Genomic DNA, 124472 nt, shown 5'->3' with positions numbered 1-124472 from the left:
ACTTGGTTACAGATAAGACAAGAGTAGTAAATGTAAAGAAAATAATAATGTGGAACTCATTACTGAGAGCTGTGGAGTATTGTATTTACAGCAGATGACAACACTACTATGTGAACTCAAATAGAAACAGGGTAAACAACTCTTAAGTAGCCTACATTTTACAGGAAATTACCATTAACCATTTAACAGGTTTGTGTAATTGTGTAATGTGTAATTACATGTACTGACAATGCATTTATGGCAAACTAAAATATATCATTGAAACTTGTATGTCATGTATTTCAATATTCTTGCAATTATAATTTTTTTAAATGATGGAGTTGCAAATGTCATATCAAATGGCACACTGCAGGGAAAATCATAATCTAGTATGTCCTTTAGCATGATAGGTAGCCCATAAAAGTAAGTGTTCTTTAAAGAATGACAAAAGCTTATTAAAACATAATATTTAAAATGTATGTTTCATCAAAGTGCTTCAGTGTGTTGCAAACATAATCATGAAAAAGTGTAGTCTCTTAAAGCACACTTTAAGTGGACTTTTATATCATAAATATTATTTGTGAGTACGTTTTATTATGTACCTTAAAGATTTGAAGTACACAACAAGTGCACATAAAATACAAGTAAGTGAACCTATTTTTCACAAGGGATTTGAAACCGTGACCTTGATGTTTGCTAACACTATGCTGTTCCAGTTAAGCTACAGGAACACCATAGTATAAAATGTCACTAAAGTCAGCTTAACTGAGAAGTCCTTTAAGAAATGCACCTTTCATTTGGCTTTGTAGAATATTTCTGCAATTTTCTTTTCATTGTGTACATACTAACTAGATTCATTGTCCTCTGTTGCTAAGCAAATATAGATTATTTATTATTTGTTTAGTTTTTACTGCAAATAAGAGGTTGACTCAGCATTATAACTTTATATATAACCTTATTAGAAAAGTGGCATTACATAATGATTAATTAAACCCATTCATTCCGATGCATTCTGTAAGGGTCAGATTAACTCTCCATGTGCCATTGCATATTGTAGTAACGTTTTTTACAACAACGGCACTAACCATTAAAAAAAATCCTCATCCTGCTGGCCAACCCATTGCTGGCGCCATCAGTGAACATTGTTCTTTGATGAAAACATGAGAAAACATCTCAGCAATGTCTATGCCAGTCTAACTCCTTTGCCCAGTGAACACTGACCACACACAGCAGGAGGCTGTTGGGCGGTTTCAAGAAGCTTCCAGAAGCAATAATAGTGGCCATGTCCCTCCACATTGACTACTGTGTCCCCTCTAACCACTTTTCTGTGAGCGTGTGAGAGACCATACTATGTAAGCACTCCTATTGGCTCATTGTGCAAACTACGAGATGGTATTAGTGGAGGGAAATCTTCTCCCAAGTCTCAGTGAATGCACTGTCTGTTCATCGAAGCAATGAGAGAGCTCATTCCTCTGAGGTCAGCCAGACCGTACTTTGACAAAACTTACCCAAGAAGCCAGGCTAAGCATCAATCATCTAGACAGGAATTATATCAAATAAATACTCGAAAACCCCTTTTCCATGGATTATGTTATTGCAGTGTTTTACACATGTATACCCTGATGAGTGTGGATAATGTGGTTCAGTTTTTAAATCAAATCAGATCATTTTATTGTCACGTCACCATATAGAGCGATGATGGATGAAACTCTTGGGTGCATGCTCCAAAAACAATGCAGTAGTGTAGTGATAGATATCAGACCACAATATACACAATATGCAATGTAATATATGCACAGTAATATATATATATATATATATATATATATATATATATATACATACATATAGCATGCTTTTAGTGACTTACAGTGCATTCAGGCTATCAATTTTTACCTATCATGTGTTCCCAGGGAATCGAACCCCCAACCTTGCACTTAATGGAGCAATGCTCTACCAATTGAGCTATAGGAACACTAATTGAGCTACAGAAACACTATATATATAGACCGATAATTGGTATTCAATAATCTATATATACTGTATATAGACCGATAATCAGTTTGAACTTTGAAGTGATATTTTAGTCTTGTATTTAACCTAAACTTGGCTACTTTATGGCATAATTTGTGCGTTCAATGGAAAACAACATTGTTTATGTTAAAGCTCCTCAATTTATTACCCAAAACAGACATTAAAGTAAATTTGCAACTATTTTCAATGCAACTTTACATAAATCAGAGGGCAGAAAGAGCTTTATTGCCAATTGTGTTTACACACACAAGGAATTTGTCTTAATTGGTCTTCGACAGGAGCTTATGTCATGTAATGTAATAATAATAATTATATATATATATGAAGAGTTCAGATGCAAAAGCCTCTAAGTGCCATCTGAAATTTTCTTTTTCTTTTTATCAAGCTCCTATGCTTAGGTTGAGTCATTTTACTTTAATTGAAAGTGCAGGTCCTTTCTCAGGCTATTAAAGTGAAATAACTGAACATAAATATAGGAGCCTGATAAAAATCCTAATTTTAGATGAAAATTTCAGATGGCACTTAGAGGCTTTTGCATCTGAACTCTTCATATATATATATAATTATTATTATTATTATTACATTACATGACATAAGCTCCTGTCGAAGACCAATTAAGACAAATTCCTTGTGTGTGTAAACACAATTGGCAATAAAGCTCTTTCTGCCCCCTGATTTATGTAAAGTTGCATTGCAAATAGTTGCAAATTTACTTCAATGTCTGTTTTGGGTAATAAATGTCATTGAAAACGGAATGAGTTTTTTGCGGTGTGATATTAGAATTTAATTACTAACTTAGGTGCATCATCTGACTTTAATAATTACGGAGGCGCGAATTTCAGTTTCAGAACCCAGAAGTAGTTAGAGTTAGTACGTTTAGCTGTTGAAGTGATTCGGCGGGGATTCAAACGGGACATTGACGAGACAAATGCTGTCATTATTTAGCATTTTGTATTATATTAGAGATATACTAGACATGGCTGCCACTAGCCTACTCGGTAACACAAACCACTATCATTACAATTTTATACATGTATAACAATGAACTTTCAGTTTTAAAATCTTTTAGATGATGCTTAGTTTTATCTCATCTAATTGCGCCCCGGGAACATAGGCTACTACTATAGAAATTCATTTTACCTTAAGTTCACCAAAAGGCACACAAGTCTACAGAGACGAAAAAAGATACCGTGCAAATTACGCATGGGAGTGTCTCTAAATTCAACTTCTGTCCCATTCTAAAAACTCACCACTTTCTCTAAACTCCCTTATTCGTTTTCATTCTGCAATGCAATCTTTTCTGTTCTGCTAGTAAGTCCCAAAATGATCCAAATTCGAGCCTATTCTAAGAAACGGATGACGTTATTTGACAGGGTGCCCAAAATCCTTAATGAGTAACTTAGCAAGAGGAGAAGGCAAATGCTGCCCCAGCTGTTTCCTGTTGAAAATGTCTCTGTAATGTAGATAAATGTGAGGGATTTTCTCTCCAAATCCGTCTCCTGTTCGCTAAATCTCACTTCTCCACAACGAGCCTGCGCAATGGAACAAAGTCGGAATATTGAGATGTGACATTGCCCGCATCTCATCCTCTTTCTTGCTTTTTAATGACTTCAAACAAGTTCATTTTTGCTGGGCTTTTGCTGGAGACCCAAGGGGATGTCTAGCATTCATTTCTTCCAGGGGCATTGGTGTGATGTCTTCAAGGTAACTTAACCTATTTCCTTTCAAAGGGTCTGGACTAACAATTATTGATTTCTCACTGAAGCAATAGATAATATAGATTATATAGGAACTGAATATTTTAAGACAATTTGCACTCGATTTTAAATAGGAACCATGATCAAAATGCATCTTTAGGCAATTTGCATGACATTAGACTGTGCATGCAAAAGTATTTCACATTAAAGATCTGACAGCTGTAATATGGCAAACTTTTGAGACTTACGACAGATTGCATGATGTGCATGGTGACTCATTTCACCAGGGAGTTCATTTGCGCAGTGCACAAGTCACCAACTTGTATATCACGACCCTTAAAAGTAAATATTGCTGAGTCGACACGAAAAAGGCTTGGGCAGAAGGTTTTGAAGCACTTGTGCGTTGTGTGGTTGCGCATTACATTATCTTTATTATGTAAAGTGCTTCCTCTTTTGGGTTTGGTGGCTTTGCAGCTTTCCAGTTCCACCTCACGTATCTGTAGGTGAACCACAATGTTTTATCCAAGCAACACAAAATGCAGGGTTTACAAAAGCGCTCTTCTTTTACCGGACAATGGGTTCAAGGAGCAGTATCCTATTGGCACGGGCAAGAACTAGGCGCTTCAAAGCGCGCGCTGGAGACATTTCCACGCGCATTTGTGGAGTAGTGCCTAGCAATAACGCGCTCTGGTTTAGCGAGATTGTGTGCAGTGAGAGGAAGGACACTGACTTGTAAAGCCATCACAGAAACGGAGTTCTACATCTGAATGGGAGTAAATATTCAAGTAAATGCACGCGCGCAAAAGTATCCTCGATGTATAGACAGGTGCATTGAACTTATGATTGCATTTTATAGTTTTTTAATAATTATTTTTTGTCAGTTTTCTTGTGTGCAAGTAGAAAATGCTTTTAAGTGTATCCTCACTATCCAGGCACCTGTCTCTGCAGGCTGTTTGATATTCAAAACAAGAAGTTAGAAACATGAATAAGTAAAATCTGTGCAGACAGGCAGATGATAAATAGATAGATAGATAGATAGATAGATAGATAGATAGATAGATAGATAGATAGATAGATAGATAGATAGATAGATAGATAGATGCATATTTTCATTAGTTATAGTGCATAGATGTAACGCATTTCTGGTTTCCTTCTCTTTGGGATGCAGTGTACCATGCGCTGTCTCTCGTGCACCCACACCCTCTCACTGTTGCTGTGCGTCCTCGCGTTGACTCCCGCGACACTGGAGGCGGGGCCGGAGACGCTGTGCGGGGCGGAGCTTGTAGACACGCTGCAGTTTGTGTGTGGAGACAGGGGGTTTTATTTCAGTAAGTGCACATTTTATTTATTCATCAACTGCTGCTCTTGTTCTTCCTCTTCCTCTCTCTTTCTTCCTCTCTTTCTCTTTCCCAATGCACTAATGCGCCACTCATAAATAAGAAAAGCATCAGTTTTCATGCTGTGCAATTTTCCAAAATGCCCCCCCCCCTTCTGTTTTGCTTAATTTGTCTCAGTTATATCGGATAGAACGTTTATAATTTATGTAATCTAATCTTGCTAAACACTACTTACTTGTCAATGCATGTTTCGGGTGATTTTATGCATGATTGATTGGTGCATGCTATTCTAAATATAACTGCTAATAAGCTTAGTCAAATGTATGAACTTGCTCTGCCTCTAAAATTACTTCACTTACCAAACCTTCCCTGCAGTCACACTGGTCCATTCGGTACCACATGTAACGCCCACTTGTCATGATCCAATCAATTTTCAAAGGAATTAAAAAATCTTATTAGATATCCTATGTTGTAAATATGAGAATGCCGTTTCATGTTAGATTATTGTAAGGTGAGCTCTTGCAATTCCAAAGAGGCAGCTGAATAAATTCTGTGCCTGATGGTCATGTATTACATTTACAGAAGATCAGCCAGTTGCTTTGCCCCCAAAAATGAGGTTGCTGGAATTTGGCAGACACGAGTAGGCAGGGCAAATAAATGTAGTGTACATCCAACTGAAAACGGGGGACTACCCAAAGAAAACCGTTTTGAATCCTAGACTTAAATCTCTCTTTTTCCACAAGCCATGAGAACTGCTGAGTCTGGGGATGTCCCAGTCAGCAGAAGGCAGTAGGAGAGATTGAGGAGTTCTAGACCTTGATGGGACTTGCTTTTTACACTTTGTTCATACACTTTATGTACTCATTTGTCCTTTGTTGAGCATGCAGTTAATTGAAATTTATTCTGTAATGTTTATTTGTCAATTTGTTTGACTGGGAGATATATTTTGCATTCTAATAATGATAGTTTTTAATTACCTTTTTCCATATTTCATAATCACTCAACCAACCAATCAATCAACCAATCAATCAATCAATCAATCAATCAATCAATCAATGGAGTCATGCAATTTAGGATTAACAGGATTTTTCACCCCAAATTTTTAATTCTTTCATTATTTAATGACCCTCAGGTCACTCGAATCCTATATATATATATTTTCAATTGCAAAAAAATATGATATTTGGCAAAATGTTCAGACTGCTTATCAGTACACTGAAAGTGAATGGTGATTTGTACTGTCAAGCTCTAAACAAACAATTAATTATTAAAATAAAATATTTTATTCACCCCAATCATGACATACAGCAGAACTTTCATAGTTGGCATTTCAACTTTTATTTTTTATTTTTTACGACATGGGTAAGAAAAATGATAAAAAGCCAGGCAGCTTGGACTCAAACAGCATAACTATTTAGCAATGTCAGTAGTAACTGGATCAAAAAAAGTTTCTAATCTATTGGTATTTTCCTGAAAAATCAATTGTCCTGTCTATGGCATTGGATTTCAATGTAACAGTTACATCACAATGTGCAGCTATGATGTTTTAAACTTGTGCACATATACTGTTATCTGTTTGAATTACCCGATGAGATATTTACAACGTGCAAATGGCTCAAGGAAGTATGAGCGTCTCGGGCCACTGATGATGACATATGAAGTGATTATTTTGACAAGTGGACAGAACCCACTGATTCTGTGGAGACCCATTTTATTCACTTACTTTAAAAGCGAAGCGAGATTGAACTTGAAGTTAGAGTTGACATTTTAAGTTTCCAGTCAACAACATTTGAGCTTTTAGTGGTCACAAAGGAGCTGGCTGGATCGCTCATGGCTGTCAATGGCCATGTGTTTGTTTTGTCAGTACAGAGACCAAAATAAATACGTTTATGCTAATCTGAAGTTTCCATGAAATTATTGCATCAGTGTGACAGGTTCGGTGAAGAACAAATAGACGATTTTATACAGATCATTTGACTTTGACCTAGTAAGTAGTATTAAACTTAACGGAATACGTACCCCAATAACCCTGTTTGCTTTTGTTATTCCGAACCTTTTATTTTTGCTTGTTTTGTGGTATAAAAACCTGTGTGGTCTGGCCTCAAACACATGTATCCATACACAAATAAATAGAATTCATATATGCGGCAATTAGCATTGTGTTCAATGTCCGTAGCAGTGCGGCCCATCTTGCCAGTGCCCTTACTGCCAGTGGAACTCCACTCACATTTCAAAACTTCAGATTTCATTATGTTGATAGAAAGGCCTGCTACTCGGAAAATACTACTTGGTGGAACTTTTTTTTATTGAAACAGAAGAAAAAGAAACTGATGGTGCAGTCTTTTTTTCTCAGTTGTTAGCCTGACTTAGAAATCCTTAGTTGTCTTTGAAATGATTCAATTTCGGTCTCATTCTACATTGTCCTCACTTCTAAAGGGTTATTGGAGACGAGAGGGGCTCCGAAACAAGTGATGCAGAGCAAGAGCACATCATTCTGTTTATTCCAAAGGGCACCTCGTGTTCAGCGGTGTTTGTGTTGACACAAAGCTGCCCTTTCCCTCCATGGTTGTGTAGTCTTTTCCAGCAAAGCATCTCTGATGTCTGCCAACAGGCTGAGCATGCACCTTCATGATGCATTCCCGTTCCCCAGACACAAACACAACTAGAATGCGGGAAGTTTTGGCTCAGTACGCACTTTAAAATCAATTTTGTCCAGACGTGGGTGGAAGTCTCCTCTCACACATTTGGAAGGATGATCTGGCACCTCAGGATGACAGGTGAACCTCTGCTGAAGGTTGCCTCATTCAGAATTATGCAAATCTTGAAAGGAATCATGTTGCATTCACGTCACTTCTGGACATTCTTACTTTGATTTGGGCGGAATAAAATGTACTTTGTGGACTATTTCATATATCGTTTTCACTTCCTGACAAAACAGGAAGCTTTTTAGTGCAAATGCAAGACAATTAAGAGCAAATAATGCACATTAGGTGTGTAATTGATGCTTTTAGCTGTATATTTTATCATTCTTATGCTGCCTTGGAGAATCATAGGAAGTATATTTTGGATGCACAAGCTTGTGGCCCAATACATCAGCTAACTGAGTACCATTTCTGGCCAGCTTTATTGCTATTCTTCTTCAACAGTGCATGAAATGCCTTTAAAGTAAATTTTACTGCCAACATTTACAATTACAGCATATGATCATTCATAATTCTTTAATTGACACCAACTGAACTTGGAAACTCTGGCTAATCACAAGTCTATCATGGTGTTCATGTGCCCTTAAAATTGCAAATATGGTAATTCCAAAATTATTAAGCATTAATAATCAATCAATGATAAAAGGATTGCAGGTCACCTACTCTCAGTAGCAAAGGCAGCAAAACAAAACACTGATAGGGCTTCTTTTCAATGTAGTTTGTCTGGATTCATTGTGCTTGAAGCAGCTGTAGAGAACAACACATCAACAGCACACAGTCAGACTTGGCTCTTGTCCTAGAGCAGCACCGGATTAAGGGCGATTACAGGATGATCAGGATGTCCCTGCCCCCTCCCTCCTGCCCCGTTGATCTACTGGACATGAACATGTTGCAGAGGGCACTGGGTGTCCTTGGTTCAGCACTTTTCTGATGAAAAGGTTGCGGGGGGCGGGGGTTGTGCTGTAGATCATTTGCTCTAAAAGGAAACTTCTTTCATCATATTCCCACCCTCATGTTGCTTGACCCTCACATGACTTTTAGAGAAAAAATGCAATTTCGTTAACATAATGTCAAGTTATAAATCTTAACTGATGTAACCTTTTAAATACACTGAACAAAATTATAAATGCAACACTTTTCTTTTTGCCGCCATTTTTCATGAGCTGAACTCAAAGATCTAAGCCTTTTTCTATGTACACAAAAGGCATATTTCTCTCAAATATTGTTCACAAATCTGTCTAAATCTGTGTTAGTGAGCACTTCTCCTTTGCCGAGATAATTCATCCACCTCACAGGTGTGGCATATCAAGATGCTGATTAGACAGCATGATTATTACACAGGTGTGCCAGCAGGATTATTACAAAGGCAACTCTAAAATGTGCAGTTTTACTGTATTGGGGGGGGGGGGGGATGCGAAAATCCAGTCAGTATCTGGTGCGACCACAATTTGCCTCACGCAGTGCAACACATCTTCTTCGCATATATTATGTTATTGCGGAGCTGTCATGAAATCACATTCAGGAAAAAATAGTAGGTTAAATCGTGTGCACGATTTACTAATTCGTTCCCTCAATGTACTAAAATGTGCACACGATTACTATTGCTTTCCCTCGATTTACTATTGCGTTCATGCGATTTATAAATTGTGCGCACGATTTACTAATACGTTCCCTTGATTTGCTAAATCGTGCGCACAATTTAGCAACTCGACTGAACGCAATAATAAATCGAGGGAAAGCAATAGTAATCGTGTGCACGTTTTAGTACATTGAGGGAACTAATTAGTAAATAGTGCTTACAATTTATTTATATTTTCTTGTATGTCATGTGCGGTGCTCCGTATGTTATAGATTGTGGCCTCTGGACTGTTTGTCCACTCCACTTTAATGGCTTTGTGAAGTTGCTGGATATTGAACATGCTGTCATATACAGTATGCCGATCCAGAGCATCTCAAACAAGCTCAATGGGTGACATGCTCAATGTCCAGGGAGTATACTGTCCATGCAAGAACTTGGACGTTTTCAGCTTCCAGGAATTGTGTACAGATTCTTACAACATGTGGCTGTTCATTATCGTGCTGCAACATGATGTGATGGTCGTAGATGAATGGCACAACAATGGGCCACAGGATCTCGTCACGGTATCTCTGTGCATTCAAAATGCCATCAATAAAATGCATCTGTGTTCGTTGTCCATAACAAATGCCTGCCCCTAACATAACCTCATAGCCACCATGGGCCACTCGATTCACAACGTTGATATCAGCATACTTTCACGCTGTCTAGTCTCTGTTTCCCTGGGTGTCCTCTAGTGGGCTCACTTCCCCTCGCACCTCACCATAGGCACTAGAATTCCTCTAGTCTGGTCCTGTCTTCACAGTAATTGCACTCCTGTTAATTGCACCAGGTGCAGTCACTTTATTGTCATTAGCCTCCCTATAAATACCAGTCTTTCCCTGTTGTTTGTATGGAGTCCTTACCCTTCATGTGTCAAGCTTTCTCGTCCCCCGAGTTTCCTCCCGTCTGCTCGTCCTCCGAGTCTTCTCGCATTCCGAGTTCCATTTACCTGTCCCTTTCATTTGTTTGTTTTGTTTGGACTGTCTTTTTGGTTTTGACCTTGGCTGTATTCAACTACGACTTGGATTACCATATTAAAATACCTGCAATTGGATCTCTCGCTCTCCCTGTGTCTTTCTGGGTACACGATCGTCACACATACTGCTCACCCACATGACACCGTACATGCTCTCAGCCATCTGCCATGTACAGTGAAGACTCCGTGAAGAGGACACCTCTCCAAAGTGCCAGATGCCATCGAATGTGAGCATTTGTCCAATCAAGTTGGTTACGATGACGAACTTCAGTCAGGTCGAGACCCCGATGAAGATGGCGAGTATGCAGATGAGCTTCCCTGAGACGGTTTCTGACTGTTTGTGCAGAAATTCTTTGGTTATGCAAGTATATATATACCAATATACCAATTGTTGCAGCAGCTGTCCGGGTGGCTATTCTAAGACGATCTTGGAGGTGAAGATGCTGGATGTGGAGGTCCTGGGCTGGTGTGGTTACACGTGGTCTTTGGTTGTGTACTGCCAAATTCTCTGAAATGCCTTTGAAAACAGCTTATGGTAGAGAAATGAACATTCAATTCACAGACAACAGTAGACCTTCTTGTAGATGTTCTTGTAGTCAGCATGCCAATTCCTTCCTTCCTTCCTTCCTTCCTTCCTTCCTTCCATCTTTCCTGCCTGCCTTCCTTCCTTCCTTCCTTACATCCATCCATCCATCCATCCATCCACATATAATCAGTCTATTTATTTATAACAGCAAAAGCCCTAGTTAAAACATTTCAAAACATTCTGACAAACATCAAACCATTAACTGGCTGTTGCAACATTTAAATACCACAAAGAGTTTCTATTCAGTCATTAATGTCTGCAAGATCTCTTTGCATAATAAACAGTGTCAAAAAGAGCCAGGAAACAAAACTAAAAAAATATTTGGAAGGAATCTTCATCTTACCATAAACTCTTTGTGATACCATTGATAAAGAAGTAGTTTCCACTACTATAGCAGCTTTCATAGTCCCTAGTGCACAGTAAACTTCCTGACACTAGGCAGCATATTGCAGCAGCTCCAAGAACCTGAGCATGGCTATAAAATTTAGCTTCTTTCCAGAGGTGTTCCTCATTGGAATGCACATGTTCTGATGTGTGATGATGTTTAGTTGGAAGCAAAGTTGTATACCCAAAGGTGCAGGACACAATTTGTGTTTTAACGTTTGCGTTTTTGCAACAATGAACCATGAGGCACATGACCTTAATCACAGAAATGGAGATGGGCATTGCTCAGGTTTCACAGCTCCCTCACAATGTCGTGAATAAGTTGATTGTTTTACTAGAGGAGGAGATGAAAGACTGTCAGCTGAGCTGACACTTACAAAAGGAAAATATATTGTGATATACAGTATTGTAATATATTATTTTACCTTTTTATTTTCTAATATTTTATATATTTGAATACATTTAATAATATATTGATGATACATATATTATATAATATATTGCAAAATATACAAATGATTGCCGCTTTCAATATATTGCAATATATTGGAAAAAATAAATATATAAAAGAATATATGCCTAATATATTAAATGATATTTCCCAATATACTGCAATATATGTTTGTTTCATAAGGGGATAGATAATCCATCCTACAATGCAACGATCTTCAATAGATGCATGACCTAATCTGTGGACAATTTATGTGGATTATGAAAACGTAAAACTTTTACTAATCTTTTTTACTGATAAAAGAACAAAACATGAAAACAGGCATGCAGAACAGTGTTGGTCCATAGCTGATCTAAAAATAATACCTTATTTTAGGATTACAACTGTGACTTCTTAAAATTCAACACTTCAGATCTCTGAAAAGTCATAAGATCTTAAGATATTTTGAAGAAAACAGCAGATTCTATATTTTTTATTTTTTTTCTGGATTAGAAAATCATCCAGAAAACTTTTTGACCAGTTTGTTACAGACTGACTTTATTGCTTTTTATGGCAAATACAAATAGACCAGAGATTTAGAGAAAAACGTTTAATATTTTTTGTTCATGTCAACATATATGCTACTATGCTAGCATATAGTATATATGGCTTTAGATGTGCAATAAAAGCCACAGAACTGTGAAATGAATTCTAATTAAGCTCAGATCTATGATCATCTAAGCACACTATTTAAGTTAGGCAACTTGAAGGCTATCAAAAGTGTCCAAAATGAGTTTGTGAACACAATTCTACCATGACAGTATCCTACATAAAACTCTCAATTTTATTTAAAGATAACAGCGCCCCCAATCTCCCAGAAGTGTTCGGCACCCAAGAGTCATGCAGTCTGCAGGGATGCATGTTTGTCAGAATAAGAACACCTCTCTTTCCAAAACAATGCTGTCAGAGTGCAGCAAGTGCAAGGCAGAAGTTAATGCATTTTGTCAGCACTGGCAGCCCTGCGAGCCAAGAGCTATTAACTCTGAAAGGGAAAGGCATTTCCTCCTTGTAAATGCCATATTAAATTATTATTGTTATTTCATTTGGTAACAGGGAAAAGCCTATCGGAGCTATATTGCCCTAGGTGAGTGGCGATTTTTTTAAGGCCACCGGGAGATTGGCGACATGGAGAAAGAAACATTAACTTAGGTGTCTAAGTGCTACCTTAAATATAAATCCATTTGGGATCAGACAACCCAAATCCCAAATTCTACACATGTAAGTAGACAACCTCATCGTTAAATGTAATGTCTATGACATAATAGTGCATTGACCTCATTGACAGCACACAAAATTTATACCCACAAGGCAGTTTCATGTTCTTTCACATGAGTAATTATCACCTAGATCAGGAGCCGCATTAACAAGCACTTTGGGAAAAGCTCATGGTTCATCCTGATTTTCTAGCTACATCATTCTTCTCATCAGTGGTGCTGAGCAGGGGGTTTTCTCCATAGGTTAATTTGACCCCCACGAGGAACGAATTTGGACTCCCTAATCAGCAGGCTAGTTTAAAGAGAACAGGTTTGAAACTGCAAAACGTGATATTCTCAACATTTGGGACAGAGTGACCTCTATTTAACTGGAGGGGCTTGCCAAGAAGAGTCCGCTCTGTGCAAAGCAATACCCTGTAAATTTCACGCTGATGAAATTCATGTCATTAACGCGTCCATATATCTGAAGAATCACAGCTACGATCTGGCTGCTATGCTAAGCTATTATATCGCTCATGACCGGGCTTTTAGCCACAGGTTACTACCAAAACATTTTGAGATTTAGCGTTTCAGAGCGTAACCTTGCAGGTTCGTAATTGCTCCTTATGAGCTGGTAGCTTGCCAAGAATAAAATGGATAAAGAAAGGGCGTGAACGCAAATGTGATGACAGGGTTTATTTAACATACCCAAGGACACAATTTGGAGAAAAAAAATTGCTTTTAAGTGCAGGCCTTTCATCACAGCAGAGATTTAGAAGTGCTTTTGCTTTTTGTATTCATGTCTTGCTATACAAAAGGTTATTTAGAAATGATATTTCTATGCATCCAACAGGCAAACCAACAGGATATGGGCCTAATTCAAGACGGTCGCACAACCGTGGCATCGTGGACGAATGCTGCTTTCAGAGTTGTGAGCTGAGGCGCCTCGAGATGTATTGTGCGCCTGTAAAGCCTGTAAAAAGTCCACGATCCCTAAGAGCGCAACGGCATACAGATACTCCAAAGACACCAAAGGTGTGCAGCCACGCTGCTGATGCCAGAACTAACCCTTTGCTAAGCTCCGCCCTCTTGGTTATTGTCATTTGCACTGAAAAAAAAAAATACTATGTGCAAAAAAAAAAAAAAACGGTCTCGCCAAGATTTACGCAAAGATTTTCGATATTATAAGTGTCCCAGCAACAACGTTTACCATATTTTTGAATATAATTCTGCTTAGAACTTTACAAATGCACAGGGTTTTTTCCAGTTTGGCATAATAAAGGGGCAAAAATAGATGGTGGATGGTTGCTAAAGTATCTTTGGTCAATCATGTTTTTAAAGGCGGGGCTTAGTAAAGGGTCAGTTGAATGTTTGACACAATTGTACACCTTGTGACAGATAAAACATACATAATGGGGATGGCAGTATTAGTTGACTAATTTGGTTGACAAATGTCATATGAGTTTTATTGATTGTGTTCCCCTGCAGAAACCTTCATCTGGAAATAGCCACTCTTCCTGTAAGGTAAGTCTTCACCAACATAAAAATGTACCCTCATGTCATTTCAAACCTGTATGACTGACTTTCTGCTGTAGTACAAAAAAAAACTTGACTTTTGAGTTCCAAAATGACAAAAAGGACCAAAGACATACCATAAATGTGCTTTACAACTCATACTCTACGTTCCAGGTCTCCTGAAACCATACAATAGCTTTGTTTGGAAAAATCGACCAACATTTAAGCCATTATTCACTCAAAATCTTGACGTCTGCACTAATTTTTCTAGGAAGGATGTCCAAACAAAACATTATTTTTTGGAATATAGCACATACAGTATTGTTCAAAATAATAGCAGTACAATGTGACTAACCAGAATAATCAAGGTTTTTCGTATATTTTTTTATTGCCACGTGGCAAACAAGTTACCAGTAGGTTCAGTAGATTCTCAGAAAACAAATGAGACCCAGCATTCATGATATGCACGCTCTTAAGGCTGTGCAATTGGGCAATTAGTTGAATTAGTTGAAAGGGGTGTGTTCAAAAAAATAGCAGTGTGGCATTCAATCACTGAGGTCATCAATTTTGTGAAGAAACAGGTGTGAATCAGGTGGCCCCTATTTAAGGATGAAGCCAACACTTGTTGAAGATGCATTTGAAAGCTGAGGAAAATGGGTCGTTCAAGACATTGTTCAGAAGAACAGCGTACTTTGATTAAAAAGTTGATTAGAGAGGGGAAAACCTATAAAGAGGTGCAAAAAATGATAGGCTGTTCAGCTAAAATGATCTCCAATGCCTTAAAATGGAGAGCAAAACCAGAGAGACGTGGAAGAAAACGGAAGACAACCATCAAACTGGATAGAAGAATAACCAGAATGGCAAAGGCTCAGCCAATGATCACCTCCAGGATGATCAAAGACAGTCTGGAGTTACCTGTAAGTACTGTGACAGTTAGAAGACGTCTGTGTGAAGCTAATCTATTTTCAAGAATCCCCCGCAAAGTCCCTCTGTTAAAAAAAAGGCATGTGCAGAAGAGGTTACAATTTGCCAAAGAACACATCAACTGGCCTAAAGAGAAATGGAGGAACATTTTGTGGACTGATGAGAGTAAAATTGTTCTTTTTGGGTCCAAGGGCCACAGGCAGTTTGTGAGACGACCCCCAAACTCTGAATTCAAGCCACAGTACACAGTGAAGAGAGTGAAGCATGGAGGTGCAAGCATCATGATATGGGCATGTTTCTCCTACTATGGTGTTGGGCCTATTTATCGCATACCAGGGATCATGGATCAGTTTGCATATGTTAAAATACTTGAAGAGGTCATGTTGCCCTATGCTGAAGAGGACATGCCCTTGAAATGGTTGTTTCAACAAGACAATGACCCAAAACACACTAGTAAACGGGCAAAGTCTTGGTTCCAAACCAACAAAATTAATGTTATGGAGTGGCCAGCCCAATCTCCAGACCTTAATCCAATTGAGAACTTGTGGGGTGATATCAAAAATGCTGTTTCTGAAGCAAAACCAAGAAATGTGAATGAATTGTGGAATGTTGTTAAAGAATCATGGAGTGGAATAACAGCTGAGAGGTGCCACAAGTTGGTTGACTCCATGCCACACAGATGTCAAGCAGTTTTAAAAAACTGTGGTCATACAACTAAATATTAGTTTAGTGATTCACAGGATTGCTAAATCCCAGAAAAAAAAAAATGTTTGTACAAAATAGTTTTGAGTTTGTACAGTCAAAGGTAGACACTGCTATTTTTTTGAACACACCCCTTTCAACTAATTGCCCAATTGCACAGCCTTAAGAGCGTGCATATTATGAATGCTGGGTCTTGTTTGTTTTCTGACAATCTACTGAACCTACTGGTAACTTGTTTGCCACGTAGCAATAAAAAATATACTAAAAACCTTGATTATTCTGGTTAGTCACATTGTACTGCTATTATTTTGAACAATACTGTAAGTTATATGGACCACTTTTAAGATGCTTATATATCCTTTTTGAAGCTTGAAAGCTCCAGTCCCCATTGACTGCAGTTTTATGGAAAAAACTGACCGGCACAGTGTTCCACATAAGAAAAGAAAGTCATACAGGCTTGAAGCAAGTTAGTAAAAATGATGACAGAATTTACATTTTTGGGTGAGCTGTCTGTTTACTTCATCTTTGAGCCGAGCAAATAATACTGATACATTGTGCTGTGATACATACGTAAGGAAAAAGCAACTCTTCCCTCACCCCCACTTCTCAAATGTGGGCCATCCTTTTAAGTGCTCTCAGTCGTCCTCTCTCGAAAAAGAAAACCATTAGCAAGTGAACTGCCTAAGTGGTTTTTGTGGTAGACCTGCATGTGCTCTCCACAGACATATTTCTGCACCCATACGTCATGCACTGGAAGCCGAATCTAAGGTCACCTTAGATGTCTGCATGCTGAGTTTAGAGTTTGGCCCCTCACGCCGGCCTTTCTCCTCCATTCTTTGCATGCGGTTTCATTCCCAGCTCGTGAATTACACTTATTAATCTTTCTATGGTGAAACCTTTGATGTGTTGCTTTGACAGTAGATTTCCTCAGCATTATGAAATAAGACTCCGTTCACCAAACAGCTGTGTTGTTATGGGCAGCAACAGCCATTCTACTCTTGTTGGGTCGGCTTACTGCGTTACTTTTCATCGTCTGAACTGAAACTTACTGCCTTGCTCTTTCTTATTTTCAGGAGGTTCATCAGAAGAACTCGAGCAGAGGAAACACAGGGGGCAGAAACTATCGCAGTTAGAGGACAGTAAGGCGAATGGCTGAGAGGGACAAGTGAAACTGTTGGACAGCGAGAAACGGGATGAAAGAAAGACTGTGGTCTTCCATGGATGTGCTCCACTGTAGAAAAAACAAAAAACGAAATACTAAAAAAATATATAAAAAATAAAACCCAACAGGATACTGGAAACTGTTAAAGCCCCATGTTAAGACAAACACAATCTGACGATTTCCACACACTGCTCCATTCCATACTGGGGGAGAATCATAAATTAGCTGCTAAAAAAGTCAAATGATAACTGTTTATTCTCCTTGTGTGAACGGTTGCATGTAATGGATGCCGAAAGCTTTTTATAGTGGCAAAAAACAACATTTTTGCAGGCACACGAGAGGCACGAGAAAGGAGTTCGCAGTGAGATCACGGACCCCGTTGACAAGAAAGGCTGTCTAGACGGTTTATACCAGATGGAACCCTTGTAAAACTGAACTACGGCTGCACAGAGAGATGACATAAAATACAAATCAATCTTTTCTTATTTGATTCATTGTGCAAGACCAGATCAAGGGGATTATACAAGAACCTTATGCAGATGTGCTGAGGTGCTCTAGAGAACACATTTAGGATCGATGGAACCTGACCTACATTTTGCAAATTTTTTTTAATTGTGTGAGGGATCTTTGCTTCTTTTTTAATCATTTTATCTGCATGGTTTACCTTCTTTAGAAAATAGGGGGTGAAAGCCATTCACTCGAACAGTTATCCGCATGCATTTACACCAGTGTATCAGCCCGCAAAGGAAAGACAGAGGGACGACAACAGGAACTACGACAGAAGCAAAGAATTACTAGCAATTGTAACATATAGCATCAAGAAGAACATAGTCTGGTTTAGCAGCAACTGTTTATCAAATAGGAAGTTGCTGGTTTGCATCTTTACAGCGAAAGAATGGTGACATGACTGCAACTCACTAGCTTGTATTAAAGGGATATTTCGCCCCAAAATGTATATAGTGTCATTTACTCATTGTACTATTGCGTTTAAGTTTTGTCCTATTTGAAGCTTTAAAGACCATGGTCATTGTACAGCAAATACTGGAAAATAAAAAAAACAATACAAGAATACAGGTTAAAAATGACATAAGGGTGCATAAACAATGACACAATGTCTGTTTTTGGGTGAACTATCCCTCTGCACCCCACTTTAAGCTCCTGTCACAGGGGTGAGGTGTGACCCGGCCGTTTCCACAGTTCCTCTGCATGGTGATTTCCTCTTTTCTGACCCCAATGGACCACGTCAAACCCACACTGTTTGCTCTGTATCTATAGTCAACCTATATTAACCTTTGCATTCTCTAATCATAACCATATGTGATGGCATTATATAATGGAACCATATAAAAGATCGACCCACTGTATAATGGTGCTATTTTGTAGTTTGTTACTTGCAGGGGTTGGCTGAAAACATGAAGCTCATTGTTGGAAGTCTTCCCTTTTGCACAGCCTTGTGGCCACTATAGTAATAATATTCTTTTTGTTTTATTTTGAAGCTATTTCAATAAGGTTACAGTGTAAACAAAGCAAAAGTATTTTTGTGAGAGCTGTGAATGCATAAAAAAAAAAAATGGAAAAAAATTTGGCCAGAGATGGTTAATTATTTGTTTTTCTCTATTGTTTTTAAATTATTATTTTTGAAACATTAAACTCCCAATGCCAAATAACTTGACAGACGACTGTAAACTGCAAATCTCCAATATTACCAAAATGTTGCCCATCACAAAGTAGCTTTTCATGCACACTACATTCATTTAGACATATTGGCACTGATTCTACAACTTAAGTATTTGTAACTGGGGAGGAAATGGTGCAAAAAAAAGTCTTCAGTGTACTACGGAGATGAGAAAGAAAAGGTTGCAGAACAATTCCAGTTAGTAACAGTGTAATTTGGCTAACACTGTACAGGCCCATTGTTTAGACTGTTTTTACATCTCGATATGTCTAGGGAGGTTTAATAGGAAAATTGCACCAGGATTAAGTAAATTACACCATCAGTGCAATTAAGAAAGGTTATGTTTTAACTAGCAGCACCTTAACTATTAAAAGATAAAACTTCATCTATAAACAAGAACATGCAGATGTTTAACATTTTCGAAAAGGTAACCATCCATTTATGGACAACCTAAATTCGGGTTTTAGAGTGTTTGTACTTTTGAACTGGGCTGTATGCGTTTTATATAATCTTCTCAATCTGAATCTCAATCTGAAACAGAACAATGTAGAGTCATATGCAATAGCTACCCATATAATGTGCACAAGTTCGATGTAATAGATCTCCAGCAAAAGGTCCACACATAACACCAAAGACTTGTTTTGGTTTTGTTGGTTACAGCTTTGTGGCAAATATCATGGGCAGCACTAAAAATAATTATTGAATCTTCGATTAGACACATTAAGGAACACATTTTAACAAAAATATTTTTTATTTTTGAAGTTGTTCTGTTTCCTATTACACTGAATGTAGGATCATGGCTGCTGTGGAGATTTACGGCACTTTGCTTGAGTTCGATGGTTTTCATCAGAACATAAATCCAGAGACAGAAGCAGCATGGAAGGACAAATGTTAGAGGATTCTGGGCATTGATCATTAAAGCATTCTTTTGATTGTAAGGCTTTCATTAGGCTACTGGTGCTCAATTGCTTTCTGTACAAATATGAAAATACTGAAAGATTGTTCACCGTTCCTGCTGAATAAACCACTTGCCAATATCTGAAGTCTCAAAGAGTGATTATTACAAATACAGGAACTATACTTTTTAGTTACTTTTTAGTAGTAACAGCTAAGAACCAAGAATTGCTGCTTGTTAGCCCATTTCAGGGGGAGGGGCTTTTTGCTTTTTGAGGGCATTTGATTGGAGAAAAATCTGTTAGTACAGGATGAGTCACCTATACTTTTGGTTTGTTTACCCAGAAGAAAAAGCTAACACACAGACTAAAATCCCCAAACTCTCATTTTTCTTTCAAGCAGAGAAGCTATGTCTCTGCCCCTTGCAAAGCACCTCGAAAACTAAAAAGTAATAAAAGTACAGCATTTGCCAAACTGTACATTAATGCCCTAAGCCTGCACATTCACCGCATGACAAAGTGATACTTCCTAAAATATGACATGTTCCGCCAAGACAAACAAATCAGTCTGTGGCTGTTCTGACAAAAGAAACTGCACATTCAGCTCATTCTAGGAGATACTAATAATCTGTCAGCACTTTTTAATGGATATATAGTGGAACAATCAAGTCTTTTAATAGATAAATTGGCCACCTGGCATAGGTTCAGCAGACATTATTTGAAATGTGGAGCATGTGGCTGGCAGGCATTGTCTCTTGTTATTAGATATTTTTTTTTTTTCATCTACTTTTCCTGTTAATACCAATCAATTATTATGCCCAATTAGATCAATTGCAGTCTGCTAATTATTCTGGTTTCTCAGCAAAATCACTGAATGAAGTTTTTAAGAATTATAGTAGATTATTCAAACCTGACTTCAAGCTAATTGGTCAGAATAAAAGATAGATACATACATTACAAATGTCTGCTAATTACATATATAAATTAATATAAACCATGTTTTTTAAAAAGAACGTTTCTTCTGAGTTTTTTTTTTTTAGGCAGAATGCTCACACTGCTTACCACTTTAAGTACTTCAAAGCAAAACAACAGGACTGCAAAAAGTTGACTGAAATGTAATTTTTCACTAAAATGATCTTTCTCCTTTGCAACACTCATATCTCACTTTTGTTGTGATTTTAACATGCACACATTAAAGTTTGCCAAGACTAGTGTTGTTAATTTGAAACAAAATTATTAGAAATTATTTACATTAATTGAAATAAAATAAAATTCCAAATATTAGATGAAAAACTTACTTTAAAAATGGAAATTTGGCCTTAGGAACTGACAGAAATAAAATAAAAGTTGAAGTAATACAATTATTCCTGAATCACCTGCACTCTCACCAGTGAGAGTTTAACCTGACTCTTCCAAATCTTGGGTACCATGGACAGCCTACTGGCTAACAACATCGACAAACAACCATCTAACCCAGACCAACTCACTTCATGATGACAGGTGTCACAGCCTTGACACTGCTGCATAGGCTCGAGGACCCACACCTTGCTACAGCCTACATTACCACAGCGCACCACCTGACAGCATCCACCATGGCACCACAACCATTCCTGGAGGCACCAACAGCCAGAGAGTGGCAGGTGCGTGTCTGACGTGTTCTGCACCTTTGACGTCACTCGCTGTTGTCTATTGGACGGACAATAACGTTCGAAAGGGGGTAACTGTGTAGCATTTGGACCAATCAGGTCCAGGCCATGGTAACAAAGAAACATACCTCAAGATAAGATTGTTTTACAACTCGAAGGAATGTAGAGTTTTCGCTCTAAATTCACTATGAAACAGACAAATGTACCCTTATACTATACAGTCCCTCCTAATTCTATCTGCCTCTAGATATAACCACTTGAGAAATGTAGGAACATGTTCCCGATTTCCCCATTTCATTATTTTTCCTCTTAAAGTGTTTCACTTATGTATTGATACAAACTCTTTTAAATGAACATTTTAGAATTGCAATACTATTGTTAACAGAGGTCACAGGTATGCCATGTTTGGTATCTTTCGGTTGCATTTTTAAAGGTCTAAATGTTCAATTATATTATGTATTGGTATCTATAAAAGGTATTTGTGTTACCAGAAAGTTCTTCATCAACATCCAATCAAAGACCAGATGTGAAACATATGCCTGAGGACAAAAGATTGTAAAACTTCCCTCCAAAAGGTACCTTTCCTCATTGGCTCACTCGAATCCTGAGGGTGTGACATCATCACCCTATATTGATCACCGATCACCAGATCAGGCGCTTCTTTTAGATTCAGGAATTTCAGGAGAAGATTCTCAGCTAAGAGCCTTAAAACCCACGCTAAGCTTGCGCCAGGCTTCGGCCTTGACTATTCATTTAAGATCCTCTGATGCGAACTGGCCTCATAAACTCACTTCAGCAGAGACCGACTGGAGCCCCAAAATGCATCAGGACTCTTTTTCAAACAGGCGAGATGTGCAAGTATCAAACTTAGTCTTATTAATTAAGTATCATATGCACCTTTTACAAAGGTGTGTTTGAACTAAGAAACTGATGTTTCCTTCAGGCTGTAGATCTGATGAATATCAAATTTTATGATAGCTTCATGTCTTTATTTCTCTTCTCTTTACTGCTTAAGCGTTAACCACTCTTCCCATGCCAACTGTATGTGTGTGTATGTTAGACTAGTTTAAGTGTTTATGTAGTTAATAAAGTCTTATTTGTATCACACTTGAGTTTGTTCATTGTTTTGCTCATAACTGAAGTCCCTAATCATGCAGATTTTAGCTATATGCTCTGAGTAGTATTGTATAGTAAGAAAGTTATATTCCTTAAACAGGAAAGTAACGTTCGTAGAATTGACAGACAGTTGACACTGAGAGGTCAAGTAAATACTTACAGCAGATCTCAATATTTATAATTTGTCATAACTTATAGTTATGATTGATTATTAATATTTCCCCCTTGAGCTGATTCGCTACAAATATCAAAAAAGGTCTGGCTGTAACTAAAATATGGCTTTACACTTGAAAACCACTGTTATGATCCTTTTGACATTTTAGGAGATAAATATTTAGAAAAAAAAAATCTGCATGAATATTCGTTGGCAGATGTATGTTTTAATGGTTGACAGACTTTGTGGTCAAAATTATGAATATGGGACTACTTGATATAAACATCTTGGATTTTAAATTTATAATAAGCAGAGTAATTGCAACATAAAGTGAAGATAAGTTTAGAAAGCATGAAGCTTGCGTTTTCAAGACACCGTCTGTCAGTCAAGTCCAAATCTCCTTTTGTGTTCCCCTAATTACATGTTTGGAACAAAATGATGGTTTTCATTATTATTATTATTTTAATAAGGGTCACTATTAAAAAAACCTTCTTTTTTGGTAAGTCACTTTTGTAAAGAAAAAACTAAAACAAAGAACAAGAACTAACAAACCAGATGATAATGCACTTCCAAACCACACTCCACGGAAACACTCAGTGTACTTTCACTCCTAATAAATCTCGCAATGTTCCAATGACATTTTATTCTATTATAACAACAGCAATGCACATTTCTCACACATATAACACACCAGTACCCACCAGTTCCACCATTCCATATGCCATCTAGCTAATGGGAACCAAGGACAGCTGTTTGAAGGCAGCAGCTTCCCATCTGCTGGTCAGTTTCAAAGGGATTCTAGCTAAAAACCAAGCTTGTTTTATTTTCCCCAGACTGGGCCTACAGTAGCTCTCTGAGTGCCGAGTGCATCCAAGGACACGGTTCCTGGACCTAACTCTGAAACTGAAGCTTCGAGCCCATTCAACTTACGTGTGCTATTGTCTTCTCAATGACCTTGTGGTCTGATTCAGTTCTTTCTACCATTTCCCAACTTTCCCCACAGCAGTTTCAGAAGAAAAAGAATTAATGTAGGGCTGAAAAGCCATGTTTTCACTGCTGATGAATACAAGGCATCAGTTAGCCTGCTGAAACGGATGGTGCATAAAGATTTACAATAATAAATTATTCATTTAAGCAGCATTCATGAGGGAGCAGCAACTATTTAAACACCATCTTGATAGGTTTCTCTCTCTCTTTCTCTCTCTCACTTCCTTTTTTTTTTTGGACAGGTGCAATGCAACATCTAGCACCTTTACAATACGAGCTTGAACAACCATTGATGAAACGAATTCATTCTAAACACCATGTGTTCAGAAATCATGATCAGATTCAGGTGTTTACTGGAACTTGACTGCTTTCTGTTGATTCGTTCACTAGACAAATACATAAGTGACAGACTGTCAGTTCCACAATCAAGCACAAGCTGGAATAATTTTGAATAAACGCACCTGTGCTGTTGATGAAAGGAGGATTAATATATTGAAAACAGACATTCTGTTGTGTTATCTATAGTCGTACAAGATGACATGCCCTGGTAAAGACAGCTTACAATACAATGCCAACTGAAATCCTCAAACCATGACAAATCTCCAATATTCTTCCATGGTGTCTCTTACTATTTGATTATATACTGTACACAACTTATCCAGGCATTTAAAATGACAACATGAAATCAATTCAATTGACTTTCCCAATAACAGTGCCGTTATTGTTAACTAAAACTAAAATTGTTTTTGTTCATTTAAATAAATCTGAAATCAAACATTAGATGAACAACTTAAATTTATTTCAGTTGGAAGCTTTTTTAAGTTTCTAATTTTTAAATTGAAGTAGTAAAATTTATGAAACTGAAATATAAACTAAAACCTTTAAAAATAAAATACTAATACTAAAAAAACTAAAGAGAAAATTAAAAAAATCTAAATATTAATAATAATATTACAATGCACAAGTACTAAAATAACACCACATAATGCATGCACCTGATCTAATGTGTGATCCACATGTGCAACAAACATACAAAATAAATAAAAATAAATGTGTTGCATCGATAAAATTTAATTAATATCTAAATCAATTCCATGCATTTAAAAAAACATGTATGAGTATCAATTAAAGGTGCCATCTGTCATGTCTGGCAAAAAAAAATCAAGTCATACTGCACAGTCCATACCAGATGGGGGCAGTATGCCTCAATAAAGTGAATTGGTCTACTCTAGAGTAACAAACGAGAAACGGCATAGTCTCTATGCTCCGCCCCTACCTTCACAACAACCCTACAGCCATAGCCGAAGCCTAAGAGGACGTTTTGCCTCCACAGGAACGTTGGGTGATTCAAGTGATTTTGAAACATGACATCTTCAAGCTACTCCCTTTCACCTTTACCAGTGAATATGTTCCTATTCGTTTTGTTCATATTACATTTTGAGTTGTATATACACATTATTTGAATTAAATTAATTTGACAGACAGCATTCTGTCAACATCTTTGGTAAACATCAGACAGCTAATGTTGACCAAGCTAGCACCAACCAACGTAACCAGTGCTGCCAACTCTCAAGCATTCACCGTGAGACACACGCAATTGACTCTTTTCACACGCTTTCAAGCCACACATCAATTTTCTCACGCACAGAAAAACCACGAAGCAAAGAAGACACTGAGACCAACAGACTAGACAGAGCAGGTTAGTTATGATATAAAAAAAATGGGTAACTTATAGCTAGCTAATTATCAAACGCAGCTACGGTTAGCCATGGCAAACATTAGCAACGTTTATCGAACAGCCTTCGATACATTTCTATGTTATAACTTCCCGGAAAAAAAACCCACAAACATTTAAAACAAACTTCTAGCGAAATACCAACAGCATCTAACTTACCAATCCAAAAGAAATGTTGCAAGTTCGGAGTCGAACCTCATTTCTTTCAGGTCCATCAGTTGTCTCCAGCGATTGAAAGCAGTGCCGATGTTTACTCTGGTTCGGCTCCTTTTCTTATCGGATTTGATTTGTGATTCCGAGCGCGGTTGTTTCCCTGTAGCGGGTAGTGGTCTCTTGCCAAGGGCTTGAGCCATCCTTCCTCTCTCTTCCCAGAACTGAAATTAAGTACTGGGCTGTACTTTCCACATGATTGACATCAGGTTCAGGTACGCCCACAAGCCGTGCGAGTTATTTGTGTATTGCAGGTTGGCTGGTGGTTATGTTGCCCGCATACCGCCGCCCATGGCCGAAACTGGTATTACAACACCTGTCGGGCCGGGGCTAGGAATGCTAATGCTAATTAAGGTTGATATCTCTGCAGCACTATAACTTGACATTTTTTTAAAGACATCATCGCCCTTATTTCTTCTCATTCTTTTGATGCGTGTAGGTAATTTTTGGGATATTTTTACCTCAATTTTGGCAAATGGCACCTTTAAGACAACAAAATACACTGATTTCAAAACCAACTTTTTATGTATGATCTATAAATATCACAATATAACATACATTCAGCATCACAACACTACTCATGTACAAGAGTTAGCAGGCGACATCCATGCCCCAACATGCTCCCTTTCACCCTCTACCTCTAGATCACTCCCTCCCTAAGCAGTGGAAATTCACTGGGAGCTGATTGTGGCAAGAGAGTGTTGGCTCAGCTGCGAGCTTTAAGAACCCATGATGTCAGACCCATATTTTCATTGGAGAGTTTCTCATCAGCTGCATTGTTCCTGGAAACCATGGTCTGTTCTCTGGGCAACAAAGAAGCCAACCCCATCTCGGTCCACCATGGTCCCGCTTGAGCCCCCTTTGGCCCCTTCTTCCCTGAACCCATCATTTACTACACCACCAAACAACAGACAAGTAAAGAAAATAATCTGGTAATATGATCAATGGGGAGAGCATCTTGGAATTGCGACCATAAATTCTCTTGGTTTCCCAAAGGATGATCAAAAGCGGCTTTTTAACATCTTTGGAAAATGGAAACGTATGGTTTGTGATGATGTGTGTAACAAAATAGGACAGAGTAACATGCCCAGTCTTTTTGGCATCAAATGGGGAATATGGTGATGTCATCTAGCCAAGCATCTCTGTTGACCACAAGACACGTTTGACCACTTGACGGCAGTGCCCCCTGATATGAGAAGCAAAGGAACTAAATGTTCCCGCGAGATGCTCCCTGACATACAGTCGTGCTTGGTTCATCAGTCCCACAGCTTAAATCTTTCAGTCCATTTCCGCAGTACTGTTTTTCGTTGCATTGTTTCAAACTTATCACGCAGTTCTAGTTGTTGAAGAATTAATGCTTTTCCTCGAAAGAGAAGCATCCACATGGGATTTTTAATTCAAACTGGCAATGGGTGGAATATCTTCGAGTGAGTGGCCATAACTGTATGTAACTTTATCCCATACACATACACACACACACACACACACAAAAGAAAACGCTGTCATTCAGACCACTCTCTCTTTTCCATTACTGGGTATTTCAGCTGCCCATTCTGGAGTGGATACCTGATCCATCAATGACAAAGATCGTGAGGTGAGTGATAGGTCAAGATGGGGCCGTAGCAGAATCCAGGGCCAAAAGCGTGATTTTGTGCAACAGGAAAAATAGCCAAAATACTGATGTCATTATATAACTTGTGTCACTGCTGGTAATTCCCATGCAAAGTATTCAGGGGACACAAATGGATTAGATTTGTGAAGGAGCAAATCAACTGTCCCAGTCAGTCTGTCCTCTCAAAGCACATAATACAAACTGCTGAGAGCTTTTGCAGAAGTATGAAAGTGGATAGCAGACATGAGACACTTTTGGATAGCTGACATGTCCTGCAGTGAGATGTGCTAAATGCCATCTAAAACTATTTTGATGGGGGAATAGGTCACAGAATTTCATTTATTGAAGAAATAAAATGCAATAAACCCACATTAGCATTTTAAATTCTCATTCTCTTTATGACTGAATCTCTCTTCATTTAAAATAATTAAACCGAACCTTTGTGACTTTGAGGAGCTTAAATGTAAATTAATAAAGCAGTATCTCCCCATCTAGTGGAATATATAGCTAACATGTCAGCTACACAGAGGTTGAAGCTTCAACAACTTTTAAAAAGCATTTTACCAGGGTGGTGATTGAGTCATGAAAGGGGATCTATGATTATTAGTTTGAAATTGCAAATCAAAACATTAGATTATCGTTGTAAGGGTAATCAAAGGTGGTAAGAGGTTGCTCTGGAGGGTGAGACACATCAGAACGTTAAGTGGCAACATAGAGGGGTTACAATAACAGAGTGTCAAACTCTGAAGTTCAGTTGCACTCTTGCTGGAACAGTCGTGTCTCCATAGACCAGCTGAGTCCTTCAGTAGAAGCTCTCTCACTCCAACACAAATACTCACTAAATAAAGGCTGAGTGTTCCAAGTAAAATCACTTCAGCCGAGTTCAATAAGTATTATTCATGTTCCATTTCTTCTTGCCTGTGCAACAGGCACCATGATATTAATAAGGAAAGCCTTTATGTTTTCATAAGAACTGAAGAGGAGCCTTGAAGGAGCACATTTCTGATTTCTTATGAAGTGGCCTACAGGACTAGAACAAAAAAGGGATTACCTAAAATCGGGGGGAAAAACACCTCTGTGCATCTGCAATGCAGGTTTGTCAGATACCACTTTAGATGCCGTTAGTTAGTTACTTCTTGAGAGTGTGTACTGGTATTTAGTGTGAGCCCTAATTTGTGAGCACATGGCTCTTATGAGCTGGTTCATTTTAATGAATCAGTAAAAAGACTTAAGAAATATAGTCTTGAGTCTGAAATTGTGCTGATACAACACATTTACCACTGTTCTTCTAAATTTCACAGGCCAAATCCTGAAATTTCAATAAGGTCATAACATTTTCCCATGCAAATTTTGCACCGACCTCCAGGAGCACTTGGTGATTACAGACGGATGTGTTGGACAGAGTTAGAACTGAACTCTACAGGTAGGTAGACCTTCAACAACAGGATTGGGCACCCCTGATCTAATGAAATTACTAATAATCCGGCTCTGACCTCCAAACAACAACAGAAAAAAAGTACATGAAGATAATAGACAATACCATGAGGAGGCGGCACCAAGGGAATTGGAGTCATTTGATGGATGACGATGTATCACAACAGGTATTCTTCCTTCTTTGAGACTCATTACTTTCATATTGTAACCATTTGAACTGGATTACTACTACTGCTTAGACAAAATGTGACCTCAATGTACAAACTTTGACCTGCTGCATGAGCTTGACAAACTAAGTATGGCAGGGGGTACGAACGCTATATTGAAAGGGCATGCCCTTTTCTCCAGATTCACAATGAAAGGCTCACAGATGTTATTTGGCCTTTTATAAAACCACAGTGGGACCTTTTAGAAAAACGAAAACCATTCAAAATATAATCTTCCTGCTTTAAAACATGTCTCAATATCTTCCCTGTGGAAAGGCATCCACCTTTTGTCAAGGTGAACAACAAGTTTTCACCAGAGCAGAGCCACGGAAATCATCAAAACTCAAATAATAGATCAAAACGGACAACTCATCATCATCGTCATCATCATCAGGCACTATAAAAAAAGCACACATTTGATACTCTGTGGATATGCGAGTGCAAAGGCAGGTTCCTGCAAGCAAATCAACCATCACCCATGATCATGGCATCATCTTACATGGTAATCTTTGCGCTTGCAGTTTTAGTTGAGTTGACTACTCGCACAACAACAGCTTTGCCCAAAGTTAAGATGGATGGAGAAAATACAGACCAAGACAGAGCGGTGTCGACAGAAGGAGAAGATGACTTAAGTCAAATGGGACCCGGGCGGCTCATCTTCAGGAGACAGACGGACAAAGATGGGACAAACCGCATCTTCATATTTGCTGTAAGTGTTTGTCAAGAAATTAACATACTGTACAAAGTAATCAGTTTTATTATACATTCTGTTAGATCAGATAAAAACCGAGATTACATGATTGTAGTTGCCTACATTTACATGCACGCTTTAGTCAGATTAAAGCAAGAAATCGTACCAGTCCGACTTTGCTGGTGTGGTAAGAATCAGATGACCTTTCTATGGGTATTAAACGGAGCTTTCTCAATTCAAGGAATTGTCCTCACATTGCTACATTTATCAGTGCAGTAATGGAACAGTCAGAAAGGACTATGGGAAGGACACGGTCACAAGAGGGAAATTGAATCTATGGATAAAAGGTCCCACGGTGATATTGTGAAAATTGGCTACGCGAGGCATGGGAAACTTTGTCGCAAATTGACACATTTCTTCCATGTCGGGGCTCCATGCGCCGGCTTTGCTCCAGTAGTTTGGGAGCAGTTATGGAGAGGGATCTTGAGGCTGCCCTTGGGCGTGTGCTGTTTGAATTAACTTAAACATCTCCAGGTGTTGTTTCAGATTTTAATGCAGCAGGAAAAATGCCTGTAGAGGGAGCAGTGTTTTTGGGGTGAGCTTTGGCTGCTTCTGTTCAAGTGGCTGTCCCACATTCTGAAGTGCTGACTAAAAATGCCTTTCCCTTTTCCACCAGGACACAGGAATAAAAGGGTCTCTTGGGAGGGAAACAAACCTTGCCTTTTCAAAAACCTTCCCTGTGATGCCGCCAAGTGGGATGGATCATGCTCTGGATGGATTCAACACGAGGGATGAGAGACGTAGCACAGATAATGCCATTCCCATGGGCAGGAGCGACAGTAAGCACGGCAAAGTTTCTCATCTTCTTCAGCAATATTTTTACATAGCCATAAAAGGAGCCTGATATGCTTGAGGAAACATATTGAGAAGAACCCTTATTGGAAAACAATAATCCCTATCTTTCTGAAAAACAAAACAGATTACCAGATATAGAGCCAGACTAAGATGGTTTGCTGGTCTTACATTGTTCAAGCTTGTCTCCCAACTGAAGAGTGTCCAAAGCTCCTCTACAACTGGCAAATCAGACCAGCAAAGCAGCTTCAGTTGATTTAATCTTGGTTTCAGCAGGGAATATACCAGTGAATAAACAAGTAGCCTTCCAGTTACATTTAATGCTAAATTTATTTGCTCTTCCTGTTCTTTTCACAGTACTGAGGTGCATGATAGGGAGAGTATACAGGCCCTGCTGGCAAGCTTGAAAACAGAGCAGCTGACAAAGCACCTGCATGATTTTCCCAGCTCACCCCTGATCCTCCAAGACACTCCAAATATAAAAGATGACAAACATACTTGTATGATTTAAAAAGAAACTGAAATAAAAAATTTATTACAATCTGCAAACTATGAGTCAAGTTTCAGGGGAACGGAATGCATTCATGAAAGGTACTATGGTCACACAATCCTCAACTAAAATGACAACAGTTCTTTCTCTGCCAACTCATGACCCTTTCCCTTGCATCTCAAACACGCACACACAAATAGATTAAAACACATGCCGTTTGGAATAGAGTAACATGACTTGTGTTAAAGGGACAGTAAAAAAGCATTTAAAGGACTATTTCACCTAAACATAAAAGGTTGAGAACAACATGAGGGTGAATAAATTACTAATTTCAGGTAAGTTGTCACTTTAAATGCATTTAGAGAGCACCAAAGTTGCCAAAGCAGAACATCACAATTGACAAGAGATTGGTGAGTAAATCACAGTCTGAAAAAGCCGGTGAGTTTGCCCTGACCAGCAATAAGCTTCTTGCTGGCAGCTTTAACGTTCCTTTTCCCCAGCCCTCCAGCGGGAGTCTTGGTAGGGGGTCTTTTCTGAGGGGGCTGGTTCTCTTCTCTTCCTTGCTCGGTGCACTCTCTATTGGCGAGCTTTCTCTTTGAGGTCCCGGTTGCTCTTCTGAGCTGTTCTGGCTGAGTCCCCTTCCCACCTGCTCGGTTCCAAGCATTTCCACTATGTTCCCCCAGAGCGGATTGGCCGCGACCTTCATGCCTTAAGTTAGTGGCCTCTAGATACATATACACAGAAAAACAAGAAAGGAGGGACAAAATAAAAACTTTGGTGAAACAATGAGCAGGAAAAAAAAAAGGAGGGTGGGCTGAGGACGGGAGTGTAGAAAAGGTTACGATGAAATTTCTGACGTTAGTCTGCACTTTAACAGGCGGTGTGTTTATTTTACAGCCCTGAAACTGAACATTTGTCATGTAACCTGGTGGAGCGAAGCACGCATTCCCACAAAAAGTGAGCGGAGGGTGGGGGGGGGGGGTGGTGTTGGGGGAACGTGTGCTCCGTTTTACATCAGATGTGGGGGCAGCCAGGTTTTACGGGATGGGGAATCATTTAAAGGTTGATCTTAAGTACCAGTCCCCAAGCAGGGACTGGGCAGGGATCAAGTCCTGGGCTGTGGAGGTAGACCTGGGCATCTTTCCGACCATGTGTCGTCAGAAAAAGTACTTCTGCATGTGTGTGCGCAGCGAACAGACCAAGCATGAAGGTTATTCAGTACACTAAGAACTGAGCCCCTCTTAAGAAAAGAAGAAGCCAAAAAAACACTTAAGACCCCATGAAATGACTTGATGAACACGGATTTCTTGACGATCGGTTGCGGCGGGTGGGATATTCTCATTCTAGAGAGGCCGTGATAGGACATTAACCTGTGGCATCATCATTAATTAATAAAAGCATTAAGTTTCATTCTGTGATCTTTTCAAAAGGACACAAGAGCATCTTAAATGGTCTCAAAGCGAATACACAAGGACAACGAGCAACAAAACTACGTTTGCATGGTGTTTTGAAATGTGACAGAGGCACTACCTTTAAGGCTGATGTCCATCCCACTGGACTCAGGTTCTTCCTCCAGAGTCACATGTAAAGAGACCGGTTTTTTGGGTGCAGGGTGCACACAGGTAGGAAGTTGGCTGGTGCTGGGAAACTCCAACACCCGGTTGAGGGGCATCTCATCCTTGTATGTACATGCAAACTGAGAGCGGACAGTTGGCCGCGCAACCTTTAAATGAAAAAAGAATTCAATTTGCTTTTAAAATTATTACTTTTCTAAAAGTTTGTAGCAATTCAGATTTGAATCCAAATGTATGTTTGTAAAACAAAAATGGTTGAACTTTATTTTACAGTACGTGTACTTCCATGTACTTATAGTGCACGTTCTGGTACTACCAAGTTCTGGTAATACAAGGTAACTACATGGGTTAGGGTTAGGTTTAGGGGTAGGTTCAGGGTTAGTACCTAGTTATTACATAGTTATTGTAATTACTATAATAAGTACATAGTATGTACATGGGGAACAGGACTGTAAAATATATATATATAAAATATTATAAACAAATGATGTATGGCACAGTAGCCCTAGAGCACTGGCAGAACACAACAAATGACAATCCAATCAACTGTCCAGAAACTCTCTCACACTGGCCTCAGGACATTAGGCCGTTCTTATGTTTGAGCCCTGCTGATAGAACTGGGTGGAGATGACAACATCTAAAATCTTATGAGAAGGAATACAGAAAAATAGGATAAATACTGCGGTCCAGAGGCCGCCGTGAGGTGCATGAAAAAAGAAATGGTATCTCACACAGGCGTAGTGAACCTCTAAGGTCTCGAGGGTCTCAGAGAAGCGCTGATCCACCTCTTTCAGGGCCTTTGATCCATCCCTGCTAAGGATTATCAGGATTCAACGCTCTCTCCCTCAGGCTAGCCGGCCACAGTAGGAGAGTGGAATTCAGGAAAGTAAAAAAAAAAAAAAAATGTAAAAATACTGCAGGCATAGTTGGGTGGGACTGCAAAAGCGTAGAGAAAATGGACTGGTGGGTGTGTCAGGGGGTGGGGGTGGGGGTGGGGGGTTGAGATCAAAGCTTGAGTGCAGCTTTTTCAAAAGAGCACCTAAAACAACATTATCGCTCAGATTGGGCGCTTTCGTATGGGAGGCTTATATGGTACATTGGGCAGCCCTGAGTGTACGCCAATAGAGAGCCCAAGAAAAACTGCGACAGACTGGGTCCACCAACTACTTCTTCTGATATGAACGTCATCATTAAGCCCTCAGTAACATGAGGGGGTGTGTCTGGCTGTTTGTAAAGCACACAATGAAATGACGCATGGTTGAATAACACCTGTTTTGGGACAAACCCACTGAGCCAGCTGACACAGCACCAGTAGCAGTGATGTTATGACTCCATTTACAGGTGGTATTAACATCAGATCAAAATATAAGTAGTCGGTTGAGACACATTAGTGGTCACGGTTTTCATTTGGTAGTAAATATGTATCAAATGAGCTGAATCAGTATGAGGGGAGGGTTTCTGATTTTGTATTACGGTCTATGTCAGAACGAATAATTCTACAAATAGTCATTATGCACACATTTCCAATGTGTTTCCCTGTCTTTTCCAGCCCACATTGGGATCGGCTTCAGGATCTCTGTGACAACATAGAGCCTAAGTGGTTTGGAGAATGGATGGATGATTATTTAAATCATTAGGTTTAAAGGTGCTGTATTGTAGGATTGACACTGAGTGGTTGAACTAGGTATTGAAGTCCAAATTAAAAATATTGGAGAGGGTTTTTTCACCTGGTCCCTCCTCCTCAGACAAATGCAGGTTGCCAGATTGCCGACACCAAAAGGAACGAGCACACTTGACAATGAATGAAATGTATGTGCTGTTTTCAACCAACTGGAAACCCGGGGTGATGAAAAACAATTGGGTAAACTGGCAGTGGCTGGGTAGGTTTTCAAAGGAGAACAACTGACTATAGCATTGTTTTTCAGATAAACAAGTATATTAACTTAGCATGTTTCTTAAATATCTACAAACATATTAAGGTATCTTTATGTTTTAGTAGAGTCAAAAAATGTACATAAAGCAACCTTTAAAAAAAAAAAAAAATATATATATATATATATATATATATATATATATATATATATATATATATATATATATATATAAATTGTTATTAAATTAGAAAATAATATTATTACTGGTTTATTCTATTTTAAAGGGGTCATATGACGTTGCTAAAAATAACATTATTTTGTGTTTTTGGTGTAATGAAATGTTTTTATGCGGTTTAAGGTTCAAAAAACACATTTGTTGATGTATTTCCCCAGCAACCAGCACGGAAGACACAATAAAATGGATATTGTGTGCTTTTGGCAGGGCAAACAAAGTATTTTTGCTTTCACAATGAAACACACAGCTTCTCCATGACATGGCGCCAGTGGCAACAGCGAGAATAAAAGGTATGTTTCCTTTCTTTGCGTTAACATTTGGGAGGCGTTATGCAAATCTTCCCACATAGTTCCGTACACATATGGGGGAGTGTTAAACCGAGCCATTTTAGGAGGGCGAGGACAATTCGTAACTTTTATAAAGAACATCTCTTTGGGTTAGAGACTTTGGTCTTCACAACTTTACAGATCTTCTTTATGCAGCAAGAGCTTGTAACACTCCAAAGAGAAAGAAAGAACTGAAATCAGATCAGATCATATGACCCCTTTAATAGCTTTTAATAAATAACATTATTCTTTCATATTATTACTATTATTAATACTACTACTAATATTTTTAATTAATTGTTAATGCCTAGAATAAACCTTCACTCACTATTAATTTATTTACTTCAATACTTTTCAATAAATAATATTAATATCACATATTTATGACAACAACAACAAAAAAAATTGGTAATGTGACAATTTGAAATTGAATATAATGTTTTGAGCAGAATTGTGTGCTATTTTAGATGAGTACCTGTATTAAAAAGAAAAATGCAGTTTTCAGTTCAGTTCACTGTTTAACATCAACTTGTAGTGATGCTTGTGCTTTTTCCAAATTTCCACATCACACATTTTGGACCCCATTTAAACCTGTACTTAGGACCATCCACTTGAGATTGCGTTATAAGATACAGACATTAATACCAGAAGCCTGTTTTGAGGGTGTTTTTAAATGGACATTCGTAGCAGGAAATGTACTTTACATTATGTAAAAATGTACTACCATCTTTTTATATGTATAATAGTGGCCCTCAGTGTATCAACTGGGGTTCATTAGGAGTTCATGACGGTTCTCAGAATTATCTCTCTCTGCAGTCTTAATGCTGGAGGACCCTCTTGGTCTCTCCGCTTGTGCCAATCGACGTCAGTCTGTGATGAAATTATTGGAGTACAACTGGATAAAGTCATTCTGCAGACAACAGGAAACAATAACCGTTCAAGTTCCCCTTGCTAGCTGAGTAACCCCACTGATTATGGCATGTTCAAAGTGAAATTGATGCAGAAAGCTTCCGCCCGTTCAGTTCAGGAAGCGGTGAGCTGTCCGGGGACCATTACTGCTCACTAACACAGGAAGGCGGCCAGAGAGTGGAGGTCTAAAGAGACATCTGCTAGTGCAATCAAATAAAGAAACCTTTTAACAAAATGTGCCTAGCATAAATGTTCACAGAGCGCTCACCCTTTCTCGTTGGTGAAGATGCCCAGAAATAAAAAAAATAAACTAATTTCCCATTCTCATTTAAAATGCACTAGCAATCCAAAGACTAGTTAAGGTTGATTTCAGAAACAAGCTTCTTGACAAACATCATTTAGCTGCTATTCAGGCCGTCGTTTCATATTAAGGGATTTATATTTTGGATAAGACAGGCTTTAATTGTGTAAGTGTGCATCTTTAAAATGTAACACTCAGTGGTTGTTTAATATAACAGGAAACCTGCTGCACAAGCACGGTGCAATAAAAAAAATAAAAAAAAACCCGACTATAAATTTGTACATTAATAAACAGAGGAAGCAGATGATATAGCTTGTGAATGTGCATTACTTGCTGTCTCAGTGTCACATTAAATTTGGTATTTGAGATTGGGGTCTCTGCTTACATCCCCAATGATTCTTTACCTTGGACTTGATGTGTTCTTGTTGGCTCAAGACACGGTTCCGTAAGGGCTCTGGAGAAGATCCTGTGGGAGCTTCTGGAGATCTATAGACACAAAGTGGAAAACGAACAAGCTGAATATTTAAGGAACAGTTTAATTAGGCAAATAAACACAAATTAACTGTGTCACACCTTTTAAAGTTAAGTGAATTACAGGAAAATCTACCTTTCTTTTTTTTTTTTTACAGACTATATTTTTGCATACATATCAAATTATAATACAATATTTGTATCGGTTTAATTCCATAAATAAATTATGATCTATTTTTGTCCTATGGCAACAGTTTGCAATTTTACATAAAAAATAGATATTACACCAATGTGGAGTTACTCACTTGTAAAGGGCAAAAAGGCAAATTAATTGAGAAGACAGACGACAAAATAAATAAATGTTTCTCACCAACTGTATTAATGCATTACATATGTTATTATTATAATTATTATTAAAGTGAATGAAATAAATATTAAGCATTGTTATTTTTATTTACTTAAATTCATAAAACAAAAACAAAAAATTAGCATACATTTTTGTCCTATGACCACAGTTAACCGTTTTACATGAAAAAAGACTAATACAGCAATGTGGAGTGACTCACTTGTAAAGGTTAAGAAGACAAGCTCCAGAGCTGCCATTAAGAACTGCATGATCTTCAGAGAGCAGTTCTGCCTTGTTCCTGCAGGGCGGTGCTAGTGCTTCTTCATCCAAAAGAGTCATTAGTACCTTCACGGTCTCTCGGCCCCCATAGGCAGTGCAGTGGTTAATAGCATACGCTTTGGGCTAAAACAGAAACATTGTTTGTCTTACTAATGAGGATGGAAAAAAAGATTTGGAGAAGATAGGGTAAATCCACTAAGTTTTACCCTTGCCGGACTGATTCCTGTGCCAACAGCTGAATGCGTCTGCATGGTGTGTATTTGACCGATTCTTTCCTTGAGACTTTTGGCTGTATCCTCTGCTGCAAGGTACACTGGGTCTCCATTACTGCGGCCTTTGACCAGAGCAGCTCTAATACTAGATACCAGCTTGAATCCAGCTTCTCTGTTGGGAAAAACACAATGCAACATGCACCCATTTTCATCGTTTAGCATTTCTAAAGGTGTGGTCACAAACTTTAAATATTCTTCCAATCGTACACATGCAAAACATAACAGCAAGTACACAAACACATACATCATGTTTTTTTTTGTTAAAGGAAAGGTCAAATGCCATTTCATGCATTCTGACTTTACACTGTTAAAGAGTTGGATTCTCATGCTAAACAGAGGGTTGTGGGAATTCGCTGATTATTTAACATTCTGAACACATTATTCAGGGATCCTTCCCACACATCTTGACCAATGAATTTCCATGATTTTTCCATAACCACTTGGAGATTACTATATTTTTTTAAAGATTTGCTAATGAGTCATTCAAACCGATTTGTGAACTGCTTTGGCTTTAAAAACAATGATGCACGCACAAATAACTATGGCTTGCTAACAAGTTTCCAGATCTCTGCGCATGTTTTTAGATCAAAGTCTATACATTTCCTACTACTACTACTAATACTAACAGATTATAATTATTGTTATTACTACTACTATTATTATTAACAATAATAATATTTCCATAATTGAACTTAATGAATAGCTAATATTTATTTAATATTTACGCCGTTTCCAGGTTTCCCATGACTGTCAGACGCCTGATTATTAATTATTTCTTAAAGTGGTTTGTTGCAGAAAAATGGTTCGGCTTGATTAAAATCTAGTGTGATCACTCCATAACTCACGTAAAAATGCGGTCTAGGAGGGTCCAAGAGGTTTTCGTGCCAGACCAGCGATATTGCTGTACTCCACCTCACTTTGTGTGTGAATATATGAAGAGATTAATAAATGTAAACATTTGAGCTGCAGCGGGAAAGAGGCCGCCCTGAATCCCTGACCTTGCTTTTGTGAAAGGGAATTACAGTAACAGAATCATCTGGGAAAACAGATGTTAGCCGTACGAGAGACCCCGATTCCCCCGTAAGGAGTGTTTGTGTGTGGTAATACAGTACTCCATAAGGTGCTGGGAGGTGGGGAACTGCACAGGCAGGGAAGCAGGCCGATGAAAGACCCCTTTTGGCTCCGCGCTCACAGTCTCTCATCAGAGAAAAGAGACGTGGTGGTGAACAGGACCACATGCAGCAGGTTCAAGGCACTTCCATCAAAAATGAAGTTGATGCACTGCGGAAAATGACCTTGCGTCCTCTCTGAAGAACTCAATCATCTATTCAATTCAGCTCCATGTGTTGTGCTGCCAAACGTCTAGAGGAGATTTGCTTGGACGGTTTGAAGTGCGAGTTATCATGGCAAAGATCTCACCGTTATGACGTTTAATCATAGTTATCAAACTAAGGAGGGACAAAGCCGCCATTTGCTGCTCAGTACAACACACTTTGATGTTCCTCAGATAAACATGCTTGAACAATTCAGGCGATTTCATTAATACTGGTGCAGACGTCATTAAAAGGTTGCTTTTGAGAAGAGGACCATACATCGATACATGGCAGCAGGTAAAAGACGAGAGAATTCGTTTTTAAAGATAGGACGAGACCAACAGATCTACAAATACAGATAGCAAGTACAATTTCTCTGGGCAAAGCAAGGAGATACAAAATCTTTCGTGTAAATCAAAGGCTTCTCTACACTCATCTGGGGTCGTGCACTAGTCAAGGCTAGGTCATGACTGTTCTGGCTTTTAATTCAAAGCAATGGCGGTTCATACAATAACATAAAACTCATACTACTCCTTAGGTTAATATTAAGCATGTGCAACATACAATTGCACATGCTAAAAAGTCAATTTGTTGTATGCAAAAGTCAATTTGTTGTATGCATACTTGAATGACCTGCAACATCAGGCAAAGAGAGGAATATACAACAGACATGATGCATGACTCCAAATGACCTTCCATTTCTAGTGTTATCAATTAGTAGCAATAAGTATCAGTGATTATTTTTGGCTGACCTGTGCTTAAATAAATGCTTATATGTACACATACTTTTTATGGGGCCAAGCATAAATGAATGAATGAATAAAATCATAGGAAAATACACAAAATAATAAATTACTTTCTAAAAACACTTACTTTTTTAAACTGTATTGGAACTCTGCTGGAACAACTGCCATGTAGACTTAAGACGTTTGTTGTGTTCAGAATGGAATACTTTGGATATGGAATTCTAATACAGGATTTTTTTTTAAAGCGTGAAATTGTACCTGGGATTAGAGGTTTCTCCCAAAACGTCTTGACACTGGTCGATAAAATTGAGAAACTCTGATAAGCCCTTTACGTGCTTTCTTAATGGGTGAGACTCAGGTGGGGCATAGCCCTTTCCTCCCAGCTGTATGGCCCTGACAAATGATGTAACCGTCTGAATAAACAAAAACTGCAATTAATTAGCATTCGCATTATGGTTAAAAAGATGAAGACTTGATAATGTTAACTCATTTATATTTGAAAAGTATAAGTCATTGTAAATTCACCAGGAAGAGAGATGAGGTGCTGTCGCAGGCAGCGTGCCTAAGGTCAGTAAAGGCGATGTGACCCAGAGAGCGATTTGGGTTGTCCAGAGTGTATGCGAGAGCCAAGTCATTCTTAGAGTTCACCAGAAGGCCCAAATAAGAACAGAAAACTCTCCTGACAACTCTCTGTACCTGAAAGAAAAGTTGAACAACACCTTAGTGTGATAATTGGAATTGGACTTAAAACACATCAACATGTTAACTGAAAGGGTAAAATCGATGGTTTGTTTTTACTAGGAAAGGTTCATACTCTTCCGTTCTGCAATACTGATGAGTCAAGTTAGCTGACTTGGATGCATATTGTATATGGAGGACGGGTTTTTCCACAGCCCCTTAAGCTTGAACAGGCAAGGCTCATAAACTTCATCACCCCAGTATTACAGTGGCAAAGCCCAGCGTCTACTCGCACATAAATCAGAGCCCAGCAGAGCAGCTGTGAACAGAACTGGGCGAGAGTAGCAGTAGTTTCAACACACTATACAAAGTGCTTTTAAAACATCCCGTTCTCATTCCACGATTCTGAGAGTATGAAATGATAAATATGATGTGATATTCACATTCTTCCGAATAAGAGGCACATGCAAGGGGTTGAAATTTTAACAGAAAAGGGGAATAAACAGCCAGCAAAACTATGGTAAGATCTCAACAAATATCACAAAAATAGGTCCTTTGCTTAACTCCACCTTCCTTAGTTACTGTTGCCAGGTGCAATAAGCTTTAAAAATGTCGCACAGGGCAATGCCTTCAATTAATTATATTATAAATATTTATAGCAACATTATATCAATAATAAATGCTATACATTAAACACTTTAGCAAATTAAATTTAAATTAAATGTATGCATTTATCAGATGCTTTTATCCATTATATATATATATATATATATATATATATATATATATATATATATATATATATATATATATATATATATATATATATATATATATATATATATATATATATATATATATATATATATATATATATATATATTTATTGTTTACACATATGTTATTCAGTACATACAGTAAAAGTGTTAAGTGCTTTGTTGAAATGTTTGCGTTCATCCCATTTGTTGTCATTACACTGTATGGTCACTAAGAGCCACACACAAACAAAAACAACAACAACAAAACACTTATTCTAGTCTCATGCTAATCTATCACCATTTACCTGTGGACTGCAGATTCCAGCCTTGTTGGATGGAGTCGCGGGACACACAGGAAGTGGATCCATTTTCTCCAAACTCTCCTTTTCACCGATGAGAAACTGAAACAGTTGCATCTAGATAGCGATAAGACCGAGAATATGCCACAGATTAAAGATCTTTCAGATGGATAACTGAAAGAAAAACCAAATCTGAGGCCCTCTGGCAGCACTCACCGCGGTTAGGGGCTCCTCAGGGTCCTCATTTATTCGAAGCTCCTTGAACGTAATGAAGACGTCAATCAAGTCCACAGTATTGGTGCGTTTCAAAAAGCAGTCATACTCTTTTCGGATGAGGTCATAGTTTTGTGGAAGAGGGATATCGTTGTGGGATAGCTGGAGTTTATCCAGAAGGAAGTATTTCCAGGCAGCCAAGACTTCACTCAAAGCAACACCAAAGTCCCCATGTTCCTGTCAGGAGCGGAGCAAACACAGGGACGAGCATATTACGCACAACTGTTCCACAGAAAATGTACAGATATGGAACAAAATGCATGATTCAAACTTGCGTGACTCATTCTTTTTCCTACCACTGCATGTATAAACTGCAAGCAAGCAAGCATGTATATTGAAATTCAAAATGGAGATCCTACTGGTTTAAATAATGGTAATGTGGATTTAAAATGCTGTTCAGAAGTCCACCTGTGAAAATGTGTTTTTCATCCTATTTTTTTCTTGATAAAATTATCAGCAGAAGAATTACAAATCTTCTAAAGGTCAGTTGACCATCTGTACAAAGTTCACATGATCAGTGTCACATATTTGACTTTTAATTAGTGCTTTTAAACCATGCTTTGCATATTTTTGACATAAAATAATAATAATAATAATAAAAATATTTTTAATAATGAATATTCATTTGAATTATTTCATAATAATGAAATTCAAAAGGGTCATTTTTGATGTACCAGTAAATATATTTAATATATATACAATTTAATTTATCCATATGATGGCAAAGCTGTATTTTTTCAGCAGCCATTACTCCAGTCTTTAATGCCACATGATCCTACAGAAATCATTATAATATGTTGATTTTGTGCTTCAGAAACTCTTTTTTTTTTATTATCAGTGTTGAAAATGTTTTGTGGAAACTGTGATAATGTGGTTGTGGTTGTTTTCAGGTTACTTAGATTAATAGGAGGTTTAAAAGTGCAGCATTTATTTCAAATAGAAAATGTTTTAATTTATGATATTGCGGAATAAGTCTTAAGCAACATTACCTGCTTGTTGACCCCAGCCATAGCAAGTTGTAGGACCATTAGCATCCCATCAGCCCCTTGGATGGTGGTCCTCTCGGAGTCTAACACCCTGTGACATTCTCTCCTGAAGACTCTGATCATTGTTCTCAGGCTTTCCTCCATAACCACCATTATTCAACCCTACAAAATGAACAACAGGGCCAGATAATAAGCAGATCAGCACTGAAATGATTTTGAGCAGACAGTAGTTCTTACATGCAACCCAGCCAGCATCACATATACCTTTCCAAGTCTAACACTGAGCCAGAACAGAAAGTCCGAAGACATCAAGCAAAATCACAATAATAGGAACAAGAAGCCCTTTGCACTTTATTAGGAACAGAACCTTCAAACTTCTTATGTCAACTTACCAACACTGATATTTAGACGCGTACTAGATCTCTAATGTGAAACACATGGGAAAACAGACGCCAGTAGATGTAAGTTATTATAAACTGAACCGACCGCTGCCTGTAAATTTAAATCCACATGCCAGGACGCCTGGACCAATCACAGAGGGCGATGCGTTAGACACGCCCCCGCCAAACGGGAAGTCAGCAAACAGAAGGGTCCCGTTTTGTTTCAAACCACAACGCGTCTCACGATTGTTGACATGAAAAGCAATAAAACTCATGCGGTGATTTAAAAAAAATATGGGAGCTATACCATCCATTTGAAAAAATCAGTTTATATGACTGCAGGGGCAGTAAATTTACCCAGAACTATAATTTGTTTCAGTTCATCTAGGCAAATTAGCTCTAAAGTAAACCATTAATTAGTGTATTTTACAATTGTTTATAGCGTTTGCATTTTATTATGTATATCCCCTTATTATAATAATAAAAATACTCAGTATCTCCGAATGTATGTTTTTATAGCTCACAAACGAAAAAATATTTTTTAAAAAAAGTGTTCCGATAAATTTAAACTGACAATAAAGTAAGGAACTGCATCAATTCGTAGTATGTTTTTTTTTTTGGCTTTTTTTCCTAATGCCAATCAATGCAGATAACTCGTTCTTTCCTGATATTTCTTTATGCTAGCGTCATTATTGCGTCACTCACCTGGAAGTAAACAAACGCGATCACGTGATCAGAGCGCGCTGAGAACAACCACCAGAACCCAGATGATCTCAACGAGTTCACGAAGTTATCATAAATTCGTCATATAAAGTTTGTATGCATTTTTTATATGCATCACTCGTTGCACATCAGCCTGCTGTCTCTGATCTAAGTGTAACGTTAGTTGTTCATTCATAACTTCGACAGTAAAATGAATGTACAAAGACCGTGAAAAAATATAAACAGTTATATATTTATTATATCATAACACATGTGAGTTACAGTAGTTATAGGTTTTATTTTATTTTTGTAAAGTTATATTCTCTGAACATAGCAAACTTTCTTCATGTAACCAAATCAATTAAAATTTTTCTAACCAAGTCTGGACAGCAAACATCATGTCAGAACTTTTTTTGCACTTTTGTTAACCATTATGATGGCATTCTCCTCCACTAAAATGCATTTCGATTGCTATTTAGGATATTTTGGAGGGTATGTAAATTGGGATGCCCGGTGGACTGAGTTCTCTCTGGCAGGCTCAAGTAATCACACTTTACCAACAAAACATCCATTCTTACATGAAACTCAAGGACTGTGTTCGGAAAGGATCACTAGCATAGGTACTGTGCAGTATACACTTTAAATTCATTCAGAAGTGGTCCAAGGTTTGTCTTGTCAGCCATACAAGAACACTTCGGGGTCCTAAAAGAATTGTTTCCTATTGAACACCATATAAAATTAGTTATATATATATATATATATATATATATATATATAGTTGTATATTTTAAGTGTACATCAAGTGTAAATTTCATAATTTTTTATTAGACGTTTGAAATAAACTCTTAAAAGGACTCTTAAGCCCCCAGTCTAGTGATTTGTTTTTGTGCAGGAGGAAAACAGAGTTTGATGATGTAGAATTGACCAATTTGCAAGTGTTCTTGCATGAAGTTCGTCCTGTCTCATGGAGCCCTGAAACACATCTGGGCAAACTCCCTCCGTTAATACTGCTTTTAGCATGTTCTGCTTTTAAATGCAGGGGAGTAACCATATAAAACTGATTGATTATGATGTGACTTTATGTGTGTAACAGAAGATGTGGAATTATGATGATGCATGGAAGGAACACAGGTCTTGATGCCAGACGGCGCTGTACAGTTCTTCATCTAAGACCGGGTTCCTACTCTTCATTAAATGCTCAGACACAGTATATGATAAGTGATTTATTTCACCACACAAATTGTGATATTCTTTTAAATGTTAGATAAATATGCTTTTTTCCCCATATTGCACTATTGAATTTCCCTTCCTAATTGATGTCTGAGTCAATTGGGATATTTGAAAGTTGAGATATTTTACCACACACGTACAAACATACCCATTTCTATTCAAACAAATGTGCTTTCTCAGAACATGTTTTTATCACTGAGAGACCCATTTTCCAGGGATCGATTCATTACCAAGATTTGTATGTTCATGTCAAGAAGTGGAAAGTGTCTGTCACTGCTGTAGTTGGGTCTGGTTTGTATCAAAAGTCTAATAAGATGTTGTCAGTCTGACATGTTCTTCATTAAGCTGTGAACTTGGGAGGGTTCTGCTGCCCGTAGGGAAGTTTCCTGTAGGTTTAGCAGCATGGGAAGGGCAGAGTTATTTCCTGGCCATGCTGTGGTCATGGAGTGAAGGTGTAGCGTGCTCAACTGTGTGTGCTGCCCTTAATTTGGGTTTATTTCTTCTTCACTGTAGGTGTACCTTTTGGGAACAGAGTATTTGAGATCTTATTAAAGATTCCTGGGCATGTGGGTTGACATGAAGTCAGAGGTTATTGACAGGTTGACACGTTGCCTGCTGGTACTGCTGGCATGTAAATCATTGGGACTGTTGTGATGTTACGCCATCCGCGCAACAATCTAGCCAAAGACAACATGAACATGCTGATAGAACTATGTGGTGGTAATTGGACCTTTTGTGGCAAGAACTTTTGTGATTTTTTTGTTTTGTTTTGTTTTGTTATAAGATGGAAGACGATTTTGTGTCTGTGTGTGGTATGGTAACATAAAAATGTGCGTGCGACTCTCTAACTAAAAGTGTTTTTCTTGTCAGAGGTGAGGTTAGTGTAATTGTGTGAATAATTGCTGCTGCTGATTAGTGGCACAGCTGTTTTATGAGGCTGGTTGGATTTTGATCAGACAAATGTGTGTGAAAATGGCGTGAAATTCTGACTGGTTGTTCGTGTTTAACGTTTGTTGGCATGATGGTATGGAGCCAGAAGAGTCTCAATAAAGATAAATGCACACACTACAGTCACATATGCACACACAGGATTCATAGATGCACACACATGATTCATAAATACACACACAGGATACACAAATGCACACAAAATTCACAAATGCACACACAAAATTTAAAAAGCACAGAAGATTCACAAATGCATACAAAATTCAGAAATGCACACAAAAATCAGAAATACACACACAATTCAGAAATGCAAACAACCTTTACAAATGCACTCAAGATTCACAAATGCACAGAACAAGATTCACAAATGCACAGGACAAGATTCAGAAATGTATTTCTGATGCACACACACATATATCTTGATTTACAAACTGCTTGCGGTCTGTGAACTTCACTGTATTTGTGTGTGAATTTTGAGACTCCCCTGACTTGGCTCAACACACAAATGCTTTTTTTTTAAACAGGGAATGATCAGCAACCAATCAGATATCTGCCTTCTTTTAGCCAATCACAAGAATGCACCCCATGTGGGGGGATTGTTTACTTATAAGCCAATCACATGAAAGTGTTCACACAGCAATTGTATTAAATTGTATGAAAATACAGATGTTTAGATTACAATTCAGGTTTATTTTTTATTATTTTTTACAAAATATAAATTAAAAAATGTCTCAATACATATAGCCCAGTGACTGCAGAAAAAAAAGTTAACCATGGATTCATAAATTTGCAATAGGCAATTATTTCATTTTATTTAAATATTTTAATGAAAGTAAGTCTCCCGCTGCGAGAGGAAAGTGGCTCTCTGGCTTCGAAAAGTGGGTCTGCGGCTGTCGTTCGCTTAGGAAAGTGAGTTGATCGCTGCGTGAGGAAAGTGAATCGTTCGCTCAACTTCGCTGCTTGAGGAATCGTTCGCTGAGGAAAGTGAGTCGCTCGCTGGGTGAGGAAAGTGAGTCGTTCGCTGCGTGACTCCTGAGGAAAGTGAATCGTTCGCTGAGGAAAGTGAGTCGTTCGCTGCGTGACTCCTGAGGAAAGTGAGTCGTTCGCTGCGTGACTCGTGAGGAAAGTGAGTCGTTCGCTGCGCAAAGTGGGTCGCTGGCTGCGCAAAGTGAGTCGCCGGCTGTGTGAGGTAAGTGAGTCGTTCGCTGAGGAAAGTGAGTTGTTCGCTGATTGGCTTATAAGTAAACAATCCCCACGTGGGGTGCATTCTTGTGATTGGCTAAAACAAGGGAGATATCTGATTGGTTGCAGATCATTCCCTCTTTAAAAAAAGGCATTTGTGTGTTGAGTCAAGTCAAGGGAGTCTCAAAATTCACACACAAATGCAGTGAAGTTCACAGACCGCAAGCAGTTTGTAAATCAAGATATATGTGTGTGTGCATCAGAAATACATTTCTGAATCTTGTCCTGTGCATTTGTGAATCTTGAGTGCATTTGTAAATGTTGTTTGCATTTCTGAATTGTGTGTGTATTTCTGAATTTTGTGTGCATTTCTGAATTTTGTATGCATTTGTGAATCTTCTGTGCTTTTTAAATTTTGTGTGTGCATTTGTGAATTTTGTGTGCATTTGTGTATCCTGTGTGTGTATTTATGAATTATGTGTGTGCATGTATGGATCCTGTGTGTGCATATGTGAATGTAGTGTGTGCATTTATCTTTATTGAGATTCTTCTGGCTCCATATGATGGTGACTAAATGCATTTTATTTAATTTTTTCACTTTTTTTTTTTTTTTTTTGCTCTTTTCAGGTTTTGCACTGCAGCAGCTAACAGAAAAATCAGGCTGTGGAAATCTGATCTTCAAAACAATTGTGATGCAAAGGTAGCTGTCTCTTCTCCGGTATACTCACAAAATATTTGCTGGTGATATAAAATTAAGCAATGTGTAAATATCAAAATGATCTGAAAATCGACGCTGTAATCAGGGTCCCGCTGCATCTACCAACCCGGGAAACGTAAAAAAGATTAACCTAGTAACTTTGTTTTGATAAGCCTAGCGTCTTAAAAAAACGAACGTGTCAGATTTCGCTCATTTTGCGATGTGGCAAAGGGATCTTAATATAATAACACCTCCAGGCCCTCTGCACGTTTCCACCCACTGCACACCATTCTGTTTTCACACAGCCATATTCTGGAAAAGTGGGCGGGGAGCAGCAGCTCATTTGCATTTAAAGATACATGCACTAAAACGTTTTTTAAAACGTGTTTTTTCTGCTTCCTCTCAAAATAGGCATTTTCAAAATGCTATAATAAATTATCTGTTGGATATTTTGAGCTGAAACTTCCCAGACACATTCTGGGGACATATGAGACTTATATTACATATTATAGAAGGGGGCATAATAGGTCACCTTTAATGTGCTTTTAATTGGCTGTTCAAAAATGGCAATGGAGGAAAATTTGTGAATCAGTTTAAAAGGTCTGAATCAATTAAAATGATGTTTGATCGGACTGTCTATTAGCATCATCACTTTAAAAAGGTTAAAAAATATTGGGAACATCTGTATAATAACATCTATTTTTGTCCTTAGCTGACTTGACTTGCAACTTGGATTTCTTGAGTTGCCTAGCCTAGGTCACACTAACTACATCAATTATCTAGTGTTTGAGCCTGCATAAGGAAAGCAAATAGCCTCTGTCAGATGACCACACTTGCAGGTTAGTTGCACTGCAGTCCGAGTGTGAGAAAGTGAAATATATGTGTGTGTGTTCTGTTCTCTGTTAATGATGCATAAAGTCTTGACCAAATTTCCACACGGAAACCCGACACTAAACACAACACGGTTCGCCGTTGCTCTGCGTCAACCGCCACTTGCTCGCAGAGTTTTTCTAAGTAATTGGTTAAATGTGGAAATCCAATCAGAAGCCTTGGCTTTTCCTCTCCACGGCCACAGTTAACGAGCTTCTCGACTGTGGCTCCACCAATCAGCCACTGAGGTAAGTGCGGTTTCCTGGCCATCAGAGGTAATGTAAGAGAGCACTCCTGGAGTCTCGGGTCTTCCCTTTTGCGTCAGAACCGTGTAACTGACACACCTGGATGTTGCAGTGCTGTGGCCTGCCACAACTCAATGTCCCGGCCTTTCTCTTCCCATCTTGCAAACCCTAATGGCTTCAAGGTGGATGAGGACCAAGACAGTAGTTTTCCTTACAGACATCCAAAATTCAGCAATTGGATCCTTTATGCAGACCATGCCATGACAGTTTTATGATACACTTCTCAAAATTCGGATAGTGTAACCATGTTTTCTCAACATGATCAGGTGCAGGTCCTTTTCTGTGCCATTCATTGCCTTGATATTGACCTTCATCTTTCACATAATGCCACATTTGCACTAGATTCTGCTTTTAATCCAGTGCATTTCTTTGTGCGCACCTCTCCAGTTGTCAGCATGTGACCTAATGCCAGTGTTTTTTATTGATGTTGGTGAAACCTAAGGCTGGGATTAAAGGAGGAATCGCAGATCTTTATCATAGTCAGGGGAGAGTTTCAGTTTGCAGCTGCTGCAATAATGGGCTTCTTCTCTGCTGGAACCTGGATGTGCTGAAACACCTTTTGTCATCCTTAATACCCCTAATACTGGCCCTGAAGCAGCCTATTATTTTTATTAAGTAATAACCATCTCTTATGAATAAATCATGGGCGACCTGACAGCACAGTAAGGTGCAAACCACTGCAGTTACCATATATTACTAATCCTGAACTGCCAGCTCAAATGAGAGATTTGATTTCATGATTTGAGATTTGGTGTCTCGCTGTGGTCGTGCTCATGAGGAATACAGCCAAATGAAACCCAGAGTGCCCGCCAAAACCATAGTTTACACATGCCCATCAGAATTTAGATACAGATAGTTGATATATGTAGCTTTGGTCAGTGGATTCTGTGTCAGAGATAGTTTGTTGGGTGGGAGAGCAGAGGGGCCACTGCAGGGATTGAAGCAGGAAACATCCGCCATAAGCCTCAGTCTCCCTCTCCTGTGGAGCCAGAGAAAACAGTAGAGCGCTCCATCTGCAGAAAGATTTAAATTCTGTCACGTTGAGAAAATATGGGACGCAGGAGGAACAGCGAGGTGGAACAAGAGAAAGATCAGGTTAGTGTTAAAGAAAGAGGGTGAACCTCTTCCAGTCAGGCCACACAAACTGAGCTTTTGATACAAACACGGATCACAGCTGGATGCACAGTTTATGCATGCGTGACACACCTTCCCTGTTTAAAAGACCACCTGTTCTGGTCAGCAGCATATGTTAAGGATGTTGGTCCGCAGCAGGGGATGCGTGTATGGTTGTGCCCCTATACTAGACTTCTTAACATGCAGCCTCTGTTAGCAGGCCAGTTGAAATTCATGCTGTTCTTTTCAGCAGGGTTGCCTGCCTTTTAAGATATCGCCACTGAGGGTTTGATCAACCACCTCAATCACAGAATCGCCTTGATTTCAAACAGTTTCAGATCTCCTCCAGTGTTACGTAATTCGGTGTGTGTGTGTGTGCCGGAGAAAGAGTGCAACCTATTTCCTTTGAAGATCAGAGCAGGGTTTTGCTGTAGTAGTGTTACAGGCCTCAGTGCCACCTACAGATTAATGTAGGGAGTGCAGGTCACACAAGGAAATGCTGAGTTGACAAGAGTTCATACAAGGAGAATGAGGCATACCTGCAGTTTCTGAGGATGAAATGTACACGGACAGTTGTCTTTTTTTCTCTCCTTTATTTTTCGGCCAACAGTTATGTAGGATAGAAAAGGGGCTGACCCATAAGAGAACACAACATAAGTTACTGAAACATACGTAACAACTCCATCTGATAAACAAATAGCACTAGTAATTGCAATGCCTTAAAAAAGGTTTTCTACATACAGTAAAAATTGTACCTTTAGAGATACACTACTTGTCACTGGGGCAGCACCCTCAAAGGGACACCTTAGTACCTTCTTTATCCCTAAAGGGTGCATATTAGTGCCTTAGAATATGAACCTAAAAGGTAGTAATATGTACTCTTATACTACTACTATGAACCAGCTCACTAGGTTTTAAAACCGAGCCATTATGTCTTGTAAAGTGAGTCGGGTGACGATAGCTGTTTTTCGGGTTGGTTTCGCCTGCCTCACATCTGTTTCTGTGTGAGGTTTGAAACGTTTTATTCTCTTCATGATTGATAAATTACACTAGACCACAAAAAAAGTGTCATTTTGGCTGCTGAGAGCACCTGAATGTAAACACCACCGCTAGCACTATTGGTTTAAACAGGTCAGGTCAGAACAGTTATTCACACCATCTCTGTCAAGAAATTAGCTCCTGACCCGGTCGCCACCATAGATGTTTGTTTCAACAGTTCTTAACTCAATCTCAGCATTTCTCGCCCCTGCCCCATCTGAAAAATCACATTGCATGCTCAGGTCAGCTTCCCGGTTGTGCAGTGTAGGAAAACACAGACAAGCCAGACAGACCCTCCCCTTGTTTTCTCTCTTAGGTCTTTCGTGACTTCAAACACTTCCCTCTCTTTTAACTCATATTGTACATGGCTGCCGCATGCTATTCAATAATGCGGTGTCAGTCATTGAAGAGCCTTATGCAATAGCAGTAGCACATCGTCTGTGATGGTTCCCACTGTGTTTGTGTGCTTAGTGTCCTAATCCTCATTTGGCTTTGTCAGGACTGTAGAGAGCTAACTTTTCGCCCTCTTGAATACCCTGGTGGTTGTCAAGACTGGTGGTTTTGGTTTTGCGTGCAATTGAACTCTTGCTTGGCAAGGGGTTCTAAGTAAAGGGGTTTTAACCATGTTTTTGTGGTGTGGTCTGAAACCTCACTCATGCTCAGCAAAGAAGCTTGATCAGAGCAGAGATGCCCCAGACAAGAGCAGACAGTTCAGGAGTTTCTGGCAACTGTTGGGCAAGGCTTAGGTCTTACAAAGACCCTCGTCTGGGAGCTGTTGAGCATGGGGCATGTCCTCCAAGTACCGCCCAGCTGCAGATATTAATCTACCCAACTGGATGGTTTACATTCACACAGGCCTTGGAGAGCTTTTGGCAATCATTTGATGAAGACTTCTCAATGACCTCATCAACCAAGCGGTTGTGCGTCTTTCTTATTAATGGAGGGATTCTTCCCCCCCCCCCTTCTCTTCTCCCACACTTTCCCAGAAAACCTCCACAGTTTCAACTCATTTGAGAGAACTTGTGGTTCTCTTCACTCGGGCCTCTGTGATGTGGTAAACCCAAGATCTGATCTCCAGTGAAACCATCCAGAATCTGATTTGTCCAAATGATTTATTGCATCTGCTTGCAGGCCTCTTGCTGTATCTGTACTTGCCCTAATGTGCCTTCACAAACTTCCTTGAGGCCAGATTTGAGTGTGTTCCTGAGAAGAAATGGCTGGGAGGTATTGGCAGTCTTGCTTCTCAGTTGAACTCCAGGTCAGCTGCAGGGATGTCGTGATAACCGCGAAATCGCAATTGCACAATTTTGAAGAGCCAACCAAATGCAAGAAACACAGCAACCACGATATTTATCCTTTTTTCTAAGGTTATGCCATAAATATTAATTAAGTTAGCCATGCTGTTTACTATGCTGATTTGTATAGAAGCTTCATAGATTTGCACTTACAAGCCTAAACAGACAGAAAAAATAAAAGAGAGATCGACTTGAGGGTGTGTGATTACCTGCGTCTGTCCTTCAGGCAGAGTCCTATATATTTGTGAATATAGCTTGTCATATTCAAGGAAAGCCAGATCTCTGTTTTTTCATCAACGCATTGCTAGTCAGCTGAGTCTTCTTAAGTGGCGCCCAAAGTTAAAATGATTTTAACAGCATGTTTCATTACATCTCTCTTTGAATAAATCTGCATTTTTGAATGTGTACAGTTGAATGAACGGTTTAAAGACTCACTAAAAGACAGTCCCTTGCCACCACTGTGTGGTGCAACAATGTAACTGCACTGATTGAGAGACTGCCTAGAATGCGCAGGTGAAATATCAGCCAAAAGTCTCTTGTCCAGTCAGATTTGATGATCAGAATCAACTGTTATACATATAGGCTAACAATACCCCAACAATCCTATTGTCAGGTTTATATTCTGTTATGTGGACCCTTATTTGGACATTCTATTCTGTTTATTTGACTTCCTGTTTAAATGTTCAAATTTTGGGGGGGTTTCTGAATATGACCTTGTTACACTGAAGTGCGCGCACACACACACACAGATTTGATATATATATATATATATATATATATATATATATATATATATATATATATATATATATTTGACTTCCTGTTAATCTAATCTATATATATATATATATATATATATATATATATATATATATATATATATATATATATATATATATATATATATATATATATATTAGAGAGAGAGAGAGAGAGAGAGAGCGTTTCATCATTCAAAATTACAGCAAGGGAAATTCCTTCACCGTGACAGTTAGCTGCAGGCAAGGGTTCCCGTAGTTCATCTGGTAAAGCATGGTGCTAGAAACTCCAAGGTCACAAGCTTTGATTTCCAAGGAACACATACTGTTCTGTTCACCAGCATTGAGTGTCCTCAATGCTAGTGTATCACCATTGTCTTCCCATCTATAGCTTGAAATCTGTATCTTTCTCTCTCTCTCTTTCGTCTGATCCGCTCAGCTGATTTGGCACATTTTATGTCGGATGCCCTTCCTGCCACAACCTCGTGCAACCCCAGTGCTGGGACACACTCACTCACCCATTTACACACACAACCTCACTCACTACGGCAAATTTACTTTGTCCAATTCACCTATGCGTCATGTTTTTGGATTGTGGATGAAACCGGAGCACCCAGAAATGAAATGCAAACTCCATACAGAAAGGCGTCCTCTTGGTTCAGCCAGTACTCGAACCAGGGGCCTTCTTGCTGTGAGGTGACAGTGCAAGCCTGAAATCTTTATCCATTTAAATTGTATTTAAAACTCTGTAGTGTCCTGACATCCTGTTGTTTTATTTTAGGTGAGTGGTTTATGGTTTTTCATCCACAAGAAGTTATTTTTAGTAATCCTACTTTCCTCTGAATGTCTAATTGAGTTCTTATTATGATTATCCTGCTTTTGATTAGTGCCAAGTTCCTGAAAGTGCTTCTTTTAGCAAACATTTAATTTGATTTTTACTCCCAGACTTCATCTCTGTGTGTGGTGTGTGTGTGTTAAAGGGTAAGAACACATGGGGACAGGGGTGATGTAATAACCCATTCATGGCCTCATTATTTTTTTCCTGTTGCTGGCCTATTTGCTTTGTCACCATGACCTCCAAGTTTATTGCACAAGTTGTAATTTGGATTAAATTGTGAATTTCTTAACACAGGAAACATGAGATAAAGAACATCCCCACAGTTAAAAGTGAACATCTTGATTCAATCCCTAGTAGCTTCAGAGATTTTCTCCCTGTTTATCTGGTACAATTAACCTACCCAATGTTTTGATCAAAGTATCAATCTTTTGGCCAATGCAGGATAGATGTTGTGGTGAACGTATTACAGCTGTCCTCAGGCTTAAAGGGATAGTTCACCCAAAATTCAAAATTATGTCATTGATAACTCACCCTCATGTCGTTCCAAACCCTCGAAACCTCGTTTTATCTTCGGAACACAGTTTAAGATATTTTAGATTTAGTCTGAGAGCTCTCAGTCCCTCCATTGAAACTGTGTGTATGGTATACTGTCCATGTCCAGAAAGGTAAGAAAAACATCATCAAAGTAGTCCATGTGACATCACAGGGTCAGTTAGAATTTTTTGAAGCATCAAAAATATATTTTGGTCCAAAAATATCAAAATCTATTAATTTATTCAGCATTGTTTTCTCTTCCGTGTCTGTTAGAGAGAGAGTTCAAAACAAAGCAGTTTAGTGATATCCGGTTCGCAAACGAATCACTCGATGTAACCGGATCTTTTTGAACCAGTTCACCAAATCGAACTGAATCGTTTTAAACGGTTCAGGTCTCCAATACGCATTAATCCACAAATGACTTAAGCTGTTAACTTTTTTAATGTGGTTGACACTCCCTCTGAGTTCAAACAAACCAATATCCCAGAGTAATTCATGTACTCAAACAGTACTCTGACTGAACTGCTGTGAAGAGAGAACTGAAGATGAACACCGAGCCGAGCCAGATAACGAACAATAGACTGACTCGTTCACGAGTGAAGAACCGTTTTTGTCAGACGTGTCCAATTCGAGAACCGAGGAGCCGATGATACTGTGCATGACACACAGAGCGTCTGAACTGAACTGATTCTTTTGGTGATTGATTCTGAACTGATTCTGTGCTAGTGTTATGAGTGCGGGTAAACCAAAAACTTGAATGAAGGGCAATCATCGCCAATGACGCCATTACGTTGAGCGCAAAAGAACCGGAGAACCATTTTCGTCAACCGGTTTATTGAATCGAACTGTCCGAAAGAACTACTGGTAATCCGAAAACCGATGCAACCGGTTCTTGACTCGTGAACGTGACACAGAAGAGAAGACAATGCTGAATAAAGTTGTAGTTTTTGCTATTATTTGACCAAAAATGTATTTTCGATGCTTCAAAAAATTATAACGGACCCTCTGATGTCACATGGACTACTTTGATGATGTTTTTCTTACCTTTCTGGACATGGACAGTATACCGTACACACAGCTTCAATGGAGGGACTGAGAGCCCTCGGACTAAATCTAAAATATCTTAAACTGTGTTCCGAAGATAAACGGAGGTCTCACTGGTTTCGAACGACATGAGGGTGAGTTATCAATGACATAATTTTCATTTTTGGGAGAACTATCCGTTTAATGTCTGCATTTTGTATTGAATTTCCCTGAAGATTATATTGTTTCTCTCCTTCTTAAAGAGTGTGGTACCTTGATGGTAATGAAACCATTTCATTCCGACTGTGTTCCCCCAGTGTAATCTGTTGGCACCCTTTGGACATCTGTAAGGTTAGTAACAAAAGTCTGACAGAACTAATGGTCATATAGGATGTAGATTTTGATGTGAACTTTCAATGGGATATATTAGTTTATACTATTTTGTACAGTTGATGGTGACGGAAAAGAAAAGGCACTTTACAGTTCTATGACCTATTACACAACATGTCATTCTGTCTCTGGACAGCGGGCAGGTGCCGCTCATCTCATCTGACTGGTGTCTTACAAACACTATTAAAACTGGAGCTGTGGTGGCCAACGATTGGATGACCTGGGACATTACCAGCCCCAGGTAAACACATCCTTATCCCGGTGGTCAAAATCATTGCTCGTGGTGTGTTATATTTTTTCAGTGAGGTGCTTTTAAAGCAGAACTGTTGTGTGGTCAACATGACCCAGGCACACTGTATACCATCTCCCCTGTTCCACTTAATTTAGTTTATCTTTCAGAGAATCAAGAATGTGTCCATAATGTGCAAAACACATCTGCTTCGTAGAGAATCAAGCCTTTAAACCTTATGACAAAATACATGAACTCCTCCACATTAAATCACCATTACGACATTCAACCAAGCAGTTTTGTTGACCATGACGTAAAGGTGGAGTGAATAAAACTGTCGGTAAATGGTACTGATGTGTTTTTCCTGTAGTTATCCACTCGAGAAGAGACCATGTTGACAAGGCAAGACATTTGAGTTACATGTTTTTCTAAAGATCAGATTATTCAGTATTTGCTAAAGACTGCGTCCATGACTGTAATGCTAGTGATCTCTCTTACAGATGGTCAAGGGCAAATGAGAATCTTTTCACTACCACAGGCTATCCAGGACAAATCAACAGTCAGTTATTGTTGCATCATCTGGGCCACCCACAGGTTTGTAAAATTACATTGCTGTTTGTGTTTGACGTAGATTCGAATTTTGCATCACTTCAGGTCTCGTGGTATAAAGCTGTCATTGCAGCCTGTGATTCAACCTAGTTCTGCATCTGTGGAGGCTGTTCTAAGCTGGCATAGGACCCTGCCTCTGTGTGTTATCGGTGGGGACTGAAAGCTGTTCTTCTGGATGACAGAGTTGTAACCTGGATTGAAGTCAGCTGGAGAGTGTGTCTGTTTTCCTTTTTCAATAAATAAAGTCGTATTTTCATGCGCTGTCACTGTACGTACTCCACTGTGTCTTTATTTTATAGGTCACTTGGGTTAGAACGCAGACTAACAATTGTGGGAAACAAGACTCTCTTTCTCCCTAGTTTTTTCCCTTTTCTGCGAAGCATTGTATCAGTGTTTTTGGTGTGGTGTTCTGCCGAGCTGGCTTAAAGTTGAGCCAAAGGTCGCCTAACGGCAGGAGCTGACAGTTTTCATTGCAGGATGCTTAAATGTGTGAGAAAAAAAAACTGTACAGGTGCTCATATAGACCGTCTCATTGACTCCAACAGGATAATAATCTGCAGTCCCATTCCTAACGCTACAGGGGAACTTCCTCCGCTTGACCGTGACGCATGTGTGGTGGGGGAGACGAACGCAATGCAATTTGTGCTTTAACAGTTGAACCCTGAAGATGAAGACAAGCATGGGAAACTAAAGTGCAAGGAGAACACAAGACGGCATGAGATGTTGTTTTTTTCCAAGAAAAGCACAGGAGACTCTCTAAAGGGGGAACAAGGGTCCATTCAGGTCAATTGTGCTGTGTTTGGGCAGGAAGGTGTGAGGCCAAAAGGTAGAATAGTTGGCCCGATGACAAATAAATAATTCACAATCTAAAAACTTTTTTAAGAAGTTGTTTAAAACATGCTATAAGTTGAGATTTCTTTTCTTGGGTTTCAACATATATGCTGTCTGTATTTATGTTGATTTCATGATGCAAAAACGATTGTTTACTAATTAATTTATAAATCGTTACATTTTTCGGGAATGGCTTCACATGACGAGTGGATGCGTCGAAAAGTTGTGAAATATTAACACGTCAAGAAGTGCAGCAAACTGATTTCCTGCCATTTCTGAGGCTTTTGCGTGCGCTCCATGTGTAACAGTAGGGCATATTGTGCCTGGGTGTTAAGTTGAGACTGAAATGGGTGCATAGAGAAGGGGGGGGGGGCGTGAACCCACACTCTTTCAAGCCCGAAAGACAAGCCTGTATGATTCTTGGAGACCAGTAGCACACCACCATCTGCAATCATTACATGCTACTGGTCTGCTGGCTTGCTTTGAATAAGTTCAATGTGGTCTGAAATGAGGCTTTGGTAGCACTGAACGTGGCTGGGTCTTGGATGAACTGCATATAACTTAGAGAAATCAATGTAAGCCTCTTCACTATTCCAAAGGATACAAAGACTTTCTGAGAGAGCATTGAGAAATTCCTGAAAGGACCTTCCCGAAATCTATTTTCTATGATCAATATTTGGTTGGGCATGATTTTAATCCAAGACTGCCATCTGGTGGCAGGATTACATTTAGTAGTGGTGCTGTGCCAGACTCCTGTGAATATGCCTTTTATAAAGTACCAGTTCATGATAAGGATATGCATCAGATAGGAAGGATATGGTGGTTTTACTTTTAATATTTCAGTCATCCAGTGTCAGCCTGGTGGGAAAGATGGAAGTGTTGTGATAGAAAACGCTTATGCATTTCTTGCAGCATATGCTCTCTGTCATGATGAAGAAAGACTATGCAATCCTTCCTTCAAAGGCCTAATGCCTTAAGCCTTCAAAGTTGGCGAGTAGTTTTAATGGCTGAAAAAATAACCTTCATGATCAAAGCAGCTCTAACCAGGTTGAGAGCTTCCGCACAGCTTACAGGCCTAATCATATTCACTGCTTAAGACAAAGTGAAAAGAACAAAAGAAGCAGTGCACTTTTTGATTCCAGGAGATAATGCATTTTCATGAGGGCTCTCCTGGATAAGTAAAAGTCTTTTGAGGACCAAGACTTGAACTTGAATGACCAGTATACCTCTGGTGGGAATCGTTAAGATTAAAACAATCCTGGATCCAGTTCCTCCTAATGATTCCAGTTCTTTCACAGTTTTAATAATGACTCTTTTAGTACTTATAGCAATAAATATTTGGAAAAAAGAAATGCAATTTCAGTACATTCAAGTCAACACAAAGAGAAAATAAATGCATTATCTGTTTTATAAATTTATTTACTTGTAATCTTTTATCAAAATATTATAACTAGATCTTTCAGTGAAAAAGACTTATCTCTGGTGAAGTTCAATAATTTAGTATGCTTAAACCCCATCCCCCTACAATCGATTGCAAGTTCACATCTGTTTTAATGACTTTCATATCTATAAATAAATAACAATACTAAAAGGTTAACTCTATTTTATACTCAGTGCTTCATGGCAGTGGTGCTAAGATTTTCTGTTTGGGCAATTGGTTGAATGGCCAGAATACCAAAAGGCAATGCTTATGTTCTGATGATGTGATAAGTTTGGGATTTGTTGGTAAATTACATAGGACCGATCAGTGGTGATCATATTGTTATGGCAATACCCTTTTGTTTTGAATGTGATGGATTCGGATCCAAGCTATGGCTTTCATGGCATTTGTGGATTGGTTTGAGCGCAGTGTAAAATGAGATAAGAGAGACGATTAAGTGTTTGAATTTGGTTTTTGACTACTCCTCTCCTCTCTCCCAAATTTGTTACATTATTTGCCTGACAAGCTCTTTCTCTTATTCATTATTTCAGCATGTTCAAGACCAATAAAAGCCAGCCAGCTGATAGAACCTCATTTGCCCTTGAACTCAATGAAATCCAGCACAGAGTGACCTGGTTGCTCACTTTGTGGTTTCGACCTAGAGGATTGTTTGGCATGTGCTGGGGCCAATAGGGAAGAATATGCTGCCACCTGGTAGCCTACTCTTTTAATATGAATGGAAGAGTTGCCTAGCTGTTCCTACACCATTTGTAATGCAACCACAAGCTGTAAATCTGTTAAAAGTTAGGCTAATCCACTAAACAGTCTCCTTTCCTGCTGGAGCCAAAGCAAGAAAGATGATTCATTTATGATGCATTTAAGCAATAGTATACCAGAAAGAATGCTGTATTCCGAATATTAGCATGGCTGACATTGGCCCATGGCCACGAGGTGACAGGTGATTACAGCAACAGCAAAACTTGTATAAAGTATCCAAACATCATATTTCAGTAAAAGTAGCCTAAAAGTTAAAGTTGCTCATAAGAAAAACGCTTAAGTAAAAGTATTAAAGTAAATGATAATAAAACTACTTAAGTATCAACTTTTCACTCTAGACTAGACACAATGGGGCCACTCACCTTATCTCTTTTCGCTTTGCCAGCGAAAATAGTTCCAATCGAAGCCTCGGATGAATTTAGCCTTTGGCATCTCCGAGTAAACATGCAGGATTTCTGAATGAATCAGTGTTTCAAACGAATCGGTTATAGGTTAAAGTAAATGATTCAATGAATCATTCATAAAGACAGGCACTTGAGGCCACCTGCTGGATGTAACCCGCAGAAAGAATCAAAATGGAAAATCCCTCTCGATAACATATAAAATAATGAATATGTTGTGTATTTTTTTATAAATATAAATATTTTAATTTTTCTTGTCATTGCTTGTTTATATGTGAAACAGAAATGCTGACTGATTAATTTTGCAGACATTTATGAGTTACTGTCTTTCCCACATAAACATCTGCATTTGATCCATTTCTGCTGAACTGGAAAACTGTGGCATGAGGTTTGAGAGTTGGTTTAAAGCATTTCTCTCTCACCTCTTTATATTTACCACAGTCTCTGTCTTAACCTCACCAGTGTCACAATGCACAGACTCCTTCTTTCTATGGCAGCCATGTCTGTGTCTGACTTTTTCCTTTGCCAGACTGGGACAGAACAGTGTAGAGAAATGTGTATATATATATATATATATATATATATATATATATATATATATATATATATATGTATTTTTTTTTTTAATTGGCATCTTTGGTTCCACGAAGAACCATTTTAACTTTCCATTCAAAAGGTTCTTTATAGTGGAAAAAGTTTCTTTAGATTTTTTTAATGTTCTTCACACCAAGAAAAAAATATTTTAAGAACTGTTCACTGAAAGGTTCTTTGGGGAACCAAAAATTCTCCAAAATTCAGCATGCAGGCATACTGTGGGGTGTTTGTCCCAACTCCCTTTACGTAGTTTAATGTTGCATTAAAAATCATGATTCAGAAACAGGCTTGCAGACCTCTCAAACATTACATGTACACTACACTAGAAACTACAATTTAAGATAAAATGCAATGGTAGTTAAAATAAAGATATTTATTATTTTGGTAAACAGAACTCTTCATTATATATTTGAATCTGATAAAATGCCACATATACACACATATGCTGTACACATTTCAGCACCATACCTCATGCAATGTAATCTGCAATATTCATATTCATAGAGAAAGGCGTTCTTTAAATAAATAGTTGTTATCAATGATACTGTATCTCACAGTCAGGTTTATTTCTGTCCCAGCCTCTCCAGGGCTTTATGTAAGATCTACAGGTCATCCCTCATCTGCCCCTAAAGCATTCTGGACCTTAGAAAGCTTATCCAGAACCTACATGTGTAGGGATCATATCTAATAGAGAAGGGCTTCTGTATTGTGGATGACTATTGCCTGTGGAGCAACAGCAATAGCAGTCACTAATGAGGCTTTCTGATCATTTGTACAAAAAAACTTGTTTTCTGCAGATCATTTGAGACAACACCCAACTCTTGCTTATGTTTCAAAAGTTTTGAAGTTTTTTTTTTTTTACTTTGTAATATGAATGAAACAACACTAGGTGGCACTAAAGACTTCTTTAATACACTATCAGTGAATTATTCTCTAGCAGAATATTTCCACGAGGATGCACTCACTGTAAACAGTTTCACAATATCCTCATCCAGTGATCGAAGTGAGGCAAGTACAATCTCCTTCATGTCTTTCAGTATTTCACTACATGACTAAGTTGACGATTTAAATAAGATCAATCTGTATTGAAATAGCATGCATTATAAATGTCAGTCCAAATTCACACATTTCTCATTTGAACTGTAAAATTCAAGCTGTTTTTGAGGCATATAAATCAAACTTGTACTTCTGGACAAAAATACACCTGTGAAAACTGAGCAAATTCTTTGTCTGCTAGCATGGCAATACAGTATGTCCAAGTAGTACATGGCAGCAGACAAAAGATTAATATTTCACAATAAAAAGATCTGTCAAATTCAATGTAGTTTTATGGGTCTGTGTCACTCTACATATGGTTCAGGGGAATGCATGGGAGCTTTTAAACGGTGTATGATTGTACTGAGTACACTGGAACACCTGGAACGCTAGACTGGCAAGGAAAAGCAGAAACTTCTCCTAGCTGAGAGATCTTGTCCTCCCCATACAAACATTTACTCTCCAGCGGGCCTAGGGCTTCTAGAAACTGTCTGCAGACTTACGAAAGTATAATCAAGAAACATAAGATATGCCCAGATTGTTCACGGTTGTGTAAGACATGTCTTCGACGGTCTTAAGGTGGCCATTGTGAGATTCTGCTCGTGCACGTGAACATCTTGTGTTAAAGAACATTGTGTGATGAAAGTATGATGTACACATTTTTAACTTTACTTTGAATTCATGATATTACCCAATGCAGTCTGCTATGCTTGTTCATCTAATATTTGCCAGACATCCCATTGTTTCATTTCCCTATAAAAGTAACACCTTGTACAATAAAGTTGAGCTTAGAATGAACTGCACCACTTGTGTGACTCATTCTTTGTTCCCGGGTACCTGCTCTTCTCTGCTCAGATATCCCAACCTGAACCAAAATCATATTTGCGATCTCGAAGGCAAGAATATACAATTTATTCTAACAAGAGTCCTGTAGACCTCCCCCCTGCCTAATCACAAAAAAACACTCTTAGAATCATGCGGTCCTAGTCTTCTCTAAACATTTGATATACAAATAATGAAATATAGTAGACAACGAGAACGGCAATCAAACTCAATAAAACAACCGTATATATATATATCACACGTTACAGAAGTTGAAACAAAATGTCACCACATCTGTAATTTGTGAATGAAAGAAGAAAAAGCAGTAAAAGTGAAAGCACGTAGGCTTACCTCAAAGACTTTTCCAGCTTTGAATTAGCCTGAGGTTTTTTTTTTTTTTTTTTTTTTTTTTTTTTTTTGAGAGCAAAAAGGACGTTGAGAGTGACTTTACCGCCCTTCTCCTCCTCATACACGGAGCTGTCCCCTCGGCGCGAGGGACCCGGAGATGACGAGCCGCTCTCTCTGCCTCGCCGCGCGTTCTCGATCAGACTGCGCTTCCTGACGCTCAACGCAATTTTCTACACTATACTTTCCGTCTTCATCGAATCCTGGGGGAAAATAGTCCACTATATCTAAAACAATTGTATCCAATTAATCTTTGTGTCGACACCAAACTCCAACTCTTCCTAAATGAGGAAAAAACTCTTGTGTTTTTTCTCACTAGTTTTTCTTCTCCAGACACCATATAAAAGCAGTGACACGAGACATGTCACTGGCGAATAACAGCCAAAAGCGACAAATTACATAAGCTAAATACCAATAATTTTTTTCTCTTTCTTTTCTTTTCTTTCTTTTTTCTTTTTATTGCTGATTTTTGCTAAAAAAAATCAGCACTACATGAGTCTTTATTGTAAGTATTTAAATAAATTAGTATCTTTTTTATTATTTAGGGTCGTAAATGATACATAAAATACGGCATTGAGACTGAGCTGCTCTCCAAGGTACTGAAACCCACTTCTCCTGTATACATGCGGTTTACGCGATAAATAATAATAATAATAATAATAATAAAAATAATAATAATAATAATAATAATAACAATAATAATAATAATAATTATTATTATTATTAGTAGTAGTAGTAAAAGTACTAGTATTCTAAAAATAATAAATGGGAACAATAAAGGATGATAATAAAAAAGTTTTAATAATAATATCTTTATTTTTTGAAGTACATGTGACAATGCATGCATGACATCTCAGTCTTCAGTACAAGCCACAGATGAATGATATATGCAGTTTTCTGAATTGCTTTCACAGTGAAGCGAAGCTTGTAACTATCTTTCGTTTACGTGTAAATATTTTAATCTCTAAGCTTTAGTTTGCATATGAGCGCATCGAGCAATTCAATAATGAAAATAATTCGTCCCACAAATCGCTCGACACAAGGTTTCAACGAGCCGTTGATCCCGCGATGATTGCGGGTTGGTTTGGAAACTTAACAGCAACGTGGTGCGACAGCAAGCAGCATCGGCTGAAGCAAATGGTGGACGGTAGGCAACCTGTTTTTTTGTACGATTAAACTACCAAGAAAAATACAATATATAATATATAAAATAACAAATATTGCAGCAGCGTGACTGATAATGCTGAAGCTTTTTGGTATTTACATGCGGTTTGTTTTGCATAGGTATTTATGTTATTTCGCTATATGCAATTTAAAATTTACGCATTCAATTTACGCACTGACTAAATATATTTGGACTAGCAAAATGTATGGATAAATATGTTCTACAAGTAATATATAAGGACTAATTTAATATTTAATATCATGCTCTCTCTATCACAGCTTGATTAGAAAATGTTGTATATGAGACTAAAAAGCAATATAGATGATGGTTATGAAGCATCATTGATTTTCTAGATTGCATTTCTTCTTTTCTCTCGAAAGTCCTACAACATCGTTTCACTCCATCTTTCGCAGGGCAGTGCACAGGACTGACATCTCACCTAGGAAGATTAAAAAAAAAAAAAAAAATCAATCTGTGATCCACTTGGAATTAAATTACTCCGACATCTGAATTTAATTATAAAATAAAAATGAGTAGAAATAACTACAAGCTAACCTAATGGAAACAAAGTATTAAATAATGCTAAAAACTATTTTACAGTGCTTATATGATCCGTAAACATTACTTGTGAGTGTACATGAACATATTAATTTTTACTTTTAGATAGTAAACAGTATTATCTGACTAGAATATACCTTTTCATTTCTTTGTAACCACAACAAAAAGTACATTTTTAGGTTACCTGATAATCACTTTTTACAGTGTACTTCCAAAATCCTTAATATAACTATCAAATCATATAGTTATATTCTGCTCATTCGGCTCATTCTCATTCTCATTTCTACTTTCAGCACGAGATTCTCCTATCTGATTTTTTTTCTTCTGAAAATCCTGATATTGCATTCTTAATTCTTGTATAATATAGGGAAAACTCAGTTTAAGTGGTACATAATACTGAAGACACACCGCTGATGTTGTCAGCCAGGTTCTTCAGCTGCTGTGTGTTATCCAGCACCTCAATTCTCTGTGTGTAGGCATTGTAGCGTACAGAGAAAGGTCTTGGAATGATGGAAGCAAATTTCCTAAAAAAAAAACCCATTAAAACACATAGATAACTGGAAAAAAATGCTGAGGGAAAGAACGATTTTGGAGATGGTTTAAATGCGCTCACTGTACCTGACTTTTTCTTTGGCGTCCTCGAAACTTTCAGCCACAAAGTAAACTGGCTGAAACTCTGTAATGGGATACTTCTGCTGGCAGGTCTTCTCTGGCTCGAAGGGCAGAAGTTTGGGCTTGTCCGTCAAACAGTACTGCAAGGCATCAGAATAACATCTTTTATTTTCCAGTCTGTTCTCCACTTTAGCCATGCTTTTGTGCATCAGTTTCACGTTTTTGTGTATCACTCCAGTAATAACACAATAAACTCAACTGTGCTGCTGAAAGCTCGCAGCAAAAAGCCAGTTTACTTTGTTGGGTTAGAGCACAGGGCATGAACCAGAAGGAAATATATTTTGAGAGGTACCACATACAGTACATACCTGCAGTTCGCCAAAAGATGAGAGCAGACCAGCACCGTAAGCCTTTACTTCATTTCCTTCCTTGCACAAACCAAATTCCACAGTGAACCAGTAGACCTGCAAAAAAAATAATATTACAATCATGCAGCCCTTCTAAGAGAGACAAACATACCTTGTGGTCTGATATAACATGGTCTCAGTTAAAATGTGTAAATTGATTCTTACTGTAACTTAAAGCTATACTCACTGTAGCCAGCTTCTCTATGAACTCATCAGGGGCGCCCAAAGAAGCAAGTCCAATTTCCTGATCAAGCAGAAAACATCATCATATTTGGATATTACGTCACTGATAAATGCACATTAGAGATTTAAAGTATGAAGCAGATGTTTTCTAGATACCTGCACAATACTACGGAAGCTTATTTCTGAATTTTAAATTTTTCTCACAATTGTGAATATATATATATCATAATTCATTAAAAAATGTCAGAATTGTGAGAATAAAAGTCAAAATTACACATGCATACCATAAATTTCACTTGTTTTGTTCAAACTAGGATTATATATATATATATATATATATATATATATATATATATATACATATATATATATATATATATATATATATATTATAACATAACATAACATAACATAACATATCATATCATATCATATTATATTTTAATATCAAACCTGTGAGAACTGGGCAAAGCCTGGGTCAGCAAACAGTGGGACATGGCCCAGTAGCTCATGACAGATGTCCCTGAGGAAACAAATCCACTTTTTTTTAATCATTTTTCACAGTTATGACATATATTTCAAACAAAGCGGTAACATGGTTTTGGTCTGAATACTCACGGTTCAGGTGTGTACATGGGTTTGGAGCTATGGCGAATGTACTGTGTCGAGTGAAACACTCGGAAGGCGAGACCAGCTAAGAAGTCACGCGAGGAGAGCAGACCGGCCACAGGACGCAGACGGAAACCTGTGCATGCTGAGAGATCAAGGAAGTGTGAAAAATGTAGTGTAGAAGTTTCCTTTTCTTTATTACACACTAAACCTTTCGTTTTTCTTCCCTGTCACCTGACTGTGTATTTATTTAAGCAGCTCTACTGGAGAACACTCTTACTCTGCAGGTAGTGTGAGATGTCCTCTAGCTGCGGGATGTTGTCCTCATGGTACCCACAGTACTTCTCCAGAAGTGGAAAAACACGGTTGTGTTCATGACAGGCATGCGTTGCGTACAGAGTCTTCAGCTCTCTGAAAACTGTTCCCCATGTGGCCTTCTCTTCAGCGGTATATTCCACACGTGGAATAACCTGTCCACTAAAAGAGGAGGGAGATTTGTCTCATTTTATCTCAGGAGGGAGGTTAAGCTCATTTTTAGGAGACAATGTGTTCAAATACATTTGTCCAAACAGTATACAACAAACCTAACAATCTTTATTTTGAGAATATTTTTTTCTTGAAAAACATGTTTGTGCTAAATTTTTTAAAAATAAATTCCACTGTGATATTTTGTTTTCTAACACAAAGAAATTTAGACTACCTGTCAAGATGTTTACAAGGTTCTTTTTTGTAAAGAAGACACACTGAAGACACACTGGACTTCTTAACTATGTCATATCAGTGATGAGTTGTGTTATTATTGATGGAGCGTGTATGCAAATGTGAGCTTCCTCAGGGGGCATAGCATTCAGTGCTCCTGCCCTTTGTAGTGGCCGTGTGAATAATGCATCTCACTTATGATGACAAAGCTCCCAGCACTCCGGACTGTGCTGGGACCCTGCAATTTAACCCTTTTGTTAGGCAGCAGGAGTAATTTTCCCTAGACTGCACAACAAAACAACAGGGAAAGTGCTAGAGTTGGGGATGGTCCCTGTAGCCCATGGGAAAGTTGGGGAGAAAGAGCAAACACCGAGGGCAATAGTTACTGTCTGTAGTTGTAGGCAATGTCAGCAAATTCCTTTCTTCTGGCACGGTACATGGGGTCAGTAAAGCCCTGTGAATGACAGCAATGTTAGAGTGGGAAAGAAAGTGGATCTACAGCTAGTTCTGATCTCTCAGCAGCCTTTGACAGTATTTCTCAGTCTCATCAAGGAGACTCGTTCAAATCAAGCCTTTGTAGAGTGTTTGCTGCTCATGATGAATGCATTTCAGTTTAATAACGGCTGGAAAGGGCAATTATTTATAATTACAGGGGCTCAATTAAAGTGCTGACATCAATTTCATGCACACACATGCATTTGAAATAAAAATGAAGAAGTTTCCTCTCACTCTCACTCTTTTCTCTGATCATACAGACAGTCACTTCAAACACACACACACACACACAATGTCTTACAGGATGGTCTGAATCCAGCTCGGACCCATAACTGAGAATCTGATTGGCAAAACGGTCCAAGTCCTGGATGTCATTTGGGAACCATGGAACTTTGGATGAGAGGGAAAGAAGTAAGAATGTGGTTAATGACTGAATAATATATTATATAATCAATGCAATTTATATTCTGTTGACAAAATATTTGGCATGGTTTGTCTATCCTTGAGAAAAAAACATACATAAAATAAAAGAAATAAAAATATCTAAACATAAATAGTATATGGAACACAATGCTTCCAGACACTTCATTGCTATTTAATTTAATGTAAATGTACTATAGATCAAATTTATATGAAATACAATTTGTGTTTTTTGACCATTTAAGTAGGACTAAAGTATATCTTTATATGTAACTTCAGAATGACTTCTATTGAGTTTGAAATATGGTTAATGTGTACTAATGAATGTACTGACAAGCATTTATGCTAAGCTAAAATACACTTAATTAAAATATATGTAATTTATATGCAATCTTTTTTTAAACTGAATGGCGTGTTTTTAAATGCATTTATAATTGCACATGTAAATAAGAAGAAGCAATTTAGTACATTTAAAATATTTCAAATATTAACTTGAAATTTAATTCTGAATAACACGCTACAGTTAAAATTATCAAGTAAGCTAATTTACATTATGCTAGTCAGCACTTTAAATAAGTGTACTTTTTTAAGTAAAATGTAAAATTTAAATATATGCATTTAGCAGACGCGACTTACAGTGCATTCAGGCTATCAATTTTTACCAATCATGTGTTCCCAGGGAATTGAACCCCCAAACTTGCGCTTGATATCGCAATACTCTACCAATTAAGCTACAGGAACACTTCAAAAGCGCATGACAAATTATTTTAAAAGTACTTAGAAGTAAAACTTTTATTTCTAACATTATTATTATTACAAAACACACATTTCAAAAGTATAGTTAAGTGTGTTAAATATTTATTTATGAAAGTATTATCTCTTTATGTACAATTAAGTGACCTTTTATTTCAATAATATGACATTATCTGATTACAATTAAGTGCACTTATTTTAAAAGGGTATAGTAATGCATGTACAATGGAAATCTATGGGGCAAGGCAAGACTTTTATAGACAACTTTACAACTCATATAATACATTTCTTAATAAAATAAATTATATAAGTGCTTTAAAAAAACAAAATTGCTTGACCCTATAGAGTTTCCTGATTTAGATTTGAACGAGATCTATAGTGTTTCCAATCTCTTTATTGAATAGAAAGTAAAGTACTAAATTCCAAATATGTGAACTGTGTAATATCGAATACTGTGGTCGGTAACGTTGGCATTGACAGTGATGGATGACACAGTAGTAAACTGAAAGCATTGTGAGGCAAATGAGCCAGAGGGTGACAACGCAGCCCAGGCTATGAGGCTAAACCTTACTCTACATCAGCTAGATTTATGACAGTTAAACTCTTTGGGGCTCCAGTCATTGGTACGAGCCTGAGGCTGTCTGAACAAAAGGCTAAGAACTGGAGACCCTGACTGGCTTTCCTCATCAGCCATAAATATCCATAAATGTCCCCTGCTCTGTGTTTTCTTATTGTACAACTGGGGAAATTGTTGGACTGCCTTTGTATTGAACTTTGACCCCCACCCTGCTGAAACTGACCTTTGAATAGAAACAAGACATTTCAGTCCATCTCTACGAGTCTGTTTGTCCTCAAAAACTAAACTAATGCGTTTCTGGAAACAACCATAAGAGAGGCTGAGAGCAAGGGTCTTTGTCATCCATCTCCGCAATGACATATATGAACGATTACAGCATGTGTTCTATTTCTGTTCATCATATTCTTTAATATCCTAATCTCGCTCTCTTGGTGTATTTCTGTCTGACCTTGAAATGTGGTAACAGTTTTATTTCTTTTCTCATGAGTTCTCCACCGGACATTTGCCCTGTGCCTCACCTGTGTCCTTCTGTTTGTTGCGAGATAGCTCATGAACTTGGCCAGTGATTTGCGTGCGCAGACCGTCAACAACCTCGTCCAGAGCCTTAGAAGAGGCTTGATCCACACTGATGAAGAACTCGTATTCTTCTTTGTTGTTGCGTGATGGACGGGACTCAATGTGGGTCAGATTAATGCCTTTCTCCTGCAAAGTACATACATGTACATAATGCTGCAATATATTACATAACTTACAATAATTAAACAATATATATTACAAGATATTTATGTATTAGTAATATTTATATAATGGATTTCTTAAGTTGCTATGCTCTCTCTCTCTCTCTCTGTCTATACACACACACACATTCACACACACACATATATATATATATATATATATATATATATATATATATATATATATATATATATATATATATATATATATATATATATATATACTGTATATAAAAGAGAGAAAATTTATTTGTTTTTTCATAATATAGGTATCTATATCTATATCTTGAACATATTGACAATCTGACAATCATTTATATATTGATCATCTGACAATCATATTTTAATTTGCTTAATACACCCAGCATTAGTTTGGTATTTAGATATAGTTTATATGCATATAGTGAATAAACACAAGGTTGCACTCCAAGCCAATCCATCTAACATAAAAACAAATTCAATATACAACTCTGTGGAGAAAGTTTTAAGGTTGTCCAGCTGCATTCTAAACTGAGTATTTCAATTATGGTTCTAATTATGTATCAGGGTTTCTGTACCCTGACCACTTTAATAAAAAAGGTTTTACGATAAATTAAAAAGATGTGTAAGATGTACCGCAAACATGAATGATTAGACTCACATGTGCAGCTTTTCTCCAGCCAATAGGAGAGTGGGTGTTTTTTCGCATAATTAAGTTTAACTGCAGTGTTCAAGCCAAAACCTTTTTTGTATTTATGTGTTTTTTTTAAACACAGAGAGGGAGGACACCCATTGCTATCTGCTATAGGCCTGTAGAGAAGGCGGATAGGTTTTACAATGCCTTGGACCTTCTTTGGTACTTTTTCGACATTTCCCCTCCATGTGGTAATGATTGAGTCCATATGAATCTGCATCCTTTGACACTCAAAAAACAACACAGCAGAGAATTACTGCGTTTTTGTTTCGCAGTCCTGGATTATTTAAATTGCGTTCAGTCACAACATTCGTTGTTTCCAAATTTAAGATCAAGTGTCTGCATATTTTATATAATATGTATAATTTGCAATTATATGTTTTAAATTGCCCTAAAAAAAATCTAATATCTAAAGATACTATGCATATTAATTAGTGGTATTATATTAATTAATTGCTTTATATTAATAATTAATTCATTTAAAGTTCTATTTAAATTGTTGGAGCTGCATAGTTAATTCAGAATAATATACCCATTATTCATAATAAATATAATCAGTCGTTATAGTTGTTTTCAGTCTTTCGTAAAGCATCCTTTTCCCTAATAACAAACATTCAGTGTGGGCTGTAAGAGATTGTATTTGTATTAGGTCAAAATAAAGCTGGAAAATGTGTGCGGGGTATCCGCGGTGAAGGGTGGAGTAAGGGGCGTTTTAAAGGGGGTGGAGTAGGATGACATTAATGACTTGCAGAAAAGCACCGGAGAAGAATTTAGGATCATTAGTATGGATGCAGGATTTCAGGAAAGCACAACATATATTAGTATGCAACCCGTCGTGCTTGTGTAATCAGTGAATGAAACCCGTCGTCTACTTGGGAGAACGTTTCATTGCACGTAGGCAGTAGAAAAGTCAACATCCCAAAACAAAATATACTGAACTTTGATACAAGAACTTTGTAGATGATTCGAGAAATCTTGGCATTACTACAAGACATGTCTATAATGTCCTGTTATCTCAAAACACAGTTCTGGTTGATGTTATTGATTGACACGATGTTGTGTTTCCAGTGGCCTAAAGCTTTGTCTCTGCTTTTCATTGCTTTTTTATTTTATTTATATTTACTGAATTTATACCAGAACGTATATTATGCAAAATAAAACTTGAGGTTCAGTAAGATGCATTTAAAAAATTTAACTGTTTTCAATTTTAATACATTTTAAAATTTTATTTTTAAAGCTGTTTTTTTTTTATCAGTCATTATATTCTTCAGTGTCACATGATTCTTAAAAAATGTATAATATGCTGATTACTTAATTTTTCTTTAAATAATTTAATGCATCCTTGCTAAATAAAAGTACACACATCTTTCTTTTCCCCCCCTTGAAGCTCTCTTTCCCGAGGTATTATTTTTCAGCATTCATGTCTCAGAATAAATAAATACACCATGTTTTTATAAGTGACAGAAGCTTTCATTTGCAATTTATTTATTTTTTATTTTTATTTTTTTGTGGCACAAAATCACCATTTAAGACAAGTTCAGTGATTTTCAACCAGCTTTGTGTTGCAACAATGCTGGTAGTATATGTATATGAAAAATGTGTACTCTTTCTCAACATTACTAAATGCGTCATCCAGCAAACTTCATTGAAGTTACATCATGTGCACAGTATTACCTAATACCCTGCAAATACAAATATAGTCCTGTTTTGCATTTCTACAAACCTACCACTATCATCTGCTGTCCTTGACCCTCATGTTTTGGCTTTAGATAAATGCAAGTGTATATTAGAGAGAGAGAAAGAGTGAGAGACAAAAATAAACAGACATACAACCATACAAAAAGAGTGTGAAAAGGGACAAATGATAGAATGCAAATGTTTTGTGTCCAGACACTAACCTCAAAGAGTCTTAGAGCTTTTACAAGTGCGCCAACTTCCTGCTTCAAAGAGAAGATGCAGGACACCACTCCTGTTTTGTTTAATGGTTCTTCCAGGTAGGATGAGGTCAGAGAGCCCTGTTAAACGAACAAATGTCAAGACACTCACACAGTTGCACTCATCGTCGTCAACACGCATCAAATGAGGGCAGAACTGTCATTTAAAATTACATTTTCATTGCTTTGCACTTTTTATTTAATTAGTGTCCATTTTTAATTCTTTGAAATGGTTTTTATGGTATTTGTCTGTTACACATTAGCAAAACTAAACATCTGATAAGTAACTTTCGGAAGTTAATTTAAATATGAATGCCCATAAATCCCAAAATGGTCATATATTGCTTCAAACTGAATAGTGTCAGCAGGTTTGTGTAGGTTTAGGCCTCTGATAAATATCATTATCTTAGTATGAAAACTTTTGCAAGACCTTAAAGTAGCTTCAAAAAAATCTGTGTGTGACTGAGCATAAGGACTTCAAAACTCATGACTAAAGTCACACTCACATTCCTGTGAACCCACATTCCTGTGAATCAGGTGCCAGTGACATAACTTTCACCCCTACTTTTCCATAATACTTAAAAAAAAAAAAAAAAACAGCGAAAAAAAAAAAAACATTCCGCAATTATTGTATTATTGACCACTTAGACATCGTTAGTTAAACATTTCTGATTGCATACAGTAAATATAGGTCTAACAAATGATATAACTGGAGTCTTTCAGTTGATGCTATAGCTAGTATGTTGATCCTCGTTTTGTGGTCTGGAGAGAAATTTCCAGTCAGGTTTAACAATAATAAGAATGAGCTGGATTGTCATTGAACAATTGCAGGTTCACACAAAATTGTAACTTTGACTTTTCTGCATTACATAATCAATTCTACTTTACACCCTAGTCTGGGTAAAGAATGTCTTTACTCTTGTCATCTAGTGTTGGGTCAAATTCTATAAAATATTTTAAAATAATCTAAACTGTTTTACTAATAAAATCACATTATATATATATATATATATATATATATACAGAAAAACATTTAAAATTGAGAATAATTCACCTTTCTCTCCAGATTCCCGTTCATCTGTCTGAAACCTGCGTCCATTCTTGCTTCAGTTCTCTTGCGATTTGTTGAATGCTTGTGTGCACTTTGTGTTGTCCATCCAAAACTCCAGTCGTTTAAAAGCACCTCGTGACACCACACCCCCTGAACGGCCCGTGTGGGTGTCACGCGACGAGACGCCCTTAACCTCTGGGATATCTGGTTTGTGTTGTCAAGAGGGGGAAAGAGTTTGCGGGGGGGTATTTGGTTGAAGATGGAGGAGTTCAAATTCAGCATTTCGTAACGATTACTTCGCTGTTTTGTTTTTTCTACTTTATACAATATTTTTGTTAGTAGATTAATTTTTTTTTTTTTTTAAGTAAAAGGGATTGAGTGTTCAAGATTGGAAAAACAGATGCAGGATCCCGTTATAAATAATAATCTCTTAACTATACGTTTATGACCACAGGATGGCGCCAAACACTGATACACTGATTTACTGTAATAGAGAGGTGTACTTTTAAGATTATTTTTATTTACATTATTTCCCCTTGCGTAATCTGTTGAGATTTGTCTCGCGGGGCGCAAAATGCGCGCCTCTGCCACAGTTAGCTAACCGTTAATTAGGTCAAATCATTTCCAAACAAACACTAACATTTTGTTATTTCAGCACGTTTTGTTTGTCGTCAGGTACAAATAAGTTTCTTACTTTCTAATTTAACTTTTGTGTTTAACGAAACGTTATTCAAACACCAGCGAAGTGTAGTCCTACAACTTTGCTTTTAATTTTGACGAACTTTGTGTGGTTCAAGTCTTAATTAGGAGGACTAACACATTTGAAAAGGTTATTAACATAAAACCGACAAGTTATAGCCTGCATTTAGCTCATAGACTCAGCAAATGTAATCATCAAACCCATTTTTTTCATTTGTGTCAAGTTAATGTATTGACACCAGTGCAACACACATTTACAAACCATTCGTGACTTCACCACTAGGTGGCAGTTGGTGTCTATACATTATTAATTATTAAACATCTATTGCGTTAGCTCCACTGTCCAAAAACATTTTTTTCTTTAATGCATTGGACAAAGGCACACCATTTAAATTGCTATAGATAAGTAGGACAACAGTAAACGTACAAAAATCCCATAAACTGAAGAGAGAGAAAAAACGCAATTCATTTAATTAATATTAGCCTACTGAAATGGCTTTACTTTGACATTAGATTACTTTGTGATCACTGGATATGATATGACAATATTGAACATGGATGTCTATTTACACAGGGAGTATAGGCCCATGACCAAACCTCTATGTGATCTATGAAGAGCTGAAGTCTTATCAAAGTGCATAACAGCAAAGACTCGTCTCTGAACATGGACACCATTCCCCTTAACGCCTGCAGATGTTTTCAGGGAAGTTTAGGATAAAGTAGACTCCCCCTGTATCAAAATATTAACACAAACACAGACCGAGGCATAGTGGCTAACTATGTAGGCTATTCAAACTAAATAAAATGAATCAACAGATTTACACAAATTATGTGTAAATATAGAAATTGTGTTTTATATACTATATATGTGCAGTAAATGTATGTTTGTAGCACAAATTGTCTTGTACTGTTACTGCATGATTGCAGTGGATCGCGCGCCTTAGGCTTTCACTCACTTCTATGCTCGTGCACGACGTAAAAGTATAAGTTTACGCAGTTAAGGAATCATCGGTGTTCGGTTCATCAATTAACATGATCTGCTCATCTGCGCAAACGCGCTCTCATCAACTAGCGTTCAGAAACAGCAGTGCATAAACGCCAGACACCTGCTTTCGAAAGCTCACCGATTAATAGTCATTGAATTGATCAAAACAACAACAACTAAAAACGTTTACAATGTAGTTTTAACAGCTAACGAACTGAAACATGTCATGCCAAATATGCCATTTTAATTATTGCAATCAGGAATGACTGGAACCTTCCCTCAGCAAAAAGAAAAAGAGCTTACACAACGCTAATTGGACTCTGCAAATGCTGACAGAGCACGGTGGATATGTTTCAGGGAGTCCCAGGCGGAGTGAATAGAACCCACGCTTCTTTTCTAAACACCCTCGCTGCGCTAAAAGAGGAGAAGGGGGGAAAGAAAGAGGGAGTGCTTGAGTGTTGGCCCGATCTTGAATGCTTCAGCCAACCAAGAGAAATTACACAATTTATTGCCCACCTCCCTCTCCACTCCACATGCATAGCGCGCGCACACAAAACTTGCGCAGGCAAAGTCATTCAAACAAAGTTGGTTGAAACCAATGCCATTATCGTGCGCTATGAAAGAGGCGAATTTCATCGAGAGAAATACGTAGAGTAAATAAGGTGTCAGGAGCTTTTCTTAATGCGTTCCGCCTTTCCAGCTGTGATGATTTCTAATAATGACTGGGCAAATTCATCTCGCCCGGACAAAGATTCCCTATATGGAACTATATTATATGGCTGTAACACGTTAACAGTATAACAGTTGTGACAAGTGTTAATTAATTACCAAACTACACCTGAATCCAATGAAAGCAAAGTGCCTTGAATGAGTTTATTTACCTTTGAATGGATTCGTCTTAACCACAATAGCGGCTGCAAATTACTTGCTATTTGCATCTGATCTGATTTATTTGATACGATGATGTTCGACGTTTTAAAAAGCTTATGTTGCAGGGGCATGTTGTCACAAACAAACTGTTTTGATTTGAAACACTCAAAACCCTCTGTCCTCAAAACTACACCTCTTTTTTCATAGATGCCAAGTTGGGGAAAGTTGTCATGTTTTAAATATTAGCAATGACGTTATTGGTTGGCAAACAGTGGTTAGATATTTAATCTTATTTTTTTTTATTTCTATTAATTGTTTTGCGTTTATTAACTCTTTTGTTTTTTTGTTTTTTTTCAATTAATGCTGTTTAATGGCAGATTTAGGCTAATTTTGAAAACTAGTCTTCTGTATTCATGACACTGCCATTTTCATAAACACCTAACATTTGAATAAATAAATTATATATATATATATATATATATATATATATATATATATATATATATATATATATATATATATATATATATATATATATATATACATACCTGCAAATACAGTCAACGTGCATCATTCTTATATTTTAGCTATTCAAGTTTTTTCCGCGTTTTAAAATGATTAATCTCAAGATTAATTACTCGTTACATTTTACAAGGTCACAGGATGCCTTTAATGCGGCTCGAAGTTGAATGTGTGCGTGTGTTTGTTCTCCGACAAACACTTGTCATAACCGAAAAACACCTCTAGTCATTCTTTACGAGAAGTTGTTTACTCAGTGGCTGGAGCGGCACGCGCCCGGCGTACGCAAAGCAAGCGCATCTCAGGGGGCGTGGTCACGGGGGACGCGCGGCGGGCCGCCGGCGTATTGAAAAGGCCACGCTGTTTCCATCTCACAACTCAGAACAGGTCGAGAGTCCGGAGCAGCCCTGCCCATTGAAGCCACACGTGAACGCCACGAGCAAGACGCACGGCCACTGGGCATTCCAAAGAAAACGTTTGTGCGTTTCCTCCGCGAAATGAACATCACTGCCAAGATGGAAATAAGCGTAAACCAGCAGCAGTTCATGCCACCTGCTTGCTTTTTTGCCTCTCAGAGCATCCAACTCAGTCCGACCGACAGCCAGTGCAGCACCAAGTCCGTGTCGAAGCAGGCAAAGAGGCAGCTCTCATCCGCTCCGGAGCTGCTCCGGTGCAAAAGGAGACTCAACTTCGCCGGCTTCGGGTACAGTTTGCCCCAGCAGCAGCCGCACGCGGTGGCCAGGCGAAACGAGAGAGAACGCAACCGGGTAAAGCTGGTGAACAACGGCTTTGCTACTCTCCGCGAACACGTTCCCAACGGAGCGGCGAACAAGAAGATGAGCAAAGTGGAGACGCTGCGCTCGGCTGTGGAGTACATTCGCGCGCTCCAGCAATTATTAGACGAGCATGACGCAGTAAGCGCGGCGTTCCAGTCGGGCGTCCTGTCACCCACCATCTCCCAAAACTACTCTAATGACATGAACTCTATGGCCGGTTCGCCCGTGTCCTCTTACTCCTCAGATGAGGGCTCATACGACCCTCTGAGTCCTGAAGAACAAGAGCTCCTGGACTTCACCAATTGGTTTTGAACGTCCATGAAAGGTCCGTATGAAATAAATTAACCTTTCCTTCTGCTATAATTGTGGTTTCACGATTTTGTTGTTCATGCAAGATACTCACCAAGTCCCGTTCTCTTTCTAGGAAATACCTAAAAATCGCAGTACTCGCTTGGGAGGCAATCGGATGTCCTCCAAGAACACAAAGCTCTGCGTTTGCGCTGCAGTCCGGTGCGGATAGACTCGGATCCACACCCAGAGATGGCCCATACAAACTGGCAAACCAGGGGTCCCGAGTGTCATAGAGCCAGTGGACTAAAAGGGAAGAGCGGGAGTCCAGTCCTTCCAGCGCATTCGCCCAAGAAAACAATTTTTAATATGACAACAATAAGCAGACGTTGTTCTATATCTATGCTAATGTAATCAAAGAAGGTTTGCCCTGATAGACCCCTCTCACAACTCTATTATGCTTCCAACTTGGCGACTTTTAATATATGAAGTTCTATTTGTATAAAACGTTGTTTTTAAATATATTAAGCTATTTTTGTATGTAAGAGATTTATAGATGTTTTTGTACACATTCATTTTAATATGTATCTATTTTTGACATATAGCCTGCCGTAAATTGCTCATTACCTCTCGCCTATTCAGACTTAGTCTCAAATGCATCGCAGCTGGCAATTCCCTTTACATATGTGGAGGTTTTAGAGGAGTTAAAGTTTCAACACCAACGTGTCTTATTTAATAATAACTGCAATGGTAATAGGTTTGGAGTGATCAAATGTTATGCAGCTATTGCCCAAACGGAGGTGTTTTGTCTCCCCACACTGCCTGTTCCACTTTGCCTTCACAATGCTGGGTTTTGCATCTCAGAAAATAAGAATATGCCTTATCTCCATATTTTCTACAGTTTAGTCTCATAATAAAAGTTTCTAAAAGAAACGTTTTCTTGAGTTTGTTTTATGTATTGAAGCCTTTTATCTTCATGGTTACTGAAAGCCATTCTAAGTGTAGATCTTAATGGGCAACAAAAGTGATAAGCAAGCCTGCTAACCCTCGGCAGTCTGCCTGTTGTCAGGCAGGAGGAGACGTGACCAGAATACTGGACCGTTACACAGACTGCGCTCATAATGAATGCCAATTTGGAGAAGACAGCACTTTTGGAAAATAAGCATATTGTTTGCTCACCCTTCTCACATTTTTGTGGGTGAGTATGGCTGAGAGAGAGAGAGAGAGAGAGGGAGAGAGCATACAGGACCAAGTAATCAAATGATTTAAAAACGTAACATATTTTATTTTATTAATGTTAAGAATTAAAATAAGATGTTTAAATGCTAAGAAATATGTGTGAAACGCACAGGGCACAATGGTTCTTAACACAATCTTTAAAAATAAAATATTTGTTAAGAAAATACAATTTACAGGTATGATAGTTTCCTTCATGACCCTGTCTGCCATACTGACATCGATTTGTGTTGACCCTTGAAAAGTATTGAATAAAAAAAAAGTGATGCTAACCTCTTTGATCAACATATTTTTTTCAGAAATTTTAGTCTTTTAACAGGGCTTTTTTTAAAAAAAATATCTGAACTGTTACACACATTGTCTACCTCTCGCAAAAATAGCAAAATAACTTTAAATTCAGAAATTTCAAACATGTTTTAATGAAACAAAACGATTGGAAAATGCGAACTTGACTTTACTGACACAATATACAAACATATTCAGTAAAAAATATAATTTTTGTTAAGTTACGCATAAATAACTCAAAAGTTGCAGAGTTTGAAAAACAATCGTAGAGTTTGACATGTAAAGTGTGTGTGCGCGGGGCGGGCGCGTGCCTACTGTAATGAATTGAAAGCGTGCGTCTGTGTGCGTGTGTGGCGCTCGAGTGGAGTCGGCTGAAGGCGCTTGTGCCTTTCTGACATGCACTCAACAACTTTCCCTTTAATAACACAGCGTCAGGAAGCGACTGCTGTCCACAAGAGGCAGGTGTTGAAGAAGAAGAAAAGAACTGCCCCACACGAAAGTAAGGCGAGCTTTGTTTAGGGTAAAACGAAGTAGGCTACCCCAGCCTTTCAATTTATCTGAGATTTAAGCAATGTTTTAAACTAACTCGACCAGGCAGGGTCTAGCAAGTGTAGCATAAGATGGGAAATATATATATATGTTTAAAAACAGTGTGGCATTTGTTCCGTGAAGAACCTTTGACATCCACAAACCTTTTCCATTGCAAAACTAGCTTTTAGTTTAAATTATTTCAATATTCTTCACACTTCGAAAAAAAAAATGCTTCTGATACTTTAATCTGGAAGGTTCTTTGTGGAACCTAAAATGGTTCTTTAATGGAATAGCTGCAAAAAACCCCAATATACTGTCAGGTGTCCCAGAATTTCCCGTGACTGTGAGATTCACTGTGACCCAACTTCTATGACATGTAACACCACAGTCCAGATTGGAAGGGTCTGAACTGTCGACTAGCTTGGGAAATAAATTTTTTGCACTTATCCATCGGACGCTTGACCAAGCACAGTGTTGTAAGGTACTAGAACCATTTGTCAGTTACATTTCAATAACTAGAGCTTCATATTTAACTGCTGTGAAATCAATTTGGGGAAGAGAGACAGTGCTTTTTTTCTCTCTCTCACTAAATCCTGGAGAAAATCAATAAATCAGGATCTCTCAGATGGATAAAGCACATTTTCCACTTGATTTTCTGGCCTCTTGTCTCTGTTGGTGAAAGATTAGGCTATAGAAAATTTTATATCACATCCAGATCTGTGGCTTCCCTTCAATAGACTTGATCAAGGACCTTGTTTAATCAAGAGACATTACTGAAATCATTACACTGAACAAAAATAGGCATAGAAAGTTTTCACACAGAAATCGCTAGTTAATTTCATAATTAGAAAGTAATAAAAAAAGGTGAAAATTTTGAAGTGGAAAAACTGAAATAGTATTTTCTTGTAAAACGTACTTCAATAATCTTTGCAGAACTTCTGTTTTTTTATTTTTCTCTGTTTGTTTTTGAAAACAATCTCGACCGAAAGCAATGTGAATTCAGTGCTGAAATTTCCCATTGACTTTTTGTGAATGAGCCAACCTGAAAATACAAGCCACCAATTCCTTTTACAAACTATTCATGCTCAATCTGAACTGTGTCCAAGGGAACGGTAGCGAGCAATACAGTGTGTGTTGTTGTGCACACAGCCCATTCGAGCCCTTCCGCGTGTCCATCCCATTGTGGCAGAATGTTGCCTCCTCATTATGCCATGCCTGAATAGAACAGGAGCGGCAGCATGTAACCCACACTGATTAGTGGTCCGGGCCCCTCTGATGTTCTCCCTGTTGAAATTCATGGGGACTTCTTGTTATCACTCCTCTCCAGCTTCCTTTCATTCTCTTTGAAAGTGCTGCCATCCCTGCCTCTCAACTTCTTCAGCAGACTTTGTAAATCTAAAGACGCAGACCGTTAGACAGCACTCACATCCTCATGAGTGCCTAGAGAGCTTTTCACGACTGTCCAATGTCTAACAGAGGGCTGTGGCCATTTCTTTAGGCTAAATGAGACCGGTCATTCTCTGCTTTTCTTGCTACCTCGATCCTTTTCATTTTTCCTCCCTCTCCTCTTTCTTATACAAATGCTTACTTTTGTTATTTGTGAATGTAATGGTGGTCTCTATGCTTGTTAAAGCTCTTCTCTCCCCTTTCCCCTACTGAGTCCTGCCGAGTCGGTGAGTGATTATCAGTGATGACAGGATGTTTAATGAATACATTGTGCAAGCTTTTCACTCTCTGTATGCCGAATTGCAAATTACATTTAATAAAGGGACTAGCCTGCATGAAATATGAGCTGTTTAATTTTGACCCTGAAGAGTGCAAATGCAAACAGTGTTTCAGTACCACAGACAGCACTCCTCTCCACTCTACTAATGTTCAGCTGTGACGTCTCAGTCTTGTGCAGTAAAAATTAAATCTATGCCCTAATCTTCTGTGAAATAGAGTAAGGTTTTGTCATTTTGACTAACATTCTGTAAGTTAGTGAGTCTTTACTCCTTTTATGGGTTATTGATATGGATGCAGAAATATTAATTAACTACGTATCATTGTAGTTCATTTTTATTATTGAGGTTTGGTCATTCAACACTTTCAAAAGGAGAAGAAAACAGATTAAATGGGACACTTAAACAATCATTTGTATCAGTATTTGTATATTCTTGATTCATCACATTGAAACAGCATACAAAGTATGAAATGTCTCTACTTCATCAGTTGACCTGTGTTCACTCCATAATATAATATAATATAATATAATATAATATAATATAATATAATATAATATAATATAATATAATATAATATAATATAATATAATATAATATAATATGTATTAAATTAGATGTGTCATATTATATTATAAATATAATATGTTATATAATATTATATTATATTATAAACGCTACTATTTAAAAGTTGAAAATATTTTTTTTTTTAATAAATGTAAAAAGTGAAGCGACAGTAAAGCATTTAGTGTCAGTAAAGCATCTACTGTTCCTAAATCAGCAAGTTACATTGATTTATGAAGGTTCATGTGAAACTGAAGAATGGAGGCATGGTTACTGAATGGTTACATTTTATACTGTATTTTTGATTAAATAAATGCAGCCTTGGTGAGCAAAATTGCTTCTTTGAAAAAACTGTTTCATACATATGCATTATATATCTAACACATGTATTGATTTGAATGTTAATATGGTCTAATCATTATTGCAAACAGTAGTTCATACCATTACAGGTTGCTGGAGTCATCGAAGGGGTTGGCGATGACTGTGTTATGAATGAGGATGAAGAGAGGCAGATGAGCGAGGAAGTCATGAAGATCGAGGGAGTGCAAATTGCAAAGTTCCTATTTCACAGACGCCTCATGCTCAGGCATGATGCTCCCATAGACAGTAAAAGAAATGGACACAGCGACCCCATTGGAACTCAATTGAGACAAGTGAAGCCCATTTTTAGCGTTTTTTAGCACTTCCGTTTCTGACGCGCAGACTCAAACGAAGCTTGACGACGTCAGCAACCTGTCTGACAGATGTAAATCTTCTAAGTAGCTGTGCTTGCAAACTGCCATCGTTAATCTTGCAGAGACGGCGAGCTTGAGTGGGGAGTTCTTTGTCGTGAGTGAGCAGGAGTAAGTATTCTGATTAATTATTTTGTATAGTGTTTTAAAATGTAACGCCAGTACGCCATATTAAGTTAATTGCCTGCGAGCTTCTCCTCCTGTCTGTACGGTAATGCGACAGAGAGTCGAGTGGTTATGATGCAATCGTTAGCCTATTTTTTACAAAAACTGTTTATACAGGGCCATAATGTAACATAGAAGGTAATGGAGCCCTTTATACATTGTCGTGTATCTTTAGAAATAAATAATGGACAAACGGAGTCTTTAAACGCCTCAGATGTAAAGTTATTCACTGTCAAAGTGACGCCAAAATGAATGGGAGTCAATGGGAATGCTAACGCAAGTGAAGTTCTGCTACAAGATGGCAGCCCCCACCCGACTTCAACTTCCGGTCGACTTCCTTGCCGCCTGGATGCCCCCTGCCTTAAGCTCCTCTAGGAGTTGCTCTGCCCCAGTGCAGCTCTCTGGCACCACAGGACTCCCTTTATGGGGATATATATTTATATATATAGTTTAGTTTAGGCTTTTCTTCAGGCTTTAACTTGTGGTATGCAGCAACATCATTCTATACGCCATCATCTACATGTACAAATCCCTTGTGTATACATTAATTTGGCCCCACTCATCACCTATTGCACACTTCTAGAGTCAGGGTAGAAGTGTGCAATAAGGTAGAAGTGTGGTATAACCTGTGTGTTTGTATGTGCGCATGAAAGTGTGTGCTCCGTTCACACGTGTGCCTGAGGGAGCTCAAGTTACAGCAGCCTTTTCTACTCTTCTGTGAGCGCACCTGTTTGCACAGTTAAATGCATCCGAGGTAATGACTTAAAGTGAGTGTGTATGTGTGTGTGTCCTGTAATCCCCTGGCAAAGTGCCCACTCCTCTCTCCTCTCGCTCGATAACAATTCAAGCCAAGCTCACTCTGTAATTAGCCTCCCCTCTCCAGCTAAACCCAAGACCAGGCAGGGGCTCAGTTTCCCCAACCTCCGCCATCAACTTCTCCAAGTCTCCATGCTTTTCAGAAGCCAGCCCTCTCTGTTCAGTGCATGGGCCTGGTTGGGTCTTGCTACTGAATGTCCACCTTATACCTCTTGTTTATCCAAGATGAGCAGTATGTCTTTGCCTGATTACAGAGCACGCTGCACTGGATGTACACTGCCGGCCAGTTTAATGAGATTACAGCCTGTAATCCATGAACACCAGGGAGGGGGAAGGCTGAAGGAAAAATGAGACAAAATCCCATTTCTCTTTTTTACTTTGGCTCTCAATGAACATGCAAGGTGTTTGACGGAAACAGCTAGTTTTACTAAGTCCGCGTTTGAGTTGGTCTTTAAAGTGTTTTATGGTCTCTATTTCACTGTAATTAGTCCATAATGAGGGGGGGGGGGCAGAATTGCCAAATGATCAGGAACAGTTTGTTAGCGAGTAAGACAGATGTTCATTTTCTACACTAAATTCCATTAGCATTGATAGAAAACAAACCTTGGCTTCAGAGATCTGAAATCTCTCTTCCTGATGAGGGAGCGCATGAAATCATTGTGTCTCTGCGATTTCTGTACACTAATATTTGATCAGTATCAGTTGTATTTATATACAATTGTCTTATATATATACTCAAATATTTTATTATTATTATATAAATATAATGAATTATAACACACACACACACACACACACACACACAAATACACACACACACACACACACACACACACACACACACACACACACATATATATATATATATATATATATATATATATATATACAAAATGACAGAAGATGATGGGGTCATCCAAGGATAGCTGGTAAATGTTGCCGTATTTTGGCGGGTACTGTCCAACGGGACCTAATCTTGTTGCCTGTGGTTTTGGGGTGTGTGTGTGGGGTGGGGTGGGGGGGGGTATGTGGCAATGATGCTAAAGTGTTCTGAGCCTATTGTGGTTGCTCATTATAGCCTGTCCCCTAAAACAATGATCTCAGACTCAAGGCCAACCCACCAATATAACGGATAAAAAAAACCCTGCCTGAGTAAGAGGAGGGTGTTTAGGGGATACGCTCTGGAGCAATGTGACCAACACACACCTATACAAATACACACTTGCACGCCCACACACTGGGAAAATTGCTCAGAGGCAATGACTATTCAGTCGGGACAGAGCTCCACTGTCCAGCGTGTGGCACAGCGATGGTCATCCCCGTGCTAACGAGCCGCTCCGTTCAGAAAAGCATGCTGGGAGGAGAATAGCTGCCGGTACCCCACATTCAGACTAACTGCTATTGGCCCATTTGCCTGGGGTTGTGGTGAGGCAGGGGGTTTGATGGGAATGAGGGGAGACAGGCCAGCTAATGATCATTAATTGCACTTGGTTTGCAGAAAAAGAGCCCAAACTGCAGTGTGGATAATAGCCGGCGCAACATAGAGCGCACCAGAGACAGAGAGGAGGATAATAGCAGCTCTAACCCATTTCTGTTGTTGTGCCCCATCACCGTGGACCTCACGCTTACATTATTGCATTACAGATGAGTGACCCACTTAAGCAGGTTTTGGCGGTATGTGTGTTTATGTTTTGGACTGGGTCAGAGAGTGCGAAAGAGAGAGAGGCGGGATGCTTAAAGAGGTCATTTCAGGTTTCCCTCCTTTTTTTCATTTTGTAATGATGCAGTGAGACACGCAGTTGAACCAGTCCAATTAAGCCATATATTTACTGTTCTCATCACTGGAACCACAAAAAACACACACAGGCAGAGGAAAACACTATGTTTTGAGGAATCGCTTGCTCCTTTTCATTTGTCCACTAGTGCAACGAAAAGGCATCGCTCACACTCTCAAAGAGAAATGCCATAAATCAGCAAAGAGGTGTGACCCCATATCCTCTCGCACACATAACCCAGGAAACATAGAATGGGTCCCCTGCATTGAGTGGAAGCTGTTAGAGATCCTAAAAAAGTGAGCAGGAATGAAAGAGCATGTGTGTGGGAATCTCTGGCATATGGGCTGTAATGTAGCATCACGGCCAAATGCCCCTAAACCCTCATCAGAGTAATGGACTTCAAGACTACACACGACTGCCCAGGCTCTCATGGGTCATCCTTCAATCACATGTTTCTGGTATGCAAGCGCATGCCCTTGTACTTTTGTACAGTTGAATGGTACAGATGCTACAAATGGATATACACATTTTCAGTCCCACACACAAACAATCATAAACTGGCCCTGAGTATTCATTGAAGGTCAGTGACTCCTCTTCTATTGCCATTTTGTATGTTGAATAGTTGGTCTGCTGAGTCACTCTTGCGTGGCTATGTTCTGAGCCAAACTGGCCACTACACCAAACAGTTGCAGATCCGTTAAGGCCTTCTGTCACTCTGAAATCAACCAGCTCCAGAATCTGAGAATAGATCATATACATGTAAATACATCTTTAAATGTAGAAATATGTATAATATATAAAACATATAACAATAACAACAAATAATTACTGAAATAATTAATGATCAGTTAATTAATAATGAAATAAATAGATTTAAATGTATATTATATAAGCATAAATTCTACCAATAATTAGATCAAAATGATCAAATGATGCTGAAAAATTCTAAAACCAGGTTTATATGCAGATGCATGGTATTTACCTGGCCCTGCAATTCCACTGGGCAAATTGTGTTCGACACAGATTTTTTCGAGTGTGTTTGCGTTGTTTTTGCATGATTCCTTCAGTGAACCGGGTTCTAAAAGAACACAGACAGTACATGCAAATAAACTCCACTATCAGCAAGCATGAATAATTCTTAGTGAATTTCCTCCAGCCATTGGGATAAAAAAGAGAGACGTGCAGATGATATATATTTCTGTGAAGGCAGTATTTACCCTGTATCCTCTTCTTCAGTTGAAGGTTCAGGGGGAAATGATCTCTTTCAGTGCCAGCAGCACTTGGAGACAGCTCAGAAAACCATCTCCATCTTTATCAACCTGCAGCACAAAGTAGCACAGTCAGAGTCAATGACAGTTAAATGATTACTGTCATTACCAACATATGAAAATGAACAAAACCGTTCTTTTTTTTTTATGAGGAAATTGTGGAATTTTCTTTTACTCACGATCTCAGAAGCCCTTTTGTACATGGACAGCTTCACCTGACTGAGGATGTAATACTCTGCCAGAAAATCAACTACAAAAAAACAAACAAACAAATACTCACAAAGGTATTAACAGTGGGTTACACTTTACAATAGGGCTGTATACATTAACAGTAATTAACACAATAGTTATCTTAGAAAATATTACTGACCCCAAACTTTTGAACAGTAGTGCATGTGGCCTATATAACAACACAGAAAAGCTAAAGCCATGTATATAACTATTTACCATACATTACAATGAAACCAATCACATTTAATGAATCTGTAAGTACAGGGAGAAGAAAATCAAGCATTTGACTGTTGGACAGACAGATGGGAATGAACACTAAGATAAGTTAGCAAAAGAGGATCAGAGCAAAAAAACTAAAAATAAAATGAAGGAAAGGAGAGGAAAGGAAGCTGTGGAGAACTAATTTAAGCTGATGCCACTCCAATACATGAAACGAACAAAAATTATAGACAGAATCCACTGAATAATGGATCTATTCATCAGCAAGGCAAAAGAATAGGAAGGAAAGAGTTGATATCAGTGTGGATTTAAAGCACTGGGCCCAATGAGCTGCGCCCTGCTCACAGGGGGCCGATTCAATCTGCCATTTATCAGCTTACCCCTAATCAAACCCGGGTATTGCATGGCCTCTCCCATTCACATGCAAAGTGTAACATTCACATAGTCAACTTGACTTGTTAAGGCCTGATTGATCAAAACTTCTCGGTCCACGGACGCACATCTGTTTGCAAATAACTGCGGCTAGCAGAAGCTCTGGTGTCACCCTGGTCCTTGGATTAGCTTCAAATCTGAAACAGTGATCTGTTTGGATCATTGAACTGATCTGTATGCAGTGACTCTTTCTTTATCTGCACTCATCTGTCTCAGATGCTCCCAAGACACTGAACCTGCCACCCCAGACCTGCTGCCACTGTCTGGATCTGAAATGACTGGGCATGTACATTCATCTGGTTTCTTACAATTTGAGATGTGCATCCAGGATACTCAGACTTTAGAATTGCATTCTCTGTGTCTAGTAATGCCGTCATGAAAAAAGTAAAGAATATGCAAAAAGCTCGCAACATGCACAAGTAGTTCAGCAGGTTTGGATTAATAGGTAATCAATAGGTGATTGTCTTCAGAATTTTTTTTTGTTATGCTGGTTGAAGGTCTCTTCACATCCCGATAGCAATCATTAAGTTAAGTGGTCTAAATGTATTTATGTATTTATATATTCTGCGTAAGGAGTAGGATTAAGAAATGTTCGGTCCGAACATTATGATAGGCTTTCCTACCTCCCTGTCAACATATATATTTGCATACCTCTGCGCATCCTTTTCACACAGACAGGATACATCATAAGTGTGTTCACGTACGCTGTGCAGACAGAGCGAGAATGACAGGCAAACATCAACAACCTGACAAGTTATTTTTTTCCAAGATCTTCGACTACACCTTTTGAAAAGTCAAGAATTTGGTTTTTATAATCAACGTATTGATGAAATTACAGTCTGGTAAAAAATTTAAATCTTGTCTTGTGATATTTTTGCAGTTATAAACTTTCTCACTTAGTAAAATATGAAGCCTGTATTTAGGGGCTATTTACGCCAGCACTACTTTCTGCCTCTCTGTAGCTGCACCAAATCCCTTATTTTACTCCTCCTGAGGTCTTTGAACTTCACTATAATTAAACTGCACCACAGATATCTCTTAGACCCCACCAGAGTGCTGCATCCCATCTAGGGCCACTGGTCCACTCTGAGATTTGTGGCTGATGGTGTGTGTGTGTGTGTGTGTGTGTATTTTTTTGGGGGGGTGGGGGGGGGGGGGCTGTGTCTTGGAATCAAGGGAACAAAAGGTGCATTGGAGTGAGAGATTGAGGGAGGAAGCACAGGCAAACTTGTGGGAAGGGGGGTGGAGGGGGCACAAAGCTCCTGCCTGATAGTCTTATCTGATTCTGCTTCAGCGGCTGATGGCTTTTTTTTTCACCAAGGGCTTTGCTGCACACAGGTTGGTCCCTTTGGTGTGAAGCCTAGCAGAAAATGTTAATCAAGAGAAGAAGTCTTAAAAAAAGAGGTGGAGAGAGAGAGAGAGAGACAGAAAGCGAGACTGCAAGAACAGAACTTCTCTCGTCATCTCTAATGGGAGTGACGGCAATTCAGTAGCAAATAGAAGCCAGAGAAAAAGGTAGTGTCATAGGGTTGACAAAAGCAGGCTGACGTGCACCCTGTCAAACAGATTTGAGCATTCATGCTTTGTTGCTCTCTCTTTTTTTTTTTTTTGACAGTCACTTCTCTATGAGGGCTGACGGCCTCAAGCCGATATCATTCTATCCAAAAGGCTGAAGACGCCATAGAAAAGTAGTCACATCCCATTTAACACTCACTCTTCAGAGCCGAACTTCACAGCTGTTTGCACTGCAAAGCACTGATTGCACGTCCTTTCACGTCTGTAGCCAATGAATAATGGATGTTCATTTTTGCTATTCTGTATATGGTTATTTCTTACTGTCTTAGAAAGTATAGTCTCAAAGATGTTTTCTTTTTCTTTTCAGTTTCAACACATTTGTCATGAAAACGGATGATGCAACGTTAGGCCACACATACAAGCAAACTCATAAATAACACCACTATTCATACACAGAGACACATTGTGCTTTATTGGGGCCGTTTTGTACCCGTTATTGTTTGTGTTCCATTTTTAATCCTGTCGCTTTGTTTATGTTCATCATCATTCAGACAGAACCTCTTACAGGTTTACTATCAAGGTCAAATTGAGTCTGCAGACTATGGCCTCTTTTTTCAGATCAGGGTCGTTCTATATACAGTATATATTAAAGCAAGACAGTAGCTATTAAAAGTGCATAGGTTGAATGCAGTAACGGTCAAAACAAGAAAATAATTAGCTATGAGAGTTTTTCAAGTTCATCCAAGGGTGCGATATATATATCATGGGCGATATAATTTGCAATTGCAAATTTCATAGCATTTTCTTAATCTTAAATGCATACTATTAAATAATATTTTCTAATTTTTTGCATCATTGCAATTTTACATTTGACAGAATTAGAGCTTGATTAAAAATGACATAATAAAAATGACACAATCTGATGACAGTTTCCAATTCATAAAACTTTATAGGGCCATAATTAGTGGACATGCTAGAAATTATGCCAAAATTTCTTTGTGTGAAAATTGGTAAATAATTTTAGATTATTTTTTTTTAATTAAAGTAATAATTAATATTTTTAAAAGGAATTTTTATCATCTGATGTCTGTGTCTGGAACAAGGATAAAACAAAATCTACACAAAAATAGAATAAAAAGAATAAAAGATTGTTTTAATAATTATCATCCCCAGAACATTAGAAGTGCTCGTAGTTGAAGAAAAACCCAAATGTTTTGGAGAAAAAAAAACATAATGGTTTCCAAACATAGGTTGGCTTTTGTTCCTAATGGGGTTTCACATTTGTGGGAGTAAAAACTTGAAAATTAAATAAAAGATTTGCAGTTTCATCGAACTTTCGTGTCCGATTCTGAAGAGTATGAGTATGCCCTAAAAGCATCTGGACACTTGAGACACGCTTCAAAATGTATGAATGTGATTCAGAAGTTTTAAATTAAGTTTCACACAAACACACACACACAGATTTTGTCTTCATTTGTGAAAATATAAATATGTATTAGGACACCTTTTGTTTGTTAGGTGTTACTGAAACATGTTTCTCTGCTAAGACATCTATGAACTTGAGAGAAGCTGATATCATACATATACTAAAAATCACATTGACTCAAGTTAAAGAAAGAAAAATATTTTATATCTATACTTGAAGACAAAATATTTAATCATTTTTACATTTTTACTTCTTACTAAATAGCTGCTTTCCTGGCCTACGCCTCACGCACTTTGCATGCTCTCTGCCACGTGCTGGTCGTTGTGGTGCTGACCCAACTTACAAATAGCTTACGCAGGCCGTCCAACTCTCTGCTGTGCTCCCTGATTATTCAAAATCTGGCACTATACTTCGGTCCCTTTGAACAAGTTCAGGGGGCAAATTTTGGCAGACCTCTCGAAGCGTGCTTTGTTGTTGGCCGCTGGACATGTGGCTCCGCCCCTACACTGCCCTTGAAAATGAGGGGGAAAAACAAACAAAGACACACGCAGGCACCACACTCCTCCTGCTGGCTGCATGCCATGTACTCTCCAACACACACATACACACAGACCACAATCCCTCACAAACCACTACACCCTGATCTCCACTGATAACTCCACACAGGGCAAATCATCTGTTATAACTTATCTACCGCGATAACCCCACAAAGGCCAAATCATCTGCCATTATTGCCGCTGCTCTCCTTGATATTGTCCCTTTATTAAGGGCATTGTAGGAAGGCCCACTCTGTTTGGATGTGGCATAATAGAGTCTTTGACAGAATCACTTCTCTCCCTCTCGCTGTGAGCTTTGAAAACTGCAAGCATATTCCATGCTTCATGCTTGTCAATAGACTGACTGTTTGTTTGCCTAGTCACTCTGAGCTAATGGTAAACACACACAGCTATTCCATCCTTTAGCGCTCTGCATATAGCGCTTATATAAAGGCACTGTATCCGTACACACACACACATATACACGCACACTTTCTGGTCTTTCAGGATGCTGAGCTTTTGAAGAAGCCATTCAACAAGGGAGCCACATGGTCAGCCTCCTACAAAGTCTGAATGCTAACCGCTAGCAAACTAGCAAATAAGTAGGGTGGGGCAGTCTTAGGGCTACCAGGTGTTCTCTGTCAATGCTAACAATTATCAGAGGTCTACACTTTGTCAGAAGAAAGATAGGGGCTACTGTACTTCAAGTCATGTAAGAAAGATTGTGACAGCACCACAAAGTTGTCAAAATGAGTGAGAAACTCTAAACTTTCATAAAGCCCATAGCTTCTGAATTGTAGCATATGACGGAAAACGAACGAACAAACTAAAATACAATAGTTCTGTAAAATTATGATACAATATACATAAGATAAAATTTACAGCACCTTCATAAATTCAATAAAACATTAAAAAACATATTTTTTTTCATCAAAAGTTTTTTTTTTTTTTCTTTTTGTAGAAAAGGTGCATCGCCCTCTTGCTCTGACTACAGTGAATTAAACACATCTGATGTTGTAATCACGACTTCCCAACTAAATATGAACTTCTCAGGACTTCTTAAGAATAGTATGCTAAACATACTGCATACTACTGTGTGCTATATGCAAACTTTAAGCATCCAGAAAGTCACATACAGTCTGCATATTAATATGTTCTATTAGGTGTGCATGTGTGTAGAAGGAATACATTTTACATATTAAGACTGTTCATCAGTCATGTCGGTACATGTCGGTCATCAGCGGAGACAAATGTACACAAATGTATATATTATGTATATTTAGTATATATAAAGGGATAATGCATGGAATACTGTGTCTCACAATGCAATATACTTGGAATTACCCCATTACCACTGTGAAGATAGGAATATATATAGTTAACATAATACTCAATACTTGATGGATTATTTATTTATTTACATTTTTTACAAAATCTGAAAAAAAAGAAAAAAAAGAATTGTAATGATAACAAATGTATAAAATTGTGTAAATTGTGATCACAATTCAACTAAATGAAAAATAAATTAAAATGTGGCAACTATAGCTTAAATGAGGGAACAAATGGACCCACTTTATATTAAGTGGCCTTAACTACTATGTAGTTAAATTGTAATTGTTAATTTGGTACAATGCACTTATTGTGTACATACATGTTTTTACATTCTACTTATATTTTAAAAATATCTGCACATAATTACATCTGTAAATAATTTCTGTAATTACATGTATAATTACACGTTGACCCATCCCTTACACACCCTTAAACTTACCCATACCACCAAGTCTGTCCCTAACCTTACCTGTTTCCCACCTCAATAGCAGCAAAAAAAAGTTGTAAAACAATATGAACACAATAAGTACATTGTATTTATTTTTTGATGTAAGTACATAGTAGTTAAGGCCACTTAATATAAAGTGGGGCCGAACAAATTAATAAAAGTGGCCACAAATTAATTCAGGGAACAAATTCTTAATCCATGGCCACAATGTCTTTTTTTCTTTCATGTAAAGGGCTCGATATAAAACATAATATTTATAATTTTTTTATTGAGATGAAAGCCTGATTTAAATGTGCATTTACCATTTGAATTTCACATATTTAAAAAAATAGAAAGCAACACACAGTATATACTATACTGTACTTTCTAGTATGTAGTATGCTAGTATTCCATTCTAAACACAGCCAAACACGAACACCAGTGCTATTTACACAGCAAACACTGAATACCTGCTGCAGGTAGGGGCCACAGAGAGGAAAAGCACAAAGAAAGAGGGGAAAGAAGGGGAAAAGCTGAAAGAACAGAGAAGGCCAGACCTAATTTGGGACACTTGTCATTTGTGTACTGATTTTCTGGTCAGTACGGAGAGAGTGGGTACAAATTATGTCCAATTAGGGCTTTTGAGTCCCTAATGAGGAGCCACACTCACAAGTGTCTGAGAGGCCTCACACATATTCATACACAAAATTTATAGAGCACACAATCTCGTTCAGAGGGAATCAGAAGAAGAGGGAACTTAAAACAGTAACAAATGTCAGTCAGTTTGCAACTGATTCAAATTTTCAACAGTGGGACATGTAACAATGAAAACAATGCTTCATCTCCTTTCCAAACTTCTCTTACTTTCATCCGCATACACACAAAGAGCAACACTCATCTCTGATGTGTGTGACAGCTGCGTGCTTCCTCCTCTTGTGCTTGATTAGGAGCTGAAGGGACCTGTCCAATCAGGCCTATTCACACAATGCCCCTGCATTCACACAAGCCCCGTGACCTCCTATGACCCCACTGGGGCTCCACCCCTTCACCTTGACCTTCAGTACACACCCTCACTCTCCTCAGCACTCCAAACCATGCATCCAATCATGAAAAGGACTGGCAAATTGGGACGGTCGTCGTAGACCGGCAGAACGGCACTCGAAAGCATAGCTAATTAAAAAATCAAGTGCAAAACTCCAAGCTCAAAACTAAACAAGAGATGGTGGGGAGACTGGAGTGTGTACAGCATGTCAAATTACAGCGGTGGGGTTCCATGTTTGAATGGCAAGAGCTTTTTTGTTGTCCTTAAAATGAAAATGGTGGCCTACTGAAAGGACCTTATAAGTCAAAAACTGAAATTTCCAGTTCTAGTAGACTGGTAAATAAGCGACTTGGAACTTATGTCATAGTACATTCACCTTATTAGTCTGCATATTCAGGTTTTTATATGGATTTGTGTACTTACAATCCTCAAACTTAGAGTAAAGGCTCTGATGAGTGGGCTCTGTCAGGTCTTTTCCATCCTGAAGTTTGGAGTAAATTTGCATGGCTTTATTCTTCCTCTCCTCAGTCTTCTTGATCTCCTTCTTCCTCTTCTCTCGGAGCCTGTCAGACCTGTTCCTGTGCTTTTCAGTATGGTTACTGCTCCTGAGACCAGTATGGTCCCTCCATTTGTTTAGATTTCTTTAATTTTGCAGTCAAAAAAAAGTATAACATTCATATTACTTTGTTAAATAATGGACGTCATTTGTGATTTGTGACTTATTCATAAAAAATAATAGAATATATGAAGTATAAATATAAATTGCTCACAAATCTCCTAATGTATAAGTCAATTAGTGTGTTTTGAAATATAAAACAGAATAAAATATTAATATATCGCTATTTGAGGCTACAAACAATGCCTTCTTTCCTTTTGTACCTATACTTGGCTGTTTCTGTGAATCAGATACCAATGGGCCGTCTGTGGTAGAATTCTCAAATTTTCCCCTTAACGCTACCATTAAAAATGTACCTCTTCTGTTTCCTTCCTACTTTACACTTCATAATCACATTTTCTGTCCTTCCTCAAAGACACCATTTAAAAGCAAAATGCTCTCTTGAGAGACCTGGAGGTCTGTTAAATTGCCAGCGCCCCTGAATTAGCAGCTTTCATTAGAACTCATTGAGAAGTCCTCACAAAGCACTTCCTGCGTTTAGAGACACAAAGAGTGAGATCGATTAGCACTGAACCAGGGGTTTCTGGATTGTGTGTTCTTCAGCATTTCAGTTTAAAACACTGGACTGTGATGTGGCTTTGTGCTAGTGTGTGAGAGAGGAGAGCAGGAAAACAGCTCTTATTCACATTAAAACAAGCACACATGAATTCCTGGGGTCAGTTTGGTAATTATTGTTTCAAAGTTATTGTATCAAAGACATCTTCTTGGCTTTCAGCTTTTTATCATTTAAGCCTTATGTTTTTACAACTGAAATTACAGAATGGGCTCAAAAACACAACAATAAAAGATGCACAATAAAAGTTGAGAACCAGACAGTGGTTCTCAACTGGGGTTGCAAGTCTGTCCAGTGTTATAGACAGCCAGGGAAAACAATGCTAAATGCAAATAACAAAATGTAACTAATCATATACAGTAGTTGTGCAAAGTTGGTACACTGATAGACTTTGGTTTGTTTATATTTGTTATAAATTATAAATAATTTAAAAAATAATACAGTTTAAAAAATTACATTGTTATCAATAAAGGTAATTTAATGTATGTACATGATCATTTATCAGTATTATGGCAGACAAGAGCAGGTATCTCTGCTTCTAGTCATATAGGCTTATGCTGCCATGGATCTCTCACCTTGGCAGATGCCAGTACATCACACTCAACAGTAAATGGTGTGAAAACACCAGCCATATTTTATGGTTTAGCAAAACGGGCAAATGAGATGCATGAAATGAGTGTTCCTGTGGCTCAATGATAGAGTATTGTGTTAGCAGTGCAAAAGGTTGTGGGTTCAATTCCCAGGAAACACACAGAAAAAAAATGTATAATCTGAATGCAATTGCTTTGGATAAAAGTGTCTGCTAAATGTAAAATGTAATGTACTTGCTCAGCTCTAAATATAGGCCATGGATCTGTGCTCTGTGCAATGTGAGAACACTGACAAGGATCTTGAAATCCTGCAAAGGCAAACAGGTTTACATAGTTTTATGATCCATAGGCTGTTGGTCCTTGTAATCTGAGCAAGCAGACTGCTGCTGGAAAGTTTTCTGTTCATGCAAATTTTATTATCACTCAGTCAAGGAAAGACATTTGATGTTTTGTTGTTTAAAGAAAAAAATGCTGGCAAGACTTCACAGGTGAGATCAGAGAAAGTCAGGTTGTACTTCCTACTGGGAAAAGACTACTGACTACTGCTTTGGAATAAAACACTGAAACTACATTATAATCAGTGACTTCTCTGGCCAATGACACAGATTTTAAATGAAAATGGAGAACAATGAGGCTTTTGAGGAATTTTTTGCCCCACACAATAAAAATGACAGACCTTTGATCAACTAAGCATTTAAATATCATTTTACTAAGATATTATTGGGAGACTTAGAATCACTGATAACTAATATATATGCAGTATATGCTAGTAGACTGTTGTACTGTTATAAAGATCACACTGATAAACATTGTAAGCTATCAGAATTTCATCTTACTTTTGGCCATAGAAATATCAGCAACTGCACCAATTTGCATATTTCGTTCACTTTGGGCCTCTGAATAAAATGGGGTTTCCCCCTTATGCTCCTATATCACACTTTATAACCCATAAAAGCATGGTGTATCAAATATGATACTCAACAAAATACACATGCACAAAAAAAACACATTTTGTCGAAATGTACAAAAACGATTTTTAGAAATCTGATTTTTCTAACTATTATTCAACATAATGTACAGAATGATCCACTAAATGAATAGATTTGAATCAACATACAGTTCAGATTTAAAGTGTTTTTCTAGGTGTATTTTTTAAAGGATTAAACATCTCCCGACCCTGACCGCTGTGTGAAATCAAGTTTCACAGGGTAATTTGCGAAACCCAACTAATTCCATTCAGCGTGGCCTATCTCTCCCTGTAAAACCTCCTTTTCTTACACTGCTTAATCCTCCAATGCAGAACACTGATTACTGAACGGTCAAAGCTGGAAAAAAGGCGCTGACCTGCTTAGAAACCATCTTAAACCCACACACGCCGGGTTACCATACCAACTGGCCAGCCTGAAAGAGACAGATAGCTGGATTTGGCTGAAAGTGGCGGAGTCAAATCCTTCATTTAGCCCTCCCCTGGAGCTCACAAGGCCATAGAAGACAAAACACAAACCTCCCCTGGTCTGCCTTGGTTAACACACACCCTGCCCACCCTCCCATGTGGAAATCCGAGCATCCAGCACACCAGAAAGAAGCAAGAAGGTTGACTGTGTATCTCTTTCTTTGTGAGTTTGAGAAAGGGATGAGTGTCAACAACACAATCGGGCGGCAAGAGGCTTTTAGCAGTGCCACCCAAATCCATTCTCCTCCATCTTTCGGCAGAATAGAGGGAGGGATGGAGGAAAAAGGGAAAATCCCTCCTTGATTATTATTCATGGTACTGATTGTCCTTTCTGGATCTTCAGTTTCCCAACATGTCATTCCATTCTAGCAGCGCTGACAAGTGCCAATCAAAGAGTCGGTATCCGGGTCTCAGGGCTGTCCAAACGATTGAGAATTTGGCAAACAATGGCTTCCGAATCCTTCTGTGACAGTGGGAGAGAGACAATGGTGGCAAAGAGCCTGTGTCAGTGTGTGGTCCTGTTTTATGGTGAAACGATCCTTCTCCGAACATGGCTAATCTCTCCTTCCCCATCTCTTTCATTCACGCCCTTAATCTGTTTGCCAATGCCTGGTGTCTTCCAGAACAATCCCCCTGGGTCAGTCCGGCTTAGGCCCTTGTTTTTGTCCGGGATGATGGCACATTCATGCCCCTCTGTGACATCTTCAGTTTCAGCTGAATGCTAAAGACTATAATAAACACTTGCAGGGGTCGCCCAAGTGACCAGGAGAAAAGCAACAGTAGTCATTCCATCACAAAAATGGATTAGGACACATATGAATTCATTATGAGCTGGGAGCAGAAAGGAGTGGTTAGGGAGCCAACACTGGTGGGAATCGAGACCGCGTCGTGTCATTTTGAACAGTGACTGAAACACCTTTATTAGCGGGTGCGAATCATGATTTGAAAAGCAATTGTTTCTCTGAGCTGATGCAAAATGTATGGTGTCTTGCAGAAACAAGACACATCATATTATTTTTATAAGAAAAAAAAAATAGAAATCAACTATTATTGGTGAACTGTCCTTTTAACATTAGTGGTTTGATTGTAAGTGGTATGCTTTCTTCTATCATTTCTCACACTTTCCTTTCTAAAACTTTTATTAATTAATTAATTATTATTATTATTAGATGTATTCTCACCGAGTCCCAATTGGTGATAATCCACATGCTCTTCTCAGCGGGAGGTGTTAATCTCATGTCCACTGTTTTAGACCCATTGAGGCCTCTTCAATACCTACTGGCCCTGGGATGACCTCGCACTGACCCCATACTGACCCTCTCCCCAGAAGTGACCATGTCTTTGGACTTTTAGGAGACACTCCCACTGTCTCCTAGGTTACATGAGTAACATCTCTTTTGAGGTGAACTACTTTTACTTGCCCCGTAGTGAAATAACTGACCCCAAGATCCCTTACACATTTTGTTCTGGTTAGTTTCAAAAGACTAACTGCAAGTATTTTGGTGTTGGGGTTTTGACTTGGTGTGTAAAATGAGGTGTGTGTGTGTGTGTGTGTATATATATATATATATATATATATATATATATATATATATATATATATATATATATTTGGGGGTAATTTTATGCTCTGTAGATATGCCAGTCTGAGCTGCTAATGGAGGTGGGCAACTGACCGAGTAACATGGAACATTACTTCCTCAACACATTGATGGATGTGGGTCATTAATGTTATTCTATAAAGCTTTGACAGATGCAATTCAGCTCTGTCATGGCCTAATAGGCTTGCGCAGGATATTTCCAGTCTGGTTGTGGTCGCATCATGACAAGTAGGATGAGAGTACATTAAAGAAGCAGACTCTTGATTTTCTTTATAGGCTCTTAATTGATTTACGTGCGTAAGATGGTCACACAGGGAAGACAAGCCTGGCATCAGGCAGCTGCCTCTGAGAGGGATTATGTGGCTTAACTGTTCCGGAGACAAGGATACCAAACACTGGCCTGGCAGTGATGAGAGCTCCATGGAGTGGCACCTTAACTCTGTACACTCTTAGCAACATGCAGGTATTCATCCTGCAGGTTGACATTATGATAGAGCTTTCAGCTTTCCACTGGAAAAGTGTGTTATGCTGCTCGTGTGCTGGAAATTTTTACTGCAGCTATTAAATGTGGTCACATCAAATATATGTATTTTGCATAATTATGGTCAAAATGGTTGGATGGAAGTGGATGGGAAGATTTAAAAGAAAATGCGAAGCTTATACATTTATATAATGACTTATACTAATGCTCAAATGCTAAGAATTTTTTTAAATATAAATGAAAACTTTTTTTTTCTGTATTCATTTAATGGATTAAAAGTGGAAAGAAATATTTTTCAAATATATGTTGTTCTTTGAAACTTTCAAAGAATCCTAAAAAGCTTATCAAAGTTTCACCAAAATGTTAAACAGCACAACTGTTTTCATCACTGATAATAACTAGAAAAATAAATTACATTAAAATACAAAACAGTTATACTATTTAAATTGTAATAATATTTCACAGTATTACTGTTTTTACTGTAGTTTTGAACAAATAATTACAGCCTTGGTGAGACTACTTTAGAAACAAGTCTTACAGACCTCAACCTTTAGATGGTAATGTACATGAATTCTTCTGTTAAAAGCTGGATGTGTATTATTTGATCTGTAAAAATGTTTAAATCATATTTTTACAGTCATTTTAGGGATCTATGATGTTATGTTGTAAAGTTGTAAAATTGGACATAACTTTATATGGCGTCAAAACTTTACACAGAAATTAGTAATATTTGATTTTACATGTAAATCATATGAACACATGCTGTTCAAGTCGTGTGGCTATATGTTTGAAACAGTGAGTTTTCGAATGTTTCAAGATTGGCTCCATTCACTTTCATTGCAAGTCCCACACTGTCATTTTCAGGGACAAGTCAAAACTTTTTTCAATATAATGCCACAAATTGAGCTTAACCTGGAACCTGGATTACATTTTTTCATATGAAAACAAGATCTTGATTTCAACATTGAAAGGGTTTGGAGACATTGTGAGCACTGTTATGATTTCCATCTGTAACGTGTCATTTCTCAGCCGTAACCAAATCCTTTGTAACAGTTACTTGTTTGGTGGCATGAGTAGGGGTCACAGGTGGGATTTTCTCAGTTCTTAGAGCTACTCTCAGACACCCTTGAGCTGAGAGAACAACGGGATGATGTCCTTGATCCACTCTCCACACTGCTGAGCTAAAAGCACAACAATTAACACACAAACAGGACAGAAATGCATAACCACCGAATATTAATTAATTGATATTCATGTGTGTGTTCGCAGCCATGGCCGGACTAGGTGTGGGCCCTGTTGTGCTGCAAAGAAGCAATGGCCTCCCTTGTGTCGAAAGTAATCTGTCCTGGGGAAAATCTATTGTACTGAAACTTAATTGACGGCAGCTTACACCACATTCATGTTTCAACCACCATACCCCTCCTCTCGCCTTCCTCCTTCCTTCATAAAAGAAAGATTAATGCCTCCATCCCTTTGCACCTGCATCCAGTGCTTTGAGTCCTCGTACCCCTCGCTGACGCTGTTTACCCCCTAAACTTTGCCCTTTGGCCCCGCCGTGGCACATCCATTCACTAAAATTCAGCCCACTTATCAGCATGGCGAGTCAGAGAAGCCCAGCTTTCTTTTTTATAAAAAAAAAACCTGCACCTTTTTCTCCTCCGTAGTGACTTATTAGCCCCACACCTGCCGCACAGCAGCAAGCAGAAATCCCCCAGTCGCCTCCATACAGCAACAACAGCCATAAAGTGGCTCGTAGATTCGTAGTGGCTTGTAGATTCTTGGCCGCTGTTTCTGCCACTTAATGGTTTGCGGTTGTCCTGGACTGCAAATAGACACACACGGCTTGAAAATAAGGGCACACCAAATATACAAGTGCAAAAGAAATGCAAGAAAAGGTATGATAGTGAGTGATTAATGCCTTGTATTTGACTTGACTGGAGGTCTATAATCCCTCTGCAAATACTGATAGAAATGGTGCCTCACAAACGCGCAACAGCACCTGTCTACTAGCAGCATGCCAGGTGCAGACACACCTAGCGAGGACCTGGCCTCCACGCGCTGCTGTGCTTGTTTGTACCAGACTTTAGAAACACATTAATGCTATTTCAAAACACATCCGATCAAGATTGCACCCAGATCTGATGCGGCGCGCGTGGTTTTCCTTTGTGGTGCCTTTATCTGTGGGTTGCGCCTGAGCAATGCACAATAGCCGCATCGCAGGATTACGTCCATTGCAACCAGATGTGTGTATGAACTGAGGTTTTGGGTTAATGATAAACTTGACCCGTTTTTTTTCTTTATTAATATGACTTTTTAATAACTTTAATAATGACTTTATGACTTGACTTTAACTTTAATAAAAAAAAATTGGAGGAGGAGGAGCAGCAAACCGCCACATCTTTATGGCTTCAGTTAAGAACTGGAACAGATGAGATGCATGCCGGTGTCCTGACATTTTATCCTTCCCGTCAGATTTTCCTCCCAGGGTTTACTGTGCATCCTTTTTCTCATGCTGAACAACAATATTTAATGTATCTTTATTACTGTAAGGCTAGGTTTAGGGTTGTGGTGGGTGTAGATGTTAATAAACCATAACTTCACAGGTAGCATTTTTCGTTGTTGAATTGTATTACCCAATGTTTTAATGCGAGGTAGCAAAATCTGACAGGGTAGGACAAACTGACAGAACACTAGCTTTAACGTGAGGTAATTGCAATGGGGTCACACAAATACACATACACTAATACTAAAAACATTACTCTCAAGGATGGCCAACAATCGGCACACCTGTAACATTATTCCCTGACGCCCTCTCTGTCAGGGTTTTGGTAAGGGAGGAACTCAGGTGCAGACAGGGATTCTCAAACAAAGGGTTTATTACAAAAAGGGGAAAACAAAAACCCACGAGGGGGAAAACACTGACTAGGAAAATGACTAAATAACAAAACAAGACTGGGCAGACAAGATAAAGACACTTAACACTAACTATAAACAAACACTCACGGTATTACAAAGACTTCTTCAGGGATGACAATCACAAATCACAAATGTGGAACAGTTAGATGAAACAGTCACAAATCACAGATTACAAATCTCAATGAACCGACGCAAGACAGAGCACACTAGGAGATCTAAATAGGGGGAACAATCAAGACACGACAGGTGGCACAGATGGGACAATCAAGACACGACTAGGATAACAAGGGGGGCGGGGCAAGGGAACGAGACAACACAAGCACATGGCCCAAAGACAAGGCCATGCGCTTGTACACAAAACATGGGTCTGTCATGATCCTGCCTCAAGACTAGGAAAAATCAAGGACACGAGGGCAGAATCATGACAGAACCCCTCCCTTAAGGAGCGGCTTCCAGACGCTCCTCAAGGGAACATCAAACACGGGACACGACTGACATGACAGACTGGGACACAGACACAAACCAACAGGACATGACAAATAACAACAAAGGCAAACATGAGTACACGACGGCAGGGTTAGGGTGACAAATCAAAAAAAACAAACAGGGAAGGGGAGGAGGCGGGACCACAAAGTTCATGGGGGACAGACCAGGGTGGGTGGGTGGTGCAGGAATCTTAGGAGGACAGGACGAAGGCTGACGACGGGGGGTACGGGCAGGTCTGGGTGGTGAGGGGCGGGGAGGGGTCTCGGGACAACTGACAGGGGACATGATAGGAGCAGACAAGGGACGCGGGGCAACACTTACGGGACGCGGGGCAAGACTTACGGGACGCGGGGAGACGACAGCTGGACACGGGGGGACAACATCTACTGGACACGGGGGGACAACAGGACACGGGACACGGGGCAACATCAACAGGACTCGGGGCCACATCAACAGGACACATCAACAGGACACGGGGCCACATCAACAGGACACGGGGCCACATCAACAGGACACGGGGCCACATCAACAGGACACGGGGCCACATCAACAGGACACGGGGAGACAACGGCTGGACACTTAGGACTTCTGGGGACAGGGTCAGGGGACAAAACAGGACTGACGGGGACTTCTAAAATTTGGACAAGACGGGACAAATAATCAGAAAAGGCTTTAGCAGCCAGGACAATTGGCATCTCCTTACGAGATGAGACAGACTGTACAAGAGTCTTTGCTGCAGAGTCGGCCGCGGCTCTCTCCTCCGCTCTCACGACTGCAGCTCTCTTCTTTGCCGGCTCGGGCACGCTCACCGCTGCTGGCTCGGGCACGCTCACCGCTGCTGGCTCGGGCACGCCCACCGCTGCTGGCTCGGGCACGCCAGCTCTCTCCGCTGCTGGCACGGGCACGCCAGCGCTCACCGCTGCTGGCACGGGCACGCCAGCGCTCACTGCTGCTGGCACGGGCACGCCAGCTCTCTCCGCTGCTGGCTCGGGCACGCCCACCGCTGCTGGCTCGGGCACGCCAGCTCTCTCCGCTGCTGGCACGGGCACGCCAGCGCTCACCGCTGCTGGCACGGGCACGCCAGCTCTCTCCGCTGCTGGCAAGGGCACGCCAGCGCTCACCGCTGCTGGCTCAGGCACGCTCACCGCTGCTGGCTCGGGAGGAGACAGGGTCACAGGACCGGCAGGCCCCTTCTTCTTCCTCTTCCTCCTCGGGCGCGGTGCAGAGGCTACAGCTGGGTCAGAGGCGGGTTGGGGGAGTTTGGTCTCGGACAGGGCAGACTCGGACGCCGAAGACTCTGAAGCCGACTCCCATGAAAACCGTCTCCCTCGCTTGTTGGGGAGACTGAAGGTAGTGGGAGGTGCCTCAGGACTCTGGGGGGGACTTGCCTGATCCCCCAGGGTTGCCACGGCCAGGACACGACCCTCTGGGACCGTGGGCAGCTGGGTAGGTGGGGACCTCTGGGGCTCCTCCTCTCGCCCGCTCGCTCCGGAACGACCTCCCCTGGTCCCCCGGAACACCACAAGGCGAGAGCCCTCAAAACAATCTCGCTGGCTGGCTGATGCCATCCAGCATTGCCTCCTGTCTGCTGAGTTCCTTTGGGGTCGGTTCATTCTGTCAGGGTTTTGGTAAGGGAGGAACTCAGGTGCAGACAGGGATTCTCAAACAAAGGGTTTATTACAAAAAGGGGAAAACAAAAACCCACGAGGGGGAAAACACTGACTAGGAAAATGACTAAATAACAAAACAAGACTGGGCAGACAAGATAAAGACACTTAACACTAACTATAAACAAACACTCACGGTATTACAAAGACTTCTTCAGGGATGACAATCACAAATCACAAATGTGGAACAGTTAGATGGAACAGTTAGATGAAACAGTCACAAATCACAGATTACAAATCTCAATGAACCGACGCAAGACAGAGCACACTAGGAGATCTAAATAGGGGGAACAATCAAGACACGACAGGTGGCACAGATGGGACAATCAAGACACGACTAGGATAACAAGGGGGGCGGGGCAAGGGAACGAGACAACACAAGCACATGGCCCAAAGACAAGGCCATGCGCTTGTACACAAAACATGGGTCTGTCATGATCCTGCCTCAAGACTAGGAAAAATCAAGGACACGAGGGCAGAATCATGACACTCTCCTTTACACCGCACACTTGACAAATTTCCCCAACTCAAATCAACCGTTCCTCTTGAGATTTTTTGCCCCCCTTCTAACTGTTATTTTTCAGAGTTATTTAAAGGCAATCAAGGCGCTGTTGCTCGTGAATGTAAACATCACAATCTGATGTGAGGTGACATGGAGAGATAGCAGGGTCCAATGCATCTGCTACAGTCTTTTTATGCGCAAATATGTGCACGGGCAGGCAAGCTTATACCTGCACACACCCACACACAAACGAACACACACAAACATTCACCACTACGCTGGACAGGTGCTTGGCAGCTTGCTATATGATATGTAATGTACCTGTGGACTGATAATATTGGGGAATGCCCGAGCTACAGACTTTATGGTCAGGTTCATACTCCTCCCCGTCCAAATTGTGACACCATTCAGGGCTTGGGATGGAACCTGGACTCTCGGATCTTCTTCACTCCAATAGCACAAACTGCACACGGGACAAAGATCCCAGATCACCTGAATCACATCCCACAGGTAGTGCTGCAAGTATTGCACTCAGATCTGTGAAAAAATAGGAAGAACATACATATTAGTCAGAGATAATTTATGTGAATGTGATTTAAAAAAATCACATGCAGTGCATCGATCTTGAAACATGATTTTTGAAATGTGAATTGCCGATATCAGACAGTTATCGATTTAAAACGCTAAGAATTAAATGAATCGTGATTTCTATATCGATTCAGTGCTTTTATAATATATACACATTAAATTACTACAAGCACGAATTAATGGACACCTTGAACAGTTTTCATCTCTCCTTCATGCGCTCAACTATAATATAACTATAATTCACTCTAATTCAAACACTTGTTATAATCGAATTCAATTTGAATTTGAATATCGGTTTTTTTCTTTCTTTTTTTTTTTTCTCTACAACTCCTAGAAAAAAATAGGACAATTGTGCAAGAGTGTAGTGTTACGTATAAAATGCATGGATAATATTGCTCATTTAAAACACTGTTGAAGAGACCAGGATTGACCAATTAGTTTATGGTTTGATGCTGGTCTAGCACTAGGACACCAACATCAAAAACACATATATGCTGGTTTTAGAAGACACATATGAGATTACTCACTTTTTCCTAGGATACAAATCTGAGAAATGGCAGTATTAAACAAAATGATCCATCTCTCTGGTGTCTACGAGAAAAAATTGAGATAGAGAAATCTATTTTGCGATTTTCCATTACTATAGCTGGTAAAGTTCTTCACCTTTCAATTTGAAAAAAACTTACTAACACTTAAACACCACTAAGCCTGGTTTTGAATCTTGGTCTAATGCTCCTCATATCATCTTTATTAAATCTCTGAGCTGTTCAATATGATGTATATGCACCAAAAACCTTTCTAAGGAGGAAAAAAACTACTCAGAGACTGACAGTTATTCCATATGGATTTGAACACAATGGCATGTATTACAGTGGCTGGTGTCTACCCAGCAGAAACACTGCATTGCAAGCACATGTTAGTCATCCAGAGGAATCTAGAAAGGTGAGAAGGTCAAGTCAGGAAGTCAGATAAGATGCTTAACACCTTGTTAAGAGTCAGAAGGACATCTTGAGGGAATAATTCACTATAATGTTTCTGTGCCCCCCTCTCTCTCACAGCACATTGTACACTCACAAACATCCTCAGGGCATTGAATGATTAGGTTTTTGATAACATTTAAATGTCTTTGGGGCAATGGTGCCGTGAAACAATGCCAAGGCCGGTTGGTACACTAGTAAACAAAGTTTACACAGCAGCAAGTGATTTTAATCTCTTGTACCTTACAAAACAAAGAGTTTTTTTTTTTTTTTTTCACGCCTGACAGCCTAACGTATATACCAGGGGACATTTCTTTCGAAACAGAGAGTAAATAATTCTGTCATCTCCAACCACTACGCAAGTTTTAAAACAAACAGGCTCAACATCATTCACAAGATTAGCATAGACAATAAATTGATTACTTGGAAAAACTTAAACATGGATGAACTTGTGTTTATTACATGCAAGCCAATAGATAAAAATTATGGAGAACTTTTATTATTAGTACGTATCAAAATAAAACAACAAAAAGATTAAAAAAAAAAAAAAAAAAATACCGGAATAGCTTCCACGCATGACAGATAACGGAAGTGAGAAATAAGTGTTTATTACCGTAGCCGAGATAACTCAAAGAGCTGCAACTTCAGAAAACACATGCAAATAGAAAAAGCACCACTAAATCAAGAAAACATCTTCATTAGTTTGACAGCAGGTCCTGTAAATGCTCACAATGCAAACAAATAAATAATTTTATTTGCAGCTCGTTTCTTTGTTTGGTTGTATTGTGAGCATTTGCAGCACGTGTGTTGTCAAACTGATGAAGCTATTTTCTTAATCTGCAGGTGTTTTTTCTATTTTCTCTTTTGGCTATACCGTAGTTTATTACGTTTGTAATATGGATATTTTCCTTACAAAAACGCATGGATTCACTACAGGAGGACTTTATCAAACCCCCCCCCCCCCCCCCCACCTCCAGGGGACCTTGTGAGGCAAATTTATCATGAATGTGTGCGCTTTTTTTGACGACTAGTGGACTGCTCAACTGCATCACCCACAGACTGCAATGACAGAGCTTGGAATAGCCGGGACAATTTTTTATATAACTCTGACTGGATTCATCTGAAAGAAGAAAGTCATATGCACCTAGGATGCCTCGAGGGTGAGTAAAACACAAGGCACTTGTGAAACACTTTTCATTTTTGGGTGAACTAACCCTTTAAGGTCAAATGTTTTATATTTCACAAGTATTATATATTAGGATCGATCAGTTTGACTCACGGCTGGGTGGTCTGGAGACACACAGGAACTGCGAGGGGCCAGATCTTTTAGCCCAGCAAAGATATCAGACTGTGACCTGTCGGACTGGGAGTCAGGGGTCCCTTCCATTAAACTCATCTGAAACGGTACATACAAAGGCATCACACTGTGTAAACCTCTCTTTATGCATTTTAGCGCAATGGACATTTTAACCTGTTTCCTCAGCTGTCATGCCAGATTCTGTGTTTCTTGTTTTGTTTTGTTTTTTGCTCTAGGCTGATTGAATATTGTAATACCTTCAAGAGCAAAACAACCACCATCATTACACCCTCCCCTGCAGGGATATCTCAGTTCCTGAGAATGTCTTTTGTCCTGACGCTTCTGAGATACACACGTAACGCTAACAGTCAAGTACCTTGTAAAAACGTGATACTTTTAAACACTACGGTTCGCTTGTGTGCACAACTTTAGCTTATTTCTTATTCTATTTTCATCTTAGACTCTACTAAACAAACACACTTATACACACATTATACACCCACGCACACATATGTGTGTATATACAGTAAATATATATATATATATATATATATATATATATATATATATATATATATATAAGACATATATATATAGATAGATAGATAGATAGATAGCCTCCATGTCTTCCTGCTCACACACACACACACACACACACATAGTTATTGTATGGGAGCAGCCCTCGGCTTACCACTCACACATACAATAGAGGCACTTGACTCTACACTTCAAAACATATGGGTGCTGTCAAGCTCGCTGTCATCTTCAGCCAAGTGCTTCTTGAGACGGTCTATGGGTCTGTGTGGGAGTGCGAGTGGGGTTTGTGTACACCGGCCTATAGGCTGAATTAAGGCAGGGTCAGAAATTAATCGGGCCTTGGGGTAAAATGGCGTTAAAGTTGACAAATGGGATGATATTCAAAATAAAAAAAAGCCTAATAAAGCTTTCTTTGTAAAATAAAATGTCACTCTAGTGTTCAAAAGATTGGGGCTGATATATTTTTTAATTATTTTGGAAAGAAGTCTAATGGCTTACAAAGGCATTACTTAAAAATATAGTAAAAAGTAGTTTGTGAAACAGCATTACACTTTGAAAAAAAATCCTATTTCTATATTTTTTATACATTTTTACTTTGATGGCAAAGCTGAATTTTCATCAGCCATTACTCCAGTCCTCACATGGTCCTTCAGAAATGACACAGATTTGTAAATTTATAACATTCTAAATGTCTTTATTCTCTATCCTTATTGAATAAAAGTTTTAATATCTTAAAAAATTCTTACTCCAAACTTTTGAATATGTACGACTATACAATATGTATATACTGTACAGTATACAGGCAAACTGTATAGTTTGTTTACAAGTAATGTTTATAAACATACATGACATGTCACTTAGAATGTTTATTCTCTGTAGTTGGTGTCCCCTGCCTTTTTATTTTTCCTCTGTCTACTTTCTCTCATTGGCCACAATGTATGGAGATTTGAGGACCAGGCATTGTGAGCATGTGTGTGGTACAGGAGTCTCAGTGAGGCCTGGTGGACTCGCTCATTGTCAAGGACCGTTACACTCTTGAGATGGAGCTGAAAGAAGTCGCTGTGGGGTCGGCCAATGACTGCTGGACCATAGCATGGGGGGCTGACAGAAAGCTGGTCAGTTTTAAAAAAAACAAAACAAAAAAAACATCCAGAATGGCCTATAGTGCTGTTTACACACAACCGCATTCAGACCGACTTGAAGAAAGTAAAAAAAAAAAGATCACTGACGTCCCCACAAGTATAATTTTATGTGCAACATTGCAATAATTTGAAAGTAAATCACTAAACCGCAGCTCTACTATCATATCAGTGATAGATTATCTGTCTAGGCCCATAAGTGAGCAAACAAGACACTGATAGTCACTTTATCACTCCCCTGACAAAAAAATTAAATAAAAAATGAAGAAATCTCTCTGCAATTTCTGAATTGTTTGCTCTCTTTCATTAACTCTCAGTTTGAGTCAGATGTCAGTGCCCCAGCTCTTTATCCTTACAGGGGACGGTAAATTAGCGCACGGAGGGCATCTAAGACATACGCATTGTAGCTGAGGCTCGCTCACTGTTCGCCCGTCAGTGAGGCGGCGGTCAGCTCGGATTTATGACCACCACTCCACACGTCTGCCTTTCAGGGAGAGAATAGAGAGAGAAAAGAGAAAAAAGAAGGGAACGCAGGAGGCTGAGGCTCAGAGGGGAGAACACAACGCAGCCGGCATCACTGCCACACCCCACCTCGTCCCCCACAACGTCCCCCATTGTAAAGGCCTTGGACGCTTTGAACCGAGGAATCAAACGGTACCAGTCTGATTCCCCATCAAAAGAACCCCCTCGCTTTCCCTCTGCTTCCAGTAAAGACCAGAAGAGAAAAGCTCTTTGCCATATTTATGACTTAGTCGCTGTGTAGAGAAAGCTGAAGCTCATGGTCTTGGTGTAGGACTTTGATTTTCTTTTGTTCTCTTTTATGTCTGAGGTACGGTGAATATTCAGTTCTGCTGCCCAACTGACCCCAGCGTGTATGGAGGAATATGCGAGACTCAGTCTAATAAAGCGTACAGTGTGTGTATGAGATTAGATTTTGCCTTTAAGGGAAGGAATTTCTAAAAATGTCCCCAGAAGAATAGCAAAACTTAAGTCAAGTTCAAATAAAATACAATACAATTTCTAATAAAATTCAGTGAAGTTTATTTGCAGGAGGTGAGAGATCTGGAGAGACGTGCTTGAAAGACATCCATCCGTGAACTGGTCTGACTGCAACTTCCTGCAGGGCTAAAGTGAAGATCTGGAAGAGAAGTAGAGCAGCCCTCTTGATAATAATTATTTTGGTTAATCTTAGTCATCGGTACTATTGTCTTCATAATGGTCAACACTGAAGCTCACTGGTAATGTAAAGAGAGTTCAGGGATAAATCAATCAAGGGTCTTTTAACCCCATCATTATAAATGATAACCAAGTGTTCAAAGTCAATGTTAGGAGAACTGTGTACTTGACAGGGCTTCTGAGAAGCTACTGTTCAGGTAAGTGCTATGGCTGAACTGGCTTGATGAAGGGCAGCTAAAACTGGAAAGAGAATTTGGGGTCACCAATGAACTTGGTGTGCCTGGAGTAATTGGGCTACTTGGAGTACTTTGGGTGCCTGGAGTAATTGGGCTACTTGGAGTACTTTGGGTGCCTGGAGTAATTGGGCTACTTGGAGTACTTTGGGTGCCTGGAGTAATTGGGCTACTTGGAGGACTTTGGGTGCCTGGAGTAATTGGGCTACTTGGAGTACTTTGGGTGCCTGGAGTAATTGGGCTACTTGGAGTACTTTGGGTGCCTGGAGTAGTTGGGCTACTTGGAGTACTTTGGGTGCCTGGAGTAGTTGGGCTACTTGGAGTACTTTGGGTGCCTGGAGTAGTAGGGGTGACTGGAATGCTTGGGGTTGTCGTGGTGGACAGAGTTGTTGGGGTCATTATCTCCTCTTCAGCCATTTCACGGTACTCTTGATTCAGATTTTGAGAGGCAGAGCATGCATCTTCTCCCTCATCTGTCAGTTGTAATTGTGGATTGGAGGTTTGGTAAGTGCTACGGCTGAACTGGCTTGATGAAGGGCAGCTAAAACTGGAAAGAGAATTTGAGGTCACCAATGAATTTGGTGTGCCTGGAGTAATTGGGCTACTTGGAGTGCTGTGGGTGCATGGAGTAATTGGGCTACTTGGAGGACTTTGGGTGCCTGGAGTAATTGGGCTACTTGGAGTACTTTGGGTGCCTGGAGTAATTGGGCTACTTGGAGGACTTTGGGTGCCTGGAGTAATTGGGCTACTTGGAGAACTTTGGGTGCCTGGAGTAATTGGGCTACTTGGAGTACTTTGGGTGCCTGGAGTAATTGGGCTACTTGGAGTACTTTGGGTGCCTGGAGTAATTGGGCTACTTGGAGGACTTTGGGTGCCTGAAGTAATTGGGCTACTTGGAGGACTTTGGGTGCCTGGAGTAATTGGGCTACTTGGAGTACTTTGGGTGCCTGGAGTAATTGGGCTACTTGGAGTACTTTGGGTGCCTGGAGTAATTGGGCTACTTGGAGTACTTTGGGTGCCTGGAGTAGTAGGGGTGACTGGGATGCTTGGGGTTGTCGGGGTGGACAGAGTGGTTGGGGTCATTATCTCCTCTTCAGCCATTTCACGGTACTCTTGATTCAGATTTTGAGAGGCAGAGCATGCATCTTCTTCCTCATCTGTCAGTTGTAATTGTGGATTGGAGGTTTGGAATTTCTGAAGTGATCAACAAACTTGAGAGTCAGAGTAGGTCTTGTTGGGGGTTCTGGAGAAGCTCTAATTGGATTAAGGCATCCAGGTACATGTGGTATAACCACATTGAATTTACTCCTGCTGGAATTATCCACATTTTGGTTCCTCTTGACATTTTGACAGGGAAGTTTAGTAACTCTTAATAGCTTGATTATTTGGTTGGAGATTTGGAGCTGAACTCTACAAGAAGGTAGTCCTCTAGGAGCAGGATTGGAAACCCCTGCCCAAAGGGGAGATTACATCTCGGTCAAGGTTAGGGTCGCACCACAGGATGAGGTTTGGGGAATCTTTACTCAAAAATACAAATTTAGAATAATAGAAAGGGCATCACCAATGCACAAGAGCAGAAATCCTTCACTAAACAAAGCATACCGCAGCATAGAGTGCCCAGTCTGCAGCTGTCTCATATAGAGATGAACAGGACACACACTCACGTATTTTCCACACACACAGGCTTAATGACAGGCATTGTTCAGGGTGCACACAAAAAGACGTCCTGAATAATTAACATGTGGGTCCTGCATGAGGGTCAGGAGGAAAGCATATTCATCATCATTTACAGCTAAAAAGGAGAAGAGAGATGCAAAGGCCAATCAGCCCAGTAGCTGACGCTGCCCTACTCCACTGAGCCTCAGAGCAAACAGTCTTTTGCCTGTTGTGGGCCCCTGGTTTCAAACAAGGGCCCTGAACACCCCCCTTCCCCTCGAAAACTCTGCCCCTCTGCAGGAGCAGCTGTCCAGTTCCCATCTCAGTATGCAGAGTGACTCTAAGATATGACAATTACCACTATATGAAGGAACCCATTCTCATAATTGGGATTAGAAACCCCATATAGCTAATTATGGAAGCAATGAGAGCAAAGCAAACAAATGAGCCAAGCCTGACTCTTTCTTCAGTGACTCTTGATGCTGATGCCTGCTGGGAGAGATTTATAGAGACTTTCCTCTTGTATGATGTGTAGTGTTCCTTGCCAGTCTTTCTCCTGCTGAAGAAACCAAAATTACATATAATGTTTTGTTGTAGTTGTCTTGTTATGACAAAGGGCTATCTATCTATCTATCTTGCCAGGGTAACAGCTCTGTGCTGTGGATATTGGTGTTGTTTTTGGTCATCGAATAAATGCAAACAAAAAAGAAAAAGAAAAAAATGTACACCAATAAACCAACCGTCTCTGGATCTCGTCCCTTATCGTTTGTTGTCCCCCAGGCCAGTGTGTTGTGAGTCCCCTAGCAGGGGCCTGTGTTGAAGCAGACTGGAGGGCCCTACACAATATGCTCTTGTTCCACTCAGTCTGTGTCACTGAGGAGTCAGAGGGCAGCACAGCGAGAGAAAAGGATTGAGTCAGGGAAAAGAGAAAAAGAGAGAGAGAGGCTGGAAAGCACATAGCTGCACTGCTGTTCTTACAATACCATTGCCTGGTCCATCTGTCACAGTCTCACATACACACACACACACAAAATGTATGTGTGTGAACGACATGTGTCATATCTCACTGTTGCAGCCTCGCCCCCCTGCTATCCTTGGGGAGCTAAAGTCAGGTCGGGGTTGATTGTTAGAGTCCCCAAGCACCATATGGATGTATAATGGCCTGTGATGTAGAGTAATGCTCCCATCTCTGCTGACTCCCAAGCTCACTCTGAAAGACATGGTTCCTGATGTGCGTTAATGACCCATCTTATCCAAATACCTTCACACCACAGCACTGAGGCCTAATTGAAGTAGCAGGTCACCAGGAGGGCGGCGCCACAGTAAACATGCATATACAGTCATGCCCACAAATATTGGCACCCTTTGCAAATATGATCAAATAAGGCTGTGAAAATTCATCTGCATTGTTAATCCTTTTGATGTTTTATTTGAAAAATTCACAAAAATGTATCATTTCATTGGATAATAAGAATTTAAAATGGGGGGAAATATCACACTTAGTCTTGAAGGAGTTCCCCGAGAGATGCTTAGCACTTGTTGGCCCTTTTGCCTTCTGTCTGGGGTCCAGCTCACCCCTAAACCATCTGGATTGGGTTCAGGTCCGGTGACTGTGGAGGCCAGGTCATCTGGCGCAGCACCCCATCACTCTCCTTCTTGGTCAAATAGCCCTTGATGCCTTCAGTGTGACTCTACAATTTTCATAGTCATGAAAATAAAGAAAACTCTTTGAATGAGAAGGTGTGTCCATCTTTTGGTCTGTACTGTATATATTTTGTCTAAATAAAAAATGAAACAAATAAATGATTATTTAAATATTACAGGTGAATTAAGGCAACACAATCTGGCTTCCACAGACAGCTTCTGAAACAGACAGGCCAGGCCTCCATATGAGCATGAAAACGAGAACACAAGGGCAGAGGGCATTTCTCATGTCTGATTAAGAGATTCAAAAAAATAGCTTTGTTCTGATTTACAAAATAGCATTTGAAAAGTCACTGCACTTGTTCAGCAGCCTAGCTAGAATAAGTACCTCTCTGCAGTGCCCCCTAGTGTTGACTTATTGAAACAGCTTATTGAAACAGCTTATTCAATATTGCCCTTCACTGTGACACACACATACATTTAGCAATCTTGCTGCATGGCTAGCATGGCTAGCATGGTCCTCACTCAGTTAAGTCAATGAATTAGGAGCAAAAAGACTCGAGGAGCAGCAGTTGGTCAATAATGATATATAGAAAGGTTAACTTGTTTGCCCTTTGACTGTCAGGTATAAAGACCAGCTAGCAAACATAGCTGCATTCTCGGGCTAATTCACAACCTATGTTTTTTATATGGCAAACACATAACGTAATTTTTTACGGGGATTTTAACAGACTCTTGGAAACTTCTCTTTGTTTGTGTGTGTGCTCACACACTTTCTTTTTGCTTTGTGTAGCCAGATGGGTGCCACACTGCTTATAACTTGTCAGAGAGCAAGCCTTGACGTGTCCAGTGGCACAGGGCAATGTTAACAAGCACAAATACACACACGTCTTAATGTCTTTATCCCTTTTGAACGGACTGACAGTAAATTGCTGAGTAAACATGGCTATGTCTAAGCTGACAATGTTATCAAAGGGGACATGTGCTCCCTGTTCCATGCTTTATTGGGCCTCAGAGCGGTGACCCGAAACTATTTTACACTCTCTCTGACACTAATGAAGCCTCTCCTCTGATACAAACAGATCTTTAGCACCTTTTATCCCCCTTCAGTCATTCTTTCATTCATTCGATCTCTCTTTCTGTCCTCCTGTCCTAACACAAATGTCTTAAAAGGGATCCCTATGTCCATTACCTTTTTTTTTCATGTTGTTAAGGTTAGTGCTATTTGTAATAATCACACAAAGCCGCTTAGTGATTTTGGTTTTATTATAAATGAATCATATGGAGAAACTATGGAAAATTTTCCAGTGCCAGTGAGTTTCACTTAACTTAAGAATTTCAAAATTAGGCACTGATTTAGGCACACATCCCTCAAAATACCCAAAACCAACTGTCAGGCATCATTTCCATCCCCATCCTGAAAGCAATGACAGCGAAGCATTTACTTGCAGAAGCTGTTTGGATCCCTCTGTGAATCACATTGTATACTAAACGCTGAGTGTCTTTGACCTTGTAATGGTGATTGTAGCCTCATGTCAGGCCTGAGGGTCCTCTGCCCCAGTGTGTGGGCTCTTCTGAGGTCTACAGGAAATTACATGACCCCCCTGGTGTCAGGCACATGCATGCACACCGTCTGTACTAATGTCATTAACCTCGAGTGTTCGTGGCGGATGGCCTTCTGACGGAGATGGGCCGGTGTACACTCGTGACTGAAGGGAGTCTGTAAACCAGAGTCCCAGATGGCCCGTACCGAGAAGAAGCCTGCGTACGCTCCTCATCCTCTTCACAAACACACGTACACATACACACGCATGCTTAATAGCACTGCCCCTGGTTGAACCCTACTCCGGGGGGAGACGAAGTGTTCAGGGGCCAAACAGAAGTGTGTCTCTGTGCCTCTGTCTGCAGGGGAACAGAGGATTCCTCTCAAAAAGGCCTGACGTCTAAGAAAGCCAGGCTTAGCGCTAACAAGGTTAAACCCTGCTGAAAAAGAGTGACTTTTTTCAATCAGCCAGATTTGTGTTTCTGCCCGCGCCATAATTAGCTTTGCTCTGGGACGGGGGGATGAGGAAGAGAGGAGCGGAGGAAAGGAGGGGAAGAGATGACAGTGGGGAGCATTGTGGTGTCTCTAGGATTGGGAGGACCAAATCTGATTAGCCGCTCGTGTCAGAAGCCAGGCTCAGATGCAGCTTAGCATTCTGAGCAACTTTCTGCTTTCTGTCCCGGCAGACAATGGGGCTTCTTTTTCGATCTCCTCTATCTCTCTTCACCCCTTCACCTTCTCTTTTAAACTTTCAGCCCCGTGCAAAACAGCTCGCCCCATCCCGCAGAGTACAAAGGAGGCAACCTTGAATGCTCATAAAGTATATAGGCCAAAGCTGTACTTCATTTTGTAACTTTGATAGTTATGTTGTAGAGAAAATAATCATAATATAAATGTCTAAATTCAGTCAGCCTACAGCAGTTAAGACGCACCTTCAAGAAATTATGGATCAAAACAATAATGACAATAATAATGTTACAAGGGATTTCTATTTCAAACAAATAATGTTTTAAAATTTTCCATTCATCAAAAAAAGAAGGAAAGACAAACCTGAAAACATGTCACAATTTCACAAAAATATAAAGTACTTTTTTTTCCACTGTTAGAATGATTTCTGAAGGATCATGTGACACTGAAGACTGGAGTAATGGCTGCTGAAAATTCATTTTCCATCACAGGAATACATTTTATTTAAATAGAAAATAATTATTTTAAATTGTAATAATATCTGACAATATTAATGTTTCGCTGTATTTTTGATAAAATAAAACAGCCTTGGAAATCATAATAAACTTAATTCCAAAAAAAAAAAAAGTTGATGCTGTACTGCAGTATATGTTGTCAGAATTTGAACACTAATCCTTGCACACTGTTCACAGCATTATTCCATCTTATACTTGAATAAAGAACTTGTTTTTTATTTATTTATTTATTTATTTTGGTCTTATCTCACCAAGGTCATCAGTTTAGGCATGCACCTCTATTAAAATTCTTTAAACAAACATGTTATGGCTGATTCTTTCTATTTTTTCATATGTTATGCATAATATTATATTTTAAATAACTAAAAAATGAAACAAATAAAAAGTGAATTAAGCTGGAGTAGTAAAAGTCTTATAACATAAAGAAAAAAAATCACCTTTCAAATCCAAACAATATGTTTCACTGCTCTAGAGTCAGAATTATACCCTCTTATTGAGTGCTAGCACAGTCAAGTCATTGTCTCCCGATCGGATGCCTGTGTAGTTTGAATGCGGCTTGACTTCCTGTGGCCACCCTCTTTTTTATGCACACAAAAATGGAAGTATAGCTCCACTCGCCGTTAAGAAAGGACATCATACCGAACAGAATGCAACCCAAACCATAAATCACATTGTAAACACCAGTGTTTGTCTGTGGAGTGAGGCGGGCCCACGAGTGTGTTTGCCCACCTGTGCATGTGTCATCATTTGGGCGTATATAATTCAGGGCCCTGACGACCCGCGTGATGTCGTCTCAGTGGCAACAATGACCATGGAGACCGTGAGGTATGAACCAATGGGTGGGTTAATCGCCCTTGTTCTCAATAGATGTTTGGACTGGGACAACCCTGTAAAGTTCACAGTGTCCGAAAGCAGTGATGCACCATTGTTTTATATCATACCGAGGTCGGTGATGTGTGTGCCAGCATTGGTATGCGTTTTCAAGTTTACTATGCATAAGTGTGTGTTTAATCGTACTTGTGCGCCTTGGCTAACTGTTTACTGGTATGTTTCGAAGATGTAAATTAGTCAGTAAGAGGCTGGTGGATCTTTGTGCCCTTTTTTCTTGTTTGTTTAACCAGAGGCCAAGACAGGAAGCCAGCCCACACAACTTGCTGTCCCCATGGTAACCTCTCTGTTGCCTGTGGCACATTCACAGTCTCCGGCCTCTTGAAGAGGGAGACAGTGAGGTGGATGGGCACAAGCCATCAGTGCATATGTGTTTCCATGCGATAGTGTTTGTTTACAGAAGTCATATTTGAATAGCAGTCTCATTTTATTAGATTATGTCAATGTAGAGCATGCTAAATCAATTGGATTTGTGCTTTGATGTGATGAGTTCCTCTTACAGAAGTACTCACCACATGATTCTGTCCTCTGTTCAACAGGACAGCTTGTTTCACAACGCAGAAGCAATATTTGGCTATTACTTTTCTTAGTCAGGTGTTTTCGGGAAATGCACCCCCCCCCCCAAATGATTAACGAAAAAGCCTCTTTCTAAAATATGATGAACAAAAAAGCATCTTCTTAAAATATTAATGCAGTTGAATATGTTCATATTTATGGAAGAGAAAAATAGCAAGCATGATATCATGAATACATCCAAGAAAATGTTATATTTGTATTTATACTGTTCAAAAAATATGATGTAGGTAAGGTTTTTTTTCTTTTATGCTCATAAAGACTGCATTTGTTTGATAAAAAAAAAACAGTGAAAATATTGTGAAATATTATTACAACTTAAATTATTTTTATTAATTTAGTAATTTATTTCCCATGATGGCAAGCTGAATTTTCAGCATCCATTACTCTGATCCTTTCGAAATAATTTTAAATATGCTGATTTAGTGCTCAAAAACTATTTTATTATTAATAATAGTATCAGTGACAGTTTTGCTATATAATATGTTTGTTTGCTCAGTTTAATTTATCTTTAATTATCCTGAATAAAAGTATTAATTTATCAAATGAAAAAAAAAAACTTATTGACCCTCAAATTTGGAACAGTAATGTTGATACATTTTTAATAACAACGTAATCTTAAATAAATAGTTAGCTTTTATATTTTCACTGTTACAAAACGAATCATTAAAATATGTAGCCATATGTAAAATTTGTTTCAACTTGATATAATTGTTTTTTGTACAATCCTGAAGCAGACCCAAGCCTTCTCAGTTAAACAAATTGATCCATGTTGTTAAAAAATAAAATAAAAACAATTTATCTTAAACTGTCCAAAAAGACCCTCTAAAACCCCACTACACCTATTCAACAATGAACAATGCACTACACCTTTCTGGCCAGCAAGTAGTCACTCAACAATCACCCAGAATGTCCTAGCAACCTCATAGTGTCGCGCTAAATACCCCTCCAAACACTTTAGCAATTGCTGGACAACCCTTGGGCAATTATCTACAACACCCTAGCATTGTGGTGGACAGTTTTGCACAGAAAAGCGTCAAAAAATTAAAAGATGAAGATGCTGGGACACATTTTTTTGTGCACAAACATTTGCAACACTAACATGACCACACACACACACACACACAGTGATTCATAGACTTTCTCAGAATGTCAATTGACCCTCTGTCTTTGCCTGAGAGCTGTGTTGCATGTCAATAGTGAGTACTGACCACTGCACCAGGCTTTCGGAGGAAGTTCATCAAGCCCTCATCAGCTATCAGCCGGCCTTTGGGGGTCTCAGCTCCATCGCTCAGATCCCTTTTTCTTTTCAATCACTCTCAGACACTCTCATCTATCTGACCTGTGGCCCAGGGCTCCAGCAGAGACTCATCCATCACTACAGACATCTCACAATTCCTCTGTCTATGCTTGTCCCTGTTCACTGAGGTCACGTATTTTGCTCCTCTAAGGTCATCAGTCTCACTGTGGCAGATGCCAGAGCTTCTGAGTCAGCTTCAGCCTGGCAGCCTGGTGGTTTTTCTTCTCTTTCACAGTGGTCACACACTGGGGAAGGGAATTGTGCGTTCTGAAGCCACCAGCCCACCTGTGGGCGATGAGTGGGACCTTCAGAGTTGGACCAAAGAAATAATATTGAACGCATATTACACCTGTCCATTGATAAGAATTAGGAAAATCACCATTGACTGGTTTCAGCATTGTTCTCTCTCTCTCTCTCTCTCTCTTCTTTTATTTAATTATTTTTTTTGTACAAAACAGTTGGACATGGCCACATTTGGTCATTTTAAAAAGTGGATAAATGCGCATGTGACCACGATAACAGATTTTAACCATGCCTAGTTCTTTAGAAGCTTTAGGAAAATATGGAATTATGATTCAATCAAATTATTTTGGAATGCATCATAATAATTTCCAAAAAATAAGCTGAAGACAAACAAAGCAACTGGGAATAAATGTATATGTAAATGTATATTGCAGTTAAGAAAACTGTTAATAATTTACTGTTTATAATAGATTTTATGGAACAAATAATTAAAACATAAAGTCTGTCATGTACATTGGAAAAATCACCATCTTAAAGGGCCTGAAAATTAAATCTATTTATCAATATAAATCTATAATCATCACAAATTAAGGTGCATTAAAGCACATTTTTCATATATAAAATATATTGTCATATGAGCTAAAACCAAAACAGAAACTGGAACAGTTTAATGTTTTTTATATTTTTATCTACCTTTTTGACATATGGCATATACACCTTATAGGCAACATATATGACAATATCACTCAGGGCAATATTGGCCTATGTCTTATATTACATTTCTGTATGGGTTTAATATCAAATGCTTATTGTCTGTTTCATGCAATCTGTGACAGCATCTTTAACACATTAGGTATTATTATTATTATAGTTTTGTAAGTAAATAATTGCATTAAGATAGATATGTGTTAATTTAATTATCAGTTTTAACATCCTTACAGCATGTAAATAGCTAATTAAACCTAAGGGACCAGAGCTGAGAATCACTGTTGGCCATAGAGTTGAAAATGACTCCTCTACCTGCCTCTGAACATCACTGCAGACAATATTCTTAACTAATGCCTCTTACAGATAAAATGCCCTGCTGTTTATGCTTTTTTATGCTCTTCACCTAAACAACTGTTGGATGATGCATGATGACCAAATCCTGTAGCTGAATCGTGGCCCTTGTCACACAATAACCTGTATTTGTCCTAATTACTCCTTGAACGAGAGTTCATATGAATCAGACTCATCCATGTGGGTGATTCTGAGGCTGCAGAGCACAGAGATTAGACAGAGAACACTAGAGAACAGACGAAAATAGTGCTTGTGTTTTTATGAATGAGGACAGTAATTTTCAGTCTTCACAGTTTGGCAAAGGGACAGACAAGACCAGCAGACCTCATGAGACCCTAAGACTCATTAAAAGTCATAACACAACAGGGATGCGTTTAAACATGAAGAGGGCAGCTTGGGTGAACAGTGGCCTTGATTAGATGTCACATTCATGTCGTAATCCAACACCCTGAATTGGAGGTCACTGGTTGACGGTTTTATTTCAATCGGAGCTCTCGAGTAAACCTAAGCATGTCTGTACTGAGTCTAGTCAGCAAACACCATTTTGCTCTCCTCTCTGAACTTCTCATCAGTGCGATCCGTAATGCAATTGGACAGGCGTGATTGGTGTTTTCTGTATCCCATCGTCCTATTCACCAGATGAGATTAGGCCAATTCCAGGCAGATGGGCTTTCCATTGCCTCGGTGTCTCAGGGGCGCAGCAGAGCCCCTGTCCTTTGGGCTTTTCCAGTCAGGGAGACTGTTTACCATTGCATCACAGACTGAGCCCAGACAGGAAATGCTCCTTGACTGGTCCAGGGACAGAGGAAATGTGAAGTTTGTCAAAAACAAGTAGGTGGAAGAAGGAAGATCAAATTACTTGATGTACTAATAAGCAAAGTGGTCCTTTCTCCTCCTCCCTCACCCTCTCTTTCTTTCTTGGCTTGTGGGCCATCTGTCCATTTCTTGAGGAAACTTCTTGCATATTTTCCAGTTATTGCAAACTGTATTACATAAGACGTACATAAGATTTAATCAATGTTTATGGACGATCATTGAAGCGATGAGTCAGGGACCGGATGATCACTTTGTATTGGCCATATTTCATGGGCTGATGTGTACCAACACACAAGCACACTTTTATCTTTTTAACAAATCTCAGCTGCCCTCCTCTGGACACAATAAATGCTGAGAGACACAAAATATTAAGTGTATTAGCAGTGACATTCAGGATGGAAGTGCTGTACAAATACATTTTCAGAAGTGCACGGAAAAAATAATAAATGTTTGATCTTGAGATTTTAATCACCACTATCAGGAACATCACAAAAGTTATATTTTCACCCAGCTTTCGAAAGGAAAATTGTTGTGTAGCTTTTGCCACTGATCGTTCCATAATCCTTTCCTTAAAGGGACAGTTCAAATTTTTGGTCATCAGTTTTTCACCATTATGTTGTTCCAAACCCACAAGACTTACATAAAAGTAATTAAGTTAATTCAAATTATGTAATTTTAATGAAATCTGAAGGATTTGAGACCCTTGGTTGTTAGTCATATAAAGCTCTCGTGTCTCTTCAGAAGAATTAAGTCGCTAAATTCATATGAATGACTTTTAGAATACCTTTATGAACTTTTTGAAGTGTTCATGTTGAGTTGACAGAAATCTCTCAGGTTTTATTAAAAATATCTTAATTTGTTGTGTTTTTAAAATGATGGGTTTGGAAAAACATGAGGGTGAGCAGTTAATGGCAGAATTTTTATTTTGGGGTGAACTATGGGTGAACTATCCCTTAAAGAACTCAATCTGATCAACAAGAAAGGAACAAAATATTCCCAGTTGATGAGTGATAGTAATTCAGCCTAGATAGACAAACTTTTCAGTCTCAATTGGGTTGATCTAAGCAGATCACTGTCTAGGCTTATAGAGCAATCTCTGACAAACCACATTTCACAGACGTCCACAACAAGAGAATTACCAAGCTAATGCACAACAAACACACAACCTTACAACACAGAACATCAATCAAAACACAAAAGCTCCACGTACATGAGGAAATCCTTTTTCCCCCAAAACAATGAGGTCTCCAAACTGCAACCCTATTAATAGGAGCAGGCCTTGATCCCCAGCATGGAGGGGATCATGCACAAAAACAACGGCCCACTGCAGCTCGCCGGGTCAGCTATGATGAGCCATGAATGTAACCGTCCAACCAATCTGGCTTAATAGTGTCCATCCTCGCCACCTTTGCAGAGCCAATGGTGTGTGTGCGTGCTGACTCTGAGGGTCAGAGGGGCTCCACAGATTCTGTGACCCCGAAAGGAGACCGAAGAATCAGAAGAAGACCCCCACTGCTTGGACAGAGCCTTCTTTATGCTCTAATCTGCTAGCATCAGAGATCAATATGGTTAGTGGCACCGCAACAATAGCAGGAGCAGGAGTTAGCACCTTGCCCGATTTCGGAGGCTCTCTGGGGGGGCATAAAACCGAAGTTTGCCTTGCCCATCACTGACCTCTGGCACATCCGCACCCCAGCAGCTAACCTGCTTTACATTTATTATGGAAACCTGGGCAGATGCTTCGATTTCAGGCCTGCTGTTGCCTTCTCTGCTTCCTCATCCTCTCAACATGGGGTCGATTTGAAGTGCTTTTTCATTTCTAAAGCAGAGATCAGAGATCCACTGACAGGCCGAGCTTCATGCTATCCATACTAAAGGGTTTTTAAGAACCCTGGTGTGGTGGAGACTCGCTGTATTTCTCCATCGCTGGGGTCTGGAGCTCAGAAGCCAGGTCTTGCTGTTGATACGTCTCCAAGGGTGACTGATACCAGGTTGAGCGCCTCCGACAGAATGAGGTTTCCTGCTGTAAATGCGTCTTTTAAGTCCTTCCTCGGTTGTCAACATGCTAGTTTTTCTTTAACGAAAACTTTTTTGCTCTTAAACTTCAAGTTATTTGTGGTTATTTGGATAGAATGAGTTGTTTCGGCTCCTGTTGTCTTTGTAATCCAGCCAATTTGGTCTTGCTGTCTGTAATGGAAGCTCATTGCTCCTGTTAACGATTATACTAAAGCAGTCAGGTGAGTCATCTTTATTGAAAATTAAGAAATGCACACACACAAGCCTGAAACAGTGGATGACAGCGGTAGACAAAGGGCTTTTCAGAGCTTGGAAAGAATAGGATCATGTTC

General features: G+C 39.0%; 4 protein-coding genes and 2 pseudogenes across 4 annotated transcripts; 4 read left to right on the top strand and 2 right to left on the bottom strand.

Annotated features, from left to right (window-relative positions):
* Positions 1–3423: 3423 nt before the first annotated feature.
* LOC127974901 (insulin-like growth factor I, adult form) lies at positions 3424–20011 on the top strand (annotated as a pseudogene).
* Positions 20012–29370: 9359 nt separating this feature from the next.
* Positions 29371–31011, top strand: LOC127974892 (pro-MCH 2-like). The gene is made up of 3 exons (XM_052578458.1): positions 29371–29676; positions 30335–30497; positions 30868–31011. Exons 1-3 carry the CDS (start codon positions 29446–29448, stop codon positions 30915–30917), a joined length of 444 nt encoding a protein of 147 aa, XP_052434418.1. The 5' UTR covers positions 29371–29445; the 3' UTR covers positions 30918–31011.
* Positions 31009–43192, bottom strand: LOC127974885 (PCNA-interacting partner-like). Its single transcript, XM_052578446.1, has 11 exons — positions 43033–43192; positions 42644–42802; positions 41598–41831; positions 41388–41498; positions 40172–40342; positions 39905–40059; positions 37522–37699; positions 37257–37438; positions 36624–36705; positions 32531–32723; positions 31009–31724 (listed from the first exon to the last, which is right to left on the bottom strand). Exons 2-11 carry the CDS (start codon positions 42791–42793, stop codon positions 31420–31422), a joined length of 1761 nt encoding a protein of 586 aa, XP_052434406.1. The 5' UTR covers positions 42794–42802; positions 43033–43192; the 3' UTR covers positions 31009–31419.
* A 2324-nt stretch (positions 43193–45516) lies between these two features.
* On the top strand, positions 45517–57052 carry LOC127971047 (nucleoporin Nup37-like; annotated as a pseudogene).
* Positions 57053–63862: 6810 nt separating this feature from the next.
* Positions 63863–74105, bottom strand: LOC127974872 (phenylalanine-4-hydroxylase-like). Its single transcript, XM_052578438.1, has 13 exons — positions 73943–74105; positions 72853–72969; positions 70063–70246; positions 68096–68184; positions 67686–67753; positions 66881–67077; positions 66610–66745; positions 66445–66514; positions 65996–66052; positions 65770–65865; positions 65408–65541; positions 65198–65313; positions 63863–64670 (listed from the first exon to the last, which is right to left on the bottom strand). The coding sequence occupies exons 1-13, from the start codon at positions 73985–73987 to the stop codon at positions 64627–64629; spliced, it is 1353 nt and encodes a 450-aa protein (XP_052434398.1). The 5' UTR covers positions 73988–74105; the 3' UTR covers positions 63863–64626.
* A 3256-nt stretch (positions 74106–77361) lies between these two features.
* On the top strand, positions 77362–78999 carry LOC127970292 (achaete-scute homolog 1a-like). Its single transcript, XM_052572777.1, has 2 exons — positions 77362–78113; positions 78213–78999. Exon 1 carries the CDS (start codon positions 77510–77512, stop codon positions 78098–78100), a length of 591 nt encoding a protein of 196 aa, XP_052428737.1. The 5' UTR covers positions 77362–77509; the 3' UTR covers positions 78101–78113; positions 78213–78999.
* The last annotated feature ends 45473 nt before the right edge of the window (positions 79000–124472 follow it).

The sequence above is a fragment of the Carassius gibelio genome, chromosome A4 (genome assembly GCF_023724105.1).
Source record: "Carassius gibelio isolate Cgi1373 ecotype wild population from Czech Republic chromosome A4, carGib1.2-hapl.c, whole genome shotgun sequence".
Lineage (NCBI taxonomy): Eukaryota > Metazoa > Chordata > Actinopteri > Cypriniformes > Cyprinidae > Carassius > Carassius gibelio.
This window is presented reverse-complemented; position numbering and strand designations above follow the sequence as displayed.

Coding starts and splice junctions, on each gene's coding strand:
- LOC127974892 (XM_052578458.1), top strand. CDS start 29,446: ATGATCATGGCATCATCTTACATGGTAATCTTTGCGCTTGCAGTTTTA. Junction 29,677..30,334: donor ACCGCATCTTCATATTTGCT/GTAAGTGTTTGT, acceptor CTTTTCCACCAG/GACACAGGAATAAAAGGGTC. Junction 30,498..30,867: donor TCCCATGGGCAGGAGCGACA/GTAAGCACGGCA, acceptor TTCTTTTCACAG/TACTGAGGTGCATGATAGGG.
- LOC127974885 (XM_052578446.1), bottom strand. CDS start 42,793: ATGGTGGTTATGGAGGAAAGCCTGAGAACAATGATCAGAGTCTTCAGG. Junction 40,343..41,387: donor CTGGAATCTGCAGTCCACAG/GTAAATGGTGAT, acceptor CTTTTCTTTCAG/GTACAGAGAGTTGTCAGGAG. Junction 40,060..40,171: donor GCACCTCATCTCTCTTCCTG/GTGAATTTACAA, acceptor TTGTTTATTCAG/ACGGTTACATCATTTGTCAG.
- LOC127974872 (XM_052578438.1), bottom strand. CDS start 73,987: ATGGACGCAGGTTTCAGACAGATGAACGGGAATCTGGAGAGAAAG. Junction 67,078..67,685: donor ATTGCCTACAACTACAGACA/GTAACTATTGCC, acceptor CTCCTCTTTTAG/TGGACAGGTTATTCCACGTG. Junction 65,542..65,769: donor CATCTTTTGGCGAACTGCAG/GTATGTACTGTA, acceptor GATGCCTTGCAG/TACTGTTTGACGGACAAGCC.
- LOC127970292 (XM_052572777.1), top strand. CDS start 77,510: ATGAACATCACTGCCAAGATGGAAATAAGCGTAAACCAGCAGCAGTTC.